This window comes from Bos javanicus, chromosome 29 (genome assembly GCF_032452875.1).
Source record: "Bos javanicus breed banteng chromosome 29, ARS-OSU_banteng_1.0, whole genome shotgun sequence".
NCBI lineage: Eukaryota > Metazoa > Chordata > Mammalia > Artiodactyla > Bovidae > Bos > Bos javanicus.
This window is the reverse complement of record NC_083896.1, coordinates 45,913,854-46,045,887: the sequence shown is the minus strand read 5'-3', so window position 1 is coordinate 46,045,887 and position 132,034 is coordinate 45,913,854. Positions and strand designations below refer to the sequence as shown.

At 53.4% G+C, this 132,034-nt stretch overlaps 5 protein-coding genes and 1 long non-coding RNA gene across 14 annotated transcripts in view; 3 read left to right on the top strand and 3 right to left on the bottom strand.

The window, feature by feature from the left end:
- Window positions 1-14,623: 14,623 nt before the first annotated feature.
- On the top strand, window positions 14,624-74,449 carry CHKA (choline kinase alpha). 4 transcript variants are annotated; one of them, XM_061407214.1, is made up of 12 exons: window positions 14,624-15,244; window positions 41,746-41,857; window positions 52,522-52,575; window positions 59,532-59,645; window positions 60,982-61,115; window positions 61,474-61,578; window positions 62,401-62,459; window positions 63,603-63,690; window positions 64,100-64,208; window positions 66,879-66,985; window positions 68,181-68,262; window positions 73,341-74,449. In XM_061407214.1, exons 1-12 carry the CDS (start codon window positions 14,901-14,903, stop codon window positions 73,398-73,400), a joined length of 1,368 nt encoding a protein of 455 aa, XP_061263198.1. In that variant the 5' UTR covers window positions 14,624-14,900; the 3' UTR covers window positions 73,401-74,449. The 4 variants fall into 4 exon arrangements, with proteins under 4 accessions (XP_061263198.1, XP_061263200.1, XP_061263197.1 ...); XM_061407216.1 differs by lacking the exon at window positions 52,522-52,575; XM_061407213.1 differs by lacking the exon at window positions 68,181-68,262.
- A 1,876-nt stretch (window positions 74,450-76,325) lies between these two features.
- TCIRG1 (T cell immune regulator 1, ATPase H+ transporting V0 subunit a3) lies at window positions 76,326-88,083 on the bottom strand. Of its 3 annotated transcripts, none has more exons than XM_061407209.1 (20): window positions 87,974-88,083; window positions 85,609-85,729; window positions 85,163-85,241; window positions 83,871-84,091; window positions 83,699-83,784; window positions 83,309-83,435; window positions 83,137-83,219; window positions 82,922-83,015; window positions 82,628-82,840; window positions 81,812-81,956; window positions 79,228-79,367; window positions 78,969-79,126; window positions 78,801-78,891; window positions 78,203-78,321; window positions 77,895-78,108; window positions 77,423-77,548; window positions 77,219-77,323; window positions 77,027-77,144; window positions 76,695-76,872; window positions 76,326-76,611 (listed from the first exon to the last, which is right to left on the bottom strand). In XM_061407209.1, the coding sequence occupies exons 2-20, from the start codon at window positions 85,723-85,725 to the stop codon at window positions 76,533-76,535; spliced, it is 2,493 nt and encodes an 830-aa protein (XP_061263193.1). In that variant the 5' UTR covers window positions 85,726-85,729; window positions 87,974-88,083; the 3' UTR covers window positions 76,326-76,532. The 3 variants fall into 3 exon arrangements, with proteins under 3 accessions (XP_061263193.1, XP_061263195.1, XP_061263194.1); XM_061407211.1 differs by lacking the exon at window positions 87,974-88,083 and adding an exon at window positions 87,444-87,775; XM_061407210.1 differs by lacking the exon at window positions 87,974-88,083 and adding an exon at window positions 86,080-87,401.
- Window positions 88,084-90,994: 2,911 nt separating this feature from the next.
- On the bottom strand, window positions 90,995-95,082 carry NDUFS8 (NADH:ubiquinone oxidoreductase core subunit S8). Of its 2 annotated transcripts, none has more exons than XM_061407221.1 (7): window positions 94,980-95,082; window positions 93,995-94,058; window positions 93,859-93,909; window positions 93,205-93,294; window positions 92,935-93,107; window positions 91,261-91,389; window positions 90,995-91,177 (listed from the first exon to the last, which is right to left on the bottom strand). In XM_061407221.1, exons 2-7 carry the CDS (start codon window positions 94,056-94,058, stop codon window positions 91,046-91,048), a joined length of 639 nt encoding a protein of 212 aa, XP_061263205.1. In that variant the 5' UTR covers window positions 94,980-95,082; the 3' UTR covers window positions 90,995-91,045. The 2 variants fall into 2 exon arrangements, with proteins under 2 accessions (XP_061263205.1, XP_061263204.1); XM_061407220.1 differs by lacking the exon at window positions 94,980-95,082 and adding an exon at window positions 94,552-94,771.
- Window positions 95,083-96,791: 1,709 nt separating this feature from the next.
- Window positions 96,792-116,837, bottom strand: ALDH3B1 (aldehyde dehydrogenase 3 family member B1). Of its 3 annotated transcripts, none has more exons than XM_061407218.1 (10): window positions 116,721-116,837; window positions 111,055-111,217; window positions 107,041-107,151; window positions 106,819-106,939; window positions 106,431-106,516; window positions 105,908-105,989; window positions 103,384-103,770; window positions 102,487-102,653; window positions 99,456-99,555; window positions 96,792-97,491 (listed from the first exon to the last, which is right to left on the bottom strand). In XM_061407218.1, the coding sequence occupies exons 2-10, from the start codon at window positions 111,214-111,216 to the stop codon at window positions 97,301-97,303; spliced, it is 1,407 nt and encodes a 468-aa protein (XP_061263202.1). In that variant the 5' UTR covers window position 111,217; window positions 116,721-116,837; the 3' UTR covers window positions 96,792-97,300. The 3 variants fall into 3 exon arrangements, with proteins under 3 accessions (XP_061263202.1, XP_061263201.1, XP_061263203.1); XM_061407217.1 differs by lacking the exon at window positions 116,721-116,837 and adding an exon at window positions 115,593-115,698; XM_061407219.1 differs by lacking the exon at window positions 116,721-116,837 and adding an exon at window positions 113,476-115,564.
- Window positions 106,877-107,482, top strand: LOC133241557 (uncharacterized). Its single transcript, XR_009734628.1, has 2 exons — window positions 106,877-106,968; window positions 107,323-107,482. It is a non-coding gene; the product is annotated as an uncharacterized LOC133241557 (long non-coding RNA).
- Window positions 116,838-127,268: 10,431 nt separating the features above from the next.
- The window catches only part of UNC93B1 (unc-93 homolog B1, TLR signaling regulator), a 10,084-nt gene continuing 5,318 nt past the window's right edge, over window positions 127,269-132,034 (top strand). Inside the window, exons 1-6 of the mRNA XM_061407208.1 lie at window positions 127,269-127,437; window positions 127,593-127,734; window positions 128,321-128,474; window positions 131,154-131,315; window positions 131,525-131,657; window positions 132,000-132,034. The exon at window positions 132,000-132,034 is cut by the window's right edge and continues 59 nt beyond it. Of these exons, the coding sequence (XP_061263192.1) occupies window positions 127,342-127,437; window positions 127,593-127,734; window positions 128,321-128,474; window positions 131,154-131,315; window positions 131,525-131,657; window positions 132,000-132,034 (722 nt within the window). The 5' untranslated portion in view covers window positions 127,269-127,341. The remainder of the gene's footprint in view (window positions 127,438-127,592; window positions 127,735-128,320; window positions 128,475-131,153; window positions 131,316-131,524; window positions 131,658-131,999) is intronic.

The window sequence follows — 132,034 nt, the reverse complement described above, 5'->3', positions numbered from 1 at the left end:
CCAAGTTCTGTTTTAGGTAAGTTTCAACCAAGAAAGTAAGATTTCAAGCAGAGAGGGACTGAACTCAAGCCCTCAGGGGCTGCGAAACCATTGGAAGAGCTGGGGGAGTAAAGGGCGGGCTCTACCCCCACCCTAGCCTTTGGAAATTGGCAGGTGTGGGAATTGCACCACAAGGGAGGGTGAGCCCCAGGAAGAGCCCACAAGTCACTTGCTATTCTGTCGCTCAGTCGTGTCTGCCTCTTTTTGATCCCAGCATGCCAGGCTTCCCTGTCCTTCAGAGTTTGCTCAAACTCATGTTCATTAAGTCAGTGATGCCATCCAACCATCTCATCCTCTGTTTTCCCCTTCTCATCCTGCTTTCAGTCTTTCCCAGCATCAGGGTCTTTTCAAATGAGTCAGCTCTTCGCGTCAGGTGGTCAAAGTACTGGAACTTCAGCTTCTGCATCAGTCTTTCCAATGAATATTCAGCGTTGATGTCCTTTAGGACTGACTGGTTTGATCTCCTTACTATCCAAGGGACTCTCAAGAGTCTTCTCCAACACCACAGTTCGAAAGCATATGTTCTTTGGTGCTCAGCCTTCTTTAGGTCCAACTCTCACATCCATACATGACTACTGGAAAAATCATAGCTTTGACAAGATGGATCTTCGTTGGCAAAGTAATGTCTCTGCTTTTTAATACTCTAAGTTTGTCATAGCTTTTCTTCCAAGGAAAATGCATTTTTTTAATGTCATGGCTGCAGTCAGCATCTGCAGTGATTTTGGAACCCAAGAAAATAAAGTCTGTCACTATTTCCACTTTTTCCCCATCTATTTGGGACTGGATGCCATGATCTTGGCTTTTTAATGTTGAGTTTTAAGCCAGTTTTTTCACTCTTCTCTTTTATCCTCATCAAGAAGCTCTTTAGTTCCTCTTCTCTTTCTGCCATTAAAGTGGTATCGTCTGCATATCTGTGGCTGTTGATATTTCTCCTGGCAATCTTGTTTCCATCTTGTGATGCACCCAGCCTGACATTTCACATGATGTTTTCTACATATAAGTTAAATAAGCAGGACGATAATATACAGCCTTGACATACTCCTTTCCCAATTTTGAACCAGTTCATTGTTCCATCTGGCTCTAACTGATGCTTGTCGACCTGCATACAGGTTTCTCAGAAAGCAGGTAAGGTGGGCTGGGATTCCCATCTCTTTAATAATTCTCAGTTTATTGTGATTCACGCAGTCAAAGCCTTTAGCGTAAACAATGAAGCAGAAGTAGATGTTTTTCTGGAACTCTCAGAAGTCCCTGAGCAAGCGTCAGATCCGTCTCCTGGAGAAAGCAAAGGAGGAGGAGTTGCAGGGCAGACCATCAGTCTGGGGCAAAGTCCGCGCCTGCCTCTCCATAAGACAGAGATGTGGTTACCCAGGACCTCCGGCAGCAGAAAGAATGGCACCCAAGCTGATGCCACTGTCCAGGAGCAATTCAGACCCTGGGTGGTCTCTGAGTCCAGCAGGGGCTTTCAGAATGTGGGGACCAAAACTGAGTCCTGTAAATGTTGCTTGAGACCCCTGGGGGAAGAAGAGAGTGAGTGACTGGAGGAAGTAGAACAAAGTGCCCCCCAAGCCTCCTGACCCTGAGAGGTATGAGGGAAGGGCTCTGGGGGCTCCACCCCAAGGTGGAGAAGGTGACCACAAGCAGTGTCCAAGATGAAATGTGGGAAGAAGATAACAGAGAAAGGGGCTTCCCAGGTGGCACTAGTGGTAAAGAACCCTCTTGCCAATGCAGGAGCACAGGAGACCTGGGTTCGATCCCTGGGTTGGTAAGATCCCTTGGAGGAGGACATACTCCAGTATTCTTGCCTGGAGAATCCCATCAACAGAAGAGCCTGGCAGGCTACAGTCCATGGGGTCGCAAAGAGTTGGACACGACTGAGCAACTTAGCACGCAGGAAATAGAGGAAGAGCCTGGGCACTGTGTTATGCTTGCACGTGTATTTCTACAAAAAGCTTTAACAGATATGAAATGATCAATGAGTTCATAAAAAAATGCTCAACATCACTGATCATCAGGGAGATGTAGATCAAAACTACCGGGAGAGGGACTTCCCTGGCGGTCCAGGCGTTAGGACTCGGCATTTCCTCTGACAAGGGCCCAGGTCCAATCCCGGGATGGGGAACTAAGATCCCACAAGACACGTGAGAGTGAACGTGTTAGTTGCTCAGTCATGTCCAACTCTTGACGACCCCAAGGACTGTAGGCCACCAGGCTCCTTTGTCTATGGGATTTCCCAGGCAAGAATACTGGAGTGGGCAGCCATTCTCTTCTCCAGGGGATCTTCCCAACTCAGGGGTCGAACCCAGGTCTCCCACATTGCAGGCAGATTCTTTATCATCTGAGCCGCCACCAGGGAAGCCCCACACAATACATGTGGCATGGTCAAAAAGAAAAAAAAAAAAAAAAAATACCAGGAGATACCACTTTACACCCAATAGGATGCCCTTCTTTTTCTACTTTGGCTGCACCAGGTCTTACTTTAGTTGCTGCATGTAGAATCTTGAATTGCGGCGTATGAATTCTCAGTTGCAGCGTGTGGGATCTAGTTCCCTGACGAGGGATCCAACCTGGATCCCCTGCCTTGAGAGTGCGAAGTCTTAGCCACTGAACCACCAGCTAAGTCCCTAGGACTCCTATTTTAAAAATGGAAGCGAGAGAGAAAAGTGTTGGTGAATTGTGGGAAAAGCACAACCCCGGTGCATTGTGGGAATGTCACATGGTACAGTTGTGGAAAATAGGGTGCCGTTCCTCGAAACACTAAGCACAGAGCTCCCATTTGATCCAGAAGTTCCACTTCGCGGCATATCCTCCAAAGAACTGAAAGCAAGCACAGGGACAAGTATTTGGGCACCAGTGTTCCTGGAAGCGTTATTCACAGTAGCTGAAATGTGAATTCATAACCTGACAAAAGCTGTGCCTTGTTTCTTAGAGTGGTTTGCAGTCCAGCTGCAACGAATATTTGAAATCCTGGTTCTTGGACACCACTCACAATCTACTGAAGCAAATCAATTTGTTTTTCTCTTTTTCCATGTTTTAAAAAATTTTGTCAAGTGATTCTGATGTACCTTATAAGTTGAGAACCACTGATCTGGTGATCCAGGTCAGAGGCTTCCACACTAGGCTGCATATTATTACCTGAAAACTTAAAAAAAAAATGTTTCTGGAAGATTTTTACTCATTAGTTCTTAGGTAGGGCCTATGCACATTTTAAGAAGCCCCCAGATATGTCTGATCCAAGAAACCACTGGTCAAGACTTTCCAGTGATTTATAAGGAATGAAGTAATTTGAAAGCTACCCATATAACTCTTGGGATTAATCTTATGAATCAATTCTTAAACTACTGCTTTTGATTTAAAGTCAGATTTGAGACTGAAATAAAAAGGCAGGAAACAGGTATAGAATTTTGGTAAATTGAACTTTTGTGACCTATTTTAAAACAAATCATATTTATTGAATGAATGGCAAGGCACATGTATTTTTATAAATGTATTTACCTTTTGAAGATTTCTTAAAATGTCTACAGTATGTATTAGCATCCACTATTTTGGGGACTTCCCAGGTGGCACAACAGTAAAAAATCTCCCTGCCAATGCAGGAGACTTTGTAAGAGACCTGGGTTCGATCCCTGGGTTGGAAAGAACCCTTGGAGAAGGGAATGGCCATCCACTCCAGTATTCTTGCCTGGAGAATTCCATGGACAGAGGTGGGCCCCAGTCCAAGGGGTCGCAATGAGTTGGGCAGGACTGAGTGACTGAACACACACAAAAGGTGGTAACAACCAGTGTCCGTCAACGGACAGATGGATTTTTAAACCGTGATCTAACCATATAGTAGAATATTTTTTTGGTCTAAAAAGGATTAAAATTCTGATATATGCCATAACATGGATGAACCTCAGAGACATTGTGCTAAATAAAACAGGTCACGGATTTCCCTGGGGGTCCTGTGGCTAAGACTCTGCGCTCCCAGCTCAGGGGCCTGGGTTCAATCCCTGGTTGGGGAACTAGATCCCATGTGCCACAACTAAAGATCCTATATGCTGCAACGAAGACCCCGCGAAGCCAAATAAACAATTTTTAAAAAAATTAAAATAGGTCAGACGCATATTGCATAGTTCCACTTATATGAAGTCCCCAGAATACACACATTCACAGAGACAGAGAATAGAATGGTGGTCACCAGGGCCAAATGGAAGGAGGAATAGGAAGCTGTTTAAGGTGTACAGAGTTCTCAGTTCTGCAAAATGAAAAGAGTTCCAGAGACTCGGTGGACAACAATGTGAATTTACTTAGTGCTACTGAGCAGTACACTTAAGGATGTTTAAGACGGTAAGGCTGGTTGTCTCAGATGAGAAGGTCCAGGTTCCTAGGACAGGCAGAAGAACAGCGTGAGGACCCCACTGGGCCCATGGTCATGAATTTGAAAGAAAACCAGTTGAACCAGTCTCAGGATGTTAATGCAGAACGTTCAGCTTTCCAGGGGCAGCTGAGAAGGGCAGGTGAGGAGGAGCCAGTTGGGTTTGCCTCGGGTGGGAGTTTGCCAGGTGGATGTAACGGAGGAAGAGAATGATGTATTAGGAGAGGCCAGCTGCTGTAACAAAGAGCCCCCAGATCACCCTGGGAAGTACCACAAAACTTTGCTTCAAGCTCATGTTAAAAGCCTTCTTTGTTCCTAGTCAGGGGTCTCTCCTCCAGTTCCCCCCTTCTTGTGATGCTGTTGCCTTCTCTCTGCAGCTCCCTAGATCACCAGGAAAGGGGGAGAAGGTGTGAAGGCATATCAAACATTTAACCTCCTTGGCCCTGGAGGGGCACGTTTGGCCTCTGTGTGTGTCACAGTCCATTCATGTGGTGGGCAGGCAGCCTTTCTTCCACGTGGAGATCCAGGAGAACAGGCACTTTGGGGTTTCTGTGTTGCTGTTGTCTTCAGCTGCGCTGGGTCTCAGTTGCGGCTCATGGGATCTTCATCGTGGCAAGCAGGATCTAGTTCCCAGACCAGAGGTTGAACCCAGGGCCCCCTGCCTTGGGAGCAGAGTCTTAATCACTGGGCCACCAGGGAAGTCCTGAAGCAGGCGCTTTGGCAGGAGTGCCCCTGCCCTGGCTTCTCCCCCTGGATCCAGGGAAGCAGGAGGGCAGAGAGGCTCCCCCAGGACACAAGGAGTCTCGTGGTCCTAGCCCACCACAAGGGGAGGGGTTCCAGGAAGTGTCATCTTCCCATGTTCCCAGGAAGGAGAAGGGATCCCAGGTAGTGGGAGTTCTCATGGAGTCTCTGCCAGGAGGGTGGGTTTAAGAGAGCGTGATAATTGCAGCTTGATCCAAGGGTTGAAAAAGATCAGAAATGGTAGCCAGAGTGCTTCCTTGGGGGTCCAGTGGCTAAGACTCTGCACTCCCAATGCAGGAGGCCTGGGTTCCATCTCTGGTCAGAGAACTAGATCCCACATGTCACAATGAAGTTTGAAGATCCTGCGTGGGGCAACCAAGACCCAGCATAGCCAAATAAATAAATACTTTAAAAAATAGGAAGAAAGAAAAGAATAGAAGTGGTAGCCAGGGAAGGTCCCAGTGGAGCACACTAAGATCAAACAATAGGAGCTGGTGGATCCAAAGTAGGATGCTGTAAAGGGCTATTTCTGGTGGTGAAACAGCACAGTTCAGTTCAGTCACTCAGTCGTCCATCACCAGCTCCCAGAACTTGTTCAAACTCATGTCCATTGAGTTGGTGATGCCATCCAACCATCTCATCCTCTCTCGTCCCCTTTTCCTCCTGCCTTCAATCTTTCCCAACATCAGGGTCTTTTCCAATTGGAGCTTCAGCTTCAGCATCAGTCCTTCCAATGAACACCCAGGACTGATTTCCTTTAAGACTGACTAGTTTGATCTCCTTGCAGTCCAAGGGACTCTCAAGAGTCTTCTCCAACACCACAGTTGAAAATCATCAATTTTTGGGTACTCTGCTTTCTTTATGGTCCAACTGTCACATCCATACATGACTACTGGAAAAACCATAGCTTTGACTATATGGACCTTTGTTGACAAAGTAATGTTTCTGCCTTTTAATATGAGACATATTAAATAATGTCTCATATTAAATAATGAAATAGCACAGGGCCCCCTGCATATGACTCAATGCAGGTGAACGTGTGGACAAGAGGCCAGGAGTACAGAGTTCTTTCTCCTTTCACCCTCCAGCTGTGGGCCAGGCTCTGTTTGAAGCTCTTGGTAACTATTCACTTATTTAATCCTCTAACAACTGTATGAGTTAGGGGCTCAAATTGTTCCCACCACCGCCGGTATCCCAACACATGCTTTCACCGAGGAGCAGCCCATGGAGGAGGACGGGGACTAAGGGGTCGGTAGAGGCAGCGGCCAGCACAGGTGAGAAGGGAGGGGGGGTGGTCTCACGGGCAGGAGGACCAAGGCTTCCGGCCTTTGGGGGAGGGGTCGCTGCGGGGCCTTAGCCCCAGTCTGGAGGCCTGGCTTCCTGGGAGAATCTACTGGCAGATTCCACTTGCCTTCTGGGAGTGAAACCTTTGCCCCAAGGCTCCAGGAGCTGCCCTCGGCCACCCCCGCACCCTCCCCCGGCCAGTCTGGCGCCTCAGCCTCGGGCACTGCCTAGCTGTTATCTGGTAAATTATAAGCTCTAATTGCAAAAGCGACTTCATCAAGCCAGTCGGAAAAAAACGGAAAAGCCTTTAGCTGCTCCTGATGAACACGGGAGCGGCTCCTACTGGGTCCCAAGCGCGGGGAGGGGGCTTGTAAAGCAGGGGAGGCCTGTGCCCCCAGCCACCCGCCCTCTCACCGACAGGGGCGGGCCGGGCGCAGGAATCCTCCGCCGCCCTCCTCCCCACAGCCCCTGACCTTGGAATTTGCCCTGGCAGCTGCTGGGGGGTGCTGGGTACGGTGGCTGGTCTCTAGGACCCAGTGGATTCCAAGGCTGCCGCCAAGCGCCCCTCTGCCCTGTTAGATGGCTCAGAAGCTGGGCACCGGCCAAGGTCACACAGAGGGTCGCCAGGGGAGCTCCACCTCCCGGAGGCTCCTTCAGACTGAGATGGGAGTGGGGGTCACCAGGGACAGAGCTAGGGGCATCCAGGCTAGGGACGGGAAGTGCTCCTGGGGGAGAGACCCTCCCAGGGGAGAGACCCTTCCAGGAGAGAGAGGCCAGGTCCTGAGCCTGCAGAGTGGGGAGTGCGGGGCGGGCCCAGCGCTGGCCATGGGATCCCGGGTAGACAGAACCACTGACTCCCGCCTGCGCCCCAGCCTCAGCTTACCCATCTGTTCAAGGGGTCCTCGGGTCCTGCTGGGTTTTCTCCACAGGAAGGAAAGCCACTCCAAGGCCACTTGACACAAGTCCGGTCCTCAGGGCCCAGGCCTGACTGAGCAGGAAGGAGTCCAGTGGGGCACAGTTCCTGAACCAGGGTTTCCTGACGCCTGCCCAGAGGTCTGGTTCCCCACAGGGTGACTTCCATCAGAACAGGGATCTTCTAAACAACTGCGTTTCTTGTGTCACAAAAATAAGGCATCTGGGGTACAAAACCAGGGGACAGGTTTCCACCAAAATCAGAAGGTGAGTTTGGAAGGCTCTCCAGTGGGGACACAGGAAACGCACTCAGGGGACCCCAGGGATCACTGCTGGTAGGTGGGTGGTCACTGCCAGGGTCTACCTCGGGGGTCCCAGGAGGGCTTCCTGTGCTCTAGGGCCTCAGAGTTAGATTTTTGGTGTCATTTCTAAGTAATCAGAGAGACGTGGTCAGGCTTGAAAATGCTTTTCAGTGTGCCACAAACCGTAATTATTTTTAATGAATCCTGCTATTAGCTTGGGAACAGTAACATTATCTTTTGCAGCTTTTGCATGTGTGTTAAGAATACTGATATGTGGGACTTCCCTGGTGGTGCAGTGGTTAAGGCTCCATGTTTCCACTGCGGGGGGCGCGGATTCAATCCCTGTTCTGGGAACTAAGATCCCCCATGCCACGCAGCACGGCCGAAAAAACAAAAGGCACTGATTTGTTCAATTTACGTGTTTCAAATATGCCCCCGTTTTTTAAAAAATAAATATTTTTAGATAAGACAAATAATTCTATTTATTTTGACTGTGCTGAGTCTTTGTTGTTGAGAGGCTTTTCTCCAGCTGGGGTGAGTGTGGGCTACTCTTCTTGGCAGAACGCAGGCTTCTCAGTGCCGTGGCTTCTCTTATTGTGGAGCACAGGCTGTAGGGCAAGCGGGCTTCAGGAGCTGCGGTTCCCAGGCCCTAGAACACAGCAGACGCAGTAGTTGCGGTGCTCACGCTTAGTTGCTCTGGGGCCTGCGGGATCTACCTGGATCAGGGATTGAACCCATGTCATCTGTATTGGCAGGTGGATTCTTTACCAACGAGCCATCAGGGAAGCCCTATGCCCCAGTTTGGATAATTATGTTGAGGTACCAGCATGCCTTGGAGATACTGCGGGTTGAGTTCCAGACTACCTAATAAAGCGGGTATTGACATAAAGCAAGTCACACGATTGTTGTATGTTTCCTAGTGCACATGCCACATACTCCTAGTGTGCCACAGTCTATTAAGTATGCAATAACTGTGTCTAAAAACCAGCGTACATCCTGTCAACTGAAAAAAATCCGCAACCTAAAAGTTGCAAATTAGTTTTTAAAAGAAATTTTTGGCTGCGCTGCGTTTTTGTTGCTGCGCCCGCGGGCCTTCTCACTTGTGGTGAGTTTGGGCTACGCTCTAGCTGCAGTTTGGGGCTTCTCTCATTTCACAGCACAGGTTCTAGGGCCTGCAGGCTTCAGTAGCTGAGGTGCATGGGCTTAGTTGCTCTGGGTCATGTGGCATCTTCCCAGACCAGGGATCAAACCTGTGTCCCCTGCATTGGCAGGTGGCTTCTTAACCACTAGACCACCAGGGAAGCCTGAGAATTATGTTTTATTGGGTGAACATTCTGAGATAGCTTGGAGGGACAGCTCCAAAGAGGTAAGGGATGACCCAGGGGACAGAGGAGTCTTTGCAGTAAAAACCAGGTAGTGGGATCATTCAAAGATTACTGTTAACTAAAGGAAACTAGACATGTCGAGTTAATGAATTTAGCACTTTTCTCTGTATGGAAAGATGCCAGAGTCTAGGGTCACTGAAATAATTCCTCTGCTCGGCACCTGAGCCATCTGGGGCCTGCATCCTCTTCTCCCCCATCCCCGTTCCTCGGGGCACACCGCTGGGTGCGGCTGAAGTGGCTGATGGCTGCATGGCCACCGCATCCTTGTTCACTGATATGGCAGGGAACATTCTTTATCCAAATACTTTAAAAAATACCTTATTGCTAAAAAATGCTAACCATCATCTGAGCCTTCACTGAGCGGTAATCTTTTTGCAAATCTATCAATATCAGCTGGGAAAAAAATGCACAACCTAAAAGCTGAGAGGTATGTTTATTTGGGGACCTTCCTGAGGAATGTAGTCTGGGAAATAGACTTTCAGATAGCTCTGAGGAAACGTTCCAAAGAGGCAAAGGGAGAAGCTGGGATATACAGGATTTTTGCTGGGGAAAAAAAAAAAAAATACCAAACAAATAAATGAAACTTAGAGTCAAACATCAAAAGATTTACTGCTAATCACAAAAACCAGACATCTTGAGTTAATGGTTTCAGTGTTTTCTCTGGATGGCAAGATGCAAGAATCTGGGCTCAGTGCAATTATTCCTTCGATAGGCATCTCAGCTATCTAGAGCCAGTATTGTTTTTCTCCATCCTGAATTCCCCTCAGGGTGCACAGCAAGGGGACTGCCACAGTGATTGATGGCTCCGATGGCCACAGCATTCGTCGTTTATCGAAATGGTGGGCAGTAATTTTTGTTCACAAAAACAAGATCTCAGATCACAATAACAAATATAATAATAATAGTGTTTCCCCAAATTACCAAAATGTGACACAGACATGAAGTGAGCAAATGCTGTTGGAAAAATGCTACCAAGAGGCTTTGCTCCATACAGGGTTGCCACAAATTTGGGGGAAAAAATGTGGTATTTTTGAGGAGCAATAAAACACGTTTTGCCTGTATTTCTTCGTTTTTGAAAAGTGCTAGGTGCCTCAAAGAATGGAAAAGGCCCCAGGCCCTGGTAGACTTCTGGGAGGCTCTGTATTGCTATTAACAGAGTTCTTTGCTCTCATCTCCCCTGCACCCCCCTCCCCCTGCCCCAGCCCCTGGCTAATGGGATGAGTTGCTGCAGGGCCACCCTTACTATTAATAACACCAGGTGCTGGGGATCCAGAGAGCAATCAGTACAAGTGCACAGCTACCCTTTGTGTGGCCCTGACCTTGAGCCCAGCCCTTTCCCTGCTCCTTCCATGACTCTCCCCACCTCCAACAAACGAGTAGGGTAGGAACAGTCATCTCCATCTGGTTTAAAGGGGTAGGTAACGTGCCCTAGGTCACACAGCCGGTGGAGGCAAATGCTGCAGACAGCTTTTTACCTCTAATGCTATACTCAAGATACCTGCATATGGGGGGGGGGAGGGGGTGAGAGCCTATCCCAACCACTGGACACATGGGTGTACAAGTCCCCTGCTTTCATTAAACTCTCTGGGCCCTTGGTCCTGCCTGTGGCCTTGGCCTTGAAGCACTGAGGCTAGGTGTAAGGTAGCATCGTGTCTCAGAAAGGCTCAGAGACCTCTGGAAGCTGCTGGGCCTGCTCAGCCTCAGGCTAACAGCGCATCCTGGGCTGGGGTCAAACCCAAGCACTTAGTGAAGAGCCCAGTTCCATGTCACACTGCTGGCAGGGGCTGTAATTCAATCTTGAGCAGTTAGGATTTCAGTCCAATGGCCTCTCTCCACCCACATTAATATTTTAAGGCTCAGAACTGAAACTAGGGTGACTGGGTTGAGTACAGCCTGGGAGGGGGTGGTAAGCAGAGCCCAACCAGGGCTCTCCTTCTGCAGTCCTCTAGGAAATCCCCACTGTGCCAAGTGCCTAGGACTTTCTGGGTCAAAGGTGCTTTTGGTGCAGAAGGATGGAGTTCCCCTATATTCAGCGGGAGGAGTCCTGGGTAGGTCCCTGGGTCCTGACCTTACTAGCTGCCTGCCTTGGAGAAACGGTTTTACCTCTGGGGTGAAGCTCAACCTTCTCACCTGAGAGATGAAGTGCTAATTATACTTAACATACTGTTGGCTTTGAACGTTCAAAGATGCTGGATACAAGTAAGGAGCTTGCCCATGGTCTGCCCAAAGACTCCCCGGCCAGGCCTCTCAGGCCAGACCACAGGAACCAGTCTCCAGGAAGGCCAGAGACTGGGCAGGGCCTCACAGTCTCCCCCATGCCCTGCTCCCTGGTCCATCCTGAGACCCATCACCCATGCCATGTGTGTGCTCTCAGACAGAATTTAGCATCAAGGAGCTTTCGGAAAATTTTTTCTGATGTCCTAGAAGAAAAGATTTTATGCTTGGGACACACTCCTCCCAGCACCAGCACCTGCCATAGCAAATTTCTCTCCAAGCCTTGTACACGTGTGCACAAACGATCACATTTTGGTGATCAGAATGTACACTGCATTCTCATCTTACACAGTATTGTCTTCCAAGGCTGGTTTGCTACAAGGGGTGTGCATTATTCATTACTCAATGCCAGCTGCTGGATAAGAAGCCACACCAAGCAGAGACTGCATATAACAGGAGGGTGGGGGTGTCTTGCTTGCTGCGTACATACTGTACATCCGCCTGTTCACCCTTCACAACAACTCTGTGCCCTGCGAATGATAACCCATTTTACAGCTGAGGAAACTGAGGCTCAACCCAAAGTCATAAAGTTAGCAAGTGCTGAGCAGCAAATATTTCCTTTTAAAAACTTTTTCTTTTTGGCTGTGCTGCATCTTTATTGTTGGGCTTTTCTCTAGTTGCAGCAAGTCGGGGCTACTCTTCTTTGCAGCGCACGGGCTTCTCATCATGGCAGCTTCTCTTGCTGCAGATCACAGGATCTAGGGCGTGCAGGCTTCAGGAGTTGTGGCACGTGGGCTCAATGGTTGCGGCTCCTAGAGCTAGGAGCAACTAGGACTCTAGAGCACAGGCTCAGTAGTTGTGGTGCGTGGGCTTGGTTGCTCCACAGCACGTAGGATCTTCCCAGACCAGAGATTGAACCTGTGTTTCCTGCATTGCCAGGTGGATTCTTCACCACTGAGCCACCAGGGAAGAACTTTTCAGCAAATATTTCTGGCACACTGAAGGCACTCAAGGGAAAAATGAACCCTTCCTACTAACTTCACTCCTGACTGATGCACCGACATCCTTTACAGCTCAGACTAGGAAGATAGAAAAACATTTAGGTTATTTCCAGCTTTCTTCAGCGAGAAATAACGTGGTGATGGCCAGTTTTGTACATGTATTCGGGGCTTTTTGCTGCTGATGACTTCTTATTGGAGGAGGAAGTCTTGGGGATGGGTGCTACCTCAAGGGTCATGGGCATATTTATCCTTCTGGATTTCTCCTTTGGGTAGTGATGTGTCTGATATTTTTCCTGAACACCCACTGTGTGTTGGATACATCATCACAGATGATTCAGGAAAGTTGCTCCTATTATTATACTCATTGCAGAGGTAAAAGCAGCCTGAGGCTTCTGACTGCCTAGGAGAGATGTCTTCTCAACCTTTCAAAGCCCAGCTCAAACACCCCCTAATGTAAAATTTAATATTTTAGCATTACCATGCCAAGCTACCTCAGTCTCTGCCCTGGAGGTTTTGCATGGAGTTGACAACTCCAGGGTTAAGAGTGGGCCCTGACTGGCCATTGAGAGCAAGTCCAGGACTATAGTTAGACTGTAGTGGGTGGGAAGCTTTGTATCCATACAGGCATGATGCTCTTCACATGAAGGAACCAGGACACCTGCCTTGCTCCTCATCTTCTTCACTGTGGGCCAAGGGTCCTTACCTGAGTCGTTCAGCCTCCACAGGACTCAGTCTCCACATCCATTAAATGGGAGCAGTAATGGACATAACTTTCCAACACCTTTATTGAGGCAATTTCTTATTCCTACAATGAACTGTGATCCCATAAGGAAGCTGTGGGTTCTAACAGCCCAAACCAGCAGACATTAGAGTTCCCTCAAAGGACAGAGGCCTGTCCTGCATCCCTTCCTCCCTGCCACGTTTCAAGCATTCCTGTGAGATTACCAGGCTGCTGCCACCGGATAGTGGCATAAAGGCCTGTCACCTGGGCAGACCATAGACACAGCCTCACCTTCTCAGGGCTGGTATTTTTAGAAAAGTCCTTGGCCCTCTTATCTAAATGGCCTGACTGGAGACCTTGACTTCTCAGCTTTCCCAACATTCAGCTCCTCCTCTCCCTAAAGTGCTGGGCCGGCTCCCAGCTCCCTCCAGTTCAGTGTCCAGGCCCACCTCCACAGCTATCTTGACAAAAGCCCCCTTTCATCATTATCCTTTGTTCAATGAGCCCTCCCCCCCCAACCCCCCTCTTGGAGCAAGTGCAGCCAAGCACACACTGCTAAGAAGAGATGTTTTCTTCCCGAAGACTGTGAAATCCCTACACAGAAGCCATTTCCTGTATGCCAGGCGCTAAATTTCCTAAGCAACCAGGGAAAACTCTTGTCCCAGCTCACGCCGGGTAAAAAGAGGATCCGTAATTTTTAAATGTATCCGTACTCTACTTTTGGAAAGGACTGGGGCGCCGGGGTGAGAGAGGAGAGAGGGACACGGGGCAGTAACATGGGGTAAATGGAGGGGGGGCCTGCCCCCCCACCTCCGCGGGCAAAGGTGCGTTAGTCACAGTCACGGGGCTGCCTCCTGTGCGGGGGCGGGCGGGGCGGCCTCCACAAAGACAGGAGCCCCCGCGACACTCACCTTTGGCCAGTGTTCGGGGAGGTCGCGGGGACGCCGCCCCGCCCGCCCCGCGCCCGTAGGCCCAGGCATCCTCAGCACCACGGACAGGGAAACTGAGGCTGCAGAGGGTTGGGCCGGCGGCGCGGCCTTGAACCTGTCTTCCCCCTTTGGGGCCTCGGCTTCTGACCCGGGGACAATAATTTCTCACGCTCCAGCTTGGACGGGGCGTGGCCACGCCTCGCGGAGAGCGCAGCCGGCGCCGGGAAACGTTCTAAAAACACACGTACGGAGCTGCAAAAGGAGGTGCCTCGCTCCAAGGTCGTGGGGAAAGAGAAGTCGGCCTCCGGGCACCCGTTTCCTGCCTGCCCGCCCCCTGCCAGGCTCCAGCCTCTGCTGTCCTGCAGGTTTCGAGGGAGATCCAAGCAAAGTTTCAGCCCCCAAAGAAGAGGTCTGGCTCTCCCGAAGTTCAAGGGCCGCCCGGCCCCCGACCGCTCTCGGGGAGCTCCCAGAAGGCTTACTAGCTTTCTCCATCCTCGTGACCCCAGGAGCCCGCTCGACGCTCCGCCCCCTTGAGGCACCGCCCCTTCGAGGCACCGCCTCCCTCTCCCGCAGCACCCGAGACTGGCAAGGAGGCGGGGCGGGGCCGGTGTGCTCCCGCAGCCAATGGAAAGGCGGCGTGGAGAGGGCGGAGGCGGTTGTGATGCGCCGGGGCCGGCGGGCGGCGGCCAATCAGCGGCGAGCTCGAGGGCGGGCTGTGACGCGGCCGGCGCTCCTCGTGCGGCGGCGGTATAGGAGCGAGCGCCACGGCGAGCGGGACCAGCCGAGTGCTGCCGCCGCCGCCGCCGCCGCCGCCGCCGCCGCCCGCCGCCCGCTACCTCCGCGCCGCCGCCCCGCACCCGTCCGCCGCGCCCCCAGTCGTCCGCGCCCCGGGCCTGCCCGTCAGCGAGGGGGCAAGCGGCCTCGGTGCCCGGCCTCCGTGAGGGGGGCGTCCGGACGGACCCTGAGCCTCGCCTTCACGCGCTGCGGCCGACCGCGCCTCCTCGGCCGCCTGCCCGGCATGAAGACCAAGTTCTGCAACGGGGGCGAGGCGGAGCCCTCGCCGCTCGGGCTGCTGCTGAGCTGCGGCAGCGGCAGCGCGGCCCCCGCGCCCGGCGTGGGGCAGCAGCGCGACGGCGCCAGTGACCGCGAGCCCAAGCAGCTGGGCGGGCGGCAGCCGCCGCTCGCACTGCCCCCGCCGCCGCCGCCGCCGCTGCCCCTACCCCCGCCGCCCCCGCCGCCGCCGCCGGCGGACGACCAGCCCGAGCTCCGGACGCGGCGCAGGGCCTATCTGTGGTGCAAGGAGTTCCTGCCCGGCGCCTGGCGGGGCCTTCGCGAGGACCAGTTCCACATCAGTGTCATCAGGTCGGTGGCAGAGGGGGCGGGCGGTCAGGTGACGCCGGCCGGGGGCGGGGCCCGATGAAGGGGGCGAGAGCCCGACCGGGGGGCCTGCGGCCGGCTAGGGGCCAGATCCAGAAAAACGGACCCCGCGGCCCCTCAAGGCCACCCCCCCACCCCCCGCCTGAAGGCAGGCTGTGGAAAACATACCGGTGTCGTGGGAAAACAGGTCTCTTCTAAGGAGAGCAATATTGTTCAGTCACAAAGTACACTTTGTACAGAAGCTTAAAATGCGTCTGAAAGAACTGAAAGTGTTGATCGCTCAGTCATGTCCGACCCTTTGTGACTCCATGGGCCATAGCCCACCAGGCTCCTCAGTCCATGGGGATTCTCCAGGCAAGGATACTGGAGTGGGTTGCCATGCCCTCCTCCAGGGGATCTTCCCAACCCAGGGATTGAACCTGGGTCTCCTGCATTGTCAGGCGGATTCTTTACCCACTGAGCCACCCGGGAAGCCGGAAATATGTCTAGCAAGTCCCTTTGGGTTTAGGGACTTGAATGAAGGAGGGATATTGTGGCCCGCTTAAAAAAAAATCACCTGGTGACTTTTGCTTTTAGTTTCTCTAGTCCAAGATTAGATCTCTTTCCTGTTGAAAGAGACATTTGTATGCGGTGAAGTGGTGGCTTCTGTTCATTCCTCACTAACTTTGCAGACATGTACGTGGGTGACAAGCCAAAATTAGGATGTGTGGCTCTAAAAATAGCTATTAAAGGTAAAAAGATTTTGCCCCCTTTGTTAAGCTTAGAAAACTTAATCATAAGTTTAAATTACAAGAAATGTGTGTGTGTGTCTGTGTGTGTACGTATGTATTCAGGCTTAACCAGAAAACATAAATTTGGTTTTTGTCAATACTGTGCCTTTGAGATGACCACTTACCATTTAGTAGGCTTCCTACTGTTGAGACATTTAAAAATGTGTGGACTTTTACTGCTAATTTTCTTTTAACTGTTTGACCAGGTTGAGTGCAGTGTCTAGAAACTGGCTGGCTGGCACCAATAATCCTGAAATCCAGTTTTCGTCATTTGATTCCTTTTCTGTGCCCAGTGTTTTACCAGAGCCGCAAATGCAGCAGAATTAACTGACCTTCACTTTATTTTTGTGCCAGTGGCCTTTCTTACAGATACGCTTAGGAGCAGTGAGAGTCGAAGAGAAAGGAAAGCCCAAGAATTGCCTAATTAAATGTTCTGTTTTTTTGTTTTTTATCCCCAAATGAAACTTTCTTCCAAGCTATCACATTTAGTTAGGCCTGAAAATTCTCTATGAGAGGCTTGTCCCTTGTGACGCTCAGATCATCCAGCTGTAAAATGGAAGGTTTAAGGGGCAGCGGCTTGCCTGAGGTCAGTGGCTCTGAGCTGACCTTAGAGCGAGCTGCCCAGCCTCTTGAACCCACTGCCTACTCCAGTGCTCTCTCCTGTTGCCTCTGAAAACATGTGGACACCCTGGATCCAGCTGTAGGTGTTTTTGTGGCCCCTTTCTGGGGAGTGTCACTCATTAGCAAAACCTTTTGTGTTTTGCACAAATTTGACAATCTTAAAAGCTTAGAGGATGTCGATGAAAAAACTAATCAGTCTTCAATCTAAGAAAGAAATGGGAAGTTTTATTCGATCCAGGCTGAGCCTCATAACCCAGTGACAGCCTCTGAAAACTCTGAGAACTGTTGGGGGTGTGGGGAGCTGTGTGTACGTGGCCGAGAGCGACCTTGCTGACAAGTACATGTCTCAGCAGAAGGTTGCTGCTAATCAGGAGGAACAGACATCTGTGTTAATGATCTCAGTGTGGGAAGGTGCAGGAATCCAGCTTTGTGAAATATTTCTCCTGGAAACAATCTGAGGGCCAATTTGGTCATTTTTCCTAGAGCAAGAAGTACCTCATCCTAATCTTTGCCCTGAATTCCTTTGGGGATGAATGTGAGTCAGTGATTGCAGTGGCTAATGATTTGATGCTTATAGAACTGGATGGTGGGCAAGATTCTCTACAGTCCTTTCCCTTTCAGTCTTAATTTGACCAAGGTTTAGGAGGCATTTGGTGAGCAATTCCATGGTGCTAGCCATGCTCACTCCCAGGTCAGGGGAGGATTTCCTTGATAGGCCCCTTGATGTGCTGTTAGGGGACTAGGTCCTGTGAACAGCAACCAAAAGCCTCTGGACCACGTATCTTAGTAGTCTGTTATGCTCCAAGAAACAGTTCCCTGTTGTTGCTTCTTCCCACATGTAGAGCTATACTACTATAGTCATTGGTTTTACAGAGCTATATACTTAGTCAATCATTTCAAGTTATCTAGTGGCCATTAATTTTATTGGAGGCTTAGTCACACGTTTGGTAACGTAGGAAACAGTAATCTTATAAAATAGGCAGAATGCAAGTAATGTAGCTAGTGACATTAACAAGGTCACGAGTGACTAAACTAAGAACTCGCATTAGGTGTAGCCCCGTCTCTTCTGGGCCGATTGCTGTCCTGAAGGGAAATGATGTATTGGCATTGTAAACGTGACATATGTGTGTATGAGATGCTTGAAGGGAAACGATATATCGGCACTAAAGTTCACTGAAAGTGTCTGCACATGCAAGGTGAGTGACTCCTGAGAGGACTGAGAGAGAGGAAGGATTGAGAGAAGAGTTTTGTGGCTGGCTCCAGAAGAAGGAAAATTGATCTTAATGGTTGCGTGGGTATTTCTGCCACTGGGGAGGGCTGGTTAACAACGTAACACTCCAAGGGGGAGGGAGGAGGCCGAAATGGGCAGAGAAGAGTTTTATGTTTAAATTTTTCTTGTCTTGCCTTAAAATACAAATTTTTATTTCATCAAGAATGTTTTGTTTCTTTTCTCCAGGAATCGATAATCTTGAAAGACACAGCTTTCCTATTGGCTTGGTGGACCTTTTAGAATAATGCTGTATGGTATGGTGTCAGTCCTGTTTTCTGGAAGAATGTAGTTATGGAATGAGTTGAATGAGGAGAAAGAGGTGTTTTAGAGTATAGAAAGTGGGTGATGCCTAGTTTAAAAAAAAAAAGATAGACAAAAGAGACAGTTCTGAGTGGGGAGAGGGATACACCTGGCTGAAATTCAGTGGCCCTCCACAGCCAGTTCCCTTATGGGTTCTGGCGACCACGTCTTCCTGGCCCACATCTCCAGCCCCGGCTTTCTGCTGGGTGCTGGTCCGCCTTTGGTTTATGTGAGCTCGCTCAGCTTAGTCCAGCCAGTCCGTCCCACGTTTAACCCTTTTGCTCCTCCCCACCCTGGAATATGCTTCTCCTGCTTTTTTTTTTTTTTCTTTTTCTTTGAACTATTAATATTAACAGCAGCCGGCTGGTGCCCCAGGGTTATTTCTCAGATTTCTCATTCTCTCTGGAAGCCTTTGTCAACACGCAATAGCAGCTAAACCCTGGTGACCTGCTTCTGCGCCCACACCTCCCGTCTGCTCCTGCTCTGCTGTCCTGGCTTAGACCCTGTAACAGGAGTCGCTTGTGCTGTGGGTTGCCTCAGCCCCGGTTCGATACACCATTGCCAGGGATTTCTCAAATATCCCGACTCCTTTGTTTGAAAGTTTACGGTGGCTTCTGTAGCTGGAGAATAAAATCCAAACTTGTTTGCATGTATTACACTTGGGCCCCAGCTTTACTTTTTCAGAGTGGTTCTTTTTTTGTTATTGTTTTATAAATCTCTCCTTTCCCCTAACCAGCAACAACTAACTGAGCTAGTTACACTTGACCTTGTGTTTCTTGAATGAGCTTTGTGTTTTCCGTCTCCAGGCCTTTCTTCGCTCCTACACTCTACTTGGCAGCCCGGTGTCTGCTTTTAAAATACCTCCTTCAAGGCCTAAGTTAGAGAGCCAGAAGAATTAATTTCTTCCTCGCTTAGGTTTCTTCTATAGCACTTTCTGCATAGACACCTTTGTGTCACAGCACTTACCGTATTGTGTGTTTATTCGTTCAACTGTGTTAGATTGAATTTTTAGAGGGAGGTCATGTTCATCTTTACATCTTCAGCAATAGAAAAGCGCTTGACTTTAGCCCCTGGATTTTAGCTTAAATTGGCTTCTTTTCTGTCCTTCTAATGTGATTACAGGGGTCTTTGTCATCAGACTGCTGGTTTCCCAAGTCCCTCCAGCTAAGAGTGGTATAGGGAAGGATAAAAATTATCGGAACATGAAAATTGTCTGTAATGAGCTGACGACTTGGGAGTTTTCTCCATGCCCGGACATCATAGCTGAACATCAGCTTGTACCTCTGCCCATGAAATCAGTGTTATTGTCACACTCAGTGCTGGTTGGTAAAGCGGTCACAGTTGTGAAATATAATTGTTAATCTTGCAAAAGATGCATAATGTCTTTTAAGTTTGAGGAGAGAAATGTTTGAGGACTGAAAGTTTCACACATGTCCCTCCACAGCCCACTAGTTAAGAAACGATGGGGTAGATGATATCACGAGTGCCTCAAAATTGAATCGTTTGAGTATCAAGACAGAGAGGCCCTTGAAAAAGACTGGCAAAATCCTCAGCTGTATTTGCACAATTCTACAGCAGGAGTTAAAGAAAGAGTGAGTTGTGCTTTGTGGTGCCATCATAAATGTTTTTGGAAAAATTAAGCCAAAATTCCCTACTTGGTTTCCTTTTTATGTCATAGTTCCATTTATAACCTATGTTATGTTACATGTAAAAACATAAATGGTTCTGTTTCATTTTTCAAGATAAAGTTTCATTTGCACTTTGTTTTTACTACACACTGAAAATTTGGTCTCGTAATTGGCTTTACTTCTTTCCAAAAAACAAAAAAAAGAATCAACTTTAGAGCCGTTTTAGATTGACAGCCGAATCGGGCAGAAAGTACAGAGTTGGCTTTTTACCTCCCCGTCCCCCGCAGCCCCCGTGGCTGTCGGTCACTCTCCTCCCCCAGCGCGCCCGTGCACCTGCACTGGCATGGCGTTACCACGGTCCACAGTTGACACTAGGGTCCACTCTTGGCGGTGTACATTCTGTAGGTTTGGCCAGACGCATGATGGCGTATTGTATCCACCGCTGTAGGATCCTACAGAAGAGCCTGCTGCTGCTGCTAAGTCGCTTCAGTCATGTCCGTCTCTGTGCGACCCCATAGACGGCAGCCCATCAGGCTCCCCCGTCCCTGGGATTCTCCAGGCAAGACCACTGGAATGGGTTGCCATTTCCTTCTCCAGTGCATGAAAGTGAAAACAGTGAAGTCGCTCAGTCGTGTCCGACTCTTGGCGACCCCATGGACTGCAGCCTACCAGGCTCCTCCATCCATGGGATTTTCCAGGCAAGAGTACTGGAGTGGGGTGCCATTGCCTTCTCCAACAGAAGAGCCTCATGACCCCCAAAGTCCTGTGTCCTCTGTCTGTTTATCCCACTCTCCCCTCAACCCCTCATCTTTTCAGTGTCTCCATAGGTTTGCCTTTTCTAGAACATCGTATGGTTGGAACCATGCAGTATGGCCTTCTCAGATTGCCTTCTTTCACTTGATAAACATTTACATTTACTCCATGTCTTTTCATGGCTTGATAGTCTTAGCGCTGAATCATTGCCCATGGTCTGGGTGTACCACAGTTTTATCCATTGGCCTACTGAAGGATATTTTTGATTGCTTCCAAGTTTTGACAGTTATGAATACAGCTCTTAGGAACATCCTTGTACAGGTTTTTGTGTGGACATAACTTTTCAGTTTATTTGGGTAAATAGCAAGCACAGTTGCTGGATTATATGGTAAGAGTATGTTTATGTAAGAAGCTGCCAAAGTGGCGGTACCACTTCTCATTCCCATCAGCAGTGAGTGAGGGGCATGTGGGGCAGGGAATTGCTCCACAGCCTCATCAGCATTTGATGTCAGTGTTCTGGATTTGAGCCATTGAGAAGGTGTGTGATGGGATCTGGTTTTAATTTGTGGTTCTCTGATGACAAGTGATGTGAAGCAGCTTTTCATATGCTTACTTGCCATTGGTGTATCTCCTTTGGTTAGCCCAGTTTCAGTCAGGTTGTTTGTTTTCTTCTTGTTGAATTTTGAGAGTTCTTTGAATATTTTAGATAATAGTCCTTTATCAGAGGACTTCCCTGGTGGCACTAGTGGTAAAGAATCCGCCTGCCAGTGCAGGAGACACAAGGGATGTGGGTTCAATCCCTGAGTTGGGAAGATCCCCCTGGAGGAGGGAATGGCAACCCACTCCAGTATTCTTGCCTGGGAAATCCATGGACAGAGGAGCCTGGCGGGCCACAGTCCGTGGGGTCGTAAAGAGTCGGACACGACTGAATGACTGAGTACCACCTTTATCAGATTTGTCGTTTGCAGATATTTTCTTGCAGTTTGTGGCTGTGTCTTCACATTCTCTGGATAGTGCCTTTTGCAGAGCAGAATTGTTTAATCTGAATGAAGTCCAGCTTATGAGTTATTTCTTTTATGCATCCTGTCTTTGGAGTTGTATCTAAAACCTCATCACCATACCCAAGGTCTTCTAGATTTTCTTCAGCGTGATTTTCTAGTTTTATAGTTTTGCATTTTCCGTTTAGGTCGGTCAGTTTTTTTGAGGTTCTTTTTTTTTTTTTTTTTTCTTTCTCACTGCACACCTTGCAGGATCTCAGATCCCCAACCAGAGATTGAACCCAGGCCCATGACAGTGAAAGTGTCAAATCCTAACCACTAGACCACCAGGGAACTCTATTTTGAGTTCATTTTTGTGACGATATAAGGTCTGTATCTACAGTTCATTTTTCTTTTGGCTGGGCTGCAAGGTTTGGGGGATCTTACTTCCCCAGCCAGGCATCGAACCCATGCCCCCTGCAATAAAAGCACAGAGTCCTAACCACTGGATCGCCAGGGAATTCCCTAGGTTTCGTTTTTTTTGCTTGTGGCTGTCCAGTTGTTCCAGCACCGCTTTTGAAAGGACTGTCCTTTCTCTACAGTTTTGTCTTTGCGCTCTGTCGAGATCAGTTGACCACGTGGGTCTGTTCCGAGGCTCTGCATGCTGTTCCATCGGTCTGTATGTCTTTTTTGCCAGTATCACAGTGTCTTGATTACTGTAGCTTTGTAGTAAGTCTTGAAATCTGATAGGATTAGTCCTCAGACTTTGTTCTTTTTCAATATCGAGTTGACTATTGTAGGTCTTTTCCTTCTCCATATAGCTTTAGAATCAGTTTACTAACATCCACAATATAACTTAATGGGATTTTTATTGGGATCACTTGAATATATAGACCCAGTAGGGAAGAACGGACATCTTGACAGTATTGAGTCTTACTCTTCACATGGGTCATGTCTCCATGTATTTAGTTCTTCTTTGATGTCTTTCTTTAGAATTTTTTAGTTTTCCTCATATAGATCTTGTACATATTTTATTAGGTTTATACCTCAGTATTTAATTTTGGGGAGTGCTAATGTAAAGAAATAGAGGAAAACAACAGAATGGGAAAGACTAGAGGTCTCTTTAAGAAAATCAGAGATACCAAGGGAACATTTCATGCAAAGATGGACTCGATAAAGGACAGAAATGGTATGGACCTAACAGAAGCAGAAGATATTAAGAAGAGGTGGCAGGAATACACAGAAGAACTGTACAAAAAGATCTTCACGACCAAGAAAATCACGATGGTGTGATCACTGACCTAGAGCCAGACATCCTGGAATGTGAAGTCAAGTGGGCCTTAGAAAGCATCACTACGAACAAAGCTAGTGGAGGTGATGGAATTCCAGTTGAGCTATTTCAAATCCTGAAAGATGATGCTGTGAAAATGCTGCACTCAATATGCCAGCCAATTTGGAAAACTCAGCAGTGGCCACAGGACTGGAAAAGGTCAGTTTTCATTCCAATCCCAAAGAAAGCCAATGCCAAAGAATGCTCAAACTACTGCACAGTTGCACTCATCTCACACGCTAGTAAAATAATGCTCAAAATTCTCCAAGCCAGGCTTCAGCAATACGTGAACCGTGAACTTCCAGATGTTCAAGCTGGTTTTAGAAAAGGCGAGGAACCAGAGATCAAATTGCCAACATCCTCTGGATCATGGAAAAAGCAAGAGAGTTCCAGAAAAACATCTATTTCTGCTTTATTGACTATGCCAAAGCCTTTGACTGTGTGGAGCACAATAAACTGTGGAAAATTCTGAAAGAAATGGGAATACCAGACCACCTGACCTGCCTCTTGAGAAACCTATATGCAGGTCAGGAAGCAACAGTTAGAACTGGACATGGAACAACAGACTGGTTCCAAATAGGAAAAGGAGTACGCCAAGGCTGTATATTGTCACCCTGCTTATTTAACTTGAATGCAGAGTACATCATGAGAAACGCTGGGCTGGAAGAAGCACAAGCTGGAATCAAGATTGCCAGGAGAAATATCAATAACCTCAGATATGCAGATGACACCACCCTTATGGCAGAAAGTGAAGAGGAACTAAAAAGCCTCTTGATGAAAGTGAAAGTGGAGAGTGAAAAAGTTGGCTTAAAGCTCAACATTCAGAAAACGAAGATCATGGCATCTGGTCCCATCACTTCATGGGAAATAGATGGGGAAACAGTGCAAACAGTGTCAGACTTTATTTTTAGGGGCTCCAAAATCACTGCAGATGGTGAATGCAGCCATGAAATTAAAAGATGCTTACTCCTTGGAAGAAAAGTTATGACCAACCTAGATAGCATATTGAAAAGCCAGAGACATTACTTTGCCAACAAAGGTCTGTCTAGTCAAGGCTATGGTTTTTCCAGTGGTCATGTATGGATATGAGAGTTGAACTGTGAAGAAAGCTGAGCGCCGAAGAGTTGATGCTTTTGAACTGTGGTGTTGGAGAAGACTCTTGAGAGTCCCCTGGTCTGCAGGGAGATCCAACCAGTCCATCCTAAAGGAGATCAGCCCTGGGATTTCTTTGGAAGGAATGATGCTAAAGCTGAAACTCCAGTACTTTAGCCACTTAATGCGAAGAGTTGACTCATTGGAAAAGACTGATGCTAGGAGGGATTGGGGGCAGGAGGAGAAGGGGATGACAGAGGATGAGATGGCTGGATGGCATCACTGACTCGATGGACGTAAGTCTGAACTCCGGGAGTTGGTGATGGACAGGGAGGCCTGGCGTGTTGCGATTCATGGGGTCGCAAAGAGTCGGACACGACTGAGTGACTGAACTGAGCTGAATGTAAATAATATGTTTTAAATTTCAGTTTCTACTTGTTCATTACTCATATATAGGAAGGAGACTGACTTTTGTGTATTAACCTTGTCTCATATAACCTTGTTGTAATCGCTTAGTTGTTTTTTTTTTTTTTTTTCTGCCTAGTCTCTGGCTTGCTCAGCTCTGACCCTGATGCCCATGCTCTCCTTTCCAGTTTTCTTCTCCAGTGGAGCCCTGGCCATCAAGCCTAGACTGGCCACCGCCCCCCGATCTCAGCATCCTCTGCCCACTGGCAGGGAGTCTTGTACTGCCCTAGGACAGCATTGTCTTCAGCTTTCCATCAGCCTATTGTGCATCTGTAGCTGGACTGCCATCTCCCTGTACATCAACACTCAGTTGTCTCACTGGGCCTAGCCCTTATGGCACCCCACTCCAGTACTCTTGTCTGGAGAATCCCATGGACGGAGGAGCCTGGTGGGCTGCGGTCCATGGGGTCGCTGAGGGTCGGACACAACTGAGCGACTTCACTTTCACTTTTCACTTTCATGCAGTGGAGAAGGAAATGGCAACCCACTCCAGTGTTCTTGCCTGGAGAATCCCAGGACGAGGGAGCCTGGTGGGCTGCCATCTATGGGGTCGCACAGAGTCAGACACGACTGAAGCGACTTAGCAGCAGCAGCAGCTGTGTCACAGCAGTCCAGGGGCTGGTGATGAAACAATAATATGTAAGCCCTGGGAGGTCTGGGTGGGCTGGAAGGGATGTGGGTTCTTTGTGGAGAAAGTGAGAGTGAATTCAAGTGAATCCATCCTTGAATTCACTCTGAAAGGTGGAAGGACCTTGCAGGTGGGAAGAGAGGGCAGAAGCAGGTTGTGTCCCAAGGATGCTCGGGTTGGTGGCTTGAAATGGGTATCTTCAAAATACTTTCTGAGGGACACCGAGTCATGTCTGGACACCTTTTGATTGTCATGGTTTCGTGGTGGTGGTGTTGGTGACCCTGGCACCTGATGGTGATCCTGGTAGAGGGCAGGGACACTGCTGAACGCCCTGCAATGCACAGCGCAGCCCTCTCCTCTCGTGCCCCCAATAGCGATGGGGCTGAGGATTGTGCAGCCTCGAGTAGAGGACTGAAGACAGAGCTTTCTCCACCTGGCACACCCTTAATAAATGAACTTTTGGCACTTCCACTGCAGGGGACACGGGTTCTATCCCTGGTCAGTGAACCAAGATCCCGCATGCCATGCAGTGTGGCAAAAAAAAAAAAAAAAATTTTTTTTGCTTTGCAGTTGGTGGTAATGGTAACCAACCGACGTCATTCGGCCCTAGACATCGTTACACTGTTCTCCCGAGCAACGTGATGTCATCCCGCACTAGAAACCGTTACACTGTTCTCCCCAGCAATGTGACATCATCCCGCGCTAGACAGCGTCACGCTGTTCTCCCGAGCAACGTGACGTCATCCCGCGCTAGACAGCGTCACGCTGTTCTCCCGAGCAACGTGACGTCATCCCATGCTAGACACCATCACACTGTTCTCCCGAACAACGTGACTTCATCCCACACTAGACACCGTTACACTGTTCTCCCGAGCAACGTGCTGAAGGCCCCGCAGCCATCTGCAGAGCCAGCGGCCCACCTGGGACCAAGACTCTGCCTTAATTGTGCCCGCAGACTCGGTGCCGAGAAGGCTGGGCGCTCAGATGCCTGCCCCCGATGACGGCACAGCTGTGCTGTCACTGAGCTGAAGTGGTTTTTTCCCCCTGAGCTGTGGTTGGTTCACGTTGAATTTTAGATGGTTAGAAGAAATTTTTCAAAAATGCACTCTTTTCCCCCTTGTTTGTGTTCTAAATTCAGGTATTTAGGAATTTAGATATTTAGATGTTCAGAAACTTAGATATTATCTAAATATGTTTCCATATTATCCTGTCTTCCATCTTCCCTGCTTACAGCCCTATGGACTTAAGGATACTTTTTTCTGCTTAGGTATTGGTTATGATGTTAACTTTTTTCTAGTCATCTTGACTTTTATTTATTTTATTCTTTATAATTTTATTTCATTTTTTTCTTTCGGCCACACTGTGCAGCATGTGGGATCTTAGTTCCCCAACCAGGGATAGAACTTGTGCCCTCTGCAGTGGAAGCATGGAGTCTTAACTATTGGACCATGAGTGAGGGCCTCTTGACTTTTAGATGGTGCTCTTGCAGCTCCTGGGTGCAGGCTCTGAGCCTTAGGGAGGCCAAGTCCTGTGCGTGTTGGGTTTTGCACCAGGTTACTTGTGGACAGTTTGCAGAGGTTTCAGTCACTTTTTGGTTTTCAACAGAGTGCAGTCGGTTTGATGCAGGCCAGAAACTAACCACTGCAGTTTAGCAGATGAAAGCCTTTGTATTAAAGGCTTCCCTGGAGCAGGCAGTATCTTGGGTTTCTCATTATTTAAGCTGACTCTTTTTACAAGTGTTTAAAAATATATAGATGTTTTTGATGGATGAATGGATGAGCAGAGTGTGGCATATGCATACAATCAGATATTATCCAGCTTTGATAAAAAGGAGATGCTGAAATGTTACAGCATGGTGAACCTGGAGGACGTTATGCTAAGTGAAATAAACCAGTCCCCAAAAGACAAATATTGCCTGACACCACTGCTGTGAGTTCCCGAGAGGAGTCAAGTTCATGGGGACACAGTATCCTGGTGGGTGCCAGGGACTGGGGGGTGGGGACTGGGGAGTTCGTGTTTAAAGGGGGTCAGCTTTATGAGATGAAGAGCTCTGGAGGTGGAAGGTGGTGATTCACAGCAGTTGAATGTACCTAATGGACAGTCACAAGTGCTTCCGATGGCAAACTGTGTTATGGGTATTCTACCTCAAACTTACAAATTGGAAAGGAATACCTTCTGGATGTTTGACATTAGGAATGGCGTATTGCTGACCTTGGGCACTGCAGCAAAGTGTAGTATCCCCACAGCGTGGGTTTTCCCCAGGTAGAATGCTGTAGAATCAAACAAGTAACCTCATTAAGACTTGGTTAAGTCTACAGATTAAGGATACAAGCCATTTGTAAAGCTACTTGAACCCGTGTTGCTAGAACAAAAGCTGTTCCACAGTGAACCTCAGTCTAATGAGGTGATTTTACTCCAAAACTTTCAGAGATTGTTTCTCTGGGACAGAGTCTACATGCTGGATGCAAGCTCTCCCCCGCGTTCTCTTTATCACTGTAGTTAACAGTACCAGCCACTTCCTGTCGCCAGTGAGTACTCGCCCCTCCGGGCATGACATTCTCAGGTGCCCAGCGCCTGCCCGGCGTAGACCAGCTTCCTGCCACCGCGTCAGCGTGACTCACACAGCACAGCGCGTATGAGTCACATCTGCTGGGCTGTTCAGCCTTAACGGGCTTAGCGTGGACTCAAACTTGACCTCCTTTCTACATGTGGGGGATATTTTCAATCTATGAGAACTTCCCAGAGCAACCAAAGTTGACTGACAGTCTTAACAGCCAATACCTGATGGTATGAAAAACACCCCAAAAAAATTTCAGTGTGTGTGGTTTTTTTTTTTTAGTTTTTATTGGACTATAGTTGTTTTACAATGTTCTGTTAGTTTCTGCTGTACAGCAAAGTGAATCGGCTATAGTGAAACTGAAGTTGCTCAGTCGTGTGCGACTCTTTGCGACCCCATGGACTGTAGTCTACCAGGTTCCACCATCCATGGGAGTTTCCAGGCAAGAATACTGGAGTGGGTTGCCATTTCCTTCTCCATTCAGTGTTTTTCTACAAGGTGGGTGAAGAGTCGGGAAGGATTTGTGAAGCAGCTGTGCAAGCAAGATGCCATCTTGCCCTGCAGCTTCCTGGCTGGAGAGAGAGCGAGGAGGGCAGGGCTGGGTCAGGCGTCCACCTCGAGAACTGAGCCTTAGAGGGCCCGGGGGGCTGGGGGGCTGGTATTTCCCGTTGCTGGGGCTGCAGCCGCCTTCCTTTGCTTCCCGGTGTTCCAGTAGGTGTTCAGTCAGGCTTCCTGGCTCTCCGTGTTGGAGTGGGGAGCGCTTCTGCCACCTCTGGCCGCCCGGTAAAGTGCCGCGGTGCCGTAGGTGGTGCGCTGATAAAGCCAGCAGTGTTTTTTCCTCATTTGCCATATGGCGGGAAGTGCTCATCTTCTTCTCCCTCCTTGAAAATCTCTACTGCTGTTAAATCTGGAAATTAATTGTATGTCATCTCAAATGTGACAGTAACCTGTTTGAAATGTAGTGACCTAAGGAGGCGACAGGACGAGGCGGTTGGGTGACGTCACCGACTCAGTGGACATGAGTGTGAGCAAACGCCGGGAGTTAGTGAAGGACAGGGAAGCCTGACTGCTGCAGTCTGTGGGGCCGCAAAGAGTCGGACATGACTGAGCGCCTGAACAACAGCAACAACAACAATTAGCAAATTAGGGGGGCGTGATTACTTTTGTGTCTTACCAGGGTTGGGGGCTTTGCCCTGCGTGTAGGTAACATGTAAATTCCCCCGAGCCCTGTCATTGTGTAACATAGTCGACTGCCGTTGGAAAGGGTTATGCTGTAGGTTCTGGGACAGCGGGGCTAAAGTAGAAAAAGATGAGTCAGAGAAAAATCAAGTTGGCTGAATCTAGAACTGGCTTTCAAGTTGAAGGTTAGAAAAAAGTGACCAAGAAGCAGATTTATCATTATTATAGAGTGCCATCAGTGAAAAATACTTTGGTTTTTTTAAGGACTCTGCCATGAAATTCAGGGCTGAAAACGAGGCCTGGGTCTAAAAATCCTGAAACGTACCCAGGGTCTTATCTGTTATGTGACTAGAGGAAGGAAATCAGCAGGAAAGGTTCAGTTAACTGGAGCCAAAGTTACTAAACATTTCCCTTAATTTTCTAAAGAAAATGTGTGAAAATAAGGAAAAGCAAGACTAAGAATTCAGAACATTTCCTGGCCTGCCTTGGGAGCTGTTCGCGTCTGAGCTCCTCTGTGTGTGCTACCTCCTAGGGTCTTCAGTGATGTTTCATGTTCGCGATAAGGGCCGCAGACCAGTGAGGGGCTCGAAACGCGAACAGGCACCTCGTATTTGCCACCCTAGATTTAAGGCAGGAATGGAGGGAAGGCATGAAGAGTTTTTAGATTTTACACGAGAATATTTCACTTGTTAACCTCTGATTATCTTGTGGTTAGCATGGTACTTCATATGACTTGGTGATTAACCAGGAAATTCAGTTGAGTGGGATAGCTCCCTTCTTTTTGTTTGTGCAGTGATTAGAGAAGACAGTTGGAAAAAGAAAATAAAGATTATTTTTGTTCATTATATTAAAAAAAAACTTTGTGAGTAGGTAATCGGTGTACTGGTTAAAATTCAGAAATTTTTACGGAAGGGTGTCTTTCCCCCCTCTGGCCCCAGCACCTCTCCCTAGAAGCAAGCATTGTCCTTCCTTCGTTATCTGTTCTTCTGAGAGACGTCAGGCAATATAGCATGTGTGGGTATACCTGTTTCTCCAGCAAACCTGAGAGCTGCAGTGTGCCCGGGGCTGGGAATGCCTGGCTCCCCCTCCTACTTTAATGTTGATACTCACAGTAGGTCACTTTTTTGCACTAAAAGCAGCACTGTATCTTAGAGATTGTTTTGTGTTGGTATTTATTGAGTTGTCTTATTCTCTTGAATAGCCATATAGTATTATATTTTAATTGAAATATCATTTTGATGTTTTTCAGGACAGTTAAAGACTAGAGCTTCTGCTTTCTTAAGTTAATCATGGTAATAAAAGATTCCATTTGTTAAGTGCCTACTTGTTCCAGGTACTATGGCAGTTGTGCTTATCTCAGTTAACCTGGGCACCAGGCCTCCAGGAGAAGTATTATTCTTTTTTTCTTTCTTGGCCAAGCTGCGTGGCAGGCGGGATCCTCCTTCTTGGACCAGGGATCAAACCTGTGCCCCCTGCAGTGGAAACACAGAGCCCAAACCACTGGACTGCCAGAAAAGTCCCTAAAGGAGGTATTCTTTACCCCAGGGGCCCAGAGAGGTTAAGGAACTTGCCAGAAATTAAAGTGTTAACAGGTGGTGATTCCTTGCCAGTTGTAACACAGTATGATGGTTATTTCAGCTGTTCCCTCAGGCATGCACTTCAGTTTTGGTGGAGATTACATACACCTGTCTCTATTTTTTGCCCACTTTTTTTGTGACAGGCAGTTCTCTACAACAGTACCTACTGCTTGTGAAATATGTACAAAAGTATGCTGAGAATGTGATGTCTGGCAAGAACTTCAAATGAACTTGAGTGTGCTGAAGAGTCCTGTCTTTTAGGTGAGAAATCCAGTCAAGGGGCAGGTCTACCCTCAGGCCCAGTCAGTGCTCCCATGGGTTAGAAACCTCTGGCCAGGCCTGCTGTCACAGTCCAGGGACACGTCACGTTCGGAGGGACACGTCACGTTCGGAGGGACGCGTCACGTGGAGGAGGCGAGGGTGTCTGACCTTGCCAGGGGACCCTGTTTTACCAATGAGAACTGCAGACAGACCGGGTTTGTGAGTCGCTTTTGTCTGTTTGTGGATTGTGGATAAGGATGCTAAGGGTTCTGTTGGGTGCACATACGATGGTGGATAATTAATACCAGAAGCGATGGTGGTGGCGTTTGATTGTTTTCCCCCGCACATAGGCTGTTGGAAATGTCATTTCTTCCGAGCCTTCCTCTCTCAGTTTTCCCGCACTGCATTTGTCCTGGCAGCGCAGGGGTGGAATTCAGGACGCTGCATCAAAGAGTACTGTAGAAGTACTGCCCCCAGGGCAGAGGTGGTCACAGCTGCTAAAGCATACTTTTAAAACTTTGAGAAGTCCAGAGATACGAACACATGGAAGTGTGCCAGTCAGCAGGAGGAAGGCAAAGGGCAGAGGAGGCAGGTGTTGGCAAACCTTCCCTCCCTGGGCTTGATTCTGAAATGTTTTCTCCTGACAGGTTTTACCATGGCCTGGATATCTGGCTTGTGAAAGGTGACTGGGGACTGGGTTGTGGCAGAGAAGGCTCTGTGTGAGGGGCTCCCTGCCAGGCCTCAAACTGGGCAGGGGTGGGGAGGGAAAGCCCTTGAAAAGATACGTGGGGAGGAAAGCAAGAAGGTATGGCAGGACTGCAGGAAAGGACCTCTGGTGGTACTGGTGGGGGACAGGTGCCACCTCCAGACAGATTTGTAGGTAGGTGTGGGAAGCTGGAAACCGAGCGTAACCTCAGAGGTTTCCCGAAACTTGGTAGCTTTTCTCATTCCAAAGCCCTTCGTAGCACTTATGGGCTTGATTTCTCCTAAGCTCTGGCAGTTTCATTCAAAGTGTTCAGTACTTGGGAGCAGATTTTAATCAAATAGTGATTGCCCTGGATCCTACACAGGGGGCTTAATATTAAAGAGGGTGGTCATTCATAGATTCAGATAAATCAGTGAATGGTTTATCTTAACAAACTGCTGAAGGCAAGTTATCACTGATTTAGAAAAGGAAAATATAACAGCTTTATTGAGATATGTAATTCACATAGTAATAAATTCATCCTCTTAAATGGTACAGTTCAGTGCTTTTTAGTATTTTTACAGTTAGCCAGCATTCACTGCGATTTTTCCAGGACATTTTCATCATCTCAAAATGAGACCCTATACTGTGTTAGCAATCTCCTCCCATCCTCCCCTCTCCCTAGCTTGACAACCACTTGACTGATTTTTATCGATTTGCCTCTTCTGACATTTCATATAGATGGAATCGTACAATATGTATGGCCTCCTGTGACCAGTTTCTTTCACTTAGTATGATGTTTTCTAGGTTTATCCTTGTAGCATGTATTGGTACTCCATTCCTTTTTATGGCTGAGTAATATTCCGTTACATGATATACCACAGTTGGTTTATTCATTCAGTAACTGATGGGCATTAGGGTTCTTTCTCTTTTGGGGGCTGTTACAAAATTCTGTGTACAGTGTTGGTGAGAACATATGTTTTCATTTCTCCTAGGTATATGTGTAGGAGTGGGATTGCTGGATCATTGAGTAACTCAGAGTTTAACTTTTTGAAGATGTTCCCAGCTGGCACTAGTGGTAAAGAACTCCCCTGCCAATGCAGTAGACGGAAGACATACAAGTTCAATCCCTGGGTCGGGAAAATCCCCTGGAGGTGGGCTCAGCAGCCCACTCCAGTATTCTTGCTTGGGAAATCCCTTGGACAGAGGAGCCTGGCAGGCTACAGTCCATAGGGTCACAAAGAGTCGGACGCAACTGAAGTGACCTAGCACTCACAACAGCATGCACTGATTTTTTGAGGCCTGTGTCAGGGATCCCCGTGGACCCCCGTACACACCCCTGTTGAGATCGAGAGGCCATTGCTGTGACCATTGTGGTCCTGCACCAGGATCTTTTTCTCACCTTACTGCCGGCGATCTTGGTTTTATGCGTATGCTAAGTTTCCGGCTGACTTTTGAGAAGAGTTGGTTATAGCATATGCTGGCGGTTGTGTTTTAGATGCCATGCAGTTTTATGCAAAATAAGTTCTCTTTATTAAAAATTACATTTGTAAAGTAGTAAAGAATAAAGTAGCTTTATAAAATCTGAACATTTTGCCAAATTGGCCTCGGGTTCCTTTCCTTTGTCCAGAGGTAACGGCCATTTTACATTGATGTTAAAATTTGCTTGTTTCATTCTGAAATGAGTCTGATCTTTAGAGCAGACTTTTGAAATCTTTCATAACCTGTGTATTTGGTGTAAGTGTGAAGTGTTAGAGCATTTTGTGTGACAGGTGTACTTGTAATAGGGTGGTTTGTCATAGGGAGGTTAACAATGTATGTTTTGAAACATCTTGGTTCCAATTTGACCGAATGGAACCGGTTGATCTAGTCTTCTGTTTTAGAAGACCTTTCATATCAGGAAAGCATAATGATATTTCCTGCTATGAGAAACCTTGAGAGTAAGTATCATCAGATGCCAGATCTTAGTTTCGTGGAGTGGCTTTTGTTTTGCACTGATTTTGTGGAATTGGTTTGGTTCTTTTAAAGTCAATTCTAATCAATGTGATGCCTATTGAGACACTGTTTCTTTGACCCATTTTTGGATCAACTACATTTTTAGATTATCTGCTGTTTTACATTTTCCAGTTTTCTTTTCACAATGATTTCACAATTGTATGACTTTGGTTGAGGGGAGTAATGAATTGATGTTTATCAGTTTAGGGGGAAGTTATTTAGCATAGATCACTAAGATGTTTCAAGAAATCCCTTTAAATTGGCTAACTTTCAGTATGTTTCATAATTTTTTTGGATTAATGATTTTACCCATATTGATGTACTTTCAAATATTCCCTTTGCAGTATTTTTTTAACTTTAAAGTATTTCATGCCATGTGTTAACTTTATATATATCTTGAAGCATTAAAAAATTTCATTATCTTCACTAGTAATTTACTGTTTAAAAAAGTTATATTCTGCTATATCAGGTTTTAATTGATTAAAAAAACAGGTCCATTTAGATATGAGACAGGAGTTCTGACACCACTGATGGGTGAAGAGTGGCCTGGTGGTGGCTGTTTTGTGGGACACTTTGACAGCAGCCATCAGGAACGTTTAAAATGGTAGTGCCCTTTGGCTCAGAAAACCCAGCCTTAAAGGATCTCCTCAGATTGTACATAAAGGTTGACATGTAGGTATGCATTTTATAGGGTTGTGTATAGAAGTGAAAAATAATGGGAAAACCTTTATCTTTAGCAGTAGGCAGTTGGTTAAACCATGCTGTGTCTTTAAGGTGAAATTCTGTGCATGATTAAAAGTGACGTTTTTAATACTGAATTGATGGGAAATGCTCGTAATAGAAGTGGAAAAGCAACTTAACAGAGCAGGACATTCACCATGACGCCACCTTTAATCAAAAGGGAGAAACGGGGAAAGGAGCCTGGGAAAACGACAAGAAAAATATACACCACAGTATTCAAAGTGGTTATATTTGAATAGTAGAATTTGGGCAGGAAGTTATCTTTTTTATTTTGAGGAGGTCTTTCAGCTCCTTGTACACACAAATTTTTGGAACCTAGATTTTAAAGTCTGAAAGTAAAAAAAAATTTAACACATGTTAAAATAGCCTACTTTAGTTGCTTCAACAACTAATAAACTGATAAACTTATCTGAGTTTTTTTTTTTTCTTAATTTTTTTAAATTTTATTTTATTTTTAAACTTTACATAATTGTATTAGTTTTGCCAAATATCAAAATGAATCCGCCATAGGTGTACATGTGTTCCCCATCCTGAACCCTCCTCCCTCCTCCCTCCCCATACCATCCCTCTGGGTCGTCCCAGTGCACTAGCCCCAAGCATCCAGTATCGTGCATCGAACCTGGACTGGCAACTCGTTTCTTACATGATATTTTACATGTTTCAATGCCATTCTCCCAAATCCTCCCACCCTCTCCCTCTCCCACAGAGTCCATAAGACTGTTCTATACATCAGTGTCTCTTTTGCTGTCTCGTACACCGGGTTATTGTTACCATCTTTCTAAATTCCATATATATGCGTTAGTATACTGTATTGGTGTTTTTCCTTCTGGCTTACTTCACTCTGTATAATAGGCTCCAGTTTCATCCACCTCATTAGAACTGATTCAAATGTATTCTTTTTAATGGCTGAGTAATACTCCATAGTGTGTATGTACCACAGCTTTCTTATCCATTCATCTGCTGATGGACATCTAGGTCTTATCTGAGTTTTAAAAGTTATGCCTGGGTCACCGGGGTTCTTTGTCACTTGTGTGTAGGTGACGTTGAATGTGCCAGAAGCATCAGAGCCCTACCAAGTGACTGCTTTGTGGCTCTGTGATCACAAACTCATTTTCTTTGGCATGTCATCCGGTTAGTGTAAGTTAATTCTTTTTTTAAAATTGTCGATTGGCTCTTATCCTTTTTTCTTTGTTGATGTTTCTTCTATTTGTTTATTTTTGGCCCTGCTGGGCTGCTCTCTAGTTGAGGTGCGCAGGCTTTCTCACCACAGGGGCTTCCCTTGCCTTGGGGCGCGGGCTCCAGGTGCGTGAGCTTCAGGAGTTGCAGCGCGCAGGCTCAGTGGCTGCAGCGCTAGAGCACAGACAGGCTCAGCGGTTGTGGTGTGTGCGCTTATTTGCTCTGCGGCCTGTGGGATCTTTTCAGATCAGGGACCAAACCCATGTCTCCTACATTGGCAGGCAGACTCTTACCACTGAGCCACCAGGGAAGCCCGTAAGTTAATTCTTAAAAATATCTAGAGAAATTGTATATTTCAATTGAAATTGAATATCAATTTCAAGAGAAATTGAGATGATTTTCCTATGTGATCAACGGTCTGTAAAAGCAGGTCTGTTCTCGCTTGTGGTCCCGTTGGTGCTGTTTGAGGGACCGTGGGGTGGAGATTAGAGGCCACACTCAGCTGGATCCCCAGGCGCTGGTTAGAATTGCCACCACAGGGACCTCTCTTTTCAGCATCCTACCTGCCATGGCTTGCTTACTTACATGTGTTGAATATGAAATAAAGGTGTTATTTTCATTTTATTTGATATTTTGCTTATGTGAGTATCTCTACTATCTCCTAAATTGAATTATGGCAGATACGTTTATTATAAAGCGCTTCTGCCACTTGATAAAAAGTGTGGCGTTTCAGACTTCTCTGGAGTCCTCCAGCTTTCCTGGGGTTTTATGCCAGAGGATATTCCTGACAAGTCACAGGGTAAATTGACTGTTGTATTTCTGCTGCCGTTTCTGTGGCCTGTCAGGGTTTCATTTGATTGTCACCCCAAAAAGAAAAATCATCAATGGTTTACTTCCTCCCACTAGAGCATATTGAGCAAGAGGCTACAGAAAATACAAGAGATGCAAGATTTCCAGGTTGTGGGCCTGTTTCTGGCCAAGCCAGCCCGCCTGTCTTTTTCAGGAGTCCAGGGATAAACTCTGAATCGAGTTACACAGCTTAGAACAGTAGCTCATCTGTTTGCTCTCGCTGTGGACTGAGCTTGGAGAGTATGTGACAGGAAGGAAAACTAGGGCTTTTAGCTGATGTCATGCCGGCCCTGTTGCTTGGCAGCCACATGCCCATGGTGGCCAGGACTGGACGTGGCGGGCCCTTGTGATGGAAGGTGGAGGCTGCTGGGCCAGCCTGTCTCTGGGTCTGCCTTCTCTCCTGTCTTTCTGGGCTTCCTGAACTGAGGTGCACAGCTAGCTTGCCTCCTGGAAAGTTCAGTTCAGTTCAGTTGCTCAGTCACGTCTGACTGTTTTTGACCCCATGGACTGCAGCACGCCAGGCCTCCCTGTCCATCACCAACGCCTGGAGTCTGCTCAGACTCATGTCCATTGAGTTGGTGATGCCATCCAACCATCTCATCCTCTGTCGTCCTCTTCTCTTCTGCCCTCAATCTTTCCCAGCATCAGAGTCTTTTCCAGTCAGTCAGTTCATCACATCAGGTGGCCAGAGTATTGGAGCTTCAGCTTCAGCATCAGTCCTTCCAATGAATATTTAGGACTGATATTCTGAATATCAGACTCCTGGGAAAATAGTCCCTTATTTTTATAGAGGCTCCCAGATGCTGCGTGATTGCTTTTCTTTAAATAAGCTGTTGAAAATATTCTTAAAAATGACTTATTTACATCTGTGAAATGTTTATGTGGAAGCACAATCCAGTTTACTTGGTTCAGAAAAAATCATTACGTAGGAACAAAGTTTGTTTTTCCCCCTAAAAACACCTTTATTGAGATACAGTTCACATATCATATAATCCACCCACTTAAATGATAGATTCAGTGGTTTTTAGTGTATGGTTTTGAATATATCCACAGCTGTACGCAGCCATCACCACAATCAATTTTAGAACATTTCCTCACCTCAGAAGGAAAGCCAGGCCCCTTCAGACCCCTTCTCCCCTCGCCCTAGGCGCCCACACTGTAGGTTTCCTGTTCTGGACATTCGTATGAATGGAATCATAGGATGTGGTCTTTTGTGCTAGCTGCTTTCATGGAGCATGTTTTTAAGGTTCATCTGAGTTGTAGCATGCATCAGGACTCCATTCCTTTTTAAAAAATTATGGTAAAATATACATGGCGTTGTTGTTCAGTCATTCAGTCATGTGTGACTCTTTACAACCCCACGGACTGTGGCACACCTGGCTTCCCTGTCTTTCACCATCTCCGGGGCTTTGCTCAGACTTATGTCCATTGAGTCAGTGATGCCATCCAACCATCTCGTCGTCTGTCGCTAACATTTACCGTTTTAGCCATTTTTACATCTACAGTTCAGTGGCATTAAGTCAGTCAGTTGTTGTTCAACCATCACCACCATTCATCACATGAATGTTTTCATCTTCCTAAACTGAACCCTTGTGCCCATTAAACACGGACTCCTCATCCCAGCCTGTGACCCCTGTTTGAGATTCATTTGTTGTTGTTCAGTTGCTAAGTCTTGTCCGACTCTTTTGCTAACCCTGTGGACTGTAGGCTTCTCTGCCATGGAGAGGAGCCAGGCTCCTCTGTCCGTGGAATTCTCCAGGCAAGAATGCTGGAGTGGGTTGCCATTTCTTCTTCAGGGGATCTTCCCCACCCAGGGATTGAACCCGTGACTCCTGCTGCTCCCTGCAGCTCTGTTCAGCTATGTTTTGTGTTTCCTGGAAGGTGGTATGTCCTGTTGATGTCTAGCCCTGCTGACTCCTTGATTTGAGCCCTGTGAGACCTATGTCCAGGCATCTGACCTCCAGAACTGTAAGACAATGAATGTGTGTTGTTCAAAGCCACTAAGTTTGTGGTCGTATGTGACCACAGGAACAGTCATTTGTCTTTTGCAAGACTTCTGCAGACTCATTCTGACATCATGCTCCTGTGACCCACGGGGGTGCCCAGACCTGCTGTGTGTCCGATGTGGCATGTGGCACCCTCCAGCTCTGTCTCCCATCTCTCTCAGCATCAGAGGTAAACCCAGGGCCTCTGGAGCCCGACACCTGCCTTCGCTCCTGGCTCGGCCACCTCCTTGCTTTGCGCCTCCATTTCCTCCTGTGTGCGATGGAGGCAGCCCAGGTCCGCCCTGAGTTGTCGGGAGGTTGAGATGGTCCTGCCGGGTCACATACTCAGAGCGTCGCAGTCCCCGGGCTCCGTGACCCTGCCTCCTGCAGTGACTATGTGAGGTGCTGCTCTTGACCAAGCAGTGGATTTTTGCGAGTAGGAGAGCTTTAGCGCTGTGCCCAAGGTCTCACAGTGAGTGCAGAACTGGGATTTGAATCCCTGGCTCCCTGGCTCTGAAGCCTGTGGTTTTTCTCTTCAGTGAGGCCCTCCCTCAGGAGAAAGGGCCTGTCCCTGGGGGAGCTTTTAGCCTCATTAGAGAGCCGGGCCTAACCCGCCAGCCTGGTGAGGACAGTGTAGGATGGTCAGTTACGATGCGTGGCAGGGAGGAGCCCAGTGAAGGGAGAGTGCCGCGGGCCTTGCCGATTTCAGAAGGTGTCTGCTGAGCACCTTCCCTTGGGGGCGTGGGCCTGGAGAATTGAAGCTAGACGTGACCCCTGCCTTCAGGGAGCTAGCAGAAGATAGCAAAAGCTTCCTGAGGATGTTGGGCTTCAACCTGGTTTTAAATAGTAGGTAGTTAGAATAGCAGAGAAGAGTGAGGAGTTTTGACTGGAAGAACAGGAGTCAGTGGGTGAGGTGGCGAGTGGTATCAGTTAGTGCTGGGCTTAGCTGCTTGTGACACAGGACCCCAGAGTCACATTGGCTTAAACCACCTAGAAATTCGTTTCCCTCGTGCATTGAAGAGGCCCGGGAGTAGCCAGGCTGAGCCGTTGCAGCAGCTTCCCGGGCTTGGTGGGGATGCGCACTCCTCGCAGCTGATGGCTGCGCCATTCCTGGGATGTGGCCCTTAACGTCATGGTCTAAGACGCCTCTACAGTTCTGGCCATGTGTGCTAGTCAGGATCCTGGCAAGAAAATGGAAACGACACTGGGTATTTCAGCAGACCTAGAGAATTTTATAGGAAATTGGGTGAACAGGCAGAGGAGAACCAGAAAAGCAGAAAAGGGAACACAAGTGAGTAGGATAAGGAGCACTGAGTGTGCAGGGGCAGACTCCTGGGGCTGGGGAAGCGAGGGGAGAGGGATGAGATCCTGGAAGCGGAGAGGAGGGCCTAACTCTGTGGGCCCACCTCCGAGGGCACTGCTAGGCTGTGGTGGGGCTCTGACCTCTGGGCTGGTACCCTGAGGAGGGACCATGAGGCTGGTGCTGGCGTTGCCCACAGAAGTGAGGACGGGAGTGGGCGGGTTGGTACCACAGCACGTGGGCAGGTCTGCCTGCCGCCAGAACCCGGTGACACAGGAGCCGCTGCTCACGGGGGGGTGTCCCCGAAGACACCAGCGTCATCGCAGAACCGACCTGGAAGTCGGTCCACACCTCAGGATGGATGGGGGGAGGGGCCCAGCATGTGAGCAGGTCCGTCTCTGGCTTCAGACCCTTCCTTTACACTCTCTGTGCTGGCACTTGGTCACACAAGCCTGGACGGCTGTAGAGGTGGCTGCTAAGTACACTCCTGATGTGAGGCAGGCTGCCCCCTGGGCGCAGCCCAGCTTCTCTAACGCAGGAAGGGCAGAGAACGTCCGCCACAGAAGTGGAACTGGCCACGACTCTCTGCCACCGTTAGTGCGGAGCGTTAACACCTCCAGATAAAGAGTTCTCCCGGTTATCTCTCTTCGGCACACAAACTGAACTCTGTCTCTTGGACCGGTTCTTGGCGGGACCTCTCACCGTGTGCCATGAGCCCTGTCTGGGTGTGTGATGGTTCCATTGTGGTTTGTATTTTAGCCTCCCTTGGGGAGTGTAGTTTCACTGGACTGTTGGTGGATAGAACAGGGAGAGAGGCAGCTGGCTCTGGAGACTGGGGACTGTTGTTCTAGAAAGCCGTGCTCCAGCTGGCTCATGACTTTGTCTCCAGAAGTTGTACAGGCACAGCATTGCTGTGTGATACACTGCACCTGACGGGCAGGCGTAGGTCAGGGTTTGCTGAGCACCTGCTTTAGACACTGTCCTGCAATTTTGCAGTCTCTCTTAGAGTTTTATGCCTGCATTCTTCCCTGGAGCCGAAGTCTCTCGAGGCAGGACCAGAGTCGGTTTCAGTTTTGTGTTACCTGAGCTTCTAGTATCGTGCTTCGCTTGGGTGATAGCTCTTCACGATCTGAAGCCTACACAGTCGAGGCGCCTTGGGTCTTGAGTTCCGAACTGCACAGTGTTTAATGTTCCTTCATTTAAGTCTCCAGTATCTGCACTAATCATTTCCAACCCGGGCAGGTGATTTGTCCCCAAGGCTACACTTTACTGTTAAGTGTCCCCTGTAACGTGTTCCTCGTCTTCAGTAGTCATGTGAAAGGTTTTGGGTGTTGAAGTCTCCCCTTTCCTCTGAGAGCTCCAATAATTCTTAATGTTGCAAATTGTTTGAAACAGCTGTTAGTCAAATCTGGTTGAGAAGGGGTGGATCTTGCAACTTCAAGTGGAAAGTCCTGGGGGGATGATTTAGGTATTGCTCCAAGATTTTAACTCAGCAGTGACGGGAACAGGATGGGAATTTGGGGTCACAGATGAACATGGACTGGAAGGGATACATCTGAGATACCCCCACCCCCAGTTCCCATGGCTGAGGTGGGTCTCTTTGCCCCGTGTCCCTCTGTGAGGCAGATGCTACATGCAATTAAAAGCTGTTCTAATGAGGTAGATGAACCTGCAGCCTATTATACAGAGTGAAATAAGTCAGGAAGACAAAGACAAATACTGTATATTAACGCATATATATGGAGTTTCGAAAGATGGAACTGATGGTCCTACATGCAGGGCAGCGAAGGAGACACAGCTGTAAATAACAGACTTTTGGCTTCAGTGGGAGAAGGTGAGGGTGGGATGATTTGAGAAAATAGCATTGAAACACATACATTACCACATATAAAATCGATGACCAGTGCAAGTTCCATGCGTGAAGTAGGGCGCCTAAAGCCGGTGCTCTGAAACAGTCGGGGGCGGGGTGCTCTGGAACAGTCTAGAGGGATGGGATGGGGTTCCGAATGCGGCGGCGGAGGGGGAGGGGCCAGGTATACCGACGGCCAACTCATGTCGATTATGTCAAAAGCTAGCACAGTGTTATAAAGTAATTGCCCTCCAATTAAATTAAAAGCAAGACACCTCCCTTGTGGCTGTCCTAGAAGGACCGATGGGGAGTTTGCCTGTGGAATTGATCTGAGAACTGTGGAGCTCATCTGTGTTGCAGGTGCCCTGAGGGACTGAATGGAGACTCAGGTGAGGGCAGGTATCGTGGGCGGGAGCCGACTTCTCGCCCAGTTACCCCAGAAGAGTGACGCGGCTCGCCCTCAGGTCCCGCTCCTTACGGTGCTCTTGTTTCCAGCAGAGGTGGCCTCAGCAACATGCTGTTCCAGTGCTCCTTGCCCGACACCCTGGCCACCGTCGGAGACGAGCCTCGGAAGGTGCTCCTGCGGCTGTACGGGGCGATCCTGAAGATGGTGAGTCCCTCGGCTGCTCGGGGCGGGGGGCCTGGCCGCAGTTCTCATCCTCTTGGCCTGATTACCTGGGAGGAGATTTAAGACGTGTTAGTGGTGTTGTGGGAACTATTTAAAGACACTGCTTTTACTGTAATCGGGCTGCACCCCTGGGTTTTTTTCTTTATTATTCCAAGTGAATTCTGTCTTACTATTTGTTAGCAAACTAGTACAAGTACCACTTTTATGTCCAGAAAAAGTACAGTGTTGGTCAAATCTGTAATAGTGCTTTGATGACGCCTAGATTTTCCCCACACTGAAATTTTCAGCTCAGACTTAGGTTGTAAGCTTCCAGCGTGGGGAAGGTATGGTTTGTCTGTCATCATCAGAAAGGGGCTGCAGGATAACCCCAGTGCAGAGGGACAAGCTCAGTGCAGCTGAATGCAGTAAGTGCCTCCCTGTGAGATTTCTTTTAAAACTTTGAGTTTGTTAGATTCTTAATCTTTCTGAATTTTTATATGACGTAAGTAATTGAATCTAACTTTCAGTTTAAGTGCCTTATTTGTTGAATTGTCTTAACCAACTATTTCCCAAACGTCTGGATTAAAAAAAAAAAAACCTATACATGAATTTATTATTTTACTGAACACACATATAAATGCGTGTATATTGCAATGGCAGAATTTTTATATCCATTTAAATCTCCCTTGGAAGGGCCCGTTTTGATCCTCATGAAATGGAAAATTCGTTTTCTCACTTATTTTTTTTTTCCTAAGACTAGTCTCTCTCAGCTCAGTCTAAAAAGCAGGTCATGTCCATTATCTGTGATAATCAATTATATGTTTAGAAATAATAAAGTTGGTGTTCTGAGTGTTAACTCACTTAAAAAATTGTCATGATGTGACCAAACCTTCCCACTGGGTAGCTTCCCCGTAGAGGGTGAGGGTCTGAGGTTGGAAACAAGCCCGCACGTCTGAGGAAACCTGAGCTGCCGTGGAGTTGGGTTCTCACACTGACTGACACCTGGCCCTGCCCGCTGACCCTGCGGTTCAGTTTTTTTATTTAATCAAATTGCAGTCTCAGAGAAGTTCTTGAAATACTCAATTTACGTCCTTTTGGGTCTTTTAATGAAATAACTTTCAGCCATTTCCCCCCCTAAGGACTCTCTCTAATGGTGAAGTCCCATTTCGGCTCATTTGTTTTGTATGCGTTCATTTAAGCAACACCTTTAAAATGCCTTAGTAGCCACCTCCTGGAATCGCAGGCAGTAAGACTAGTATTTACCTCTGATTCCTGAGGCTGCTGTTTTAACTTACACAGGAGCGTGTTCAGCGCGCACTGTATGCTCCCCCTGGGCCAGATGGGGTCCCGGGGCCCTGTCCAGAGGGGATGAGACGCTGATCCGTGCTGTCCAGCACGCCGGTCACCAGCCACCTGTGGCCGTAGGCACGCTTGAAATGTGGCAAGGGCAGCCACGGAATGGAGTTTTAAACTTTATTTAATTTTAATTCATTTAAATGGACACAGTCCTGTGTAGCTGGTGGCTGCTATGTTGGCCAGCATGGCTCTAGAGCGTGCCATGTTAAGGATGGGCAACTTAGAGAAAGCCAGCTGCAACATAGCCCATGCACCCTGAAATTTTCTTTTCCCCAAATAAAGATTCACCATCTGTAGTTAATATTCTGCCTTTTTTGAAATTTTAGCAGTCTAGAATTATTACTTTATAGTACTTAAGTGCAATAGATATGTCTGGAAATAGAATTTAACAGAATTCTCTCTCCCTATTTATTTTTAAAGGGAAAGAAAGATCATTGGGTAACTCAATAGAAAAATAGAGAATAATGGACGCCACTTAAAATGCATTTAACTTTTTACTGAGCTAATGGATCAGAGCATGTTCTACACACAGTTCTAACGGGGGAGGTGGGGGAAGCACTCTGCATTTAGCTTCTCAATTCTGTTTTTACTAGGCTGTCAGTTTCCAGTCCTAAAACTGCACCTGCTGAGGAAGTGCAGAAGCCGTGCTTGAAAGCACACGGGTGGAGAGGGAAACAGGTTGCTCACGAGATGGGCACTGATCAAACATCGGCTGGCCTCACAGTTGACTCAGTAGACAACAGACTTGCTTTTGTTAGAAAAGGAGCTGTTCCTTTGCTCTCTAGGTGGGACTCAGTGTTTTCACATAATTACTCAAATTCAAGTACACTTTTGATTGAGGCCCTAGTTCAAGTACGCTTTTTTTGTTGACGTATAAACTTAGTAAAAACTGTGAAACCTACAGCCTCGAATATTTTTGGTTCCCATGTTCTTCCGGGCTTGGCAGGGGCCCTTGCTGCCAGTTAAGAGTTTCAGATGTTAATGGGCCTTGTCAACTGCTGGCCGTTGAACACTTAGGCAGCATGAGGAGGAGGAGAAACTCAGGATCTCTGAGCAGGGACTTTTGTTTAAGAGAGGAGGAGTGGGGAGTCAGGGGCGGAGTCTCAGTGGCCAGCAAGACTGGACCTAAGTGCAGTGCCCTGTGCTTTAAAAGCTGGGCTTTCGTGGCATGCGGCCAGGATTTTACCACAGATGTGAGTTCTTACTCTTCTCATATTTTCAAATCAGATTTTAAAATGTCTATTACTTATTTTGTTGCTGGGTCATATTGCTGATCAACTCTTTACAGTGAATCTGGCCTCTAATGGGAGGAGGGGTATTTATAGTCTACAGGTTATATTCCCATCATAACCAAAAAAATGGCCAGAATTGATAGTAACTTGTCAGGATTTGCATTCATTAAGAGATGTAGCTGAGCAAATATGGAACCCAAATAATAAGTCACATTACTTTCATGAATGCATGGATTAAAGACAGAAATATCATACAACATGTATGTCATGCTTGCCTTATTTTTTGCTCTGCCTTAGAGGAAAGCACACACACGTCCCTATACATGTATGTGCATTCATGGTATTTCCTGCATTGGTCGTATAAATGCAGTTCTCACATCCTTCAAGGTGGGTTAGAATAAGCTCCTTCCTTGAAGCGTGACAAATCACGACAGCATGTGATGATCAGCTTATGTAATACTTTCTCAGTGTTTAGCTGTTTGGCTTAATAACATGAGAGCCTGGTTGAGTTTCACACATCCCTTCTTTCCCTTTCTCCTCCTCGTTTTCAGCTCTGGGACTTTTTACCTCTGTGAGAATCGAATATTCAATAGTACTTTTTAAATTTGCATTTACAATCATTCACAAGTAACTTGGTTTAAAATAATAAGATGCTTCTTGACTGTCTCATTCTTCATCTTGGTATTGCGATGTCTGACCTTGTTTCCATAGCAGCCCTGAGATGCTCTCTGGTGCAGCTCACCACAGGCTAAACAATAGACGGCCAAGGTGAAGCCTCCCGGCAGGTTTAAAGCCGACAGTTCTGTCCCCACACAGCTGTCTCTGCCAGCCCCCATTTCTCCACGAGATGAATCAGAAGCAGACTTCCCAGCTGAACCCTGGAGGTTCTATTCAGAATTCGGGTTAATTTTAGGGGCACATGAGAAGTCCTGCATTGGACAAGAGGAAAATGGGCCCTTTTGAGAATGAAATAAGATCAGACACACAGCTTGAAAAACTGCCACACCACACAATATTGTTTGTAGGAGATTATTAAACATAAAAATATTGGTCTGACCTTCAAACAGTGTACGTCAGTAGAATTTAGTGTCTATTTCCCACGGGCCAGCTCTAACTTTAATGAGAAGGAGGTTATCCTCCTTAGCTGGATAGATGACGGAAATTGAAATTAACCATAAAATCGACTGTAACTAAAGCAGGTAGAACAGCTGAGTAGAAGCCTTGAGAAGTCCTGGTTCAGTCTTTGCCATTGTGGGAAGAGGTATTATTGCTAGAAGAGAGCTTGAACTGATGACGTCAGCTGCCAATGTAACGTGATTTTTTTTCCTTTCTGGTTTCTGGGAAGGAACATGCGCTCTGCACCGCCCAGCAGCAGCCTTTTCCCAGAAGCGAGTTTGGCTGATTACAAATAACCTGTTTGCTTATTTATCATGAATTGTGGAAGACACAAATGTCAGTACGTATTGTTCCTTCAATGTGACCTGTGCCAGTGGGCGGAAGTCTCAGGAGGCTTTGTCCCCGCCTCTGTCAGAACAGTGACTGTGTGGAGCCGGTCCCTTCTCCGCATGAATGGAGAGATTCTGCCTGGCCTTTCCAACGGCCTCATAGGCCTGAACGTCTGTAACACACCCTAGATCTCTGGAGTGTTGTCTGGGGAACTTTTGTTTTGTTTTCTGAGTAATAGAAGGCTAATATTAGTGCTTGTTGGAGTACTAACCATAATAAAATGAAAGGCATCAAGGCACAATGCAGATATGTCTCGGGGACTCGAAGAGCACTGTCTGGGGCACAGTCTTTTTTGAATTCAGAAAACCAAAAGTCACCGTCCCTGTCTTCTCTTAACCCCAGGTTAATTGAAAATTCAGGCATGATAAAGTCCGGAGCAGCCCACAGATAGTCAGCAGTAAACTGCTGGCCCCCTGAGAAGCCGCCTGCTAGCAGCACTTGGCTCTGGAGCCGAGATGGGGTGGCCGCCCTGCTTCATGCAGAGCCCAGCTCAGTCCCCAGTGGCTGGGCACACGTTCCCGCCAGATGAACAAGATGCATTGAATTTTTTTTCTCATTGTATTAGGTCATTGTGACCTAATTTACCCTACTTTTAAAAACTCCCCATCTATGTTGAGCATGATGTAATTATATCTATTGTAAAGCAGTCAAAACCTTCCTCCCGGAAGTGAAGCATCTTTCTAGTATTGCGCGTTCCCATTTGGTCTCACCTAGCATTTCTTCCATGAATCCCCTCCAAAGGCAGTTGCCAAATTACCCCCTACCGTGGTACCACCTTCCATACCTGCTTTGGTGCCTTCTTTTGATAACGAAATAAACTACAGGCTGCTGTGTCTAATTTTGACATATGCAAAGTGTCTTTTGTCTTGCTGGTCTTAAATGTTTGGGGTTTATAGCATGAAGCCAGGACAGGTGTCCGGCCCTGGAACGCTGGTGTGACTGCAGCCCGCCCTCGGGAAGGAACGTCTTCGTGTCGGGTGGCATGAGGGGTGTGGGGTAATGTACGACTTTAGCTGTGCATGTGTTCTCTGCTGCAGGCTTGTCCATGCGATCGTGCCTGGAGCACTCTGGTTTCCAGGTGACAGACACGATTCACGGTATAGTATGAGTCCTCTGAAGTTGGAGCATTCTCTACAGCTTTAATTTCTGTCTTTTAGTTCTTGGTTTCAAGAAATGTTTTTTAAAACAACAAAGTTGTAATGCTTTTGTTAAGTAGCACCAGCTACAGTTTGTGCTTGCTTAAAAAGCTACAGTAATTAAGATTTCAGAATGTTATGTATTGAATATATCACTTTGGGGTGGTTGTTTTTATTTCAAGTCCCAGGCAAATCAGACCCCTTTCTTCTGTTTCCTCAGTAGAAAATGACAAACATTTAGTAATTATAGACGTTTATGGGCCTCAGCTTGAAAATTCATGTCCAGTATTCAGCTGCTGCTTCTCTCATGTCATTTCAGCCTTCAGGAAATGCCACGTATATATTGATATTGTGGTTGGAGTTGGAAACTCCCTTCTCTGCCCTTCTCACGTAGGGTCCTTCTCCCCACCCCGGGCCTTTATGAAGCTCAGCAGTGCTGCTCTGACGTGGGAGGATGCACAGGATCTGTCCCTGGAAACATGCTGCCTGCAAGTCAGCCTTGGGGTGCTCGTGCCGGAGGAACCCGAAGCCGTCAGAGTCCTGGGGCGGCAGGTCACCTGGGATCAGACCTCAGTTTTGAGAAAGTCACCTTCAGAAAGCCACCTTCTTTACCTGGCCTTGCACTCACCTGTCTTCCTCCTAGTTTAGGTCTGCCTGGAGCCTTTTAGAAGTTCTAATCTCCTCTTGATATTCGTCACACCATCTGGTTTTGCAGAGATCGGCAGGATCAGACTGTCTTAGACTGGTCCTTGAGTAGATGGAACACACTCTAGAGACTCCAGTGAAATGTTAGAAATCATTGTTCGTTTCAATTCTCGCTATCCCTATGTGTTCACTAAATAATCACACAAGCTATACTTTAGATCATTGCATTGTCATCTCACATTTTAATGTGTTCTATAATATATTTTCAGGAAATGGTGGAAGAAGCCGTAAGAGCAATAAATACAGAATGTTTTCATAGAAATCAGGAAGCGGGAAGGTTAGGGTCCATGATATTGAGGAGAACACATACTGCAAAAGGTTACTGAAGAGCCACATTCCTGCCGTGCATTCCTGCCACCTTGGTTAACAGGGATGGCAACAGGTGTAGCCCCCATGTTGAGAACCTCTTCTCTCGTCTTAGTCGTCTTCAGAACCACGGGCAGTACAGTCGGGAAGCCCATGACCCTTCAGGACCTGACAAGCCTCGTGGTGACTGAATTCAGGGTGGTGCAGCCATCCTGTGACTCAGGTTGAACCCTGGTGGCCCAGAGTCCCTTGGGGCTCAGTTCAGCAGGAGACCCTCTGGTTAGTGGAGAGAGGGTTTTCCTAGACCGAATCTTAGATGCCCTAGAAGCTTAGTCTAGCTAACATTTGGCTTATTCTTTCTTAATTACTAATTGATGGATCCCAAAGCTCTTTTATTAAAGGCTGCAGCCAACTTAATCTTTTGTTTTATAAGAGCCTTTAAAAGAGACAGTAGCTGAATGATGCTGGCCCTTATTGTGTGTAGATTCCCGTCTGTATCTTTTTATCTCTGTAGCCACCATCATGTTAACATGGTATGCCTTCCTCCTTCTGACATTATCTGTAATTGATGATTTGATTTTAAACAGCATTTCCAACTTAGTATACCAGTGATGACGTGTCACTCTCCCTTCTCAGTGGGTTCATCACTTTGCCCTCACCTGCCCCACAAGCAGCTCATGCAATAGCGGGTCTTTAATGCACTGTGAAGATAAATGTTTCAGGTTTTACACAGGATATTGAAGTAGCTGTATGCCACTCTCATTTATGTACACACACAGCCGCAAATACACAGAGCAGGGAAAATCCAGGTGCTGCTTTTGTTTCATCCAGCAAATGTGGCTTTATTAAAGTAGTTTAATCATTAAACTAGTTCCCTCATCATTAGCAGAATCTTTTATTAACAGCTGCCCGAGCAATGAGAGTTTATTTGGCTTAAACAAATGTCAAGAAATAACCCTGTTATATTGTGGAATATTAGGTAACTTACTTTCCTCATAGTCTTTAAAGTAAGAAATCCTTTAAATGTGATTTTGTCAGAAAAGTAACATTTGAAACCTTGTACCAAATATATTTACTGTAGAAATAGCATACCTTTAAATCTAGCCAATAGTGTACAGGCTTTTAGGAATTTAGGTTTTAAATTTAGAGGTACTTGGCCAATCAAAAATCTGTTTCAGCTTTTAAATTCTTCCATGACTTTAAAACAAAATATAAACCACACCCCCTTTTTTATTACTACGACTTTAGCCTGTTTCCTACAGCAGAGCTGATGAGTACTTAGATTATAATGAATACTTATAGATTCTCTTGAAAACCAAGCCCAAACTAGGAAGAAAAGAACAAGAAAGATGGCAGGAAACCAGTGGCAGTGTATTTTTCTTCTTCTTGGATATCTTCTCTCTCTGTAGTTTAAGTATGCAACTCAGGAGCTTTTAGTTTATTCCTAGCATTGGGCGTCTTCTTTAGCAAATCTGGTGCATTCTGACTTCTTAGGTCTTGAAGTTTCAGTGTTTATTTAAAACAACATTTTATTATGGAGAATTTCAGATGCATGTAGAAGTAGACCAGAAGAGCGTAGCGCACCCCAGGGGCCCGACGTTCGTCTGTGTCTCTGCCCAGCTTGCTTTCGTCTTTACCCTTGTTTGTTCTCTAGGGTTCTTCCAGATTTCACAGTATTTCTTCCATGCACGTTTCAGTCTGTACTCACGTAAGCTGATTTTAAAAATACATGACCACAATAGTGTTGAAAATGAAACTTTTAAAACAATTATTTAATATTAAATAATGTTAGTATCCAAATTTCTAATAAATGTTAAAACTTACCTTTATTTTATAACTTATTGAAAGCTAATTTTTATTAATGTAGAAGCTAGTTGGTGAAGAACTCAGAGTCATGTTAAATATTTCTATGTTGTATTTTAATATCTGCTTTGAATAAGTCTGTGCCTCTGAAATAAAATCCCAGAGATCCCAAGTTAAGCCTTACCTCCCCTCTCCCTGGAAAGAAAGGCCTCTTTTTCGGTGGCTCTCTCTGTGGGCAGCCGCTTCCCTCACCTTTCCGTGAATATTCAGCCTGCTTGGTTTTTGATTTCCTGCTCTTCTTACCTGCAGGATCGAGGGACCCTGAACATTCTCTACTGAGGAAACAGAACAGAGGGCTGGGCGTGGCGCAAGTCCATCTCGCCTTCCTGATGGTGCTCTGACGGGAGGAGTAATGATTCACTGGGGGCAGAATGCAGTGGGCAGGGTGGGCAAGTTATTCGTAGAACTTATTTCTACCTAATGATGCTCCTTTGTTAAAAAGAAATGGCCCTGGGAACTAAGGCAATTGGTGAGTCAGGTGAGGTGACTTGCTGTTATGAGAGCACCGTTAGGCAAGGGAGAGGGACTTGTGTTGGCTCAATAACCCCTTAACTGTATCTCCCTAAGAAGATACAGTTCAAGTAATAACAGCATAGAAATAACCACAGTTGTCTAGAAGTGTGTACAGGTCAAATCCCGTTACTGCAGACTTCAGTGGGGTCTCCAGATTCCTTATTTGTCTCTTCCTATGAAGTATCAATATGCAGAATATCAGATCATAGAACTTGTTCTGTTCTTAGTGTCCTTTGGGGGAAAAAGCACAAGAATTTAACCTTTGGGGGGCACTGTGGCCCACCGGGCACCCTGCCTAAGGACGTAGCCCGCCCCCCACTTCTGGAGTCACAGACCTGGGTCTGGACTCAGCAGGCTCCTGCACCCTGGTTCCCTCCTTGAGCTTCATGGTGCAGGAGTGCTTATTTAGTCCTGCCATCCACAAAGTATCGTGAGCACCAGGATTTGTTGGGAAAGACCAACAATAAAGAAAAGGTGGAGTCCCTGTTCATTAGGAATTTGTGGGCCACTGGGGAGAGGGGACAGCTGGAGTGTAGGGCTAAGGCCATGGGGCGGTCAGGAGGGCGTTTTGCAGTTAGAGAAGGAGTGAACGTACCTAATACTCCTCCCTAGGGTTTGTCCCACCCCGTGTCAAGCCATCAGCAAGAGTCAAAAACTGTCTCTGCAGTATTTTCATTTTGTGGTTTTCATTGTAACGGGATTTAACCTGTAATATCTTCCCATCAGAGAAATGCAGATTACACAAAAGAAAATAGCATATATCCCCCATTTGTAGTTTCTGTACTTTATACAAAATGTACTTCACTGTGTGCTAAAGACATTACCAAGTATGTATAAGTGCAAGTCTTTTGCAGATACCTTCATATGAACATTTTGTTTACTTTTTATATTGAGTAAACTGGAACATGTACTATTTATACAGAACATACATTAAAATGTGTGTGGGTTATTATTTCCGTGTTGATGATGGGAGTGGTTGCTCTGTATGGCTAGGTGTTTTGAATGGTGCTAGAGTAGCTGGTGGTGCTTAACGTGGCATTTTTTTTTCCCTGTCCACACTTTCTACCCTTGGTACAGGTATTTTTGATAAAGCTGTGGAATGGAAAGGTATGTTTTTCACGGGATTGTTCAACAATCTTTTACCTTAAATTTCTGTAAGAGCTTCCTTTATGGGCCTCCGTGTCTGACTTAAGCAGACTTAGTTTAGTAAATTAAACAAATAACGTTTTTCTAGGGGCAATATTTGAGTATAAAATTTGACAGGACGCGTAAGTTTCTCATTTGCTTTCCCCTATCTCCCTATTAAACACCGTGTGAAGGTTTGTAAAGCACTTGGGGTGGGGGTTGCTTTTAAGAGCTCAGATCTGCCGTGAGTGGACGATGTGGGCAGACAGTGGCTTGTGGAAGGTCACAGTCCGAGTGTGTCGCTGATAAACTCCTGGTTACCGCTAACTTGCAATTTCATTGAGGAAAGGGGTGTAGAAGCCTCTCTCAATACGTTAACAGATGAAGTAAGTTTAGGGCCTGTATTAAATTGGCTCGGGCCTCTCTTGGGTGGAGGGACTCCACGCTGAGCTAGTGGCTGCCCGACCAACAGGCCTCCTGCCTGCACAGGGCACCCTCGTCCACCCAGTGCTGACCTCGGCGGCCACGGGCCTTGTGCCCCTGGCCTTGTGGGAAAGTGTCTTCCTGGGCTGGCACTGCCTCGAAAGACCCACCTGGCTAAACTGGTGAGCCGGCCCAGCGCCCACAGGAAAGCTCTCTCCGCTGACTTTCCTCCAATGATGAAATTGTAAAAAGGTACCAGGGTGGTGGTGAGGTGACGGCTGTGTGCACCCACAGCACCTCCCTTTTCTCGTAAAGCAGCGAGGTGCTTCCTCAGGTGTTGGTCCGAGTGTGGGACTCTGGTGGTGCATTTAGACTGTGCGAGAAACCCTCGTTTAAAGATCTGTGATGTCTTGTACACCCTGACTGTTCTGATGGTTGCTGAGTGAGTGCCTGCTCAGCGTTCCCCATTTCACCGGAAGTGTTTGCTTTTTCTCGTTCGTAGCGGTCCTGTAATAAGGAGGGATCCGAACAAGCTCAGAAAGACAGTGAATTTCAAGTAAGTAATTCAGCCCGCCCTGCATCCGGTGTGAGGTGTGAGCTGGTGGTGGGCAGGGCAGTGCTGGGTGGACAGGGTCCCTGTGCTGTCAGGAAGTGGGCACAGGGTCTCCGGGCCTCGCCCCCCGCTCCGGCTGTGCCCCTTCCTGTCCCTGAGTCCTGGTTGTGTCCCAAAGGAAGGGCTCCAGGTACTGGGAGCCACCTCCGGAAGAGGCGGTGAAGAGCTCATGTTCCCGGCTCCTGCCGAGGGTGTAGGGAGGGCTGTAGGGAGCTGAACAGCACTTGGGCTGCGAGGAGATGGCAGCTTGGGTGGCCGGCGTGTGTGATGTCCTAACATGGAGGCAGCCTGGCGTCCGCGCTGCCCTGACTCTGCCGTTGCCCAGGGATCTCAAGGGCCACCCGTTCCCGGGCAGGCAGGAGTGTTTTTCCCTCTGCACCGCAGGTGGGCCCTTTACTGTCTGAGCCACCAGGGAAGCCCTCTCGGTGTGGTGCCCAGGTCCAGAGGGTGCTCCTGAACCGCAAGGTCTCACTCTCAGCAGTGCATATGCTCAGAGGAGCTTCAGGTCAAGAGCACCTGGCCCTAGACAGAAGCGGGGCGTCCGGTGTCGTGACCTCCACACCGCAGGGAGCGACTGCTGTGGAGTCCACTCTCCCAGTGTGCGGAGGTGTGTGTGCAGTGTGTACACACGCTGCAGATGAAAGAAATACCTGCACGCAGTGAATAAACTAGTTTTGTTCATTGTACACTTACTTGTGGCATGCAGGATCTTTCGTTATGGCATGTGGAATCTAGTTCCCTGACCAGAGATCAAACCTGGGACCTCTGCACTGGGAGTGTAGTCTTAGCCACTGGACCACCAGGGAAATCCCTCTCTTAATGTCTCTTATTGTAAAAAAAAAAGTGGCTTAAAACTCAGTATTCAAAAAACAAAGATCATGGCATCCAATCCCATTACTTTATGGCAAATAGATGGGGGGAAAGTAGCAGGTATCAGATTTCATTTTCTTGGGCTCCAAAATCACTATCGATGGTGACTGCAGCCATGAAATTAAAAGACGCTTGTTCTTTGGAAGAAAAGCTATGACCAACCTAGACAGTGTATTAAAAAGCAGAGACATCACTTTGCCAACAAAGGTCCGTCTAGTCAAGCTATGGTTTTTCCAGTAGTTGTATATGAATGTGAGAGTTGGACCATGAAGAAGACTGAGCACCAAAGAATTGATGCTCTTGACCTGTGGTGTTGGAGAAGACTCTTGAGAGTCCGTTGGACAGTAAGGAGATCAAACCAGTCAGTCCTAAAGGAAGTCAGTCCTGAATAGTCATTGGAAGGACTGATGCTGAAGCTCCAATCCTTTGGCCACCTGATGTGAGGGGCCAACTCACTGGAAAAAGACCCTGATGCTGGGAAAGATTGATGACAGGAGAGAAGGGGAAGACAGAGGATGAGATGGTTGGATGGCATCACTGACTCAATGGACACGAGTTTGAGCAAACCCCGGGAGATAGCGAAGGACAGGGAAGCCTGTCATGCTGTAGTCCATGGGGTCGCAAAGAGTCGGACACAGCTTAGCGACTGAACAGCAGCAGCAATACAAATTACTAAAATTACCAAGAAACAGGAATTTAAGAGAGCTGAGATTATAATGGAATAAAAGTACTGATGTTCTTTCTCGAGTTTCCATGGATCTTCCACCGGGGCCGAGCTCCAAAGACTGTGGTCTGGAGGGTCTGGACTGCGTGCTCTCAGGGGAGACCCTGAGTGAGCCGCTGTCAGGGGGAGGTAGCTGATGTTCTGTCTTCAGTCTCCTGGGCCTTTGTGTACAGACTTCTGTCTATACTGGGATTGAAACTGTTGGGTTTCTAGGACCTCCATGACGCTGAACCTAAGTTGTATTTTCAGTTCTTGTTTCCCCTTGATTTCTTAGCAGCCAAGGGGCCAGGACTCGGGCACCAAGCAAAGGACCTTCCTTACTTCATCCCTTCCTTATTTTCCTTCTGGGCTCGTTCTCCTATTGTCTTTTTATTTTTCCCTAATATTTATTTCTTTGGCTGCACCGGGTCTTACTTGGGGCGCACAGGATCTTTAGTTGTGAGATATGGGATCTAGTTCCCTGACCAGGGATTAAACCTGGGCCCTCTGCATGGAGAATGTAGGGTCTTAGCCACTGGACCACCAGGGAAGTCCCTCTCTTCTTGTCTTAAGTACTAGGCCTGATGCCCTGTCCCTCCCCACTCTTCCCAGCCCACCTGATCCAAACCTGGTTCTTTGTTTCTCCTGGAGGCCAGGGATCTGCGGCTCCTCCAGCCCATGGAACCAACCCCAGCTGCTCCCTGTCTCCCGGGGTGTCTCACCGGGTCCAAGACTGAGCCCACATTCTCCTTCAGTCCGTCCTTCCTGGCCAGGCCGGAAGCAGGGAGCCACCTCCGCTACTCCTCCCCAACCCTGTGTCCCACCCTCAAGTCCGTTGGTGGTTTTCCTTTGGACCAGACCTTGGATCTGTGAGTGTCTCTCTACCCGGCCTGTGAACCTGGCTAGTCCAAGCTGCCCCAGCTCCCCTCGGGGCTCCCACTGCGATTCTTGCTGCCCACAGACCATTCCCTTCGTCATCACCAGAGCCATCTTTTTGAACTGCTCATCTGATCGTGTCAGCCTCTCGATGACAGTCCTTTGGTGATTGCTTTCTCCCCTGATCCAAGTTAGGTGAGCTTTATCCTACCAGGTCCCAGCGGCCTGACCCCACGGAGCTCCCTGGCCATATTTCTACTCGGGGCCAGTCCGTGCTGTTTGTTTACGATCCCCTTGGGTCAGAAGGTAGGCAGCCGGTGGTTAGAACAGGGAGGTGGTTGGTCTTTGAGCCTCTTTGAATGGCTGATCTTCGTCTCCTCTCCACCAAACTAGCAGGAGGCCTGACTCCATTCCTGCTTAGGGGGCCTGCGAGTCTCGGGTGGGCTCACCTCCCCGGCCTGCAGTGGCGGTGTGTCCCACCTTCTTTCCTCTTCAGACTCCCCCTCCCCACCCGGGAAGTACTATTATATCTTCTCAGGAGGGTCATATTGTTGTTACAATCTGGGTATTATTGCTGGATTTAATTTTTTTCAGAGATAAAGCCATACGGATAAAGTGGAAAGGCAGTCTCACACTACCTCCCACCCTCTGGGGCCCCTGCGGCCTCTTCTGCTCGCTCTGCCCCAGCTGCATTCTGAGCCCTGTCCCCGTGGCTTTCTGAACCTCTCTTGGTTTTGTTACCAGCAACTCGTGTGGCCAGATCCAGTGCCCACTTTCCTCTGCCCTCTGTTCACCATCAAACACTCTGCCCCGTCCTGACAGCAGGCATCTCCCCTCCCCCCACCGCCCCGTCTCCATCAGCTGTTCCGGGGTGGGCTGTAAACCTCCGCTGGGGCGTCAGATGTCAGCCTTCTGTTGCTTCCTTAAGTGAACCAGAGTAGAAAATATTAGAAAGCATTGCACAGCTGTGAGCGTGTATGGTTTGTCTCAAATATGTGTACGTGTGTGCGCGAGCGCTGGGTTGCCGTGTACAGTGTGAAAGCGTCGCTGTGAGCATGGGGCGTCCTCAGGCTCCGCGCTGCCTCCTCCTCTTGGGCCAGTTCATTTAACGCTGTCTGGATGCTGAGGGCTGTCTGGCCCAGACTCCTGGGCAGCCCCGGGGGCCCCTCCGGGCTGGTTCCATCCTCCTCCTCCTCGGTTCCTCTGCTCCGCGCATCGGCCCCTCCCAGGGTCCGTGTCTCTACGTGGGGGTGGCCGCCGCCCTCACACCCCGTCAGGATGCCCTCTGCTCCTTCCCTGCGTGTGCCCCAGTCTGCCGACGGCCCTGCTTAGTTGTGGCGGCTTCTGTCCCTGGAAGGCAGGCGCCGTCCAGGCAGTGGCCACGTGTGTCTAGTTCTTGTTTCCCTGGGGGTGGAGTATATAAATGTATATTTCTGAAGCCAGCTTGAATCGTTTCCAGTGGAGGTATTGCCTTCTCTGCTGAGAAAGCAGGACTGGCTGTGGGTGGACACTCAGAGTCCCGACCAGGTGACGGGCAGCAGGCCAGCTCACGGGCCCGCACCCGTGTTTCACCGGGCGTGCTTTCCTTGAAGGTTTGGAGACCTGAGGTTACCACTGTCCTTCGTGACCTACCCACTTTTCGTTCTGGGGCTTGGGGTGTTCTTTCATTTACTCCCTCTCCAAATTCTTCCCTCCGCTTCTCCATGCTATGAATAAATATTGACCTATGACATAACAGAAAAACAGAGGTATTTCTTATTCACAGTGTGCAGAGCAATGTCAAGGAGAACTGAGACACTCCAAAGTCTCTTCGCTCTTCTCTCTGCCGTCCTGGCTCTGGTTGACTCTGCTCAGGAGGGTCCTGATGGTGTGGGCTCAGCCCGGGGCAGGGGCACCGGCGACAAGGGTGAAGGCAGCTCCCGCTCTCTGCACTGCCTGCGTGCCACGAGCAAAGCGCCGAACTTCCTAAAGTCATGGCGTGGGTTAAATTCGTGTCCAGAACTTTCAGACAAAAAGGGCCACTTCCGATTGCATGCACGTGTCCCCAGTACCCTCCAGCTTAGTCACTCTACACACAAAAAGTTGAAAAACCAAACTTTAAATCTGACAGAATTCTGGCTACCTAGGACAGAGGATACCCTCCTTGATCCTGCTCTTGGAAACAGTTGGGAGTGGGTTGGATCTTTGAGGCGGGAGGTTGTACAGAGGGCAGGGGGCTGCCAGGAGCCACTGCCTGTGGACGGCCCGCTCCGGGCCTGAGCCCAGCACCCCCTTTCCATGATGCGAGCCTCCATTCGCTTGCGGGGTGTCTCTGAGGCTGGACTTGAGGTAAACAGGCCCACGCTGACTGTACCTCCTGCCGATGTTTGCTGTGAGGTCAGATGAGAGAAAGAAAACATTCTGCCAGTTCAGTAGAGCTATTAGGGATTTGTTGTCATTCTCTAAGGGTTTAAGGAGTAGAACTGGTAGAAATCCTGTCTACCAGTAGACGTCCCGTAGAATCCCGCCTACCAGTGGACGTCCCGTAGGGTCCCGCCTGCCGGTGGACACCCCTCGGGGTCCTGCCTGCCGGGGGATGTCCCGTAGAGAATCCCACCTGCTGGGGGACGCCCCGCAGAGTCCGCCTTCCGGGGGACACCCCGCAGATTCTGCCTGCTGGGGGGATGCCCCGCAGGGTCCCGCCTGGTAGAGATCCTGCCCACATCCGTGAACCCGACAGATGGATGCTGTGTCTGGATGGTGGTGTCTTCATTTGCTTGGACTGCCAGGGAAAACTACCCAGGGTTATTGTTCATGGTTCCGGAGGTTGGCGGGCCAGGGTCAGGGCGCCAACACACAGCTGGGCTCTGGTGACGGTCCTTTCCTGGCTTGCAGATGCCATCTTCTGCCTGTGTCCTCACAGGGCAGGGAGAGGCTGCAAGCTCTCTGGAGCCCCCTCTTAACAAGGATGTTGACCCATTAGGGCTCCACCCTCGTGGCCTCATCTAAACTCAGCACCTCCCAAAGGCATCTCCAAATAGCGTCTCACTAGGGGTGAAGGCCTGAACCTAGGAGTTAGGGGAGGACACAGTTTGGTTCGTTGCAGTCAGAGCTCGAGTTAGTGAGATGGGGCCTCTCAAGGTGATGATGGTCAGACCGTAGTCGTGGGGATTACACGAGGTGGTGGATGGATTACCCAGTCCCCCAGATGAAAAGTGACCGAGTTACCTTTTACCTTAACGTGTCCCATATCCTTTGAAGGCAGTTTTTCCTTTTTGTTTTCTTCTCGCCAGCTTCAGAATCATGTCCCTGCCTGGTGAGTTTGTCCTGTGTATACTTTATTTAAATGAGTATATTTTAAAGAACTGTGTTTTATGTGAACAGTGTTTCTCTGAGATCCTGTCCCCACAGCCCTTTTCTGAACAAGGGGTGACCTGGTGTCACCAGAGAGTGTTTGCAGACCACACCTGCCGCCCCTCCTGACACATCGACCTGGAAGCTCCACCTGCAGAAGCAGCTTTGGAGAACCCGTTGTAGGCCTCCTTCCCACCCGTCCACCCCCACAGATGGACATGCTTAGCTATGGTTTGCTGCTGAAGGGAAGAGGACTAAGGAATGGATTTGAATTGAGAACAAAAGATGGATTTTGAAGGCAGAATGACTCTAGATCCCACTTAGTTATTAGGACTAATGGCAGAATGTAGCAGCATCTGTGACTTGGTGTGTTCTTTCATTTTCAGACAAACGTTAAATGACAGGATTGGGGGTAAAAGCAGAAACCAGAAAGCTTGATTGCTTTATGCTTGGTGTAACCCCAGACAGGGCTTCCTGGGCAGAGGGCCCTTTGCCCATTGACTCTCACTGGGTGCTCTCAACCGAAAAGCAAATCAACCTTCGCCAGGACGGGTGGAACTGTGTGGCCTTTGATGAGATGTCAAGGGTGAGACTAAACTGAAGTGGTAAACTATTGATACTGTTCTGTTTTTGGAACCAGTGACCTAAATTCAACTGGAATTTCGACTCTCATCAATAGAGCATGATGCTCACCAGTGTCCTTGTGTTATTCGTTCACACGTGTCTGGCTCTTTACGACCCCATGGGCTAGAGCCCGCCAGGCTACTTAGTCCATGGAATTCTCCAGGCAAGAATGCTGGAGTGGGTTACCAGTTCTTACTCCAGAGGATCTTCCCAACCCAGGCATTGAACCTGCGTCTCTTGTGTGTCCTACACTGGCAAGGGGGGTTCTTTATCACTGAGCCACTGGGAAGCCCTTGCCAGCACGGATCCTGCGGTTTACCAATCTGTTTCTTCATGTTTAAAGTGGGGGCAATGAGGATCATAACAAGTACAGTATTAATAACCATACCAACAGTAGTAGCCGCAGCGCCCAATCATAGAGTCGCTGTGGGAGTGGGCGAATGGTGCACGTGGCTGGCCTGGTGACCGGCTGGCGTGCCACCATGTGTTTCAGGGCGCCGAGGCCATGGTCCTGGAGAGCGTCATGTTTGCCATTCTCGCCGAGAGGTCGCTGGGGCCGAAGCTCTTTGGCATCTTCCCCCAAGGCCGCCTGGAGCAGTTCATCCCGGTAAGGAGTGTGGGGGCACTGGTCGGGGCTGGGGGCAGGCCCACAGAGGAAGCGGGCTATGTCATCACCATAGGAGCCCGGGCACCATGATCTGAAATAGTAAGAGTGGCCTTACCACAGAAGGAAACAAAAACAGACTTTGTATTGAATTTGCATCAAAACCTCCGTCTTTCCTGCAAAGGTACATTCATCCAGATCAAAACACACAGGCAGACCTTGTTTAACTGAGCTCCACAGATACTGCGTATTTTACGAATTGAAGGTTTGGGGTGGCTGTGCACTGTCAGACAATGGTTAGCATTTTTGAGCAATAAAGTATTTTTTAATTAAGTCGCTGTGGGGCTCTTCGACATAATGTCATTGCCACCTATGCGCTGTAGTGTAGCGTGAGCGTAGCTTTTGTGTGTGCTGGGAGGCGAAAACGTCCACAGGACTCGCTTTGCTGTGGCATCAGTATGGCCGCGGTGGTCTGGGACCGACCCCAGTTTCTCCAGGTACAGCTGTTTGTGGAACCTGGCACTGCATCACCCTCTGAAGCTGCTTGCCTTGGAGCCAAGCCCGGCCACCCTGGTCTCATCTCCCTGGCCCTGGTCATAGAACTACTGCAGGAAGCGGTCCTGACCACACTGCCACGTGTCTTTGCCCTGCAGGGGCGGGGCCACTACCGTTGTCCTCATTGTCTCCCGCTGCCTGCTTCACTGTAGAGCCTCCCCTGCCCCCGTGTGCCCGTCAGATTCCTTCACGTTGCCAGGCCTGGCTCAGATCCTGTTTCCGAGAGTCAGGGCTGTGCTCCCGTTCTCCCTGTGCTGGCCCGTTGTTAGTGTTGCCTTAACATCTGCCAGTGTGCCTCACTTAGAGTCATGTGTGCATAGTCCCCACCCGCATCGGCTGGGTGCCAGGCTGCCCGAGGGCAGGAGTGGGAAACACTTCTGGTGAGCAGCTGCCTTGAGCGCCGCACCTCACGGGGCCAGCTGCGCAGGCAGAAGGGCCGAGCTGGTGGTGGAGCTGGATACGGTCCCATCGTAAACTGCTGGAGACCCAGCGTGTTGAGCCCGGGGAAGAGGCCCCCTTCAGCATGGGGTGGGGTGACCGGAAGGCAAGCCCAGGGGTGCTACGATTGTACGCGGGAAGGACTTTGTCTCCAGAAAGTGGACCTTTGCAGGTGGCTGCCCCTCCCTGAGCAGTGCTGTCTGTGGGCACGGTGCCCTTTCAGGAGGAATTGTTCTCTGGACAAGACTGTGATGCCCCCAAAGACACTCTAGATCTAGGGTCATGTGACCTCACATGTCAAGTTTACCTGGATAAATGCCATCTTTTCACTCCTCTTTTATCTCAGAGCCGGCGATTAGACACTGAAGAATTAAGTTTGCCAGATATTTCTGCAGAAATAGCTGAGAAAATGGCCAGATTTCATGGTATGAAAATGCCATTCAATAAGGAACCAAAATGGCTCTTTGGAACAATGGAAAAGTAAGTGCTCAGCTGCTTGGCTCTCGCGTGGCTCTCCCCGGGGCTCCTAGAGTCTCCGGAGCGGTTCTCAGAAAGGCCCTGAGGGTCAGAGGCCTTTCTCAGTCCACTGGCGCACACACTGTCTGCTGGTACTTACTGTCTCATGAATAAATCATTCTAGCATGTAAAAATCAATTCCTGAACCAAGAAAGAAGAGTGTTTGCAGAAATGCTCCTGAACAGGCTGGGCGAGCAGAAAATCAACTTCCTAGACTCTGGGGTCGGGGGCCCTGAGGATTCTGCATGGTCCCTTTAGTGGGAGCCCCAAGCTAAGGCCATGGTGAACTGAGCCCTGATCTTTTGCTCCCCTCTCTTCCAAGATACCTGAATCAAGTGCTGAGAATTAGGTTTACCGGGGAGTCCAAAGTGAAGCAGCTGCACAGGTTCCTCAGTTACAACCTGCCTTTGGAGCTAGAAAACCTGAGGTGAGTGAGTGCCTCCGTATCCTGCCCTGGCGAGTGCATCTGCCCAGACACGTCAGCGCTCCCGAGTCACTGCGTCTGCTGTCAGTGAACATTGCAAGCATCGTCTCAGGCCTGGTGTCTTACGTTGGGTTGGTGGGATGAGTTTAAACAGGTTAATTCTGCCGTCTTAGTTTTACACGAGCGGCGTCACCTTCCCCTGATGATCCATGAAGGCTTCACGGAGGAAGTAAAACGCCAGAATTCCAGGCCTGGTCACTGACTATGGCAGTAGGTTTTTCCTGAAACAAAAACAAAAAGCAGGAACCCTTGGGACAGGCGGGAGAGTGTCAGCAGATGAGGGATACAGTTGAGCCCAAGCTTGGGCGGGCAGGAGGGCACGGAACAGGAAGCTTAACCAGGTTTCTGAGTAGAGACTACAGGGGTATCCCTAGGCTGCTGGGCATGCAGGGTTCTAGACTCTCACCCATAGCCGAGTATCGGCATTGCCACCTCTCATTTCTCACGAGTTTGAGCATCTGCTGTACCAACATCAGGAATGGCTCTGAGCTATTATGACCAAGACATCCTGCAGGGAGCTTCTCTTTTGTTAGGAGAGAGAGGAGACAAGTAAATAAAATAATGTCAGGTTGTGATGAGAGCTTGAAGGAAACCAGAGGTCCAAACAGACCCAACACAGGGCTCTGCTCAGGCTCCGTGGTCAGAGAGCTCCAAGGGGGAGGCCCCCACCCCACCCCACCCCAGGCCGGGGGTGTGTGCTCAGAGACCCTGCCAGGGGAGGGAGCTGCAGGTCTGAGAAGTAACCGCAGAACCTTCCTCTCTCAGGTCATTGCTTGAATCCACTCCATCTCCCGTCGTGTTCTGTCACAATGACTGTCAGGAAGGTAAGGAACGCTGCCCGTGATGCAGAACCTGGGCCCTGTGTGTCTGCTTAGAAGGGTCCCTCCAGTGTGTGTGTGGTAACCACCAGGGGCCCCTGAGGTGGGGGTGAGATACATGGATGTATGGCCCAGCCGTGCACGTGTGTTGTGCGACTATTAAAATAATGAGGTTGAGTTCTATACAGACCAACAGAGAAATCTCTGGGACACATTTAGCAGGAAGAGCAAGTTTTAGAAAGATGTGTAAGATGATCCTATTTCCGTAAGGAAAAAATTCTGAGAAGATCCACTAAACCGAGATCTGGGATCGACAAAGTTACATATTTGTGCAGTGTTTAACTCCTTTTGGTCAACGTGTGACCTTGTTGATCTGAAGAAGCGTTAAAGAGCAAGGTGGCCTCCTCAACCAGCCCGGGGGCCCTGGCCTCTGCACCTTGCGTGCACTGCGCTGGCCAGAGCCCCTGCTCTCTCAGCGCCGGTTCAGGTGCTTCTAATGACTGTGGGTTTCTCCGCTTTAAAAAACTGCAGGGACTTATCTGGTGGTCCAGTGGCTAAGGCTCCACACCCCCGATGCAGGGGGCCCAGGTTCGGTCCCTGGTCAGAGAGCCAGATCCAGGTGCTGCAACTAAGACACAATATAGTCAAAGAAATAAATTTATTTTTTAAAAATATTACATTTTTTTAAAAATTGCAATGCCAGGTACAGCTGACTGTAACCAAACTTCACTCAATGTCATTTCAAACTGAGACAGTTTCCTCTGAGGCCCCATCTGGTGGGCTTCCCTCCCCAACACTGCCGTGGCACCTGGCTTTGCCATGCTGTCCTCATCCTGATCCTCGCAGGACACCTGGCTGAGGTCCACTCTTGGGCCCTTTCCAGGCTCTTCAAGTTGTTTTTAATTTTGAGAACAGCCCCTGGTGAAGACTTGTAATCAATAAGATGTCAATTTGAGCCAGAATACCTTTTACTAATTAGCTGATGATTGCTGGACAAGTCAGATCAAGTAGGGTGTGGGCAAGGCAGCCTCACGTGTAGGATGCCTTGAGCGAATCAGAACCACTCTTGGCCCAGCTCTTGGAGGACCTGTGTCTTCAGTGACGGAACATGCCCAGAGTAAAGGTCATGTCATCCAAACCCTTTTGCAGGTAACATCTTATTGCTGGATGGCAGGGAGAATTCGGAAAAACAGAAACTCATGCTCATCGACTTTGAATACAGCAGTTACAACTATAGGTAATGTCAAATGTTTTTATTTCTGTGAGCATTTTAATACGTGTATGAAACAGTTGAAGGAGACCTTGGGTCACGGTACCACCCTGAGCTGCAAGTTTCCTCGGTGGGGCCTGGCGCTTTCTGTCCCAGCGGGTGAGATGGGCACCTACCCTGTTCTCAGTCGAGCTAGTGAGGAGCAGCCCCGGGCTCCTCAGAGTCCAGAGCTTGGCCTGACATGGGCTCCTCAGAGCGCTGACCGCAGGAGGGCTCCGAGCAGTCGCTCCGGATGGTGGGCCCGGGCGCCGTGGTCACTGGTGCTGCCCAGTTGGCGGTCCTATCACTGACACAGTCGTGTTCTTGGGACCCCCGGGTCTGGGGAGCGCTCGTGGCAGGCCTGCTGCCTCATTGTCTGCCTCTCTCTCTTTTTCAGGGGATTCGACATTGGGAATCATTTCTGTGAATGGATGTATGATTATAATTATGAAAAGTACCCTTTTTTCAGAGCAAACATCCTGAAGTACCCCACCAGGAAACAACAGGTAGGAGCCTCATGAGTGCACACTTGCTGAGAAGTGAGTGACTCCTACATACATTGGTTTGCCCAGTTAGAGTTGACTACAGCTCCACTTCTAAAGATGCTTGTTTTGGTTAAGCAGGTTCTTTTGCTTTAAAATGTTGTGTCAAGATACAGACAGTATTGGAATCCAGCCTTTAAAGTCCTTTGCCAAAGGTGGCCTGTAGCTAGTCAGAGACGATCACAGCCTCCTTGGTAACTCCTTCCAGTTTTCCTGCCCTGCCCTCTGGCCTTTTGGGTCACTGACTTTCCTCTGTGTTTCACTTTGTGCAGACAGTGGTGGTCTTGGGGGCACTGGCTCAGCAGCTGTTGGAGCACCCACAGCCCCTTTTCCTGTCCTGGAGGAGAGGAGTCCACTGACTAGAGTCAGTCCTGTGGGACTCCTCCGGGGAGGCTCTCTGTTCCATTTGTCAGCCATGGCCCAAGCCTTGGGTTGAGGATGAGTAGGTTGCAATGTGGAAGCAAGCAGGCTGGGCAGAAGGGACACCACCCCCGACTCACCCAGCCTTGCAGGGCCTTAGCTGTGTCTGTGCTGGGCAGCCCTGCTTTAGGTCAGCCTTCTCCCAGGAGCTCTGCCTGATCAGAGCATTGCCCAGGGGCTGGGGGTGAAGACACAGCTGGTCAGTCGCTGTGGTAGCTCACTCAGGAGAGGTCTCTTGAGTGCCCGCCTGAGCTGGGCACAGGCAGTGTATCCAGCAGGTGCCCATGCTCAGGGCAGCCGTTGAAACGCAGACCTGCTGTGCAGCCAGAGCTGCCTGCTCCGCTCTGGCCACATTTCAGGCCGACCTCATGACCTTGCATATGTCCAAAGTGACTGGGATGGTTTGGAACCTCAGGGTCATGCTATGTGGGCAGGAAGGCTGGTGAGCCCGGGGAGGAGAGCACACAGCAGGCTTCAGGTTGCTGCTGCGACACTGGGCAGGCATCTCCAGAGAGGGGGCTCTCCAACCAGTAAGGGGAGATTTTCAGTAAGAAGGATTTCATTCTAGTGGAGGCAGAGCTGTGTGACTACCCTCACTGCACAGCAGTGGAAATATAAGGAAGTGCCATTTCTGTTTTTTGAGAGGTTTTAACAATCCCATACAGTGTCTGTCTTGATCACCTACCCTGTCACCATCTCCTGAGGTCATCTCATGCTTTTCTCTCTTTAATGCATTGAGGTGTTTTAAAATGTTAAACGTTACTGGAATTCCTAAAATAAATTATTTCAGTGAATTACATTATTTTGTGACGCTTGGTTGGATCTAGTTAGGCAGTTTATTTTTGCAGTTTTTCATATATGGAACAGGACTTTAATGTTCATTTAAAAAATTATTCATACCTGCTTTTGGAATAAAAAATTATGCTAGTTTACAAAATGAGTGTCCCCTTTTTATTTTCTGGAGCAAATTTTTATAAGATGGTGCTGTTTGAAAGTTTGGCAAACTTTGCCCGTAAAACCATCTGGGCCTAGAACTTTTTTGGGAGGGAGTGCCGCTAATTAACACTTTGTTAGGGTTTCAGTCTCTTCAGATTTTCTATCTTCATTTGCTACCTTCAGCATTTAGAGTCTCCCAGAAATTAACCACCTAGGGTGGTGGTTCTAGCATGGGTTTTAAAAACTAATAGGCCTGGATTTGAATCCCAGGTCTGCCTCTGCTGGTTGTAACCTACTGTTTCCATGCTTCAGTTTCCTCATCTGTGGAAATCACTGTGTCATGGGAGTGAGTTACTGTGCAGGAACGATGCTCAGCTTGGTGCCTGCCACACAGAGTTTAATAGGTGTCTCTTGTACCAAGCTTACTGCAGAGTCCACGGCCCCCTGCCTGGAGCGTGCTAGAACGTGAAGGATGCTTTCCGGTAGAGGAGGGGCAGAGTGTGGGAAGCCGATTTCAGAGCAGCAGGATGAAAGAGGGGCAGGTTGGGGAGGGAGAGGTACTGGTTACTTCCAGCCAGGTAACCAGTTAGCAGGGGTTCCTACCTGGAAGAAACACTGATGGCTGTTTCCTTCTTCACAAAAGCAAACATGCAGTGGTTGGCCATGTTCTGTTGCCTTTTGATACAGTATGAAATAGTGAGGCACAGGGACTCTCAGAGATCCTAATTCACACGCAGACTCATGGTGGCGCCTGGCAGAACGTCAGGGTAAACCGTGTCTTTTCTGGACTGGAATGAGATGCTGCTAGTGCATGGACAGGAGTGTACAGTCAAGGCATCTGAGAGGTGGGAAAAGGCCCCTTCTCAACGCCCGGGCCAGCTCCTGCCCTGAGGGAGTATTTACTGGTGAAGGTCAGGGTGCCCTGGCACCTCAAGCCCATGCCACATGCTGTGCCATCCAGAAGGCTGGCCCTGCTTTGTGGGCAGACAGTGGGAGACAGGAGTGTGGGTGAGAGGAGAAGAGCGACTCTGCCTGAACAACCCTCTGCAGAAGTAGTAGCAGTCTCGGTGACAGTGTGGCCTGGAGAGTCCTTTCGTTCTCTGTCGCCCTGGCACCCTGGCAGGGTGGGCAAACTCCCCGGATCCCTGCCCCTGAGCAGAGGAGTGTGTGGGCTTCTCTGACATTTGGAAGAGTCACGTGAGGTGTGCGCTTAGTGACAACTTTGATATCATCTATTTTTAACAATCATTGATCCTAACCTAATTACTTTTTTTAAAGCTCCATTTTATTTCCAATTACTTGGCTGCATTCCAAAATGAATTTGAAAACCTCAGTAACGAAGAAAAGTCTGTTATAGAAGAAGAAATGCTGCTTGAAGTCAATAGGTAACTTTTCCTTTGTTGATCTGTTATGATAGCTTCCTTCTTCAAGGTGTGCACTTGGGATGCTTCCTTGCAAATAAAAGTATTTCAGGAGCTTCCTCATAACCCTACATCTCTGGGTCTTGTAGTTTGCAAAAGAAAAGAAACGAGAACATTTGGTTATGGCCATCATGGCTGAGTGTGTTAGGATCCTTCAGCTCTCAGCACACAGCAAGTTAGGTGAGGGGTCTGTGCACAGGGTCAGCACATGGAGGTGGCGTTTCTGACCGTCATCTCCGCCGCAGACTCTGCTGCCCAGCCCCTGCCACCGGGGCCCGTGCCCTCCTGTCACTCGTGCTCCTGGAGTGGGGATTCCATCAGGTAATACGAGGAAATACCTGAATGTCTGTGTCCCCGGCAGCTCTCGAAGCAAGGCTGAGAAACCCCCAGATTCCACAGAGGTGTAGAGTACAGCGTGTTCACCCTCTCTCATCTCTTTAGTGGAGAGGCCCGAGTTACCCCTCGCCTCTGGGCTCTCCAGTGAGATTCCGGGGTACCAGGGACGTCTGGAGTCCCTGTGACCCCCCTCCCTCGGCACAGAGCCCCGTCCTCGCGGGCCTCAGAAGTATCCACACTCCTCTCTCTGAGCTGCGGCCACGCTGGCGGCCCCTCAGCAACTCCAGCGGCAGAGAGCTTCCCTCTCTGGTTCCTGAACGGATGGAAATAGGAAAGGGGCATGGAGGAGAGGCCCAGACAGAATGGTGGTGCCAGGGGATCTAGCGGGTCAGGGGCGAAGAGCAGCAGAAGCCCCGAAGTCCTCGTTCCCCAGTGAGAGCTCGTCTTCATTGTTGGAGGAGAGTATGGGTTTGCAGTGGCGGGAGGCAGGGCACAGCCTAGAGGTGGGACTTGGCCGCACCTCCCCCCAGTCTGCTTCCCATGTGCAGAGGTTTCATTCCCCATGTGACCCCTGTTTCACCAGCACGGCTGCCAGGGCCCCTGCTTGAGTCCCGTGAGTGTCAGCTTGTGTACCCGGGATAGGCTGTCGGGTCTTCACCCCCGCGGGGCCCGCCGGCTGGGGGCGGGGCCGCCGGCTGGGGGCTGGGCCGCCGTCTCTGGGGCACGTTGTCCCCTGCACCGGCGAGTCAGAGAGCCGCTGGGCAGCGAGTGGCATCCCGTCCTGGGCGCCGTCTCACTGCGCATCCTGCTGCTGTCTTTACAGGTTTGCCCTCGCGTCCCATTTCTTCTGGGGACTCTGGTCAATCGTTCAGGCCAAGATTTCCTCCATTGAATTTGGGTACATGGTATGTGCTGCGGCGGGTTTTCTCTTCTACTCCCAGGGGAAATGGCCTCCTTGTACCCGAGCGCCTGGCAGTAAATGGCTCTTCCTTCCAGAGGGTCACTGTCCCCCTCCGCGTTCCTGCGCCAGGTGACCAGCACCGGGACGGTGGGCTCCCCCCGCCGCACAGTGGAAGTCACTGTCGTGGGTGCTGAGTCTGCCACTGGGAGCTGCCCCCTGCCCGCTTCAGGGGAGTGCCGTGTGGCCCTGTGACTGACATCACATGTAGAAATCCGGACCCTTAAGACCCATCCCTGATCTCAGTCCCCCTGACACACAGGACACTAAGCGATCGGGGAGGGGCCTGCGCCCCCCACGCCGTAGTTTATTCGTCTGTCCCCACCCCATCCTCCGGCCTGCAGGGCCCGGCCTAAGAGCTGGAAGCTGGTGCTGAACGAATGAGACCCCTTTTTGCAGCAAGTTTGTACCATACTAGGCTGTCTTTTTATTCTAACCTGAGAACTGTCCTTGGCACAGACTCTGCGTTAACTCCGCTCCGTAGTGCGTGGTGGGGGGCGTCCTGGGCACAGGTGCTCCCAAGTGCAGCGAGCACCTGGCTTTGGGACTTGTGGTGGGAAACAGCTGGGTCCCTTTGTCCTTAGTCCACCGTGAGGATGGTTTCTGCTGCTGGGCAGAAGGCTTTGGTAAAGCACAGACACTCGTAGACAAGAGAACATTCAGGTTTTTTAAAGTGGATTTGGAATCATGACCAGATGTTACTGTAAGACCGAGTGGACTTTAGATCAGGACTACCGAAGACAGAGAAAGGGGTCACATCCTAGAACAGGCATCACATCACCCACGGGACACAGAGGTCCTGAGTGTGTGTGCCCCTGTATTCTTCAAGAGACACAGGGCAGGGGCTTTCCTGCCGGTGCAGTGGTTAGGACTCCACGCTTCCACCACAGGGGGCGTGGGTTCGGTCCCTGGTCAGGGAACTAGGATCTCAGTGCCTCACAGCATGGCCAAAACGAAAGACATAGAGCAGAAACTGACAAAGCCGAGAGAGGGGCGCCTTCACCTGGTAGCCTCGTAGACTGCACACCCGGCGGTAGCAGGTGGAGCCAGGAAGCCCTGCCGCAGGGGAGTCTGTCACCTGAACGTCACCCTGCCAGCTCGACCTGACGAACATGTGCGGGGCCCCAGCAGCTGCGGGATGTACATCCTTTTCAGAGAGTAGGGAGCCTTCATCAGGATAGGCCAGGGGCTGGGCTGTGAGACAGCCCTCAGATTTGCTGCAGAGTAAGTTCTCTGAACACAGTGCAATTTAATTGGAAATCACCAACCACCACAAAAATATCTGGAAAATTCTCAATTTGGAAATTAACTGTATACTTCTAAATAAACCCTGGGTCAAAGGAGAAATTAAAAGGACAATTAGAAAACATTTTGAGTTATAATGGAAACGCCATTAGGCAGCAGAGGATGAGATGGTTGGATGGCATCACCAACTCAATGGACATGAATCTGAGCAAACTCTGGGAGGTAGCGAAGGACAGGGAAGCCTGGCAGTGCTGCAGTCCATGGAGTTGCAGAGGACATGGCTTAGCAACTGAACAAGAGTGGAAACACAACATCCTAGAATTTGTGGGATGCAGCTAAAACAATGTTTGGAATCTTTTGGTTTTGTAGCCTAAACATTTGTACTGGGTAAGAAGAAAGTTCTCAAACTAGTAACATAAGCTTCTACCTTGAGAAGCTAGAAAGTGAAAAACCAAGTAAACCCAGAGTAAATAGAAGTAGAGTAAAGGTAAGAGCAGAAATCATTGAAATGTAAAATACTAAAAATAGGGAAAAAATCAATGATACCACAAAAGTACTTATGAATATCTGGCTATACTGAGCAAGAAAGATAAGGCAGACATTACCAAAACCAAGTACAGAGAGAGGCCACCATCACAAAGTCGGTGGATGTTAAAGTGGAAGAGTGAGAAACAACTCTCCGGATCCGACAACTCGCTTGAACATGCCAATTTCTCGGAAGATACACATGGCCAAAACTGACATCAAACTGATGATCAAAAACCTGTAGACTAAACTTCAGGTCCTGGGGAATATTATCAAACATTTAAGGAAGAAATAACAGTCTCACAGAAACGTTTAGAAAATCAAGGGGGAGGGATCATTTCTCAGCTCATTTGACGAGGCTGGCGTGATCCTGACACCAAAACTAGACATTTCAAGAAGACTGCACGTCAGTGCCCTTCATGGACATCACACAAAAGCCGTTTCCAAAGTACTGGCAAAAGTAAATGCAATACATATAAAAGGATAATTATTTTATGACCAAGTGGCATTTATCCCTGAAATGCAAGACCTAACATCGACATTTGAGAAACCCATTAGTGTAATTCACCATATTAACAGAATAAAGGAGAAAAACCATGCAGTCATCTCAGTGAATGCGGGAAAAGTGTTTGACAGAATTCAATCATTTGGAACACCTGTTCACAACAGAAAGTCTCAGCAAACTAGTAACGGAGAACTTCCTCAGCCAGGTAAAGGGCTTTATGGGAGCCCACAGGGGGCCGTGATAATCGACGGTAAAGGACCAGGCATTCCTCCCACACGTGCCCCAAGTGGAAAACAGCCAGGGTGTGTGTGCTGAGTTCTCGCCAGTACAGGAAGGTGAAAAAAGAAAACTGCCTTTATTTTATAGGTGACATGATTGTGTACATGGAAAAATAGAAGAGTCAAGAGAAAAACTGTTTACTGAGTTTATCAAGGCCATAGGACACAAGGTCAATATACAAAAGCCAACTGCATTCTGATGTGCTGGAAACAGTTTGTAAAAAAATTTAATAGTTTGGCGTAAAAAATGTGAAATACTTAAAATAACATGCATGATCTGTACACTGACAATTATAGAGAGATACCACAGGTATGGATTTAGAAGACTTAAAATGTTCATTCTCTCCAAACCAATCTATGTCTCCATGACACCATCGAAACCCCACAGGCTTTTCATAGACATTGACAAGCTGATTCTAAAACTTACTTGAAAGTGCAAAGGCCCTGGAATAACTAAAACACCAAAATTATAGAACAGAGTTGGAAGACATGCTACCTGATTTCAGAGTTTACCAAGCGCAGTAATTAAGACCATGTGGTGTTGGCATAGGTGAAGTGAGGTCGCTCAGTCTTTGCAACTGACTCTGTCCGACTCTTTGTGACCCCATGGACTGTAGCCTACCAGGCTTCTCCGTCCATGGGATTCTCTAGGCGAGAATACTGGAGTGGGCTACCATTTCCTTCTCCAGGGGATCTTCCCGACCCAGGATCAAACCCGGGTCTCCCGCATTGGAGGCAGATGCTTTAACCCCTGAGCCACCAGGGAAGCCCAGTTGGTGTAAAGACATTCATAAATCAGATGGAACAGAATCGAGTTCCCAGAAATGGACTCCTACACATACAGGCAACGGGTATTCCCCAGAAAGGCCATGATAGGTCATTGCAGGAAGGGTTAGATTTTCCAAATATGACATGGCAACAACTGAATAAGCCATACGGAAAAAAGATAATGAACTTCAAACTTGTACCATACACAAAAATTGACTTGAAACAGATAATAAACCTAAATGGAAAAGCTGAAATGGGAGAAAAGCTTCATGACTGTGGCAAAGATTTTCTGAGGTTACATACAGCACTCACCATCAAAGAAAAAAGATAACAACAGATTGGACTGAATAAAAATATACAACTTTTTGTTTTTTGAAAGACACCATTAAAATGAAAAGCCAAGCCACAGACTGGGAGAAAATACTGCAAATTTACATCTGACAAAGACTTGTGTTTAGAATGTCTAAAGAACTCATAACTCAGCAAGAAACCAAACAACTTACTTTATGAAAGGATAGATTTGAACACAATGCAGAAGATAAATGACCAGTAAGCATCTGTTCATCTGCCGATGTAGTCATGAAAGAAATGCCAGTTAAAGCCCAGAGAGATGCCCTGCACACCCATGTCAGTGGGTAGAACTTAAACCAACAATGTTGAATGTTGGTGAGAAGGTGATGTCACATGCACTGCAGGGGGTACTGCAAGAGGGGGTGACCAGCATAGAAAACAGTTGCCTCTCATATAAAGTAACATACACACTTAACCATACAGCCCAGCAGTCCCTCTCTTTGGTGTTGATCCAAGAGAAATGAAAGCCTGTTTCCACACCAAGACCTGAACTCTCATGCTCCGATAGCCCCAGACTGGAAGCATCCCACGTGCCCAACATCAGACGAGTGTGACCACACTGCACTGGGGCCGTGTCACAGAGAACTACTCCACACCAAACGGACGAACACCGCCCTCCCCGGCCGCGCACAAGTGTCCCTGACCCCAGAGGGGCCCGATCCGATGATTCTGTTCACGGGGAAGCGTTCTGTCGCGGTCTGGAGGGCTTGACCGCGGAGGCCCCGGAGAGCTCGAAGGGTGACGGCGGTGCTGGTGGTAGGCAGACTGCATGCTTCAGCCAACACTGCACGTTTCAGATGAGTTAGTTTGTGTTGGTTTATAAATTCTCCCTCAGTGTTCGGTTTTCTTAAGGTGACGCTATAGTCTTGGCGGCTGGCACGGCAGACTTCTCAATTTGGAGTGGTCCTTCAGAAACTGCCCACACTGATGGATGGACGGGGGCGCAGACCCGGGGCAGGGGGCTGGCCAGGCGTGCTCACTCCCTCCCGGTGTCCTTTTACTAAGTGTGCAGCAGTGACCCCAGCACACAGCTGGCGCGCGCACACACACACACACACACCCGTCTTCCACCTTGGTGCCACACTTGCTGACGCCCAAGGGCCTTGGGCTTGGAAAGAGGAGCCTGTTGCGGCTGTCAGCCTGTCTGTAGCATTCGAGGTGAATGAGTCGGTGCACCATGGCAGCGCCTGGTCCATAGACGGACGTCCCGCATCCTGTCCGGGTCGGCAGGGCCGGGCAGCAGGGCTGCCAGCGGGGAGGACGGCCCAGGGGCAGCACTGGACGGAGCGGCTCCGCTCTGTGCCCGGGGCAGGCGGGACCCTTGGTGAGGCCGCTCTTGCTTGTGTCTCCTAGGAGTACGCCCAAGCCAGGTTTGATGCCTACTTCGACCAGAAGAGGAAGCTCGGGGTGTGACCATGTGCGGCCTTCCTGCCTGCATCCCTGGATGGCGTGGGGGCGGCCGAGTCCGCGTCCCCTCTGTGCTCCGACTACTGTACCCACGGCCGGAAGGCTCAGACGTCTCGCCGCCCAACACAGACGTGTATGATACAAAAGACTGTATTAAAATTGAGTAACATTTATTTCTTATCTCGTTTACGACCTCACTAGGACTGACCTGAGATCGGGAAGCAGAATCATAGTACACTAGTGCAATATTGCGGTATCTCAGACCCTCTCACCTAGAGAAGGCGTTTCTGTCGCAGTCGGACGTGGCGCCCGCAGCGTCACTCCAGGTGCCTTTTGTGGTGAATGTTGATCTTTATGTGATGTGAACGGCCACGCTGGTGGACAGCGCTGAGCGGGCTCTGTGACAGGCGTGCAGACGCTGCCCGCTCCCGAGGGGGCGGTGACACTGTGACCATGCTCCTTGGCTTGACCGCCCCCGACGGCACGGGGCCTGGGAGGAACACAGCTACCTGCTTCCTGTCGTCCGAACTTCCCTCCGCCGGTGAATCTCACCCCAACGGGATGTGCCCCGCCCCGTGCCCTCTAACAAAGTGCTTTATTAACCCTGGCTTCGGGGCAGGCAGCAGGCCATGGCCACCGAGGGCCACTTGGACACACCTGCCCCCCCACCTGCTCTCTGCCCCCGCTCCTGCCCCCCTGCTCAGCCTGGAGCTGGGGCTGCTCCGGCAGGGCCGGTCCCCCGCTCCCAGGCCTGGTCCTGCCCCGTGCCCTCAGAAGCCTCCTGCCGCCCCTGGTGCTGGGGCCTCAGTGTGCCCACGCCCGCTGCCCACTCGTGTGGTCATCGCGCGGCCATCCCAGTGGGAGACCTCAGCCCGTGCGTGGAGTCTGGGGGTGTGGATAGAGTATAGCTGTGAAGTCCATGTATATTAAATGTCCTTTGGGATAAATCATTTTGTTTTTTACTCTGAACTCTATTTGAATTGTTTTTTTGTGCATACATTCCTGCTACCACAAAGACTGTACCATACAAACAATAAAAAGTATAAAAGCCTGTCTCCGCTGTCTCCCTGGGATGTGTCCTGAGTCTCTGGGGGCGCGGCTGCTCCTGATGCGGCAGGATGGGCGGGACGGCGGGGTGACCGGGAGGGGAAGAGTGGCTGGGCCGGTGGAGGGAGACCACCGCCCGTCCTTCCAGACGTCTGGAGCACAGCCAGGAGGGGGTCTCGATGCCGTGCCCTCTGTGCGAGGTCTCGGAACACAGCCCCCAGCTGCTGCCTGTGCCCACGAGGCCGTCTGCCTTAGACCCCAGGGTTCTGCTGGGCGGTGCCCTGCAGGGTCAGGTCAGCTCCGAAGTCACGGCCAGGGTGGCAGCTCTCCTTCCAGCCCCACCCTCGCCCTGTCATCCCGGGTAGCATTCCTGTCTTCCCATGTCCTCAGTGTCCTGGGCAGACCACACACTCGCCCCCCTGCCCCATCCCTGCGTCTCCTGAGGGTGACCTCCAGCCCCAGGTGCCCCTCCGCCCCATCCCTACGTGTCTCCTAAGGGTGATCTCCAGCCCCAGGGTGCCCGCCCCCACAGCCCTGTGCGTGCTAGTCCCACAGTGCCCAGTGCTCTCAGCCAAGCTGCCAGCTGTCCGTGCAGCCAGCCTCTCCCCGAGCTCACATCTCCCTCCCCACAAACATGCCAGCTCTCGGCGCTGAGCACCTGCCCCACCTGTGAGCACTCAGCTCTGCTCCCCAGGAAGGTGAGGCTCGGAGTCCTGGGCTTGGTCCAGGTCCTGAGACACCTGCTGCCCTCTGTTCCTAACCAGAAGCTGCTCTTTCTTGGATCCAACTCTCTGCCAGGCCTGTGGGCTGCAGCCCAGTGTCAGGGGGCCCAGAGCTGGGGCAGCCCTGGACTCTGGAGGGACAGGCTCCTCCTCCCAGCAGCTGGCCAGATGGAGCCACAGTGGTGGGGCCTCCTCCCAACTCGCTGTGCCCAGGGCATCTCTGCCTTCAAGGCAGCCTTTGTTCCTGGGGCCTGCAGCCGGAAGAACTGCTTGGCAGCTCCTGGGCAGGAGACTGTGAGGCCGCTGGCAAGCACTGGCTCTGCCCCCCAGCCGGTGGTGGGACCCAGGTCAGAGACACCCACAGGGTGCCACCTTCCCCCTAGCAGCTGGATGGCCAGGTGGCAGGACTGCCCACCGGGGGGGGGGGGGGGGGGGGATGGGGAAGATGGTGGCCTCTGGGGACAGGAAGGGAGGCAGGGCGTGGGGTCTGGTTCAGCCCTGTTTTGACCCTCAGAGCCTTGGGCAACGCTCGGGGTACCCTGGACAGCCTCTGCCCACGTCTGCAGGAAGGTGGCCTCGGGTGTGGCCTGCCATCCCCCATGGAGCGACACACTGCCCCCTGTGTGATGCGGGTCACACTCAGCGCCCCAGGCTGCTCTCTACTCCAGGGCATCGTGAGGGCCAGTGGCCAGTGCCAGCACAAGGACATGAGAATCTGGCCAGTTCATGCCAAGCACCTCCCTCCACACCCCAAGTATCCCAGACATCCTCCTACAGTTTGTATAACTCCAAGGCCGGAGAGCTCACTCACTGCCCCTGGTCCAGCCTGGGACAACAGTCATCCTGAGCTAAAATGCGCTGGACACATAGGTCCTCTGTCCTAGTTCTGCCCTCTTCCCCCCTCCCGAGTCTGGGGGTCCTGCAGATGCGCTTCTCGGGCCTCTGCTGACATCTTAAGGCCCCAGATCCTAGATCAGTGCCTCCCACCTCTCCACACCCCACACCAGCTTCAGCTGCACAGACAGACCTCAGAGAGACACAGGCTGGGATGGTGTCCCTCAAACCAGGAGAGGCTCCCCAGGAAAGACCAGCCCAGCGAGAGCCCAGGCTCCTGCACACCAGCCTCCCAGGCCCTGCCTCTCACACAAGACCAAGGCACGGGTCCTAGGCCTTCTTCATCTTTATTGTTTTTTGAACTCAGTCGCACCGTGTGGCATGTGGGATCTTAGTTCCCTGACCAGGGATCAAACTGTATTGGAAGCACCATCCCTGTACTGGAAGCATGAGGTCTTAACTGCTGAACCACCAGGGAAGTCCGCCGCCTCAGAATTTGTTTCCTGCTTGGCACGGTAAGGGCAGGTCGTGGGCATTACTCATCCTCCACGGCAAAGGTGAAGGGGCTCAGCTTGTAGCCGGAGCCCGAGTAGAACTTGTTCTGGAACTCCACCCTGCGGGACGAGGAGAGCTGGTGAGAGGACCCCTGCCCACGACCCGCCCCCCGTGCTGCCCACACCAGCCCGCGGCCTCTCACCAGTGCAGCCGCAGCGCGTGCAGGAAGGCCGAGAGCCCCTCCATCACCAGCAGGATGGCCACGGTCATCACGGCGAAGGCGGCAAAGACGGGGACCAGCACCACGGCCTCCACGCCCATCTCGCCGCCCAGGCCCAAGCCAACTCGCATCACCATGGCCCACAGGACCTCCGACAGTTCTGCAGGTGAGGGAGGGAGCGGTGGGAACCACCCGGGCGTCCCTAAGCCCATCCTCCACAAGGGTCAGCAGGGGACCTCCCCACCATCCCCTCTTTCCAGACAGGGACACTGGGAAGCAATGGGAGATGTGTGGGGGCAGGCGCTGGGACTCACGGGCGTGGGCCAGGCTTAGGGCCCAGAGGCGCAAGTAGGAGGCCGTGTTGGAGATGCAGCCGAGGCAGAACTCGATGGTGTGGATGGCCTGGTGCATGAACACCTCGGACAGGACAAACTAGGGGAACGAGCAGCAGTGAGGGGCAAGCCAGGCCGCCAGCCTCCCGCCACCCAGGGAGTCCCCACACCTACCTCTTCCTCCTCTTGGTCCCCGAGGCATCCGGCCTTCTCCTCATCACAGTTCTGACTGGCCACAGACACGTCGGGCTGGCCCAGGAGCCCGGCCTTGTCCTCATCCTGGAGGTGGGAGCATTAGCAGACCCACGGGCCAGGGTGGGCTCTCACAGCCCGGACGGGACCCTCCGCACCCACCCCGCACGCCTCCCCTGCCCCTACCAGCGGTTGCCGCCTCCGGGAAGACTGGCGACGCTGGTGCCTCCGGCGCAGGAACAGGGGAGTGCCCAGCAGCAGCACAGGCACCGTGGCCAGGGCCAGGACCACCAGGGTGGACTGCACCACCTCCTGCGAGGGAGGGGCGGGAGTCAGGGCGCCACGCGGCTCCCGGGGCCCAGGGAGCCTGCCCCCCACTTCTCCGCCGGGGCCCCTCACGGAGCAGGGACGCCACCCCACACGGAGTTCTGGGAGGGTGGCACCCTAGGCTTCCAGCACCCCTTCCGCTGGACCATCTCTGCTGGTCCTTGGACCTCCCTCCTCGTCTCACGGCCTCAGGTCTGCATCCCGCTTTCCAGATCAGGATCCTGAAGCCAAGGGGCGGGGCCCCGTGGTGGGAGTGGGCCCACCTGGCCCTGCCCAAGGCCCCGCCCACCAACCCTTCCGCATCCCACCCACCGGCTCCGGCCCCGCCCACCTGCCCCTGGAAGAGCGGCTTGTTGGTGCGGCTGCGCGAGAAGAGGAACATGTTGATGAAGTGGATCAGGATGCTGGGGGCCGTGGCAGCGCTGGCGGCCGTGAAGCTCAGCCACTTGTAGACGACCAGGAAGACCAGGTAGCCGAACAGCCCCAGCAGGAAGACCAGCTCGGGGAGGGTCTCCAGCAGCAGCCGGTGCCACTGGCCGAAGTGCCTAGGGCAGGGACGGGGGCGAAGTAGTGGGGAGCCGGGTCACCAGGCCACTCTGGCCCTGCTCAGCCCCTCAACCCCAGGACCCCGGCCCTCACACGTGGTTGAAGACTCCCAGGACCACCCCAAAGGTCATGTGGGTGACCCCCAGGATGATGGACATCTTCATCTTGAAGGAGTTGAGGAAGCTCAGGTGGTTGACGGCCAGGCTCCAGACCTGGGGGAGCAGAAGGGCCGGGGGGTCACGAAGGGGCCGCCCCACCCGAGTCACTCTCATCGGCCCGTGTGTGCCCCTCCAGGGCCCCCTGCACAATCCGTCACCCACCAGATGAGGAGCAGCACAGTGGCATGGTTAAGAGCACAGCCTGGGCCCCTACCCCAGTTCTTTCTGGCCAGGCAACTCTGGGCATGTACCCTCAGCTTCCTCATCTGTGAAATGGGGAGACTGCACTGACATGCACTCGGTTGAGTTGTCACAAGGACTGGACACAAAATCATTTCAACAAGGCCTCAGAACGGTGCCTGCCTGGCACAGAGAGGGCTACAGAACACTGCCCTTAGCAGGACTCACGTCTCTGCTTTTCAAATGGCTGCGGTGTGGGCCCTGCCAGGCAGGCCCTGGTCTTAGGGGCCCTGAGCGGGGAGCCCAAACCCACCCTCCCGCCCGCACCACCCAGACAGATGGCCAGGACTCACAGGGTCAATGCCAAAGGGGTAGGGTCCCAGGAAGACGCCAGTGACGTTGGGGTCCAGGGCAAGCAGCTGGTGCTGGGCCAGGAAGGCATCGCTGTGACAAGAGTGGGGAGGGGGCGGTCAGGGGCCCAGGGGCCTCGGGGCTGGAGTAGGGGAGCAGCCGGGCCTCACCTCCAGCCGGACTGGTTGGCCATGGCCGCCACGCTCCAGCCCGAGGGGAAGATGGCCGTGGCACGGCTGAAGCACTCATTGTAAATGAAGCCAGTGTAGACGGAGAACAGGCCCATGAGCAGCAGCAGGTAGCGGCCCCCGAAGAAGGTCCTCCAGATCTGGGGGTGTGGGTGTAGTGAGAGCTGGCCCCAGGCCCCGGCTGTGCCTGCACCCCCGCTTCTCCCCCCACCCCCACCCCCAGCCCCCCGCCACTCCTCACCTCGTTCTGCGCTGACTTCACAGCCGGCTGGTTCTCGGCCAGCACCATGGCCAGGGCGAAGAGGAACATGAGCAGCCCGTGGCCCACGTCACCGAACATGACAGCAAAGAGGAAGGGGAAGGTGATGATGGTGTAGGGTGCTGTGGGCAGAGAGGGCCACGCAGTCAGCCATGACCCCGGCCCCGCAGAGGGGCCCCCGAGCCAGGGCCCAGGGCCACAGGAGACACAAAGGTGGTGTTTGCCAGGCAGGGATGCCATACCGCTTGCCTGCATGCAAGAGCCAGCCGTCTACTAGCTGTGCAACCTTTGGCTAGCCTCTTAACCTCTCTGAACCTCCAGCTCCCCATGGGCAAAATGGAGATAATACTACTACTACTTTCTGGGGCTATTAAAAATGAGACAGCAGGCCATAAATAAGCAATATAAACTCATTAGTTCTAGCTATTATTTATGAGAAGAGCTTTAAGGAGAAGCACAGAGAGTCCAGTGGAAGTCCTGGCTGGCCCATGGCAAGTTCCAGAAGGCCAACTTGGTCACTCAGTCTTTGGGGCCTCAGCTTCCCTTTAGCAAATGGGGAAAATTTCTCATAGATGTTAGGATCCTAATGCACATCCCAGTTATGGGTCAAATTGTGCCCCTTGCCCCCTCAAAGGTAGGTTGGAGTCCTAACCCCCCAGCTCCTTAGAAAGTGACCTCATTTGGAGATACAATCTTTACAGACGTAACCAAGTGAAAATGAGGTCATTTGCGTGGGTCCTAATTGAATATGACTGCTGTCCTTATAAAATGGGTGAATTTGGACCTTAGACACAGACACTGGAGAAGGCCATGCGAACGTGAAGACGGCTGCCTCCCAGCCAAGGAGAGAGGCCTGAACAGAAGACCCCTCAAGCTCTCAGGAGGAACCAGCCCTAACACCCTGACCTCAGGTTCCCAGCCTCGGGAACGGAGATATGATAAATACCCAGTGTTGAAGCCACCCCATCGGGGATGCTCTGTTACGGCAGCCCGAGCAAATGAATACCCCGCGGAGCTATTGCTGAGAGCTGGGGGCACATCAGCAGCTGTGGATATCTGGGGATCAGGCTGCTCCAAGCAGACTGCCACCTGCCAACGCAGAGGAACTACGGGCAGGCGAAGTGTGTGTCGGGGAGAGCGCACATCAAGCTCCCAGGTGCTATCCTGGAGGGCCAGCAGGCCCCAGAGGACACAAGATCCGGGCCTCGGTCCACATAGCCCCAGACTCTGCCCTCAGGTCCTGCTCGTACCACCTTGGGGGCCCCTAACCCTTTCTCTTGCCCACCGGGTGAAGCAGGACCCCTCCCCGGCCTCGGACTAAGTCCCCCTCGTGAAAGGGCCCTCCTCACGCTTCACGCCCAGACCCCTCCTCCAGGATCACATGGAGACGCCCTGCAGCCCTCACCCAGCGACACCGGGGCCCCTGGGCCCCTGGGCACATGGAAGCCAGCCTGCCTCAGGGGGAGTGCTGTCTGGAAGGAGAGGGACAGGGCAGGTGACAGGCCAGGTCCCACGGGGCTCAGGAAGGTGGCTGGGGCCAGGGAGGGAGGGAGCCAGTGCCCGCTGGCCCCAGGATGGACCCAAACGGGAGGGGCGGCCGCACCCAGCTCCAGTCTCCTGGGGGTGGGCACCATGCTGCCAAATCTCTTACTTTTTGCCAAAGTCTTGGGAAAAGGCAGACTTTTGCCAAAACTCCCACTTTAAGCCCTGGTGCCTGCAGCAGACGCTCTGCCTGGGTGGCACGGGGCCCTCGACAGCTGTGTGTGGGCCCCTGCCAGATGCACCACTCTCTGAGCAGCAGCATCTCCAGGCTGGTGAGCACCCAGGATGTGCCAGGAGCTGATGGCCTCACTGCCCACCCGCCAGGGCTGGCTGACAGCTGAGGGTGCCGGGTGTGGAAGCCCTGCTCGTCAGCCTTGAGACAGACACACTCCAGTGTGGCCGGACTTCACCCAGGACTGGTCCTGCTCAGCCCTCCCTTCCCCACACGCCTCCCCATCCCCTGAGGTCCCTTACTGGTTTCTCCCAGGAACACCTCTTAAGAGACCACTTGCACCAGAGACCCCACCTCAGGGTCTGCTTTTGGGAAAACCTGACCCAACTCAAACCTTTCAACGTGTCTGGACAACGTGGCCAAACAAAACATAACAGCAGACTGATTCTGGCCTCGTGGGCCACTGGTTTGCAACCTTTGGTGATCATTCATCTTCCCAAGACTGCTCAGAGCTGAACCGTTATCTCCATTTTACAGATGAGGAAACTGAGGCTCAGAGAAGCTAAAAAACTCAAGGTAAGCAAGTAGGATCTCAAACCCAGGCCACTCCTACTGCAAAGCTGTTGTTCTTTGCACAACTTGGCTGGCTCCCTTGTATGTGTAACAAGGTGGGGTTTGTTGGGGGTAAACTCGAAGACCCCGGGCTCCCCCCAAGAGCATGAGAAGCAGGGCGTCTCTCATCCCAGGAGGCTGGGGCAGCCCCAGCGTGGAGATGCAGCCCTGCCAGCCTTCCACCCAGGGCAGCAGCTGACCCTCCTGAAGGCCGGGGCTGTGGGAGGTGGCGACCCTCACCGGGGTTGACCTCCTGGTAGCGGCCCACACCATAGGCGTCCACGATGCCCTGGAAGCTGGCCGTGAAGCGGTTGGTACGGATGAGCGTGGGGGGCATGTCCCGGCAGGGGATGCAGTGAACCACGGCGCTCACACCTGCCTCGCTCTGGGGCACCCGGGAGGCAGACAGACAAACAGAGAAGGCTGATTGCAGGGGCCTCCAGGGGCCTCGGACCACCCCACCCCACCCCCAGCCAGGCAGAGCTAGAGAGGCAGAGCACTGTGGGGATTCACTGGGTGGCAGCCCAGGGACCCGGGGCAGCCCCTTCTCTCCCTGTGAAACCAGACGACCAGCCCCACCTGCCCCCTGTTCAGGGGGCTTTAGAGACAGCCAGAGACTGGCCCAGAAGTCACTTGGGAAACAAGCATGCTTCTCCCCATCCAGGTGGCTGGGGAGAAGGAGCCCCTGGTTGCCACCGGTGACCTTGCCTACAGTGGCCACCCCCGGGAGGCAGGGTCGGCACACCCATTTCACAGATGAACCCAAGGCTCCCTCCAGTCAGCCCAAGGTCACAGGGCTGGGGCCTGCAGAACCCGGATCTGAACGTGGTTCTAACAACACCCAGCATGGCCCGCAGGGTACAACGGCCCATCCCAGGGCCTTGGGGGATGTGGGGGTGGGGAGAGGGCTTGCTGAGCCAGAGCCATCATGGAGGACTCCCTGGAGGAGGGTGAGCCCCAGCAAAGGCAGGGCACCTGTGGCACTGGGAATGGGCAGTGTGTTGTGAGGAGGAGCCCCTGCCTGGCAGCGTGGGTGGGCGGGAGGGCCCCGCTCACCGAGCTGTCCTGCAGGGCCTGCTGCAGGGTGGGCAGGTCACGTGTGGCACACCAGGCCTCGGCGATGAGGCACTTGTGCGTGGAGCTCACGCTGCACTGGTTGAGGGCCAGGTACACGGCCTTCATCTTGCGGATCTGCACTTGCCAGGGCGGCAGCAGCCTCTGCACGCGGCCCAGCACCTGGCTCAGGAAGCGCTCCGTCTCCCCCAGGACCTGTGGCCGGAGCAGGTGATCAGGGCGGCAGTGGGCCGCGGGGGTGGCGGCCGGAGGTCCACCCTGGCTGCGGGCACCCACCTCCTGCAGCTCCTGGCTCTGCTGTTGCAGCTGCTGCAGGGCTGAGTGCCGGGCTGCCTCCTCCTCCGCAAACGGGAAGACATGGCAGTGGAAGCTGGCAGGGAGCGGGGCGGTGAGCAGGTGCCTGGGGTCCAGGCCACGTGCGCGGGAGTGTGGAGGACGGCGCAGGCTTGGTGTGGGGTGGAGGGGACACCCAGGGCCCTGGGGGGGCTCACCAGTCAGTGATCTTGCGGATCTTCTGCCCTATCTGCCCGCCCCAGTAGGAGATGAGGAAGGTCATCCACGTGGCAGGCTCACCCTGCGGAGGGGCGCCCCGGTCACCCTGCAGTCCCTGCGCCCGGAGGGCCGCACTCCCACCCAAGCCGCCCCCGGCCCGCACCCGCGCACCGTCACTGGGTCCTCCAGCTGCTGTTCCGTCTCCCGGAAGCTGGCGATGAGGAAGCCGCGGCAGGCCCTCCAGAGCAGGCGCTCCAGGGCCGCGGCCTTGTGGGGTTCCACCGCACCGGCCACGAAGCTGCGGGACCAGGCGGGGCTGGGCAGGGGCTGCGCCGACCTCCCCTCCCCTCCACCCTGCCTCCCCATCCCGGCCAGGCACACCACCCCTCACCCCCACGGGGAGGGCAGGAGCCCACCCGGCACACTCCAGGAGGGGAGAAACCTGTCGGGCAGAGGGGAATCCCAGGCCCAAGGGAGGAGGCGGCAGGGGGCAGTCTGAGGGAGTACTGAACAAGGAGTCCGCACTGGGCTGGAAAGAGCGCCAAGCTGCCCCTCACTTACTTGACCCTCAGGTCCTGGTGCGGCCCTCCGGGGGCCTGGAGCAGGGGGGTCCTTTCCGAGGGCCCATCGGTGTGAGTCGCCACCGACTAGGAGCCAAGAGGCCCCGTGAGCCCCAGCCCAGGGGGGGCCCCGCACCCCCGCCCCGTGCCCCTGCCCAGGGAGCTACACTCACCGGGGGACTGTGGCCCTGGCCCAGCACGGCAGAGTGGAGCTGCAGCTGGTGCCACTGGGCCCGCAGGGCCTGCTGGTTGCCCCGCACGTCCCGGAGCTCCTGAGCCAGGCGGTCAGTCTCCTCCTGGATGCGCAGAAGGTCGCGGGGCGGGGGCGCCGGCAGCCCCGCCTCGGGCAGAGGCAGCATCAGCCCAGCCCGCCGCACCTCCTCCTGCAGGAAGGCTGGGTGCAGAGGGGAGGGGTGTCAGGGGGCGCCGCTCAGGGGCCGCCACCAGCTAATGGCCACCACTAGCCAAGGGCTGGAGGGCTTCCCCAGCGGTTCATCAGGCAAAGAATTCTGCCTGCCAATTCAACAGACACAGGACACCCGGGTTCGATCCCTGGGTTGGAAAGATCCCCTGGAGAAGGAAATGGCAACCCACTCCAGTAATCTTTCCTGGAGAATTCCACGGACAGAGGAGCCTGGTGGGCTGCAGTCCATGGGGTCACAAAGAGTCAGACACAACAGAGCCACCGAGCACACACACACAGCCAAGGGCTGGCTAACATCTAGGGGATTCTAAATGTCACCTCAAATTCCCCTAGCCACCAGCCAACTGACTCACTGAGTCCAAGACCCCAGAAAAACCTCAGGATAAACCTCCACCCCTGTGTGCTTACTCTGCTTCCCCGTCCGAGGCTCTTCTGGGCTGCCCTCCGTCCATCCCCAGCCCCTGGCCTGGGTCCCACAGTGGCTTCCAGCAGGCGGCCTAGCGCTGCAGGGCCTCGGACGGCAGCTTGCATGCAGGCCCACGGAGGACCTGCCTGACTACTTAAAACCCATCAGGCAAGCTAACCGTTAACCAGACATGCTCTATCCTCCCACAGTGCCGGGTCCTCCTGGGAGGGGTTTCTGGAACACAACCCAGGGCAGGGGTCCTTCTTGCCCAGGTCCAAGTAGAAGCTACTCCTTGGGGCACCGAGCCAAGATTGGTGGCCTCTGCTCACCCCAGTCCACCTACAGCAGAGAAAGTTCTGTCCACGTTTCTCCCTGCTTAGAGACCTACGGGTGGCTCTCAGCACGTGCAGAACGATGTCCCAAGTCCTCACTCGGCACTAAGGGCTCATCCAAACCTTGGCCTGGGCATCAGCTCAGCTCACTCAAGAACACCCCACAGACCCCAGCTGCCCTGGCCTGGCTCTCCCTTCTCTGCCTTCCAACTAGGTGCCTGGGACTCTTCCTTTCAGACCAAGCTCTGCTGGCACCTCCTCTAGGAAGTTTGCCTGGGGTGCGTGGGCCTAGGGCCAACTCACTGAAGGTCTTCTCCAACTCTTCACAGCGCCGAACGTCCACCACGAAGCGTCTCTGGAAGGCACTCACCGAGGCGTTGAGCTGTGGTTGTGCATGGAAGGGTCAGGATTCCAGGCCGGGGGGCCAAGGAGTTCCCCCACAAGGGCCAGGCTGGCTCTCCTTAGGCCATTTGGGGGAGGCCTTTGCCTCTTCCAAAAGGTGCTGACCACACCATGACCCTCCTATGCCCAAGTGAAGACAACTAGACGCTGTGTGGACCAGGGCTGAGGCCTGGCTAAACCCAGGCTGGGGCAGGCATGAGTAAAGACAGCCTTCCTGAGAACAGAGCACCCAGTGGCAGAGGCCCCCGGGATGCAAGCTGGGCCGGGGATCAATAGAGGGCGATGGTCCACCCTCTGGGACGCCCAGGGACGAGGCCTCCCCCCACCCGCATCCCAGCCCCACTCACATCCCTGAACTCCACCAGGCCCAGCTCCCCGAGCTGGCTCACGCAGGTGTAGGCGGCAGCTGTGGGCAGGAAGAGCTGGACCAGTGCCACCTCCTCGCTCCGGAACATGGAGCCCATGGTCCTGCGGGGCGGGCAGGCATGGGGGCTCAGGCCAGGAGGCAGGAAACAGGCAGCTGCCCACCAGCTAGGGACTCCGTGCTCCTATGGTTCCGAAAGGTCTGTCACCACCCCATCTGACAGATGGGAAAACTGAGGCCCAGGGCAGCTCGGCGGGGTGCTGAGGTCACACTGGAAGTAGGCAGCGCAGCTGACCCCTCGGCCGGACCCAGAGTCCAACAACAAGCTCCTTCCCAGCTGGGTCTGAGTTGTCTGAGACCCTTGCACCCCCTGCCCTGGCGGCTCCTAGCAACACTGGCTCTTCTCACACCTGGCCCCACCTCCTGTCGTCCCCTCTCCGTGACCTGCCCTCACCTCTTCAGGGCCCCAGGTCAAAGGCCACCTCCAGTGCTGGCCTCCTGACCTGCCGCGGCCAGCTGGAGCCCTCGCCTTTCCAGCCCAGGGAGCACTCATGACAAGGACACGGGGCTGAGGTCTGGCCTGGCCCCTCGGGCAGTCGGAGCCTGCCTCTTCCCTGTGGCATCTGTGTGCTGAGGGGGTGGGGGCCACCCCTGGGCCTCGGGGAGGACACAGGGGATGGGCAGGGCCTCTGAGCGAGGAGGACCTTCCCCTGGGGCCTGGGCAGTCCCGCCGCAGCCCCGGGAGGAGTCCTCCAGGTGTCGAAACCACCAAAAGTGAAACTATGGAAACCGAAGGGCAGGAAGGGCCTGGCGGGGGTTCTGCTCCAATGTCAGCGCGGCGGAGGCTCCCCTGGCCTCCGATGGGCCCTGTGGACGCCCAGCTCACAGGCCAGGGCTCCACAGCCACTGCCCTGGGGGCCCGGGGCTGGCCCCCAGCCCCTCTGTGGGACTCCATTTCCTTAGCTCTCCCATTGATGGGGGGAAGGGGCAGCGCTGGGTGAGGGCCCCGCTGAGGGTGAACGTTTGGTGCCAGAGCGCCCCGCCCGCTGCCTGGGCTGGAGCCACCTAGCGGGTCACTTCCTCCCCTGGGTCTGATTAACTTAAGAGTAAATAGGAAAAGCAGCCCCTTCCCCAGCTGGAGAGAATGGCGAGAATTAGCTGGGGGCCCTGAATAGGGGAGAGTGGGTGGGCGGCCCAGGGACAGAGGGTCTGAGCCCTGCCCAAGCTGGGGTTAGCTGTGTGTCCTTGGGGGACTCTCCCACCCTCTCTGGGCCTCCACTTCCTCTTTGGGTGAACGGGACTTGGCCACCAAGCAGAGGGAGAACCTGGTGGGGAGATAAAAATAACCAGGGTCCACATGTACCTCCTCACCTCCACTACCTCATTTAAAACTAACAGCAGGCCTTGGGGGAGGGGGCACTGCACCCCTGTTTTATAGACGGGTCAGCAGGTGGCCAAGCCAGGCAGGAGCCCGGGCTGCAGGTTTGGAAGTTCTGGCCCAACGTGTGTTCTCAGGGGGAGGGTTGTTCCTTGCCCCAGGCACCCTGAAAGGTGGGGCTGGCCAAATGAGGGGTTGCAGGGAGCTAGATCCGGGATCCTGGCGGGCAGCAGTCCTGGACAGCTGCTGTGACCAGTCCTGCCTGGTACCTGTCTCTCAGGGCCCCGGGGCATGGCCCTTCCCTTGGGTGGTCAAGCACAGGAGTCCAGAGACCTGGTCAGACCCCTCCCCTGGCGTTTCAGCCCTCCACCGGCTCATCCCCTCCCCCTCCTCTACCCTGGCCGCTGCCTGAGCCAGGACCCACACCCCGCGACATTTACAGAGCAAATGAAGGGGCCCAGGTCCTTCAGGGTCCAGACTAGTCACTTTGTGCCCCTCGCCTCTTTCTCCCTTGGGAGGCTGGAGGCTAAGGCCAGCTCCTCCGGACACCTCTCCTCTGAGCCCCTGGCTCGCCGCGATGAGCCGCGCTGCAGGCGAGGGTCTGCGCTCTCTTCTAGTTCTGCCTCTTCCTAGTTGGGTTGGGCCTCAGTTTCCGCACCTGTAGAATGGGTCCCTCCCTCCCAGGAAGATGCAGCAGAGAAAGCTCTGAGCACAGCCTGGCCCGGCAGCCAGGCCACAGGGGGGTCACAGGCTGTTAACACCCCCCATTCTCCTCCCCTTCCTCCTCTGAGTCGCGTCCGTGCACCCCCAGCCCCGAACCCCCAACAAGGGCTGACACCCGCGGGCCTGCGGACTGAGCTGCCTCTACTGATCCACACGGGTCGGGGCGCCAAGACTCCCTTCCGGGGCGGAGGGAAGCGAGGGCGGCAGGCAGAACGGGGGGCCCTGTAGCCCCCGCTGGGGCACTCACCCCGGGTCGGCCTCACGCGGCACTGCTCGGCTCCGCTCGGATCTCCTGGCTCAACTTCTCGCTGCCTCCGCGGCGCCCACGCAACTCACTTTTCCCGACGGGCGGGGCCGGGAGGGGCGGAGCCAGGGAAGCCCCGCCCCCGGGCCGCCCTGGACCTGCCCCCGGAGTCCTGGAGCCGGTGCAGGAGCCCTGGCAGGAGGGCGGGTGCGAGGCAGGCCTCCGGCTGGGCCCTCGCTTCCTCGCCCCGCGGGTGGGAAACCGTTCGGAGCCTTGAGCCGCCTAACCCGGGCGAGGAGGCCCAGACCCCAGGGCAGACACTGGCGCCCACCGTGAACGTCTACAAGGCTGGGATGTGGGGACGTGCTCAGCCCAGGCCCAGGGGCTACCTGGCGGGACTTCCACCACCTGGGCCTGTGGCTGACGGGACCCTCAATAGGCTCAGACCTGGGGCCCGAGACCCACGTGTCCCCACCTCTGGGACCCCTCCCCTCGAGTGAGGTTGTAGTCACACAGGTCCTGCTCTCTTCCTGTTTCTGAGCACCCGCCTGGACTCCAAGCCCAGTGCTCTGGGCCCTTGGGTGGGCAGCTGCCCTTCTCTGGGCCTCTTCCCTCAGTAGCAGCAGGACGCCGAGGGCCAGGCAGCAGACTGCAGCCGCAGACACTGGGCAGTGCTCTGCCCTCACTCTCGCTCCTCCTGTGGCTGGACTTGTCCCTGGGTCCTTACTCCTATTAGCTTCATGCAGCATATCCGGTCCCAGCCTGTGGGTCACCACTGTCCAGCTGCCTGCACTTTGGACTGGCCAAGACTACCCAGTGGGTCAGCTCTGGTGATCCTTGAACCCCCACGGCAGAGGAAGGGGTGGTGGTGGTGGTGGTGTAGTGGTGTCCAACTCCTGTGACCCCATGGACTGTAGCCCGCCAGGCTCCTCTGTCCATGAGCTTCTCCAGGCAAGAATACTGGAGTGGGTTGCCATTCCCTTCTCCAGGGGATCTTCCCAACCTAGGAATCGAATCTGGGTCTCCTGCATTGCAGGTAGATTTTTTCCCAACTGAGCTACAAGGGAAGCCCAGGGGCCTCTGAGGGGTGGGCAAATGGAGCCCCAGAGCTGGGGGCTGGAAACTGAGTCACAGCCAGGGTGTCTTCAGAAGAGTGGGGACACTTCTGGTAGGGCTACTTTCAAGGAGAAACTTCAACACAACTGAACTGAGTACCACTGGGGGCCTCAGGTCAGTGCTTCCCATGCAGGGCAAACTGGAACTCTTAACATGTTTCAAAATGGCCTTAGAGCTGACCCAGCAGTAAGGGAAGGAATTAAGTCAGGAGCTGGACAGGCTCATCTGTGGTGCTAGAGAAGACTCTTGAGAGTCCCTTGGACAGTAAGATCAAACCATTCAATCCTAAAGGAAATCAACCCTGAATATTCATCGGAAGCACTGATGCTGAAGCTCCAGTACTTTGGCCACCTGATGCAAAGAGCCAACTCATTAGAAAAGACCCCAATGCTGGAAAAGATTGAGGGCGGGTGAAGGGGGCAACAGAGGGCAAAATGGTTGGATGGCATCGTCAACTGAATGGACACGAGTTTAAGCAGACTCCGGGAGATGGTGAAAGACAGGGAAGCCTGGTGTGCTGGAGTGCATGGAGTCAGAGTTGGACACGACAGTGACTGAACAATTTTCCTGTGTACAGATAGACTCCATGTCAAGCGTCTAACACTGAGTATGTCTGATAAAAGCAAAACTAGAAGTGCTTTAGGATATTCAAGCCTGCCTCTGACAGCTGGCCTGTTTTTTGGAGTTCCTGCTCCCAGCAGCCGCCAGCACTAGCAGTGCTGGACTCACGGACACTCCCAGGGCTCAAGTATTCCTTTCCGGTCCTGTACTTCTTACTTCTGAGCCACTTTATGGATTATAAGGGCCCCAAAACCTTGGCCAATGGGACCACACAGGTCCTGGGAGATGGCCCAGCAGGGCCTGGTAAGCAGGCCCAGATGTCAGCAGGTGATCTGAGAAAGGGGGCTCTCCAGGAGTGAGTTGGGCAAAGTCTGGGCTTCTCTGCTGCAGGCCTTCTCAGAGCCTTGAATACGCTGGGCAGAGCCTGTCCCAGAAGGGAGAGGCCCCTTGGGGCACTTCCTACATTTACCGATCCAAAGAACACCCTCCCCCTTCTAAGAAGCATCTGGGGAGATTAGTGTTTTGTAAAAAAGCACTTTTGGAAATGATGAAGGGAATTCTTGAGATCTCTCAGACCTCAGTTGGTTTTTCCCTCAAGGTGCATGCTGTGTGACCCTGAGCAAGTCACTTCACCTCTCTAAGCCAGCTTTCTCACTGCTGAGAATGAACTGAAATGCTCTCACACCGCTCAGCACAGAGTCAGAAGGGGTTGTTGGGGCTATTCTACTGCCACTGGGCTTGCGTGTGGCCCCAGAAGGAACCACATCGCTTTGCTGGGGCTACAAAGCAGGAAGTCGGAGCAGCACAGGCCACGCCAGCCGTCTGCCCTGCGGAACTTGGGGAGGAAAAGGGATGTGGCTGGAGGACAGGCAAAGCCAGCTCACGGGCAGCAGTGCTTGTGTCATCCCCTCGTGACTGTTACCCCACAGCAGGCTTCCCCCACCCTGCCCCTGGCAAGGATGCCCTGGCCTATCCAAGTTCCTGCTTCTTGATGTACTTCTGTCTGCACTTGGGCAAACGAGACTTTGCCCAACTTATTCCTGGAGAGCCCCCTTTCTCAGCAGGCTCTAGGTTCTCGAGAGTCTCAGCTGTGGGTGGTCCTCAGGAGAGGACAGGCCCGGGCCTCCCCAACTGATCACTCAGGATTATGCAAACAGTGGCCTGAGTTGACCTTCAGCTAAGCCTTTGCGAAACATGCCCAGGAAGACCTGTGGGCCGCAGGCTGCTGTGGGCGGGGCCCAGCGGGTCGCACAGGTAAGGCAACTCGGTCCAAGAATCTGATCCACCGGAAGAATCCACAGGCTGCAGATGGTCCCGGCTCAGACAGCAGATGCATGACAGAGGTGGTGGGGGAAGTCAGAGCTTTTTATTGGGCAGGAGGGGCCGCGGGTCGGCCGGTCATCGGTAAAGGTAGTCGGCCTGGATGTTGGCAGCGATCTCGGCCTCCCACTTGTCCCCGTTGTTGAGCAGCTTCTCCTTGTTGTACAGCAGCTCCTCGTGCGTCTCGGTGGAGAACTCGAAGTTGGGGCCCTGCGGGCGGGGCGCAGGCGCAGTTGTCAGGCCCCGCCCAGGAGCCCCCGCCCCCGCCTCCCCCACCGCGGGGCCCCGCTCACCTCCACGATGGCGTCCACGGGGCAGGCCTCCTGGCAGAAGCCGCAGTAGATGCACTTGGTCATGTCGATGTCATAGCGCGTGGTCCGGCGGCTGCCATCGGCCCGCGGCTCAGCCTCGATGGTGATGGCCTGGGCAGTGGCACAGGGGACTGTCACCTGCCAGCCGCCCTGGGCCCTGGCACAGGATCCAGCCCCACATGGGCCTACAGAGAGGCCCCTCTGTCGTCCACTCTCCACCTCGTGGGCCTTTCCTGACTCCCCTCCTAAGAGGCCACCTGGCACAGCCATGACTTCAGCCTCTGCGTGCCTGCCCGAGCTGACACTCTCATTTGCTATCTGCCAGCCCCTCCTGCCTGAGAATGGGAGTCCCACGAGGAGAGGGCTGCTGCCTGCCTGGCACACCAGGGCACCTGCAGTCTGGGGGGTCTCACCCTGTAAATAATGCCCACTCTCTGCGGACCATATGTTGAACAACCCTCCCAACTACACCTAGTTATCTCCATTTAATGGATGAAAAAACTGGAGCTCAGAAAGGTGGAGGGCCTTCCCAAAGCCACCGAGTAAACGAGGGGCAGAGCCCAGACTCAAACACAGGTCCTTAACTCTCAGTTCCCGGGGGGCAGCCTGGCACCAGCCGAAGGAAGGGGTGGCCCAGGGCTTCCCCAGAGGCGAGGACCTTCAAAGGGATGTAGCCACGGCCCTGAGACATCCCCAGGAGTGTAAGGCCCACCGCTCACAGTGGGACCTTTGGCTAGTAGCCTCTCTCTTTGTGCCTCAGTTTCCTCCTCTACAAAAATGGGGATAATAACCTTGTCCAACCTAGAGTTGTTGCAGAGAGGTCATGAGTTTGGCACAGTGCTGGTCTATGGTTGGCACTCACTGCCTGGATGCCACTGTTATTTTGGGGGGGGGGGCTCCTACATGTTCCAGAGACTGGGGACCGCAAGGCCACAGCCCATGGGCTGCAGAACCTGGGAGTGGTTAAGGAGACGAGCCAGGACTCAGACGGGAGCCGTCCTGAGTCACAGAGACGTGGCTGGAGCAACCGCTGGGAGGGGGACGCTGTGTGGACAGTCAGAACCCCTGTGCCTGCTGGGTATCTGCCAGGCACATCCACCACCTGAGTGCCCCCACTTTGTCTGTTTCTGCACCCACAGGCCGTGACTCTCGGCAGTCCATGCGGGACCCTCTGACAGAACCAAATGCCAGGGGCTCAAAGGAGCTGCAGCCAGGGGCAGAGAGTGCCCTGCTGTGGTCCGAGTGTCCCCGGGTCTGGCCCTGTGAAGGGCACATGTGTAGGCAGGGCTTCTGACACTGCTGCCGCCCACGTCAAAGTGGAGACCTTCAAGTGGCGCCTCGTGGCTCCGGCCTGGCTCTCACACTCACGACCAGACCCCCAAGGGCAGTACCCAAGTGTGTCCATGGTCTGCTCAGGACTGGAAGCTTCCCTCCGTTGACTCACCACCTCTGAGTCGGCTCCGGCAACAAGGCCTCACAGTTCCTATCACGGGGCAAGTGGCTCAGAGTGGGAGGGGACTTCCCTGGGGACACACATCCAGCAGGGGGTTGAGAATCGGGACCCAGGGCTGCCCACTACTCTCTCTGCAGCAGACTGCGGCCTCCCCCTCCCAGCAGCCGGGGTCAGGGTGGCAGTCAGCCGGGGTCCGCGCGTACCTGGGCCGGGCAGACGGCCTCACAGAGCTTGCAGGCGATGCAGCGCTCCTCCCCGGACGGGTAACGGCGCAGTGCGTGCTCCCCGCGGAAGCGCGGACTCAGCGGGCCCTTCTCAAACGGGTAGTTGATGGTGGCGGGCTCACGGAACAGGTAGCTCAGGGTCATGCCCAGGCCTGGGGGCGGCACAGGCACGGTGGGGGGGGCCCCTCCTCCCTCACACATCTCTATCCCCCCTGAGCCTGCCTCAAGCCTCCCATCCCCCGGGCCCACCTCGGATGAGCTCGGTCCACAGCAGGGTCTGTGCTGCCCGGTCAGTCACCGACTTCATGTCCATCGAGGGCTCCCGCAGGTTCACATATTCTGCAGGGGAGGCGGGCAGAGAGGCCATGGCAGGGGCCACGCACAGGCCCTCTTCAAGGACTCCAGCTCAGGAGACGAGGCCTGGCCTCCTAGATGTAAGAGCTGGGACCCCGGGGGGCTTGTTCATTCACCAAATGCCCCTTGCCTCAGTAAGCAACCCTCGAGGCTGGCCTCCGGCCAGGGGCAGTCCTGGCCTGCTTCTCCCTAACCCTGTGAGGCCATCCAGGCCCGGAGGGAACGCAGGTGAGGCTTGGGTGCTTGGGTCCTGAGGAGGAGGTACAGGCTCCCAGGGCTCACACCTGGCAGCCCCCTCCTTGTCCCACGCAGGGAGGGTCTGAGATCACATGTATAGCCACAGGGAAGGACCACCCCCAACCTACGCCCTGCAATAACAGACCCCACCCCCATGAATCATCTGATCACCCGCTTCATTTTACAGAGGGGAAACTCAGGCTCCAAGAGGGGGAGCCCCCAGCAAAGCCAGGATGAGAACCCAGGCCTTCTCCCCTGCCCCCGGCAGGACCATGATCACCAAGCCTGAGGCTCAAAAATCCCGGGACTCACTGTAGGTGGCTGCCACTGTGCTGCTGTGGAGGCCGCGGACACTTGCATGCCCTGCAAGAAGGGTTATGCCGTGCAAATGTGACCTCATGCCGGGAGGCTGGGCCCCCACACCCAGGAAAGGTGCCCTTGGTCCTACCTGCACGTGCGGCCTGGGCCTGGGCCAGGGCCCGAAGCAGCATGGGCACGGTCAGGCAGCGCATCTGTGGGGTGTGAAAAGAGGCAGGCACAGGTGGGTCCCAGACAGGTGTGGTCCTCCCCACATGAAAGTCCAGCACGGCAGGTGCCCTGACCTTTGACCCCAGTGCCACTGTGGCATCTTGTCCCCTGCTCACCCTCATCCCTGTCAGAGGCGCAGATGGCCTTCCTGTTCCCAGGAGCTACCCCTCTCAACCTCCAACCTGACCCAGGTAACACTGCCAACCGCCACCAGCATTTATTGAGAGCTCGCCGTGCCAGGCACAGTGCTAGGGGTCACAGATGAGATGCTCAGTCGTGTTAAGTGACTTGCCCAAAGTCGCACACTGAAGGGGGGGGTTCCTGATGTGAACCCAGGCCAAACGTCACCCTTTACACCCCCCAGCCTTTCCCTGCTGGAACCCCTTAAAGGCTTAAATAACCCTCAAGATCAAATTCCTCTCCCCTGCCCCCCGCATCAAGGTCCTTCTGGAACTGCCTCCCTGCCTGCCGAATGACCTTGGGTTTTCTCATCTGTGATAAGGGGTCACGGGGATGGAGGGGGGCTCGAAGAGGCCACATGTTTAGCCCAGAGCCTGGCACTTGGCCAGAGCCACAAAGTGCCCTTCCCGTGACCTGCGACCTCTGGTGGGCCCATTTCTTTCGACCGCTGACTTCAGGGCCAGGTGCCCAACCCGGCTCCTTCCTTGACTTTCCTCCCGACCTCTGACCCCACGGAGCCGGCAGCGCATGCGCCCTGGAGGCCGCCGGCGTACCGGTCACCCCCGCCCCCGGCTGCACGCCCAAGGACACGGCGGCCGCGCGTGCTGAGCAGGCTGAGGTGAAACCTGGGCGCGGAGCCGGCAGGGCCCACGGGGGCCGCACCCGCGCCCCCAGACGCCGCGCTGCCTAGACGCGGCCTTAAGGGCTGAGATCGCATCACCCACCTTGAAGCGCGGCCGCTCCGTCCGGTGCAGCGCAGCCCGTCCGCCGAGAGGCGGGGCCTGCCTCCCGGGAAGCTGCCATTGGGCCGGCTGGCTTCGCCATTTCCTTGCTGACTCTCCATGGCGTGGTCTGATTGGCTGGCGGTGCAGCCGAAGGAGGCGGGATAAAAAAAAATCTTCTTCCCGATTGGCTAGGAAGGAGCAGGCGCTGAAAGGGCGAAGGAGCCGGGACTCCCGAACCCTTAGGGGCGGGACATCCGAGGCGTGGTTTCAGGGTGCATCTCCCATCTGACCGGGCCCTCCGGGTAGAGGGAGACACGCTGCGCCCCAGCGGGGTTCCGGCGATAACGGTGATTCCGCACCATTGCTGGGCTTTGGTAGGGTTTTGGGCTTCTCTTGTGGCTCAGCTAGTACAGAATCTGCCTGCAATGCGGGAGACCTGTGTTCAATCCCTGGGTTGGAAAGATCTGGAGAAGGAAAAGGCTACCCACTCTGGTATTCTGGCCTGGAGAATTCCATGGACTGTATAGTCCATGGGGTCACAAAGAGTCGGACACGACTGAGCGACTTTCGCTTTCACTTTGGAGCCCTCCAGGCTCCTCGGTCCATGGTATTCTCCAGGCAAGAATACTGGAGTGGGTTGCCATTGCCTTCTCCAGGGGATCTTCCCGACCCAGCGATCGAACCTGGGTCTCCCGCACTGCAGGCAGACGCTTTGCCATCATAGCTGTGCTTGCTCTAGCTGTGCTTGCTCTATGCCAAACCTCCACACGGGCAGCTTCACTTAATCCTCACTGCAACCCTGTGTGGAGGAACGATTTACAAACTGAGACCCGGGCTTGTGCAGGAACTTGGTCCAATCCTTGAGAGCTGCGCAGTGCGGCCGCCTCAAGCGCTCCTGGATGTATGCGACTCGGGAGCCCCGTAACCCAAACAGCCACCAAATAAACCCATGTTTCCTCCCGGTGAACTGTGTGGCAGAGGGAACTGGGAGACTGCAGACACTGAGAAAATCCTTGAAGGCCGCCCGTGTCTTGGTGGGGGGTTGGGGGGGGCAGGGAGTAGAAGGTGGACAAGGAGGTCTTCCTGGAAGAGCTGACATCCAAGCAGAGAGCACAGAGGAGTTGGGCAGAACAAGAAGGGCCAGAGGGCGCGCCCAGCGCGTGTGGGGAGGTCCCTGGAGGAGGACACATCAAGGGCATCAGAAGAGGACAAGGATGGCGGCACGGGGCCTGCGCAGGGCTGTGGCAGAGCCTCCCAAGGAAGGTTTCCCGTCCAGACTTGTGGGCCAGAGGGAGCCCGTGAAGGGGTTCAGGCTGAGGGCTGGCATGGTCCAGTGGGCTTTGGGAAGATCCGTGGGTGCACTGAGAAGGGCTGGGCCTGGGGGAAGAGGGTAGGTGATGGATGGCCCTGGGCACAGCCTTTATTTTAGTGTGTGGATTGGGGAGGCCTGTGGCGTCATCGAATCATCAGGAATTGCTCAGAGATGGGACTTGGGAGGTAGAAGGGAGGGTCCAGCTGGAGGCCTGGGAGTTCGGCAGCTGAATGACTGGGGACCGCTCCATAGCGTTGAAGTCCAGGAGGATGAGCAGGACAAGGAAGAGGATGAGCTCAGGGTGGGACATGGAGAAGGGAAGGTGCCCAGGGCCAACCACTTGGGGGACAGGAGCATGTTCAGAGCTCCTCAGGGCTCGAGCTGAAGGGAAGGAGAATCTACTGCGGGCATCTCATCAATCTTGCCTGGAGGGAGAGGTGGGGAGAGAGACAAGGGAGGCAGCCTTCCCCCGCCCGAATGAGGAGACAGGACGCTGGAGCTTAGAGTCAGCAATTATGTTCCAAATTTTAATCCTCACAGTGATCTCAGGAGATATTGTTTGTCACCTCCTCTCTACACCAGAGAGAGGGACAAGCTCAGAGAGGGCAGGAACAACCCAGGTCACAGCAGGTCCACAGCAGGGCATGGACCAGATGCCAGGACCCCTTCTGCACCCCTCCACAGAAAGAGAGGTCCCGAGAAGTGCCCACAGCTGCCCGACTCTCCTGGGACATAGGTGGCCACCCTGGGAGCCAGAGAGCAGGTTACACAGTCTCCCACGTGCCCACACCTTGGCCCATCCTGGTTGCGGGGCAGCTGAGGGCCTGAAAAGAGAAGCCCTGGGTGAGAGGAGGGCAAGCACTGGTCTGGACTGTGGCCTTGGCAGGTCCTTTCCCCCTGCATCGTGGATCCCAGGTCGTGTCTCCACCAGCCTCAGGTGGCCACGGCAGCGGAGGACTCATGGGCGTGGGGTGGGAGGGACGCTCAGTGCCCCGAGCCTGGGGCGGGCTCACAGCAGGGTGCAGCTGCAGCTGCGGGTCTCCATGGCCATCAGCAGCACCCTCAGGTTGCGCGGAGTGTGGGGCGGGTAGCGGATGGCGTAGATCTTCTCCAGCCCGGGGCGGCGCAGCAGGCAGGCGCGGTGGTGGGAGAAGGTGTCGAAGGAGAACTTGCCGTGGTAATTGCCCATCCCGCTGCTGCCTGCAGAGGGATAGGGGGCATGGCAGTCAGGCCCCCAGTGGCCGGCCAAGGGGCGTCAGACACACCTGGGCTCTGCCGGTCACAGGGTATGACCTGAGTGGGCCGCTTCATCCCCCGAGCCTTGGTTTCCCCACATGTAAAGTGGGCTAACCATGAGATGCTATGGGTGAAGGGCTTAGCCCCACCCTGGCATCAGCACCCAGTCAAATAAACGTTGAGGACTCCAGGTCTGGGGCAAGATGGGTGGACAGTGGGTGAGTGGGTTCCAGGGGTGGGGGGAGGGATGGATTGGGGGTTTGGGGTTAACTGCACACTATAGAAACTAGACAACAGGGACCTACTGTGTAGCACAGGGAACTATATACAATACTTATAATAACCTATAATGGAAAAGAATCTGAAAACGTGTGTGTGTGTATGTGTTAGTTGCTTAGTCATGTTCAACTCTTTGAGACCCCCACGAACTGTAGCCCACCAGGCTTCTCTGTTCATGGAATCCTCCAGACAAGAATACTGGAGTGGATTGCCATTCCCTTCTCCAGAGGATCTTCCCAACCCAGGGATGGAACCCTGGTCTCCTGCATTGCAGGCAGATTCTTTACCATTTGAGCTACAGGGAAGTCCTGTGTGTGTGTGTGTGTGTGTGTGTGTGTGTGTGTAAAACTGAATTGCTGAAACCAACACATTATTGTAAATCAAATATACTTCAGTTAAAAAAGAGGGAGACAAGATGGAAAGTAAAGAAAGCAACCCCGCAGTGGATTCTGGGGTGACTCCCTAGGTTTGAATCCCAGCTTTGAACTGGCAAGTGACTTTGCCTTGGTATCCTCGTGACATGGGGGAACAGTGGCACCACCTTCTAGAGTCGCAGGGACAAGTGTTCAGCCCCATAGATACAGCAAGTGCTGTGTTGAGTCCACAGTGTCTAGGTAGGGAGACAGTCAAGGACCAGGCAGTAGGAAGTCCCGGGGATGCAGCCTGGTGGAAGCAGGGGCAGTCTGAGAGGGCTTCCTGGAGTGGGTGAGGCCTGAGGGATATGGCATTGACCAGATAAAGTGGGCGTGTGGGGGCAGGAAGGCCCCAGACTGAGGGACAACTCGAGAGAGCGTTGGAGGTGGGTGACCTGGATGTGCTGGGACTCAGGTCAAGCTCCGTGTGGCTGGGGCAGCAGCTAGGGAAACAGGAGAGGAGGCTGGAGCAGGATTCCACGGCCAGGCCAGGCAGGGCAGGCCTCTGGAAGCCGAGTCAGGGTCCTGTGGCTCCATCAGGGGCTGGGAGTTATGGGGGGCTTCATCAGGGGAGTAAGAGGACCGGGTTCCCCCACTGACAGATCCACTCACTTCCCTGAAGAGGAGTGACTGGGACTGGAGGTGGGGAGCCAGGCAGGCTGGGGGTGGGGCTTCCAGAAGGGGGCCGGCCTGTGCCCAGCCCTGGGAGGGCCTGGGAGGGCCTGGGAGGGCCTGGGACGACCAGGGCAGCCTGCCAGGCCCTGCTGGTCATTTACTCCGGTGCCCAGTGGGCCCTCTCCTCCCCTGAGGAGGAGGTCTCTCAGAGAGGGGCCGTGGTGGCCCCACATCATACAGCCGTCGGGCTTGCTGGGGCCAGCCTCAGAGGCCAGGACCTTGCAGCCGGCCTGGGGGCTGCTAGGGCCTGGTGGAGTGGGGAGCTGACAGCAGCCCCCTGTCTCCATCATGGACCCGAGGGGGTGCGGGAGGGCTTGAAGGAGCCGCGTGTAGCCGCATGTGGCATAGAGAGCACACCTGGGCTGCCCTGTGTGTGCCACCAGGCCGGCCGGGGAGAAAAGCTGCAGCAAGCACCGCGGACGGACCTCACGGTGATGCTGAAAACAACGTAAGCTGTGTGTCTGCGGGTCTGCCTGCGGAGGGAAGTGCCAGGACCGGCGTGGAAGGTTCCACTCCAGGCTCTGTGGAGGGGAGTGGGGGGAGGTGAGAGCCGGCACCTACCCACTCCTCCGAAAGGCAGGCTGGCCAGGGTCAAGTGCATGAAGCCGTCGTTCCCGCAGAAGCCCCCGCTGCTGGTCTGGGCCAGGACCCGCTTGACCACCTGGCGGGGAAGCAGCGGTGAGGCTGGTAAGAGAGCTGCCGGGGCTCTACCTGGCCCCCTTGGGGTCCCAGGGCCCATGGCAGGGTCTGAGGCCACCATGTGATCTGAAGAGTAGCCTGCCACCCCCACGTCCCCACTGGAGACGTGTGTCTTGAGCCTCCCTTGAGTGTGGTCCACGCAGGCGGCTGCGGACACAGACTCAGGCTGGCAGGGGAGGCAGGAAACCCAGCTTCCTCCTGGGGACGTGGAGGGGCGGGTGATCAGGGAGATACCCCGGGAGGGATGTGAGGTGCCTGCTGGGTGTCCAGGAGGGCAGAGGTGAGTAGGAGGGACCCCCACCCACCCAGGGTGAAGGCCAAGTGGGGAGGCCGAGGGGCAGGGAAGCTGTGGAAGGCCTTGCGGACTGCACCACCGGGAGGACACTGAGATTTGTACTTTGGAAATATGAACTTGACCCCTGCTTGACTTAATGAAGGCCCTTCTTAGGTCTATGGACAATAAAGAAAGATTCAGTTTAGTCGCTCAGTCGTGTCCAACTCTTTGCAACCCCATGGACTGCAGCCCACCCAGCTTCCCTGTCCATCACCAAGATGAGTAGACACTAAAGAGTTGTTGCATAAAAACTTGGCTGTAGTTACAATGTGTGACCCTCAGGTCACAGCTAGATCAGGGCCTCCTGCAGAGTGGAACCCCATCCTCAGGATCAGAAAATCCCGTTGAGACCAGCAGTAAGGACAGCAGAAGGCGGAGCCGGGACCACCAGTGCTCAGTGAGGACCCAGGGCAGGGCACGCAGGGTGGGATGAGGGTTTGTGTCACCGCGTGTCCTGGAACAGTGCCAGGCAGTCAGAAAAGCTTGAAAGCCGACTGGCCAGATGACCCGCCTCCCTGCTTCCAAACACCTGTGCAGCACTTTCTTTTTTGACTGCTGTGTGCAGCATGTGGAATCTTGGTTCCCCGACCAGGGAGTGAAACCTGTGCCCCCTGCATTGGGAGCAGGTTTAACAGAGCCCTAACTACTGGACACCCAGGGAAGTTCCTGTGTAGCGTTTTCTAAAGTTAACATTACACAGATAAACAAGGGCTCCTTGAAGGAACAGCTGATTCTAGGGCCAGGCAGCTTGTAGACCCAGAAAGGAAGGAAGTGGTGGGAAAACCAAAGGATGGGCAGGTGTCTGGGACAGAGCAGCTCCCAGTGCCCAAAGGCCGGACAGGTCGAACGAAAATCAGGTGGTATTGGGGACAGGTTGAACAAGGAAACGAATCAGGTGGTATTGGGTTGTAACCCGGAAAATAAAGCAGATGCACTGGAGTCCATGCTGATATAAAGAATCAGGCTTCCCTGGTGGACCAGTGGTTAAGACTCTGCGCTTCCACTGCAGGAAGCACAGGTTCAGTTCCTGGTCAGAGAACTGAGATTGCACGTGCCACGTGGCGGGGCCAAACAGAAAAAAGGCACTGATATAAAGAACCAAGCCAAGATTCCAGGTAGGATATGCAGATGTTCCCCCTCCAGCAGGTAGAGCTTACTCTCACCCCCTTCCATTGAAGGTAGGCTAGACTTAGTGACTTGCTCTCACAGAACAGAATAAGGAAAGGGAAGAATAGACCTTGTGCCAGACCTAACCTTGGCCAGGGATGAAGGTTAACCTCACCAGTGATGCATGGATCTCATGGTCCCCTGAGGATGAGCAGAGATGGGCCCTTGACCCTGTGGGCTTCTTTCATGAGAGAAACAGCTGGCCACTGAGATGGGGGACATTCTGCAGGACAGATGGCCAGCACCCCGTTAAGCTGAGAGATGGCCACAAGGGGACCAGAGGAGCCATGGCAACTAAATGCAGCTCGGGACCCTGGCCTGGATCCTGGGGTGGAAAGAAAAACTGGCAAAATCTGTCTAAAGTCTAGAGTGTGGTTGACAGCAATGTGCCAATGTCAGTTTCTTAGTTTTGACCAACGTAAGGGGAGAAACTGGAGTATAGGGGCCTTCCCTGGACTCTCTGCAACTTTTCTGTAAATCTAAAATTATTCCAAAATTAGAAGTTTGTTTTAGAAAAGCCTTTCTAGGACTTCCCTGGTGGTCCACTGGGTAAGACTCCATGCTCCCAGTGGGAAGATCTGTGTTCCATCCCTGATCAGAGAACTAGATCCCACATGCCTGCTGCAACTAAGAATTTGCATGCCACAACTGAGACCTGACACAGCCTAAATAAATAAATATAAATAAAAAGTAAAATTTAGAAAAGCATTGTCCAGGGGAATCCCCTGGAGGGTCAGTGGTTAGGACTCTGCGCTTCCACTGCAGAGGGCATGAGTTTGAGCCCTGATTGGGAACTAAGACACTGCATGCTGCACGGCACTCCGGTGAGGGGGGGGGGGAAGCACTGCCCAGTCTATGAGGCATCTCAGGAGGGCTGGGGGTGGGGGACGTGTGTCCTGAGCTGGAGATGGCTGGCCACATGCATGTGAGCCTCCCAAAGGGCCCCCAGGGAGGGGCAGGGGACCAGGGCTCACTCTTGGGTCTGCGTGTTCTGGTCATTCATCCCCCCTCAGTCATCCCATCCCGTGTTGTGTGTGCCTTCCACGAGCCAAGCACTGAAGGGGACACTGTGGCCACCAGGCCGAGATGATGCAGAACAAGAGAGGCCAGGCCTGACCTAGAGAGGATGCTGGACCCTAGAGGAGACCCTGCCCACTAAAGGCCCAGGAGAACGTGGCCTAGACTGAAAGGCAAAAGGGAGGCCCTGCTGCCCCCAGGAGAAAGGAGAGAGACAGAGCCAAGCGTGCCACCTGTCAGTGCCCCCGAGGGACCAAGAACCCCTGCCCTCCTGCCAGGCCCATTGGTCCACTCTGGTCCTGTAGCCATCGCCCTCTGCTGACCCTACTCCAGTCTCCACTGCGGCCACCTGCCCCCACTTGCGTCCAGCCCTACCTGGCTGCTGTTGGAGAAGGCGTACAGGGCCAGGGGCTTCTCCCGACGGTTGATGAAGTCGATGGCCTGGCCCAGGCTCCTCACGTTCACGATAGGTAGGATGGGCCCGAAGATTTCCTCCTGCATCACCGGATCGGTCTCCTGCACGTCCACCAGCACCGTGGGGGCTGCCCGGGACAGGGGCCGGCTCAGCCCAGGGGCGGGGCCTCTGGCGGGCGGGGCCTCTGGCGGGCGGGGCCTATGGCGGGCGGGGCCTATGGTGGGCGGGGCCTATGGTGGGCGGGGCCGCGGGCTGTCAGGGCTCAGGGACCCGGATGTCCCAGGGACGGTACTCTCCCCGCAGCCCCTGGGAAGTGACCACGAGGGGCTCCCCAGCCTGACCGGGCCCGTGGGGCTCAGAGAACCACTCAGCCTTAGTCTCACAGTCAGAGGGTGATCCGATCTTAGATCCCAGAGCCTGAGGCTCCAGGTCCCAGCCTGTTAGACCCTCCGAGTCTTTCAGCCCAGGAGACCAGGGTTCTTTGTTGACAGCAGAGCAGACGCTCAGGACGGGCAGTGGGAGCTGAGAACCGGAATCGTGGGCGTGTAGCACTGGGGGTCGTGTGGCCCGTGGAGAAGCTGATCTTGGGGCTGAAGTTGGGAACCTGAGCCTACAACTCTGGGGTCTGAGCTTGGAGAACTTTGGCCAGACTGTGGAGTCGTGGGGTCGCGGGCTCAGACCCCAGGAACAGGAAACACCGGTGTCACGAAGTCATGGCACCAGGCTGGGCTGTAGCGGTGGGGTCGGGGGAGCCTCAGAGCCCAGACTCGGGGCCCAGCTGTGACCCCCAGCGAGTAGGGGTCTTCGCTGGGGTGGGGGTGGGAGTGGGGCACAGTGGCAGGGAGGGCGGGGCTCACCGATGTAGAGATCGCATTCGTCACTCTGGCCGCCGATGACCACGCGGCCACAGCTCAGCAGGCCCCGGAGCCGCTGGAAATGCTTCTGGCTGATGATGCGGCCCAGGTTTGGGGAGCTCTGGGGGTCGTCGCCATAGAAACGGGTGATGGCGCTCTGCAGGGCGGGCACCAGCTGCGCCTGCATCTCGGGACTGCACAGGACATAGTCGGGGGCCACGCAGGTCTGGCCCGCGTTGAAACAGCGGAAGAAGGCCACCCGGTTGGCCACGGTCTGGGGGTCGCAGTTGTCGTCCACGTAGCAGGGGTTCTTGCCTCCCAGCTCCAGCGTGACGGGCGTCAGGTGCTTGGCGGCGGCAGTCATGACAATCTTGCCAACTTGAGGGTTCCCTGGGCAAGGAAGGAAACCGAGTGGCTCTCCATCACTTGACTAGGCGGGCGGCCCCAGCCCAGGGCTGGGCACTCTCAAGGGGGGTCACTCCCTGCCCTGCACTTCCCTGGAGAGGCCTTTGAATGGGGTCTCACCTGGCCTTTCCTTGTCAGTTGCTGCTACACTGGGGCCTTCCTCCCATCATCTTCCCCCTACCCCCTGACCAGCCCCATACAGTGGAAGGTCCCGGCTCCCTCACCTGACTTGCCCACTTAGACGTCCAGGAACAGCGCCCCCCTCTACACCCCCTACAATGTCTCCCGGCTCCTGACCCCAGGCTGGGACCTGCAGGGACTCTTTCTAACCCGCCCCTCTGCACCCTCCCTTCTTTCCACTGGCCTCTGAAAATGACCCCTGTGGCCCAAGGTCAGCATCCCACTCCAGCTGGTCAACATCTGGGTCTCCCCTCCCTCTGACCTGATGTGGCAGCCCTGGCACCCTCCCCGCCCAGGTCCCGGCCTCTTCTCTGTGTTGGTCTCCCTGGTCTCACAGTCCCCTCCTCCGCTCAGCCACCCCAACCACTCCTGATGCCCCCGGGCCTTGAGACCCTCCTGCCCACGCCTGACCCAGGGTCCCACGCTGCCATTTGTGTCGCCATGACCCTGGTCTTTCTCCCAGCCACCACAGCCCGAGGGAGCCCGAGGCCCAGTCACCTCTCTGGTCTCACTTCCTCCTGCTTCCCTGTCCTTGGTCCCCTCTATCCAGGCCCCCTCACCCCCAGGGTGCCCTCCCCTGACCACAGGTCCTCCCTCAGGGCCTCCTGTCTTTGTCAAACACCTCCCCGACTATGAGGCCATCCTGACCAACTTCACCATGTGCCTTCCCACCTCTGCCCTGATCAACTTGGAATGGGCCCCATGACAACGCAGGAGACCTTGCCTTCCTACCCTGCTTCATCCCAAGGCCTGGCTGTGCTGGGCACGGTCTGCGCTCTAGTAAACGTTCAGTGAGCGAGCAAGTGAGTGAGTGAGTAGATGCTGCCCAGGCCACGAGCTGTGACAAAGGCTTTCATTCATCCACTTATCCTTAAGACAGGCCTGTGACTTGGGGATGGCCCCTGTCCCACTGGTAAGGAAACTGAGGCCTGGGCAAGTCAGGAGATGTGGCAGAGTGCCTTCTGATGGTCCGTCGGCCCCTGCACAGACTGCCTCAGGGGCCTGACCTGGACACTGGCCTCTGGGGTCTGCCTGCCTCGCCTCTGCACCCTCGGTCCTAAGGGGCCAGGGCCCAAAGCCCATTGAGCTTCGGGGTGTGGCAGTGGAAGGTGAGTGGAGGGTGGGTGGTGGGCCCCCACAGCTGCCTCCTCCTGGTATTCCCCCTGCCCTGGGAATCTGGAGGAACAGCTGAGGACCCTGCCTCTGCACTCCCCCCATCTCCTTCCCTGTCTGTTACAGTGGTGGTTGGCAGGCCTTGTCCCAGGCTCGCGGCAGGGTCTGGGGAGGAGAGAGGCCGAGACAGCCTCCCCGGCCAGGGACGAGGTGTGCTGTGGGGGAGGCAGGTCTGGCCTCCCTCCTCCAGGGCCTGGCCCACTGACATGGCTGTCTGCCTCCTCCATCCTTTCTTCTCTTCTGGGAACTCTGCCCTGGTCACCTGAAGCTAGGTGGTGTCTGGGCCCCATGGGCACATGCCAGGATGATGGCAGGTGACCTCTGGGGGCAAAATCCAGCCTGCCCCAACCCTGGCTAGTGAGGTGGGCACTGCATCTCTTTGTCACCCAAGTCTCCGGACCCTCATCCGTCCAGCCTTCCAGAAGGGCTGTGGGGTGGTGAGGGAGTGCCTGGCATAGCCGGAGCTCACTCAGCAAGGGCGGATGCTGTGACGTGTGAAACTGTGATTGGTGGAGAGGCCTGTTCCTTGGGATGGGGCCCAGCTCCCCAAGGGTCCCAGGGGTCCAGGGCCACTCTCCAGGCTGCTTGTCTTGGAGCCGAGCGCACCCTCCAGAGCTCACCCCCGTGTCCTCCCTGGCTGGCTGTCTACCTCTGTCCTCTGAGCCTCTCTCCAGCAGCTGGGGACAAGGCCCCGAGCTGGCCTCAGGCCTCTCGCTCCTCCCATCCCGCGCGGTCCCCCCCCACCTGCCCCCGGCAGCTGGCCCCTCACCCGTGAAGAATATGTAGTCGAACTTGTGCTCCAGCAGCCGCCCTGTCTCCTGGGGCCCACCCAGCACCACGGCAAAGCAGCTCTGTGAAGGGGGATGGACAAACGGAGGCTCCCTCTGGGGTCCCAGCCTGAGAGCCCAACGGGCTGCCTGCCTGCCTGGGGCCGCTCCCCCCTTGCCTGGCCTGACCCAGTTATGCCAGGGCTCCAGCTGGGCTGGGTGGGGAGCAGGGAGCGCCCCAGGGGCACTGGACAGGGGCAGTACCAGCTCAGCACGTGTGAGGTTGGGGTCTGGCAGAGTTGGGGTGGGGACTGAGGTCAGGATGACCAGAGACAGACAGGGAGCCCCTGGGGACAGGCCCCACCCCTCTGTTTCACGCAGAGGGGAACAGAGAAGCTGGTGACCTGGCCAAGGCCACACAACCCAGAGGAGGTCGGAACTCAGGTCCTGCCCCGGGCCCAGAGGGCCGGCCTGGCCCTGCTCGGCCCCAGTGTGGCTGCCTGGTCTGCACCGGGCCTGGCTCACCTGGTCCAGGTATCGGGGCAGCACCTCGGCCAGGACCTTCTCAGTGTTCTTGCTGATCTCCGAGGGTTTCAGCACCACGCAGTTCCCTGTGGGGCGGGGCGGGGTGGGGCGGGGAGAGGGCGGGGCCGTGTGTAGCCACGCCCCATCTCTATTTGGTCCTCACACACCTGCAGGGCAGGAGCCCACCTCACTCCCCCTCCAGGTGAAGAATACAGCTGGGCTAGGAGAGGTGCGGTGCCAGCCCCAAGGCCACACACATGGAAACCAGGCTGTCTTAGCCACCTGGTGCCAGGCCCCCCCAACTCCTCCCTGGCTCTGGGGATGGCTGTGAAGCCATGAGGCTGGGAGGGGATGGGCAGGGAGCAGGAAGGCAGAGGATCCCTCTCACCTGCTGCGAGGGCACCCACCAGGGGCCCCAGGCTCAGGTTCAGAGGATAGTTCCAGGGAGACAGGATGAGCACCAGGCCAAAGGGCTCCTTCCGGATGAAGGCCGAGTCCAGCTGCGTGGCCTGGGCCGGGGCCAGCGTGATGGAGAACGGTGAGGAGCTGAAACCCCAGCCCCTCAGCCACCCTCCACCCAGAGAGGTGTCCTGACCCCAGCGTCACTCACCAGGTTCTTGGACACTTTCTCATCCTTCATCCAGGTCCTCAGGTTCCTAAGGGCCAAGTTAATCTCGTTCTGGCTAATGCTGATTTCAGACACCTCTGCCTCGAAGGCTGACTGCAGGGTGGGTGGGGGAGAAAGGGCAGGGTCGGGACTGGGGTCAGGGACCCAGGATCCGCAGGTGGCCGGAGCCCTGGAGAGAGCTGGAGCCCTGGGAAGGGCAAAGCCTGCCTTATTGACTCATTCATTCATTCATTTATTCACTCCACGTTCACTGAATGCTTACAGAGTACGCGTCCCATTCCTGTGCTGGGGATGTAGCGGTGATGAAGCAGACAGAGGACCTGCCCCACAGAGCTGACGCTGTGGTGGGGGGCACAGTCCACGTGATGATGAGAATACTGACTACTCCATTAAGATGTGACAAGTGCAATAGAAGGATGAAACAGAGTTTCAGGGTGTGTGTGTGAGGGCCTATGCATGTGTGTGTGTGTCTCTTTGCTCTATTTTACACAAGATGGTCAGTACCAGCCTCTGGGATGGCGTGACATTTGAGCAGTGAAGAAAGAAAGAAAGGAAGGCAGCAGATGGATACCTGGAGGCAGGATATTCCAAGCTGAGGGTATGGCATGTGCAAAGGCGCTGTGCAGCTTTGCTCTCTTCTTGGTTAGCAAGCAGGAGAGTGGGTGAGGTGATGAGGCCTAGCCACTGGGGTGGGGACTGTTGAGCAGAGCAGGGACAGGATCTAACTCAAGTTTGAACAAGACTGTCCGTGTGGTCCCTGTGGCCTGCTTTGTGGATGTCAGTCTGCAGCAGACACGGAGGACAGGTGTCTCTGGATAATTGCCATCAGTTCCCATAGCCCAGGGGCCAAGGGCAGATTTCGAGGGCAGGAGGCAGAAAGAGGCAAAAGTCAATAGGGACACTGTCCTGATCTCTGCCAGCTGGCATGCCTGCCCCACCCCCACAAGGCGGGAGGGAGCCAGCATGCGGGCTGCAGGAAACTGGAGGCCATCGCCCGGGACACCAGAGCCAGGCTGTCCTCATGAATGAGACTCCGCTGTTACAGTGAGAGTGCCTTCCTGCCAGAGGTGAGGACAATGGGCCCAGGGGTGGCAGAGCTGAGTCTTGAGTGGGAAGGATGTGGGGACCCTGGAGCAGAAAGCCCTGTCCACCGGCCTGCTTCAGGCATGCCTTCTACTGTGTCTGTGTTCACAGGCCACACTCCTGCCCAGTGAGATCTCCTGTGACCTGTGTGAGGTTTGGGCCTGTTTAAGGGGCTTCTCTGGTGGCTCAGATGGTAAAGAATCCACCTTCAATGCAGGAGACCCAGGTTCGATCCCTGGGTTGGGAAGATCCCCTAGAGGAGGGCATGGCAACCCACTTCAGTACTCTTGCCTGGAGAATCCTATAAACAGAGGAACCTGGTGGGCTACAGTCCATGGGGTTGCAAATAGATGGACACAACTGAGCGACTAACATTTTCACTCTTTTCAAGGGATGATCTGGACCCCATTGAATGCCATGGAAGAGTAGGTTGTTTTCAGCAGGGGCTGTGTGCCGTCAGGCAAGAACATGCCCTCTCTCAGTCACCTCTGAGGGTTACTGGGTGTGACCACCTGTACCGGGAAGGGCTGCTGGAAGTTAAGTGGGAGGATTCGTGCAGGGCAGACAGGGCAGTTGCTGCCTGCTGGGAGGGTGGGAACAGGGCTGGCCGAGACCAGAAGGAGGGACAGATTGGATTTCCTGGGCTGCTGCTACCTTTATGGGGCCCTGGCTCCTGAAACCTTGAGGGTTGGAGGCGGGAGGTGAAATCTGAGCTGTAGGGAGAAGAGGGACCAGATAGACCATCGGGTCAGGTGTCACAGAGGCGGCCAGGCCAGGCCAGCAGGTATGCAGGGAAGAGGCTCCGTGGGGGGAGCCCAATAAGCCAGGGTAGGAGATGAGAGTCCCCTCTGTCCTGGATCAGGTCCAGTGAGGGACACTCCACACAGGGAGGCAGAGCCAGGCCCCTTGGATGTCAGAGAGCTAAGGAGAGGATGCTCTGGCACCATGGTTTCATAAATGGGACAACAGATGATTCCAGAAACAGCTGATGAGGGAGCCCAGCTGTAGTCCCGGAGCATGGTGATAAATAGAAGGTTCGAGGACACTAAGAAAGGGGCTAGGCATCACCAGAAGGCCACGTCCTGAGGACAAGTCCTTGTGCCCAGCTTTTGCTGTCCCCACGGAATGGGGGTGCCCTGACCCATGACCTCAGATGCCAGGAAACCCCATAGTCTCTGAGTCCAGGCCTGCTCTGGAGCCAGGGTGGACACCCTGCTGGGTGTCTGCAGATCAGGTGGGTCCCAAGGAGGCTGCAGAGGCACCCCCAGGTCTGCCAGGGCTGACATCTCTCCCACAAACTGGGTGGAGCCAGCAGGCCCAGCAGAACAGCAAAGATGGCTGGAGGGCAGTAAGGGATGACTCCAGGGTTCCCTGGAGGGTTCTGCTCGTGGGCTCAGGAGGGGTGAAGAAGAGCTCGGTGCTCAGCATGAGCCAGTGTGGGACTGCTGCAGCCCCTGGGGACAGCGGCCGACATGCACCTTGGCCCTGTCCTGGTGTGAAGTGTCAGAATAGCACCTGACCAGCTGGCAAAGAGTCACAGCCTTGGAGGGTTACTGGTGGTGAAGGGCAGGGGGCACCAGTGTCCAAGGGTGAGTCTGGACACTGTGGCTTTGTGGCAAGCACAGGGATGTTTTGTCCAGAGAAGAAACTCGGGGACAGCTGTCTTGGGGCAGCGGCAGCCACATGGGGGGGGGCCCTACTGGCTGAGAAGGTGGGAGACTGACTACAAGGAAGGATATTTCTTGGGGTCCCGTCAAGGCTACTGCTGGAAACAGCAGGGACTGAGCCCCAGGCGTCCAGGATTTGGACAGAGGCCATGATGCCCACAGTACCTGGTGAAGCCGGAGTCCCCCCAACACACGCGGCCTCAGGGGTGCGACCCTCCCCTCCGGACCTCACCCCTCGTGTGTCTCCACCTCTTGCCCTCCCCTCCAGCCACGCCGGCCTCCGAGCCGCTCCTCCAGCACAAACACACCAAGCACCTCCTGCCTCAGGGCCTTTGCACGTGCTGGGCCCTCTGCCATTTCCCCCCTTGTCCCTGGGACCCTTCTCCCTCCCCCTTCACACATCACCATCTCCAGGAAACCTCCCTGACCCCCACATACCAAACAGCACCCTGACCCTGGTCCGCTCTCAACCCCTTCACACTGGGAGTGTCTCTCCATGGTATTTATCACCACCCAACACGCTTTGTATTTATTTACTGTCTAATTGTGTCTGTCCCCGGGGGGCCAGCTCCCTGGACTTGGTTTTATTTGTTGTATCCCCAGAGCCTAGAACAGGGCCTGGCACATAGTAAGTGTTCAATAAATAGAGTGGAGTGGGGGAATTCCCTGGCGGTCCAGTGGTTAGGACTCGGCGCTTTCACTGCCAAGGGCGCAGGTTGAATTCCCTGTCGGGGGACTAAAATCCCAAAAGCTGTTCATGTGCGTGTTTGTGTGTGTGTGTGTGTGCGCGTGCATGCTAAATCGCGGTCCAACTCTTTGCAACCCACCAGACTTCTCTGTCTATGGAATTATTCAGGCAAGAATACACTGGAGTGGGTTGCCGTACCCTCCTCCAGGGGGTCTTCCCGACCCAGGGACCAAACCTGTGTCTCTTAAGTCTCCTGCGTTGGCAGGTGGGTTCTTTTCCACTAGCACCACCCGGGAAGCCCCAGATAGCAGTGGAGTGGAGGTGGAAATGAACGACTGGATGAATGCAGAAGAGTGGGTTCTGGTGCAGGAAAGGAGGTGGGTGTGACAGCTTTTAGTTCCCCTTCGTGGAGGATGCAGCTGTCTCCACCTTCGCTGCCCACCTGCCCACCCCTGCCCCCCTCCCTGCAATTCCCCCCCCCTCACCCCTGCCCTCTTTCCCTCACCCCTGCCCTCCTCCCCTCACCCCTGCCCTCCCCCCCACCCCACCCCCACCCACCTTGTGCAGGTCCTGAGCCAGCGCCTCCTGCAGAAGCTGCTTGTTCTCTCGCAGGAAGCGGCTCAGGCCCTTCAGCTGGGCGGCCCGGAACTCGGCCGGCCGCGTGCGCCCCGAGACGAAGGCCTCCCGCAGCCGCTGCAGGGTGTCTGCAAAGGGGTCCATCCTGCCGGGCGGGGGGCAGCGTGGGTCGGGGTGCCCTCACTTCCGTGGCCCCCTCCCTGGCCCCTGCCCGCACCCAGATGGGCCCACGGACACCACCTCGGGGACTCATACGTAATCCCAGGGACCCGGGCTGCCCCACCTACACACACACACACCACACACAATCACACACAGGACACACTCAGACACCCACTACAGAACTACAGATCACGCCCCTCGGCCAGTGGACAGGAGGGCCCTGGACCCCAGGGCAATCACGGGCCCAGGCCTGGGCTGGGGAACTGCTACTCCACAACCCCTAAGGGCGAGCAGGCAGCCGGGGGACCACGCGTCTTCCTGCCGCAGGGAAACGAGCCCCTAAGCCACAGCCCCTGCCCTGCTCCGCACTCCTCCCAGAGACGGCAGCCCTGAGCCCAGCAGGCCTGAGTGGAGCAACCGGGGGAGTGTGGCCACCAACGGCCGCTGCAGCCTCTTCGTTGGGACATTCCTGACGCAGAATGCACTGCCACCCCCGGTCCCCAGGCAGGGGGCCCTGCCCGGGGAGGCTGGGCTGGTGGGCAGTGGCTCAGAGGCCGGGTGACAGGACCCCCCTCCCTGTGGCCCAGCTCTGCAGCAAGATGGGGAAGGAAGAGCTTGCCTCCTACAGGTGCCGCGGCCCACCCCCACTCCGCAGCCACGGTGCAGGAGGAACAGGGAGTGGGGATGGCAAGCGGTGAGGGGCAGCCTGGCCCGCGTGCTGGCATCAGCCTGGGCCAGCAGGCTGGGTAGGGGCCCTGGCATTCCCCAGGGCCCCTGCCTGTTTACCTGAAGCTCACAAGAGGAGTGCTCTGACGCACTCGGTCCTCGGCCTGGTGCCAAGGACCCGTGGGGACCCTTTCCTCCTTCTCTTCTGACTCCCTTCCCTCGGGTCTCTGCTTGGCTGATGCCTCCTTCAGGCAGCCCACCATGATCACTCCCTTATACGTTCTCACAGTGGGCCCGCGACCGTGCTCCCCGCCACACTGCATGTGTGTGAGGTGCTCAGTCATGTCCGACTCTTTGTGATTCCCATGGACTGTAGCCCACCAGACTCCTCTTTCCATGGACTGTTGCAGGCAAGAAACTGAAGTGGGTGGCCATTTCCTTCTCCAGGGGATCTTCCCGACCCTGGGATCAAAGCCGGATCTCCTGCATTGCGGGCAGATTCTCCACCGTCTGAGCCACCAGGGAAGCCCACACGGTGTAGTACTTTGTGGTAAATACTGGTTTCCTTCCGTCCACTTCCCTGTCCCCACCCCCATCCCTCTCCTCTCCCACTGGACTGGGAGGCAGGGCCCCGCTTTGCCTTCTTAGCCCGTCATTTGGGTTTGTGCTCCCCATCTGTTAGGGTCTCCCTTCCACCTACCAGCTGACAGGGTTTTTTTTTTTTATCAAGGATGAGACCCTGCCTGCCAGTTCGGGGCCCAGGGAGTGGCATCAGTGCCCCCAGGCCTGCCAGCTACTGTTAAGTGGCCACTGCTGCCACAGCCCTAAGCTTTCTGGAGGGCTCCATGACCGCTAGGGCCAAGCTGCTCCAGCTGACAGGATGGCCTGGCCCGATGGACACCCTGCCGAGAGCTCAACGGGAGCCCTGCGCTGTCCCCATGCGTGATGGAGGCCAGACTGAGCCCATAGGCCTCCTGCTGCGATCAGGAGAAAGCATGCAGTGGTCTGGGCACAGGGCGGGTTCCATGTCCCCCAGAGAGGGTGACGGTGCCCCAGAGCGGGGACATTGTCAGGGCTACCCTCAAGCCCAGGCTTACCCTCCGCTCTGACCCTCCTCCTGGGAAGAAGGTATACCGGACAGAGGCCCAGGAGCCCAGAGCCTTGAGAGCCCCCCGGGCCACCTTGTGAGCTCAAACCCTGACCCAGCCTCTTCTGGCTGTGTGACCTTGGGCAAGTCACTCTTCTCTCTGCCTCAGTTTCCACATCTGTAAAATAGGGATGTCGATAGCACTTGCTCTGGAGAAGGAAACGGCAACACACTCCAGTATTCTTGTCTGGGAAATGCCATGGACAGAGGAGCCTGGCGGGCTACAGTCCGTGGAGTCACAGAGCTGGACACAACTGAGCGACTAAACCACCACCACCAGTAACACTTGCTACCATCCGGAGGATTGAATGACATATCACCCCGGGAAGCGGTGGCCGTTGCCCGCATAGTTAATGGTCAGCTGTGGTTATTGTTACCAAGTGCTCGACAAATATTTATCCCTGTTCCCTCCCCCGGCCCCCTCTCACCTTCAGATTCCTGCTGATGGATGCTGAGTGCGAACCACACCTGCCCCCTCCCTCCTCCGCAGGGTTCCTTTCCTAAGAGTCTCGGCAGAACCCACAAAAATGTGAGGCATCTGGCTTGAAGGGAGCATCTCCCAGTGCTGGGAGGGGCGGGGAGCTCTGCAGGGGTGGAGGTCTGGTTGGAACATTCCAGCAGCCTCTCCAGGCAACACTGAGGCCAACTCACACAATAGTACCCCCTGCAATTTGGTCAGGACCGAGTTCCCCCCGGGGGTGCCTGCTGGGGAGCGGGGAGCTTGACTCAAGCCACAGGAGCAGGTGAGCCAAGGCTACCTGCGGGGCCTGGAGCCTGAGGGGACCCTGGGCCTGCGACCTCACAAGGGAGCTGAGCAGCTGCTCTGGACATGCGTGCAGGGGTTCCTGCACCAGGGGGTCTGGGGGCCCTGGGCCCACCTCCCTGGGAGCTGTTAAGTCAGTCGATGTGACAAGGGACGGCTTGTTTCCCGGGGGCCCCGGGACCTTCCCTCAAGGCCAGGGGCCCGGGGGTGTGCTAGTAAGAATAAGAACGACCAGGCGGTGACACTGCAGGTACTGTGTCGGCAGCGGGGGCACCAGCAGTGGGTACAGCACGGTGTTCAGATGGCGTCCCTGAAGGAAGCTGAGGCCCCTGGCCCGTGGCATCAAGACACTGACAGGCAGGGTGGGCACTCAGGTCTGCTGCCTCCAAAGCAGCATCGGGAAGCCGCTGCTGCCCGGGCCCCGCCCCTGCGCCCTGCCTGGTCCTGCCGATGAGCTACCTCCCAGCCCTCACCCCTGTTCACCCTCTCGCACTTTCTGCCTCGGTTTCCCTGTCTACACCACAGTCCCTCCAAAAGCATGCTCCCAGTATGCCGTGTCGGAGGCCCAAGGACCTGGGTCCAAATCCCAAGTTATCAGCTCGGGCCTCGGGCAGGTGGCTTGGCCTCCCTGTGGCTCACTTTTCCCATCTGTGAAATGGGCACAATGCCTTTGTCTACCCTGTGGTGCTGGGAAGTGGTTGGTGCTAGGCTGAGCCCCGTGAGTGCTCATGAGGATGGTTCCTGATGATTGTTATTCAGACAAGACCGCAAAGGACGGCTGTGCTGACGGGGCCGAGGGGAGAAGATCCTGGGGTGGGAAACCAAGGAGACCTTGGCCCAGCGTGGATACCCGGGAGGCAAGGACATCAACTTGGGACCCCATGGGGGCAGGGAAGCAGAGCTGGCAAGAGCAACAGAGGTGACCTTGGTGGTCTGAGGGCCTGGGAAGCCCCTCGACCATAAGTGGAGGTCACAGGCCTGGCTTGAAAGCCCCACAGGCCCCAGTACTCTAGAGTCTCTAATCTGGCCTCACGCCTGGAGCCGTGTAGCCTTAACGTGGATTTTCCCAAGGTCTCCCGCACTCTATGCAGCAGCCCCCTCCCTTCCGTGGGGGCTGTAGGGAGCTGCAGACCAACCCTTGGCTGTGGGCTGAGCCAACCCCAGCCCCGCCGCACAGAGAGGCTGTGCCAGAGGCTGGACTCCCTGATCCTGGCGAGGTCCGTCTGACAACAGCTTCTCTGCGAGGCCGGGAGGGCGGGGCCCAGCTGACCTTTCTTCCTGGACGTTGGCAGGGTCCATTCCCAAGAATGTGATCACTCAAAACCACTCACAGTGAACCCCGCCCCAGCAGCGGATACGTGTGGCCAATGCCCAGGAAATGTGTTGTCAGATGGATGCTTGACACCACACCCCCTTCACCCCAGGGACAGGGGTGTATTCCTTCCTGGGGCAGCTGGTCCAGAGCTGGGGCTCCTGGCTCCCTCAGTAACCCCAGCCCAGCTCAGACTCAGTACGGGTGCTGGCTGGCCTCAGGGACCCTCAGCTTCTCTCTTTCATCTCTGAGGTTGGGGCAAAGGGAAGTCCCTTCCTCCTCCTTCTTTCTCCCCAGATAGGCAGAGCAGCTCTGAGAAGACAAAGCTAGCTTTTGCCTGCGACCGTGAGGGGTCAGGCCTGCCCTGACCCAGAGTCTCAACAACAGCCCAGAGTCCCCGCACCAGCCTGCCAGCAGGCCCCGGCCCTGATCACTGGCCACTGCATCCCAGCCGCCACAGAGTACCATACCTGAGGCCCTGCCCAGCTGCCCGTCTTCCTGGTCGGCCGCACTCTGCCCAGCTGCCCGCCCTGCCGTTATGAAATGTCCAGGGCTGGGCCGGCCCCTGGGGCGGGGCCACCCTGGCCTCGTGCCTGACTTTGACTCCAGGCTAGCTGGAGGCCGCAGGCTGAGATTTCACCAGCATTTCCCTCGGTGTGGGGGGGCCTCTAGGTCCTTCCCTGGACCACAAGAGAGGGCCAGGGCCCAGAGAGGGCCAGCACCAGACCAGCGCACACAGCAGGCCTCGAGGGAGCTCTGAGCTGAGGGTCCATCCCGAGGCCTTAGGGGGAAGGGTCCCAGGCCTGGCTGGAGGAGGAGGAGAGTCCAGGCAGTGGAATTCTGGTGTGGATGGGGGCTGCGGCCTGGAGTGGCAGAGAAAGCCTGCTCCCCACAACCCCCCCACCCCCGCCCCTCTAAGCCTCAGTTTCCCATCTGCAAAGTGAAGAGTTCAGATCCAAAGACAGCTGGAGTCCAGAAACACAACCTCAGGGCCCAGAAGGGCCGCAGGCTTCGTCCTGATGGCCACGTGTCTGTGTCCATCAGCACCGCCTCCCCCAGCACCCCATTCACGGCGCCTGTCACCCCTGCAACGTGACATTTTACAAGGAGGAGATGGAGGCCCGGGGGGAGGATCTGACCCCACATGGCACAGCGGCGGGCTGGGACCCACACGAGAAGGCTGTCACTCTGTACCGGCCCGGGCTCGTCTCCAGCCAACCCCTCCTAACCTCCTGGGAAAGAGCGCCGCCCTCTGCCCTCCAGCCGCCGTCGTGACAAGTGTGGCCGTGGAGGTTCCTGTGTGCCCGCTCCTCCGCGTCACCCCAGCCCCCATGCCCGCACACCTGTCAGAGCCAGCACAAAGGAGGAAGATCCCCCCACAGGTGCTGGTGTCAGACAGGCGGCTGATTAGGTTACAGGTGTGGGGACAGGTGTATCCTCCGTACCATCGCTCCAGGCTTGTCGCCCCGGGCTCACTGCTGCCCCTCCACCTTGGTGCCCTGGGTCTTGCCCAGGATCGTGGCCCAGGGCCTCTGGGCCAACTGGGCCCCCGGGAGATGCTCCTCACGGCCCCCATCCTCCCCGCGGCCCCTGCCTACCTGGGAGGGCAGGAGAGGCCTCCGGGCCCTCCTGCAGGATCTGGTAGCCCCCCAGAGGCTTCAGCCACTGGGATGGGGTAAGGGGCTGCTGGAGCCCCCGTCCTCTGCGTGGGATGGAGCCCCCAGCCGCTGCCTGTCACGTGGCTCGGCATGTGACAGCCCTGCCCTGCTGCCTGGAGCTGAGCCAGGCAGAGGCAGAGCCAGCGGCAGGCGGGGCAGGGCTGGAGCTGAGCCTGACAGTGGTCAGCCTGGAACCAGGCCCAGAGAGGGGCAGTCACTGATCTAAGGCCACACAGCAAATCAGGGACCCACCTGGGGAGACACTGGTGGGTGGCAGGGGTATTGCAGGATCCTGAGGGGCCCCTCCCTGACCGGGGATCCCTCCTGCAGGGGTTACCCCTGAACTTGTCACGAATTCAGCCTGGGAAGTCCCCAGAGAGGACTGTCCTCCTGGCACAAGGTTCCTTACCTGGCCTGGGAGTGAAGCTCCCTGAGTCCTAAGGGGCACTGCCCCCTGGGGAGGAACAGGGGGCAACCCCCTCCCCTCTCTGGGTTGGATGCCTCGTGTCGATCCTTAAAGCTCCAGGGGCTCAGTGGGACCTGGGGTTACACCCTTGTCCCAGAGAGCTTGGGATAAATGGGGAGATATTGCCAAGGTACTACTGGGAGCCATTCTTGGAGCCAGTCTGGTGGTGCCAGGGTCTTCTGAGGACCCAGGTCAGCCGGTGGAGTGGGTTTTAGGGGAGCACAGAGGTCAGCGGCTGGCGGTGGGGGGCACATCTGACCAGCTGGGCCCTGCCCTTCTGCAGCTCCTCTGGGTTTCAGATTGCAGATCTGGATGAAAATGCCCTTGTGATCGTCACCTTTGGGCTCCCTCTCTGGGCAGAGAGATGGGGGAAGGTGAGCAGGTCATGGGCTAAGGCATCACGTTCATTCATTCATTCATTCATTCTGTCCCTCACCTGATGAGCCTGGCTCACAGAGCCTCAGATCCGAGCATCTGACCCCTGGCCTGCTGACGGACACAGGCTCCCCAGGTGATCTTAAACAAGTCTCAACCCCTCTCCAGGCCTCTGTTTCCTCCCCCTAAAACGGGGTTGATGCTCTCTGCCTCACGGGGCTGCTGTGAGGGTGAAATCCAAGCACGTCTGGAAAGCCCCCAGTAGACAGCAGGTTCTCAGTAGATATGAAGGATTTTCTGCCCCTTTCCCCACACTCCTAAGGGAGTGGCCACCCCAGGCCTTGTCCCTGGGGTCCTGCTCCCAGCTTTGAAGGCAGGACCTGTCTACGCCCCGGCAGCCACCTCCATGGAGGCCAGTGTGACCCTGGGGGGCAGTCACAGGCCACTGGGGTGCAGTGCCCAGCATACAGTCGGCGCTCATTTGTGTGCTCACTTAGCAAAGCTTCACTAACACGTGACACAGACTCTCATGTAATTCTCAGACGTGTGGTCTGAACTTCACAGACGAGACAACAGACTCAGAGACGGCCAGTGGCTGGGCCAGGGCCACACAGAGGGACAAGCAGGGATTCTAACGCAGCCAGGTCAGGGTGCCCAGCCCTCGGCGTCTCCGGGGGCCCCGCTGTCTTGCCTAGGAGCCGAGTGGGGTCACCCCCACTCCCAGGAGCCTTCGGGTCTCCGTCGAAAGCAGCGTTGATCCTGGACACTTGCTGTGTCAGGCGCTGGGCAGGGTCTTTAGCACATCCCAGCTCGGGGCCTCCCAATAGCTTGTGACAATCGTCATCCCTGTGGTTCTTAGTGTTTTTTATGATTTGTTAAAATAATTATTTTAATCAATTTTGTTGGCTGCACAGGGTCTTAGGTGCAGCGTGCGAAGATCTTCAATCTTTGTCGAGGCTTGTAAGAGCTAGCCCCCTGACCAGGGATCCAACCCGGCCCCCCTCCACTGGAAGTGTGGAGTCTTAATCACTGAACCCCTAGGGAAGTCCTCCCATGCTTTTTAGTTTTAAAAAATGGCAAAAATCTGCCTCAAGGCCACAGAAGTAGTGTTAGGGGAATCAGCAGTGGACCCTGAGTGCTCTTTTGAATTCAGTGCAGGGGTGACGCTTCACGCGACCTCTGGAGCTGTTTCAGGGTGTTCGAATCAGCAATAATGTGTATGCCTCCTGTTTGCTTTTCTGTGAGGAGCATCTATTATTTTCAAATGATAACAAAAATAGATCCTAGTACAGAAAAAATTGGACCTTCCCAAGTGTCTCAACAGTAAAGAATCCACCTGCAGTGCAGGAGCCTCAGGAGACTAGGGTTCAATCCCTGGGTCGGGAAGATCCCCTGGAGGAGGGCATGCCAACCCACTCCAGTATTCTTGCCTGGAGAATCCCATGGACAGAGGAGACTGGTGGGCTACAATCCATGGGGTCACAAAGAGTCAGGCATGACCGAGCGACTTAGCACGCACGCATGCACAACTTGGGACGTTTGAATTTGTACTCTTTATGTCTGTGTTTTTTTAAAAAGTTTTGTTATTTAGATGTAAATATATTTTCTTTTCACTTTTAATAGGATTAAGTTGTTGTTCAGTCACTAAGTCATGTCTGACTGTTTGTGACTCCATGGACTCAGCCCACCAGGCTCCTCTGTCCATGGGTTTTCCCAGGTAAGAATCCTGGAGTGGGCTGCCATTTCCTTCTCCAGGGGATCTTCCTAACCAGGGATTGAACCAGCGTCTCTTATTGGCAAGCAGATACTCTACCACTGAGCCACCAGGGAGGCCTGATAGGATTAGGATAGTGTCAATAACCACTGGGCGCTATAAAGTCAGATTTGGAAATGAGCTACCATGACCCCCCCTCCCCAAAATGTTCTGAAATGAATCGATCTTAAGAAAGTAATTCAAAAGTAAAAGCTACCAAAATCACAGAAGGAGTCCACATGTAACAAGAACTCCAAGACTTAATTAAATATTTCTGGGACCCTACACTGTACAGTAACCTATATTTTAGGTGTGGACTGAGATCCCACATAAAACAAGCAATATTGCCGAAAGCCAGCATCTAAGAAGTGATGCCAGGGACTTTCCTGGCAGTCCAGTGGTTAAGACTGTGCTTCCAACGCAGAGGGCGTGGGTGTGATCCTTGGTTGGGGAACTGAGACCCCACATGCTGTGTGGCAAGGCCCAAAAAATAAATATATAAATAAAAGAAGAAGTAGCTTCCAGTGGTGCTCAGCACGAGGAGGCGGGGGGACCCACTTGTATAGGCAAACCACCCACTTCCTAGAGCAATGTCCTTGATCTCCTCCTACCTTCTGTTTGCTTTCTGGATGATTTGTAAAATACACTCCATCTGATTACATCTTGGGGGTCCCTCCTGGTGAGAGATACACAGCCCAGGGGTGTCTGCCCATGAGCATGTAAGCCCACCCAGGTGACCTTTACCCTTTCTTAGAGGACACACATCTGCTCTGGGTAAATACCGGGCCACCTGGAACCTCAAAATGTGAATGGTGAGCTCTTGGCCAGAGGGAGCTTCCAGAGACTGCATCTCAGAGCTTCCCAGCCTCTTCAGAGGTCACCCCATCTTCCCTTTGTCCCTTTATAGGAATTCTTTGGGTTTGTCCTTTTCCCAACACAGTGACAACTAAATATCTCCCCTGTCCAGCCTCTCTCTAAGAGCCCCTGGGTCTGGGGCACTGCCCTTCCCTTTCCATGGGTGTGATAGAAGAAATGTTCACAGACTGAGGTTGAGGGAATTCATTCTGCCTTATCCATGAGTTAACCTGAATTTGGTGCTAACTAGAACAGCCTGCTCATGGCCTGTCAAACACTGCGCATTCGCTTCAGTCGTTAAACAAAAGGGCGCATTGACCAGAAGAACGTCCACGTTAAAAATGAAGGTGATACGCCTCTCTTCCTGGGATGTCCATGCTGGTAACCCTTCAGTGATAAGACCCCGTTTCCAGGCGCCAAGGCCATACTGACTTACTGTATTCACCCTGATTTGTTTTCTGTGAAGGAACCCTGAAGGAACGTCTCCCTGACTTGTTTGATATTCTGTGTTCTGATAAGACATAAAACTGTGCTGAAAACCCTGTTTCTCTGAAGCAGTTCCTCAGAGTAACCTGAGAGGCTGTCTTTGGGGTTATAGTCCTTAGTTTGGCTCAAATAAAGCCCTTTTCTATTCCTATTGCGGGTGGTTTACTGACTATTTTCATCCACAGCTGTCACTCTGCTCTCACCCCTAAGTTCTGCTCAGTCTCTAAAATTCCTCTCCTCCCCCAGCCACCAGCTAGCCCCCCTCCATCCTGTTTTCAGTCGTCGGAGGCCTTTTTCACTTATGCCTGTTTTCCAAGGGAGGAAATACTGGGGGTGAGTGGAAATGAGGCAAAGGGACTTCCCGCACTAACACCCAGAGAAGACCGGGCACCCTGGGGATCCCCCTGCATGGTGAGAGGGCCTGTCTCCCACCCTTCCGCCCTGGCTCGTCTGGGGTTTTCAGTTCTCTGTCCAAGGAGCTGGAGGAATCTGGTACCCTTGGCTGAGTGATTTCTTCCCTTAATTGCTTCAAGTGCAGAAGGTGGCAGACAGGAAGGTTATTAGCAGACTACAGATGCTAGTCTCCACCCAGTCCAAGGGCCCTCCTTCTGATATGGGTTTAGGAGGGTGCGCTCCTAGGAGCCGACAAAGGTCCGTGTAGTCAAAGCTATTGTTTTTCCAGTAGTCGTGTGCGGATGTGAGAGCTGGACCATAAAGAAGGCTGTGCTGAAGAATTGTAGTGCTGGAAAAGACGCTGGAGAGTCCATTGGACTACAAGGAGATCAAATCAGTCAATCTAAAGGAAATCAACCCTGAATATTCATTAGAAGGACTGATGCTGAAGCTGGAGCTCCAATATTTTGGCCATCTGATCCAAAGAGCTGACTCATTGGAAAAGACCCTGATGCTGGGCAAGATTGAAGGCAGGAGGAGAAGGGGATGACAGATGATGAGATAGTTAGATGTCATCACAGACTCAATGGACATGAATCTGAGCAAACTCCGGGAGACAGTGAAGGACAGGGAAGCCTGGTGCACTGTAGTCCATGGGGTCGACTTAGCGACTGAATAACAACAACAAAATTTCTTCTAGTGGTGGGATAACTCAGATCTATTCTCTCAGTAGGTTTAATATTTATAATACAGTTTTGTTGTGTATAGTCCTTGTACAGTGTATTAGGTCCCCAGGCTTTATTTATCTACTAGGCATGAGTGCGTTCCTTCAACATTTCTCCCATACCCCATCACCTGCCCTTGCTAATCACCATCCCACTCTGTTTTTTCAGATTCTTTCTTTTTTTTTTAAGATTGTACGTAGAAGAGACATTATCCTTCTTTGAATCAGCTCACTTAGCATAAGCTCAGAATCCATCCATGTTGTCACAAATGGCAAGATTCTCTTTTTTCTTCTCATGACGGAACAGTATTCCATTGTATGTGTCTATTGCATCTTTATCCACACTCATCCATGGATGGACACAGGTGGCTTCCGTATCTCGACTGTTCTGAATAAAGCTGCAATCACACGGGAGCGCAGATATCTCTCTGATGTTCTGTTTCGTTTTCTTTGGATAAATATCCAGAAGTGGATTTGTTGGGTCACACGGTGGTTCTGTTTTTAATTTTTTTGTGGAATCTCCAGATGGTTTTCCACAATGGCTAGGCCACCAAGAGGGCACAAAGAGAACCAGAGGGTTCTCTTTTCTCCGCATCCTCTCCAGCACCAGTCATCTCTTGATGATAGCCGTTCTTACAGGTGTGAGGTGATATCTTACCTTGCGCTTTTGATTTGCATTTCCCTGGTGACGCAACGCTGTTGATGAAAAGATGCACAACCTCAAAGTTGAAAGGTATGTTTTATTCAACAGACCTGCTGCGGACTTAAGGCTGGGAAGCAGCCTCTCAAATAAGCTCTGAGGGAACGCTCTGAAGAGGTCAGGGAGGACCTACGATATATAGGAGATTATGCGACAAAAACCACGGAGCGGGAACATCAGAATATTACTGTTACAATAATGAAAGAAAATCAGACATGCCAAAGTTAATGAATTTAGTGCTTTTCTAGGTATGGGAAGCAAGAATCTAAGCTTAGTGAAATCATTCCTTTCATTCGCCCCTGAACTATCCAGGGCCAGCATCCTTCTTTTCCCCATCCTGACTCTCCTCGGGGAGTACAGTCCGGGGCTGCTGCAGTGACTGAGGGCAGCAGCATCCTTTATTTACTGATATGGCAGGTGACATTCTTCATCTACAGAGCACTTTTTGTGCTGTTGGCCATTTGTATGTCTTCTTTAGAAAAAAAAAAAAAAGTCCATTTAGCTCTGGGTTTTTTTGGGGGGGGGGCGGGGCTTCAAAGCATATGGGATTTTAGTTCCCCAGACAGGGATTGGACCTGCACCATCTGCATTCGAAGCACGGAGTCTTAATCACTGCCAGGGAAGTCTCCCCTACCCATTTTTAAATTGGTTTTTGTTGTTGCTGTTATTGAGTTGTATGAGTTCTTTATGAATTATGGATATGAACCCCTTATCAGATGCACGATTTGAAATAATTCTCCCACATTCCATCAGTTCAGTTCAGTTCAGTTCAGTCGCTCAGTCGTGTCCGACTCTTTGCGACCCCATGAACTGCAGCACACCAGGCCTCCCTGTCCATCATCAACTCCCAGAGTCCATCCAAATCCATGTCCATTGCGTCGGTGATGCCATCCAACCATCTCATCCTCTGTCATCCCCTTCTCCTCCTGCCTTCGATCTTTCCCAGCATCAGGGTCTTTTCAAATGAGTCAGCTCTTCGCATCAGGTGGCCAAAGTATTGGAGTTTCAGCTTCAACATCAGTCCTATCAATGAACACCCAGGACTGATCTCCTTTAGGATGGACTGGTTGGATCTCCTTGCTGTCCATGGGACTCTCAAGAGTCTTCTCCAACACCACAGTTCAAAAGCATCAATTCTTCGGTGCTCAGCTTTCTTTATAGGCCAACTCTCACATCCACACATGACTACTGGAAAAACCACAGCCTTGACTAGACGGACCTTTGTTGGCAAAGTGATGTCTCTGCTTTTTAATCTGCTGTCTAGGTTGGTCATAACTTTCCTTCTAAGGAGCAAGCATCTTTTAATTTCATGGCCGCAATCACCATCCCCAGTGATTTTGGAGCTCATAAAAATAAAGTCAGCCACTGTTTCCGCTGTTTCCCCATCTATCTGCCATGTTAATTTATTATTTTATTTTTTTGGCTGCACTGGGTCTTTGTTGCTGTGCATGTTTCTCTAGTTGCTGTGGGCAGGAGTTACTCTCGAGTTATGGTGCTCAGGCTTCTCCTTATGGTGAAAGTCGCTCAGTCGTGTCTGACTCTTTGCGACCCCACAGACTATACAGTCCGTGGAATTCTCCAGGCCAGAATACTGGAGTGGGTAGCCTTTGCCTTCTCCAGGGGATCTTCCTGACCAGGGATTGAACGCAGGTCTCCCGCATCGCAGGCGGATTCTTTACCAGCTGAGCCCCCAGGGAAGCCCTCTCCTTGTGGTGGCTTCTCTTATTTCGGAGCATGGGCTCTGGAGCACGCAAGCAGTTTTCAGTAGTGCTGGCGCTCAGGCTTAGCTACCCCCTCAGCACATGGAATCTTCCTGGACCAGAGATCAAGACTGTGCCCCTGCAGTGGCAGGAGGATTCTTAACCATTGGATCACCAAGGTAGTCTTTTGGGTGCCTTTTTATTTTAATGGTTTCTTTTGCAGTGTTTAGTTCAGTTCAGTCGCTCAGTCGTGTCCGACTCTTTGTGACCCCATGGACTGCAGCACGCCAAGCTTCCCTGTCCATTACCAACTCCCAGAGCTTACTAAAACTCCTGTCGATTGAGTTGGTGATGCCATCCAACCATCTCATCCTCTCTTATCCCCTTCTCCTCCTGCCTTCAATCTTTCCCAGCATCAAGGTCTTTTCTAATGAGTCAGTTCTTTGCATCAGGTGTAGAAACTTTAAAGTTGATACAGTCCTACCTGTTGATTTTTTTTCTTTTGTTGTTTGTGCTTTTGATGTCCTAACTGAGACATCATTGCAAGACCCATATTGAGAAGCTACTGTTTTTTTTTCAAGCTTTAAACTTTTTGTTTTGTACTGGGGATATAGCCGATTAACAATGCTGTGGCAGTTTCAGGCGACCAAGTAAGCAACTCAGCCATACGTACACAGTATCTTTTCTCTCCCAACCTCACTCCCATCCAGGCTGGCATATAACATTAAGTAGAGTTGCATGTGCTATGCAGTAGGTCCTTGTTGGTTATCTATTTTGAATATAGAAGTGCGTACATGACTCTCAGGAGCTACTACATTTTCTTCTAGGAGTTTTATTAGTATTAGGTTATTAGATACTTTGTGTCTTTGCCTACAAACACCCATATAGTCAAAGCTATGTTTTTTCTAGTAGTCGTGTATGGATGTGAGAGCTGGACAATCAAAAAAGGCTGAGAGCCAAAGAATTGATATCTTTGAACTTTGGTGTTGGAGAAGACTCTTGAGAGTCCCTTGGACAGCAAGGAAATCAAACCAGTCCATCCTAAAGGAAATCAACCCTGAATATTCATTGGAAGGACTGAGCTGAAGTGGAAACTCCAATACTTTGACCACCTGATGTGAAGAGTCGGCTCATTGGAAAAGACCCTGATCCTGGGCAAGATTGAAGGCAGGAGGAGAAGGGGATGACAGAGGATGAGATGGTCAGATGGCATCACCAACTCAATGGACATGAGTTTGAGCAAACTCTGGGAGATGGCGGTGGACAGGGAAACCTGGTGTGCTGCAGTCCATGGGGTTGCAAAGAGTCAGATGTGACTGAGCAACTGAACAATAATGTGTCTTTGATCCATTTCAAGTTAATTTCTGTGAGCACCTGCATGTAGTTATCCAGTTTTCCCAACACCATCTGTTGAAGAGACTATCCTGGAACCAATATTTTTAAAAGCTTCCCAGATATTTCTAACCAGGCAGATATCCAGAGCTGTGGAGTGTCACCTCCAGCAAAGCAGAAATTTCCTGGGCTCTCACTGAAGCCCCGGACCCAGTGTCCAGTCAGAAGTGGGCAGGAGGCTCTGAACCCTGCTACAGTGTGGTGCTGGGGGTGGTCACCCTACTACAGTCCAGCAGCCCCCACAACCTTCTGTCTCCCAATGACCCTGCAAAAGGAAGCTCAGGGTGAGTGGGAGGTGGGTGTGGGCTGCCAAGGCCTCTGTTGGGAGCTTCTCCCGGGTGCTGTGGGGACTCTTTGAAGTGAAGTGTTAGTCGCTCAGTCATGTCTGACTCTTTGGGACCCCATGGACAGTAGCCCACCAGGCTCCTTTGCCCATGGAATTTTCCAGGCAAGAATACTGGATTGGGTTGCCATTTCCTTGGCATTGCCAAGATTCCAGGGGATCTTCCTGACCCAAGGATTGAACCCTTGTCTCCTGCATTGCAGGAAGATTCTTTACCAACTGAGCCACCAGGGAATCCTTGGGGGGCTCTTTGGTGACCTGCAAACACATCAGATGGGGCCTGGAGATGGGATAGGGATGACAGTGGGAAGGCTGAGGGGAGCTTGTTATGGTCCTGCACCTTCCTAAGGCTTTGCATTAACCCAGCAATCCCGAAATAGCCCTTTGAACCCTTTGAGCTGAGTATCCCCTGGTTTGTTGTTGTTCTGTCGCTCAGTCATGTCCAACTCTGCAACCACATGGATTGCAGCATGCCAGGTTTCCTGGTCTTTCACCAACTCCCGGAACTTGCTCAAACTCATGTCCATCGCATCGGTGATGCCATCCAACCATCTCATCCTCTGTCATCCCCTTCTCCTCCTGCCTTCAATCTTTCCTAGCATCAGGGTCTTTCACATCAGGTGGCCAAAGTATTGGAGTTTCAACTTCAGCATCAGCCCTTCCAATGAATATTCAGGACTGATTTCCTTTAGGATGGACTGGTTTGATCTCCTTGTAATCCAAGGGACTCTCAGCAGTCTTCTCCAACACCAGAGCTCAAAAGCATCAGTTCTTCCCTCCTCAGCCTTCTTTACATCCAACTCTCACATCCATTCAGGACTACTGGAAAAACAGTAGCTTTGACTAGACAGACCTTTGTCAGCAAAGTGATGTCTCTGCTTTTTAATCCCTGGTTTACAGGTGAGGAAACAGAGAGTCACAGAGAAGTGGAGTTAATCTCCAGAGTCACAACACAGGGAAGTGGCAGAGTGGGGATTCGAACTATCACCTCCCATCCCCGAGGCCACTGAGGGACACGTGAGTGCTCCCCTACACACACAGACACGCACAGAAACATAGAAATAGACACAACGGACACGCAGACACACAGACACATACAGACACACACACACACACACACACACACACACACACACACACACACACACACCCTTGCCGGACACGCAGACACACAGACACATACAGACACACACACACACACACACACACACACACACACACACACACACACCCTTGCCGGCCACGCCTCCAGCCGCGCAGGGCCTCCCCTAGGGCAGGAGGTGGCCCGGGGGCGGGGCGCGGCAGGTCCTGGCGCCGAGAGGAAGTGCCGGCCCCTTGCCTGACTCCCGGGCGAGTCCTCCCTCGGGTCGGGCCATGGAGGCGGAGCCGCCGCTCTACCCGGTGGCGGGGGCCGCGGGGCCGCAGGGCGATGAGGACCGGCTCGGGGTTCCCGACGGGCCCGAGGCCCCGGTGAGCGGGGACGCGGATGGCGTCGGGGCGCGGGCACCGGGAGGACCTGGGACTCCCCGGCGGGAGTGGGATGCAGCCCCGGGAGCCGGGGGCGGCGGGGCTGGACGCGGGAGCGGCCGGGATGCGCCTTTGCGAGCGGCCGTGGTGCCCCGCAGCTGGACGAGCTGGTGGGCGCGTACCCCAACTACAACGAGGAGGAGGAGGAGCGCCGCTACTACCGCCGCAAGCGGCTCGGCGTACTCAAGAACGTGCTGGCGGCCAGCGCGGGCGGCATGCTCACCTACGGCGTCTACCTGGGTAGGTGGCCGGCGGCGCGCCCCGCTGCGGCGTGCTGGGCCCCGGGCCCGGCGAGGAGGCACGGCCCGCGGGCTCCGCGCAGGGACCCAAGGCTCCCCCCACCTCCCCTCCTCCGGCTCCGTCTGCGGACCTGAGGTTTCTCACGGAAAGAGAAACCTCGGCCTCCCTTCCTCTTTCACTTCTCAATCTGCGCCCTCGCAGATGCAGCTGCGGCGCCCCCTCAGTGGGTGCGTCCCCGGGCGGGGGGGCGGGGACAGCCTCGGCCCTCGAGAGTGTGTGGGCGGCGGGCTGGGAGCCCTGGGCGGGTCTGCTGCCATCCTGGGTGGGGGGAGGCGGCAGGGCATGGGGGCGCTGGGGTCCGAAAGTCCTGCAAAGCGACGCAGGGGAGGGGATCTAGATTCAAGTTGCCATCGTTGCCACTGGCAGTGGCACGCTCGACCAGTCTGGGCCGCCCCGCTGTCCTGGGCATTGGAGTTAGGGATCCCTTTGGTGCCTGGAGCTCCCTGCCCGGCTTTGCGTTCCCGCCTCTGCTTGGTTTCCCCCAGAGCCAGGCGGCCCCCTCCATGCCCGCTCCCTGCCCCCCCAGGCCTCCTGCAGATGCAGCTGATCCTGCACTATGATGAGACCTACCGTGAGGTGAAGTACGGCAACATGGGGCTGCCCGACATCGACAGCAAGATGCTGATGGGTATCAACGTGACGCCCATCGCCGCCCTGCTCTACACGCCCGTGCTCATCAGGTGCAACGTGGCGTCCCTGCCAGGGCCCGGCTGCCCCCACTCCGACCTTGAAGGGGTGCAAGGGCTGTTGGACACCGGGGTCTCCAGCTGCCCTGGTGTTCCTGGGGGGTGGGGAGAGGCCTTGCTGACCTGGAGAAGGAGTGAAACCCAGGTTTGGGGAAGAAACAGGAGCTTTGCCCTGGGACACCGTGGGTCTCAAGCAACAGGAATTCGCTCTGGCTCCTTCCCTCAGCTTGCCCGTACCCCACGTGGCATCATTCTTGTGCCCTGCTTTGTGGCCTGGGGCCACAATGACCTTATGAGGTCAGGGCTGTGGCGTTTCTGGAAAGAATCTGATCAGCTAGCAAAGCCCAGGGACGCACCCCAGGACCCATCAGGGTGGCAGTGTTGAAGGACATCGCTCACTGCAAAAGGCATGGTTGGGCAGGTGCCCTGGGGGCGTCTACTCCAGACCTGCGCCTTACTGGCATCCAGGGCCGTCTCCGGGCCCTCCACCAGAACCTAACCACCAAGTGGTAGGTCTGTGTTCAGATGGGACCCAGAGATCAGTGCATACACTGGATCTGTTCCCCTGTCTTTCCAAAACAAAAGCAACCCTCGCCCCACCCCAGCTCCTGGACTGTTTCCTTGTCTTAAAACTAAAAAGAGAGAGGTGGTGAGGGAGAGAGAGAGGCTGAGAAAGAAAGGAAGGAAGGAAGGAAGAAAACCTCCTAGGATAAACGTTCAGAACTGCCCTGACTAGGTCAGAAGCATATAAAAGGCTTTATGGCTCTTGAAACCTATCGCTATTATTCACAGGAACCTCCTTTCATTTCCTTTGTGCTGGGCACTTTATAAGCATATCGCATTCCCTACAAGCCAAGGTGGATGCTCTAATCTTAGACACAGGGAGACCAAGAGATTGAACCCATTCCCACAGGCAGAAGTGCAGACTGAAAGTCTGAACCCAGGCAGAGTGACTCGGAACCCCCATGCTTTCCCTACCCCCATACTCCCGGGTGGACTTTCCAAAGGACTGTGCCACCTGCCTGAGCACTGACTGTCACTTTTAAAATCACAGCCTCATCAGCAATGAGTGTTAGTATTTTTACTTTTTTTCAGTTTCAGAATGTATAGTGCAGTTTCGGTGCCCTTCCCCAAATAGATTAGAGGAGAATGGCACCCCACTCCAGTACTCTTGCCTGGAAAATCCCACAGACAGAGGAGCCTGGTGGGCTGCAGTCCATGGGGTCGCTAAGAGTAGGACACGACTGAGCAACTTCACTTTCACTTTTCACTTCCATGCATTAGAGAGGAAATGGCAACCCACTCCAGTGTTCTTGCCTGGAGAATCCCAGAGACTGGGGAGCCTGTGGGCTGCCATCTATGGGGTCGTATAGAGTCTGACACGACTGAAGCGACTTAGCAGGAGCAGCAGCAGCCTGCCTGTTTATTAGATGGCAGTTCAGTTCAGTGCAGTCGCTCAGTTGTGTCCGATTCTTTGTGACCCTGTGGACTGCAGCATGCCAGGCCTCCCTGACCATCACCAACTCCAAGCTTACTCAAACTCCTGTCCATTGGGTCAGCGATGCCATCCAACCACCTCATCCTCTGTCATCCCCTTCTCCTCCTGCCCTCAGTGTTTCCCAGGATCAGGATCTTTTCCAATGAGTCGACTTTTTCGCATCAGGTGGCCAAAAGTATTGGAGCTTCAGCTTCAGCATCAGTCCTTTCAATGAATATTCAGGGTGGATTTCCTTTAGGATGGACTAGTTTGATCCTAGGTGTGTGACCACCCTATCATGGTTATCTAGGTCATTAAGACCTTTTTTGTATAGTTCTGTGTATTCTTGCCACCTCTTCTTAATCTCTTCACAAGCAAGTATACTCCAATTAAAAAAAAAAAGAGCCAGGAAGACCCTGTTGTAGAAGAGAAAGCAATTGTATCAGAAAATCAGAGTCACTGAACTTTGAGCTTGCTGGAAACTCAGATAAAGGAAATAATGAGCACAAATACTCAAAACAAACAAACAAAAACCAAAACAAAGCTAATCCCGGGATCAGAAGGGTGGTGTCTAACCTGATCAGCCTCCGCGCCCTGAGTGGGCCCTTGTCCTGTCCTTCGTCAACCCCTTCCTAATATGATGTGACATTTTCCAAGAGCCAGTGAGGCTGATGTTCTAGGAGCCAGTGAAGAGGAAACTTCCCAACTGACCACGCTGGACTGAAAGGGCAAAGTGCAGAGGGGATGGGGCGCCAGGGCTCTCTCCGTGGTCCTCAGTTTCCTCCACCCAGTTTCCTGGGACAAGTTCCTCGGACACTCGCTTGGGTCCTGCATGTGGGTAGGGGAGGGGCCTCGGTAGTCAGCCCAGAACACAGATGAGGGCTTCTTGTGTCCAAGGGCCACTGTCTCCTGACACCCTCTCCCCGCTTTATCTCCTCCATCCCTGCAGTGGCCATGAGAAGCTTGCAGCTGGGGCACGGCGCACATTACCTCTGTGTGGTCACAGTGGCTCACCTGAGGCCACCAGCAAGTCCGTATCTCTGAGACTCTAGTTCAGGTCCCTCGATTCCAAGGCCAGGGGTCTCTCCCCACCTCAGCCAGCCTCAGGAGCTGAGACCCAGAGTTGTGGCCCTGTGGTTTTGGGCTGAAGCCCTCTGGGTAGCCTGTGGTGCCAGCATCCTTCCTCCCACTTGCAGGTTCTTTGGCACCAAGTGGATGATGTTCCTGGCTGTGGGCATCTACGCCCTCTTCGTCTCCACCAACTACTGGGAGCGCTACTACACGCTTGTGCCCTCAGCTGTGGCCCTGGGCATGGCCATTGTGCCTCTTTGGGCCTCCATGGGCAACTACATCACCAGGTGAGTCTGGTGGACAGCAGGGTAGAAGACCGGGGACCCAACAGAGTTGTATTGTCCACCTCAGCTGGGGGACCTTAGGCCAGCCTTATTTGCCCTCTGGGCCTCAGTTTCCCCATTGGTGGGACACAGGCCGGGTAGCACATATGCCTGGGTGCTACCCGGCTGGCTGACGTAGGGCTGGGGAGAGCCTTCTCTCCTTTGTGGTCCAGGATGGCCCAGAAATACTACGAGTACTCCCACTACAAGGAGCAGGATGAGCAGGGCCCCCAGCAGCGCCCACCACGGGGCTCCCATGCACCCTACCTCCTGGTCTTCCAAGCCATCTTCTACAGCTTCTTCCACGTGAGTGCCATGCATGGGGACCCTGGAGGCAGGCTATTACAGGCCCAGAATCACATATTGCAGCCCATCCTAGTCTTTCCAGCCCTCTAGTCCACTGGCCTTTCTTAGGCCAACCCTTGCTTGCTTACCTCTAGTGACAGAGACCTCATCACCTCACTGTCCATGGTGCTGACGAGGAGGAAGTCCTCCTGCATCGGGCACCCCCACCATTGGACTGCCCCCCCAGAGATGGGAGGGCCCCTGTCCTCCCAAGACTGTGCCCAGACCCCTCCCAGATGGTGCCTGTCCTCTCCACCTGGTTCCATGCCCCGCACCTGACCCACACCACTCTCCTGCCCACAGCTGAGCTTCGCCTGCGCCCAGCTGCCCATGATCTA

What these genes read in the sequence shown, in the direction of transcription:
- CHKA (XM_061407213.1), top strand. Translation starts at nt 14,901, where the DNA reads ATGAAGACCAAGTTCTGCAACGGGGGCGAGGCGGAGCCCTCGCCGCTC. An exon ending in AGAAAGACAGTGAATTTCAA is followed by an intron (nt 52,576 to 59,531) that starts GTAAGTAATTCA and finishes CATGTGTTTCAG; the next exon opens with GGCGCCGAGGCCATGGTCCT. An exon ending in TTGGAGCTAGAAAACCTGAG is followed by an intron (nt 61,579 to 62,400) that starts GTGAGTGAGTGC and finishes TTCCTCTCTCAG; the next exon opens with GTCATTGCTTGAATCCACTC.
- TCIRG1 (XM_061407209.1), bottom strand. Translation starts at nt 85,725, where the DNA reads ATGGGCTCCATGTTCCGGAGCGAGGAGGTGGCACTGGTCCAGCTCTTC. An exon ending in GCCTGGTGGAGTTCAGGGAT is followed by an intron (nt 85,242 to 85,608) that starts GTGAGTGGGGCT and finishes GCACAACCACAG; the next exon opens with CTCAACGCCTCGGTGAGTGC. An exon ending in AGAGCCAGGAGCTGCAGGAG is followed by an intron (nt 82,841 to 82,921) that starts GTGGGTGCCCGC and finishes CTCCGGCCACAG; the next exon opens with GTCCTGGGGGAGACGGAGCG.
- NDUFS8 (XM_061407220.1), bottom strand. Translation starts at nt 94,614, where the DNA reads ATGTGGCCTCTTCGAGCCCCCCTCCATCCCCGTGACCCCTTATCACAG. An exon ending in CACAGATGAGAAAACCCAAG is followed by an intron (nt 94,059 to 94,551) that starts GTCATTCGGCAG and finishes CACACCCCACAG; the next exon opens with ATGCGCTGCCTGACCGTGCC. An exon ending in CACAGTGGCAGCCACCTACA is followed by an intron (nt 93,295 to 93,858) that starts GTGAGTCCCGGG and finishes CCTCCCCTGCAG; the next exon opens with AATATGTGAACCTGCGGGAG.
- ALDH3B1 (XM_061407218.1), bottom strand. Translation starts at nt 111,216, where the DNA reads ATGGACCCCTTTGCAGACACCCTGCAGCGGCTGCGGGAGGCCTTCGTC. An exon ending in CGAATGCGATCTCTACATCG is followed by an intron (nt 102,654 to 103,383) that starts GTGAGCCCCGCC and finishes TGTCCCGGGCAG; the next exon opens with CCCCCACGGTGCTGGTGGAC. An exon ending in CCTGCCTTTCGGAGGAGTGG is followed by an intron (nt 97,492 to 99,455) that starts GTAGGTGCCGGC and finishes ATCCCTCTGCAG; the next exon opens with GCAGCAGCGGGATGGGCAAT.